At 41.7% G+C, this 113,806-nt stretch overlaps 2 protein-coding genes across 2 annotated transcripts; one reads left to right on the top strand and one right to left on the bottom strand.

Annotated features, from left to right (window-relative positions):
- The first annotated feature begins 48,194 nt into the window (after positions 1 to 48,194).
- On the top strand, positions 48,195 to 100,634 carry RP2 (RP2 activator of ARL3 GTPase). Its single transcript, XM_033201399.1, has 5 exons — positions 48,195 to 48,490; positions 65,363 to 66,028; positions 71,907 to 72,021; positions 96,146 to 96,249; positions 97,963 to 100,634. The coding sequence occupies exons 1-5, from the start codon at positions 48,389 to 48,391 to the stop codon at positions 98,044 to 98,046; spliced, it is 1,071 nt and encodes a 356-aa protein (XP_033057290.1). The 5' UTR covers positions 48,195 to 48,388; the 3' UTR covers positions 98,047 to 100,634.
- LOC117078520 (40S ribosomal protein S8-like) lies at positions 57,920 to 58,632 on the bottom strand. Its single transcript, XM_033202079.1, has one exon. The coding sequence runs from the start codon at positions 58,611 to 58,613 to the stop codon at positions 58,062 to 58,064; it is 552 nt and encodes a 183-aa protein (XP_033057970.1). The 5' UTR covers positions 58,614 to 58,632; the 3' UTR covers positions 57,920 to 58,061.
- Positions 100,635 to 113,806: the final 13,172 nt, after the last annotated feature.

Here is a 113,806-nt window from a genome sequence, read left to right on the forward strand (position 1 = left end):
TTGTATTTTTAGTAAGACGGGGTTTCGCCATGTTGAGCAGGCTAGTCTCGAACTCGTGACCTCAGGTGATCTGCCCACCTCAGCCTCCAAAGTGCTGGGATTACAGGCATAAGCCACCGTGCCCGCCTGCTAATTCTTTTTATATGCTTTAGATTGGTCACCATCTTTTGTTCTCTCTTCCATCTGAACCAAATTATTGACTTTTCCTCAATCGTATGGCTATGTGATTCCTAAAGTGTCTAAAACAGGCTGGGCACAGTGGTTCACGCCTATAATCTCAACACTTTGGGAGGCGAGGCGGTGGATCACTTGAGGTCAGGAATTTGAGACCAGCCTGGGCAACATTGTGAAACCCCATCTCTGCTAAAAATACAAAAAATTAACCGGGTGTGGTGGCGGGTGTGCCTATACTCCTGGCTACTCAAGTAGAAGTAGGTGAGGTAGAAGGATCACCTCAGCCAGGAGGTCAAGGCTGCAGTAGTCATGATCATGCCACTGCACTCCAGCCTGGGCGATGAGAGTAAGACCATGTCTCAAAAAAAAAAAAAAAAGTAAAAATAAGTAAAGTGTCTAAAACACTATGGCTATTTTTCTTGCTTGTCAACTTATCCTAACTACAGACCTGGTCTTCTATAAGTACTTAAGGTTGGTGAGCACTGTGTTCCAAACTGAGCACCCAAAGTGTATACCAAAGCCATATTATGGGTTAGATCAGACAGGACTCTAACCTCAATCCGTGAAATAAAAGCTGAATGGAGAGTAAAGCCATGTCAAACCTTAGGCTAGCACAGAGAGACAACCTGACTAGGCAGAAAATGTATGAGCGTTCAAGACGCTGGGCCCAGTCAAAGGCAAAGTTGATAGGAGATAACATGGAGGTCAAACTCAGGAGTCCAGATAATGTCGCACATTTGGTTCCCCCAAGAAGCAGACACTGAGATGAAGCTTAGTATGCAAGACATTTATTAAAGAGTGTCCTTACAGACAACACCTACAATGGAAAGGGAAGGATGAGAACAGGGCAGACAGAAATGTCAAGCTGCAAAATAGACCCAACAGTCTCAACTAGCCTCATGAGAAACAATGGGTAAAGTGACCCTTCAGAGTTGTCTAAGGCTGGGCCAAAACGTCCAGGCCTTGTATTTCCGCATCCATTAGTCACTGGATATGAGCCACCAGGAGGTATGTCATCACCTTGGACAGGGCGGCTCTGCAACTGAGGCAATCTCTGAAAAGGCCAAGAGCTGAAGGCTGCCTACCTACAGATGTCCTAGCAACTGGGACAACAAGTTTCTCCTTGATGGGAGACCTGAGAGGGGGGTGACAGTGTTAACCACAGATACGATTTGGAGACCTTATGTTCCTTTAAAACACTTAAGTTCCTGCTCCTGTAGGTTGCCTGAATCAATCTTTTTTTTTTTTTTTGAGCCAGAGTCTCGCTCTGTAACCCAGGCTGGAGTGCAGTGGTGTAATCTCGGCTCACTGCAGCCTCCGCCTCCTGGGTTCAAGTGATTCTCCTGCCTCAGCCTCCTGAGTAGCTGGGACTACAGGCACACACCACCACACCCGGCTAATTTTTTTGTGTTTTTAGTAGAGATGGGGTTTCACCGTGCTGCCCAGGCTGGTGTCAAACTCCTGAGCTCAGACAATCCACCTGCCTCAGCCTCCCAAAGTACTGGGATTACAGGTGTGAGCCACCGCGCCTGGCCCTCCTGAATCAATCTTAAACGCAGAGCCCCAGGCTCAGTCTCTGACAGCAATTCTTCAGTGTTCCTTTCAGTCACCTCTGAGATTGGAGTTCTTTTTTTTTTCCATCATTTTTGTCCAGTCTGATTTATATTTGGAAATCATGATATAAGTTTGCAGGTATAAACACACAGAGCTTAACATGTTGTGGCAATTTAAAAACATGTCCACAGGCCGGGTGCAGTGGCTCACGCCTGTAATCCCAGCACTTTGGGAGGCCCAGGCAGGCAGATCACTTGAGGCCAGGAGTTCGAGACCAGCCTGGCCAACATGGTGAAACCCCATCTCTACTTTTTAGTACAAAAATTAGCCGGGCATGGTGGCATGTGCCTGTAGTCCCAGCTACTTGGGAGGCTGAGGCAGGAGAATCACTTGAACCCGGGAGGCGGAGGTTGCAGTGAGCCAAGATCACACCATTGCACTCTAGCCTGGGCTACAGAGCAAGACTATCTCAAATAAATAAATAAATATCCAAAAATTCTTTGATTCTTTTTCCATTGAGAAGTGTGGCTTATGCACCTTTTCTTTGAACTGGGACAAGGTTGTGACTGGTTTGTAGCCGCTAGAAAGAGGCAGAAGTGATGCCACATGACTTCCAAAGCTAGGCCAGAAAAGGCAAGGCAGCTCCTGCCTTCTTCCCTGGGACTTTGACTTTTGAGTCCCTAATTCACTATGTAAAAAGTTGGATTGTCCTGAGGCCACCATGCTGTGCGACAGTCCAGGCCATATGGAAAGCTCACATAGAGGAGTTCTAGTCGACACCCTCAACTGAGGTCCCAGCCAACATCCAGACACGTAAATGGAGATACTTCCTTGTGGTTCCAGCCCCAGTCCCTGAGTCGCCCCAGTCATCAAGTCTTCCCAGCTGAGGCCCTAGACATCGTGGAGCAGAGACAATGGACTCCCACTGTGCTCTGTCTGAATTCCTGACCCACAAAATTAGTGGGCATAATAAGATGATTATTGTAAGCCTTGAACTTTTGGGGTAATTTATTACCAAGCAATTAAGTAGCCAGAGCACGTAGGATACAAAGCTTACTATGAGAAATGATAAATGCTCCGGACAGTCTGTGCACGCTTACAGAATATGCTCTGTGTATCTCTTGGCTCTGCAGGGACCTGGAAATGACTCAAAGAAATTCTTCCTTTTAAAAAATTAAAAAGTAGAATTTCTAGATTAAAAGTCTAGTTTTTGGGAGGCCTACCGTGTGCTTTGCTTTAAGAGGCAAGTTGTGACAAATGAAGCCCAGTCATTCTAAAAAATCGGAGCATGTAGATTCCTCAGAGGATGTAGGAAATTAATCATAACCACACAAGTTTAGTTCCTGATCCAAAATACTGTGTGCATGTTTTGCAATTTAATCTGGTTGGCACTAGACTCTTGTTTCATTTTGCATTGACTAAATATAAGATACAGGTTGGCCCAGTTGAGTTAGTCATAAAGTATATCAAGCCACCTTAGTTAAATAGCATTTAAAGCTAAGAATTTTCTCTCTGGATAAAATAATCTCATTGAGATAAAGTTTCCAGATACCTCCAAGTGAGCAGCGAATATCACTGTTTGAGGAATCCAAATGAAGGAAGCCCTTTTATTTTCATAGCAGCTAAGATAATTTATATCATTAACACACAGAAGAAGTGAGAAATTCCACTTTAGGTTTTAATTAGAATGTAAAATCTCATTAAATGGAAGGAACTGAAAACCACCATCTTCAACAGGTCATAATGTACCCAACGTAACAAGTAAAATGCCTCGGGAAATTGCAGAGAGAAATTTTCCTGGTGCTCAATATGGTTTAAATTCTAGGGGTTGGATTAAGGAAAATATCTACCTTATTACCCATAATGTCTCCCTAGTTGTTCTAATCAGATGCTTTAGAGAAATTGTTGGAGATCACTTGCCAGAAACACACCTCAAGGTTTCCATCTCACCTCTGAAAAGTGTTGTGGAGCACTCCACACTCCAGTCAAACCGTTTTCTTCTAAACCCTTGACATCAACAAGTTTTACTTAACATGAAACCTATATACTGCAAACAATTTCTCTTCCTACTTAATGATATTGGGGGATCTTCCCAAGAATACTATGGTAGGACAAGTTGAAAGAAGAAAAACCTCAAATAGGTATTCTCTGTCACTTCAGTTAGTGGGCAGCATTTGATCCTGAGGTTACAAGGCTGAGAAAATGGAACAGAGAAAATACGTATTGAAGGCTTAGAGGTGGCAGGAACTATTATCCTCACATAGAGAACTACGCCGAGAGATAGTAACCTGCCCAAAATCACGTAATCAGGAAGCAGCAGGGCCAAACTTTGAATACCGGCACCTTTGACTAGGAAGCAGTACTGCTTCTTGGAACAGAGTTTATGAAAAACGGGGACTAGAAACAGTAGGAAACATTTGAATACACAACAGTATGGTTACCACCTATCACATCCAAGGAAAAACAGAGGAATCAGGTAGATCACGAGCTGGTTGTTTTGCGTCTTTCTATTCCATTTCTTCTGTATCCACTCATCAATTCTAGCATTTGTCTCTCTATGCCTTGTTAGCCCACTCATCCTCCACTTTCCCAAACACCCTTCCTAGAGCCTATGCACTTACTTTGACACAACAGAGAGACCACCCCACACTCCATCCTAGCTGCTAAGAGAACTTAACAAGGTAAGGCTTTTCACAATAGAACTGTGTAAATTGTAAAGTGCCATTTAATGTGAGGTGGTATTATTATTTATACTAATTTGATGTTGCATCCTGTTCCACCACGTTGCCTGGAATAGAATCTAATTCTTCTTCTTTTTTCTTTGACACAGAGTCTCAATCTGTCACCCAGGCTGGAGTGCAGTGGTGCAATCTCGGCTCACTGCAGCCTCTGCCTCCCGGGTTCAAGTGATTCTCCTGCCTCAGCTTCCTGAGTAGCTGAGATTACAAGCACATGCCACCATGCCTGGCTAATTTTTGTATTTTTAGTAGAGATGGGGTTTTACCATGTTGGCCAGGCTGGGCTGGAGAATTTTTTTGTTTTGTTTTTGTTTTTTTGTGGTAAAACTCACTTAACATAAAATTTACTATTTTTTTTTTTTTTTGAGACAAGGTCTCACCCTGTCCCCCAGGTGCAGTAGTGCAGTGACACGATCATGACTCACAGTAGTCTTGGTCTCCTGGTCTCAAGGTATCCTCCTGCCTCAGCCTCCTGAGTAGCAGGGACCACAGGCCCACACTACCATGCCAGGCTAATTAAAAAATATTATTAATATTATCTTGATTTCAGACTGAGTCTTGCTCTGTCACCCAGGCTGGAGTGCAGTGGTGTAATCTCGGCTCACTAAAACCTCTGCCTCCCAGATTCAAGTGATTCTCTTACCTCAGCCTCCCGAGTAGCTGGGACTACAGGTGCCCACCACCACACCCGGATAATTTTTGTATTTTTAGTAGAAACGGGGTTTCACTATATTGGCCAGTCTGGTCTCAAACTCCTGACCTTGTGATCCACCTACCTCAGCCTCCCAAAGTGCTGCAATTACAGGTGTGAGCCATCTCACCCGGCATATATATATATATATATTTAGAGACAGGGTCTCACTATCTTGTCCAGGGTGGTCTTGACCTCCTGGACTCAAGTGACCCTTCTGCCTCGGCCTCCCAAAGTGTTGGAATTACAGGCCTGAGCCACCACACCTACCAACATGTACTATCTAATCATTTCTTTATAAGGATGTAGTTCAGTAGCTATAAATATATTCACATTGTTGTGCATCCAATCTCCAGAACATTTTCATCTGCAAAACGAAAACTGTAGGGCCAGGTGCGGTGGCTCATGCCTGTAATTCCAGCACTTTGGGAGGTGGCTGAGGCTGGTGGATTACTTGAGGTCAGGAGTTCAAGACCAGCCTGGCCAGAGTGGCAGAACCCAGTCTCTACTAAAAATACAAAAATTAGCCAGGCGTGGTGGCAGGCGCCTGCAATCCCAGCTACTCGGGAGGCTGAGACGGGAGAATCTCTTGAACCCAGGAGGTAGAGGTTGCAGTGAGCCGAGATCACGCCACTGCACTCCAGCCTGGGCAACAAGAGCAAGACTCCATCTCAAAACAAACAAACAAACAAAAACAACTAAAACTGTATATCCATTATCCATTAAACACCAACTCTCCATTTTCCCTTCCCCTCAGCTCTTGATAACCACCTTCTACTTTCTGTCTCTATGAATTTGACTACTCTAAGTACATCATATAAGTGGGATCATACAATATTTATCTTTTTTGTGACTGGCTTATTTCACTTATCACAATGACACATGTTGCAGCATGTGTCAAATTGCCTTCCTTTTTCTTTTCTTTCTTTCTTTCTTTCTTTCTTTCTTTTTTTTTTTTTGAGACAGAATTTTACTCTTGTCGCCCAGGCTGGAGTGTAATGGCGCAATCTTGGCTCACTGTAACCTCCACCTCCTGGGTTCAAGCGATTCTCCCACCTCAGTCTCCCTAGTAGTTGGGATTACAGGCGCCCGGCACCATGCCTGGCTAATTTTTGTATTTTTAGTAGAGACGGGGTTTTGCCGTGTTGGCCAAGCTGGTCTTGAACTCCTGACCTCAGGTGATCCGCCCACCTTGGCCTCCCAAAGTGCTGGGATTACAGGCATGAGCCACTGCACCTGGTCAGCCTTCCTTTTTAAGGCTGAATAGTATTCCATTCTATGTATATACCACATTTGCTTATCCATTTATTCATCCATGATAATTTCAGTTGCTTCCACTATCCTTTTTTTTTTTTTTTTTTTTTTTTTTGAGACAGAGTCTTGCTCTGTCACCCAGGCTGGAGTGCAGTGGCCGGATCTCAGCTCACTGCAAGCTCTGTCTCCCGGGTTTATGCCATTCTCCTGCTCAGCTCCCGAGAGTAGCTGGGACTACAGGCGCCCGCCACCTGCCTGGCTACTTTTGTACTTTTTAGTAGAGACGGGGTTTCACTGTGTTAGCCAGGATGGTCCTGATCTCCTGACCTCATGATCCGCCCATCTCGGCCTCCCAAAGTGCTGGGATTACAGGCTTGAGCCACCGCGCCCGGCCATCCTCAGATGCTTTTTAAAATTAGTGCCACTCCCAGTTCACACAAAAATAAATGATCTCCACCCTTTCTACCCTGCTTCCTACTCTGCACTGTCATTTGTATATCAGAGGCTGAACCTCCTCCCTTCTCTTTCTCCTATGCCTTCCTCCTTGCCTTGAGGATGGTTTCACTCCTATGCCACCCCTCCCTTCTTACTCTCGCATCCATCCCTGTTCCCTGCCAGCCAACCCTAACTCTGGGTATTTTATTTTATTATTTTATTTTATTTTATTTTATTTTTGAGACAGAGTCTTGCTCTGTCGCCCAGACTGGAGTGCAGTGATGTGATCTCAGCTCACTGCAATCTCTGCCTCCAGAGTTCAAGCGATTCTCCTGCCTCAGCCTCCCGAGTAGCTGGGATTACAGGAGCCCACCACCCCGCCCGGCTAATTTTTGTGTTTTTAGCAGAGACGAGGTTTCACCAGGTTGCTTAGGCTGGTCTTGAACTCCTGGGCTCAAGCCATCCACCTTCCTTGGCCTCCCAAAGTGCTGGGATACAAGCGTGAGCCACCGTGCCCAGCCTGGATCCTTCGTTTTAGACACCAGATTGTAATCCTGGGCTTCTGGAAGACCCTATCACTGTTTCTTTTCTGCTGGGAAACACATCATACCCTCTTCCAACCACTCACTGATGCTGTCTCCTAAGCCAAAGGCCCAGGCTGCAGTTTAGCTAGGTAGGGCCTTTCCAAGGTAGTAAATTCTTCTGGCACGGCCCCCTGCTGCCACCTACTGGCTGTATCCATCAACGCCTCTATGGGTATTGTTTCCTATTCAAGAGACCTGTGTAAAGGGAGTTAGTCTCTCAATCCCGTCATCCATCATGGGATAAGACTTTCATCTACCTAATTTTTTTTCTTTACAGTATTTTCACCCTGTTCTATTTTTAAAAGAAAAGTCCTTTAGCAAATCTATGTGCAAGCCACAGATGGTCTCACCATACTTACCCAAACCTAAAGAAACATCTCTGTATTTGGGCACTGCAATTTGCAAAAGGACAAAAGAGTCAAATGTATATCAGTTCTCATTAGCTCCCTGACAGCAATTATATTACAGTCAAATAAGTTGAATTGTGGATAATACATAAAATGCTAAATACCAAGTTTTCTTTGAAATTGGTAAAATATTTCGAAAATCTTTTGAAAACACTTCAAAACCAGACAAGATTTTTGTGTGTGTGAGAGACAGTCTCACTCTGTTGCCCAGGCTGGAATGCACTGGTGCGATCTCAGTTCACTGTAACCTCCACCTCCAGGGCTCAAGCGATTCTCGCACCTCAGCCTCCTGAGTAGCTGGGACTACAGGCGGCACCACCATGCTTGGCTAAGTTTTTGTATTTTTTGGTAGAGAGGGGGTTTCACCATGTTGGCTAGGCTGGTCTTGAACTCCTGACCTCAAGTGATCCACCTGCCTTGGCCTCCCAAAGTGTTGGGATTACAGGCGTGAGCCACTGTGCCTGGCCCCAGACAAGATTGTTCATTGTTGTTATTTTAACTTTAACACAGGCATAAAAACAAAATCTGTGGAAATACAACAAGAATTACTTTACAGACTGTTTGGCCCTTTAGAAATAAGGAGAGCTAAGAATGAAGAGTCAATTTGTGTTTATAGATGAAACTAATTTGTGAATGGGAAAAACTGAAAATGCATAAGAGTCCAAGCCTGGGCATTGGAGGGTAAGGATTAAGATTAGAATTCCTGACTACATCTCATTATTATGTTTCTTTCACCTTCCCCCCACCCAGGTTCCTGCTTTGTCTTCTCACTTCACATTGAACTTGTTTCTAGCACATGTACATACAGACATCCATCCTGTCATGACCTCTTGTTATAACAGGGGAGGTCAGTGGCACTGGAAATATATATTTTTTAATTTATTTATTTTTTAAAAATAATTTTGACCAAGCTCGGTAGCTCACACCTGTAATCCCAGCACTTTGGGTGGCTGAGGCGGGCAGATTCCTGAAGTAAGGAATTCAAGACCAGCCTGGTCAACATGGCAAAACCCTGTCTCTACTAAAAATACAAAAATTAGCCAGGTGTGGTGGTGCGCACCTGTAATCCCAGCTACTTGGGAGGCTGAGGCAAGAGAATCACTTGAACTCAGGAGGCAGAGGATGCAGCGAGCCAAGTTTGCACCACTGCACTCCAGCCTGGGTAAGAGAACAAGCCTCTGTGTCAAAAAAAAAAAAAATTGTAGAGATAGGGAGTCTTGCTTTGTTGCCCAGGTTGGTCTTGGACTCCTGGCCTCAAGAGATTCTCTTGCCTTGGCCTTCCAAAGTGCTGAGATTACAGGTGTGAGCCACCACATCTGGCCTGAAAATATTTTTTACAAAGTAGTGTATTATTATCATTATTATTATTATCATTATTTGAGAGGGAGTCTTGCTCTGTTGCCCAGGCTGGAGTGCAGTGGGGCGATCTCAGCTCACTGCAACCTCTGCCTCCGGGGTTCTAGTGATTATCCTGTCTCAGCCTCCTGAGTAGCTGGGACTACAGGCGCACGCTGCCACGCCTGGCTAATTTTTTTGTATCTTAGTAGAGATGGGGTTTCACCATGTTGCCCAGGCTGGTCTGGAACTCCTGAGCTCAGGCAATTCACCTGCCTCAGCCTCCCAAAGTGCTAGGATTACAGGTGTGGGCCACCACACTCGGCCATGGCAGTGTATTATTTTTAAGGGCAATGTAAGAGTTGGGAAAAGAGACTGGGTATGGTGGCCCATGCCTGTAATCCCAGCTCTTTGGGAGGCTGAGGAGGAAGGATCCCTTGAGGCCAAGAGTTTGAGACTAGTGTGGGCAACATAGCGAGACACCCATCTCTACCAAAAATAACAAAGTTAGCTGGGCGTGGTGGTGTGTGCCTGTAGTCCAAGCTCTTTGGGAGGCTGAGGTGGGAGGAGCCCCTGAGTCCAGGAGTTTGAGGCAGCAGTGATCTGTGTTCACGCCACTGCACTCCAGCCTGGGTGACAGAGTGAGACTCTGTCTCAAAAAAAGAAAGAAAGAAATTACATAAAACTTCTGTTGCCTGAAGTCTTAGAGCTTTGCAGACTCTGGGGTCACATCAAAATTATGAGCGAGGAGTCAACTTACAGACATTGCCCTGAAAGGTGGGAAAGGGAGAAGGTCTTTAATAAATGTTACCATGAAAATGTCATCATAAGCCAGCACGATGGCTCATGCCTGTAATCCCAACACTTTGGGTGGCCAAGGTGTGCAGATCACTTGAGGTCAGGAGTTCGAGACCAGCCTGGCCAACACGGTGAAACTCCATCTCTATTAAAAATACAACAACAAAAGAATTGGCTGGTGTGGTGGTGCACACCTGTAATCCCAGTTACTCAGGAGGCTGGGCCACGAGAATTGCTTGAAACTGGGAGGCAAAGGTTGCAGTGAGCTAAGATCGCCCACTGCACTCCATCGGGTGACAGAGTGAAACTCTGTCTCAAAAAAAAATAATAAGGCCGGGCACAGTGGCTCACGCCTGTAATCCCAGCAATTTGGGAGGCCAAGGCGGGTGGATCACCAGAGGTCGGGAGTTTGAGACCAGCCTGACCAACATGGAGAAACCCCATCTCTACTAAAAATAAAAAAAAATTAGCCGGGCGTGGTGGCACATGCCTGTAGTCCCAGCAACTCGGGAGGCTGAGGCAGGAGAATCACTTGAACTCTAGAGTTGGAGGTTGCGGTGAGCCAAGATCACGCCACTGCACTCCCTCCCGCTGGGCAACAAGAGCAAAACTCCATCTCAAAATAAAAAAAATAAAATAAAATAAAATAAATGCCATCATAGATTTGGTTCTTTCAGGTGGAGGGGCCAGGTAGATCAGCCCATGCTTCGTCAGGTGAACTTCTTGTTCTTGCCACAGGAATCTAGTGATGGGTATGTTAATGTTTGCATTAACACATGCCAATCCTGCCAGGGGGAAAACAGACGCTAATAGGCTGGGTGTAAAACATCTCAAGAAATTCTGTCAAATCCTAATAAAATAAGAGCAATTGTTAATTAAATTCAGTATTACAAAGCATTTCAATCCTTGGCCAATTATTTAATAGTGATTTTGAGCACTTACTAAGTACTCTGCTTTCACATACATTGTTTCTTTAAATCCTCACGACAATCCTATGAAAGCACCATACTATCATCAGCAGCACCATCCTTATTTATTTTACTTTTGAGACAGGGTCTCACTCTGTTGCCCAGGCTGGAGTGCAATCAGAGCTCACTGCAGCCTCGACTTCCTAGGCTCAAGTGATCCTCCCATTTCAGCCTCCCAAGTACCTGGGACCACAGGCACATGCCACCATGTCCAGCTAATTTTTAAATTTTTTGTAGCGATGGAGTCTGGCTATGTTGCCCAGACTGGTCTTGCACTCCTGGGCTCTGCCCCCCAAAGTGCCAGGCATGAGTCATCATGCCTGGCCTACATTATTTTAAATATTTAATAGCTCTTTGCATTTCCATGATTGGAAATTGCTTGTTCATGTCCTTTGCACTGCTCCCAGCCATTATCCCCATTTTACATAAGAGGAAAGTGAAGTTCAGGAATCTTAACTTGGCTGTGGTCACAAAGTTCCTGGGATTCAAGCCACTGTAATCTGACCTCACAGCTCATGCTCAAACACTGCACTGTTTTGCCTTCTGTGGCCCCCATGTTTACTTACAAAACTATAAAGGTACTTTAAAAGTTTACTATAATAAAATTTCTGGCTGGGTACGTTCGCCCATGCCTGTAATCCCAGCACTTTGGGAGGCCGAGACGGATGGATCACCTGAGGTCAGGAGCTCAAGACCAGCCTGACCAACATGGAGAAACCCCATCTCTACTAAAAATACAAAAATTAGCCAGGAGTGGTGGCAGACACCTGTAATCCCAGCTACTTGGGGGCTGAGGCAGAAGAATTGCTTGAACTCAGGAGGTGGAGGTTGCAGTGAGCTAAGATTGCACCACTGCACTCCAGCCTGGGCAACAAGAGAGAAAATCCATATAAATAAATAAATAAATAAATAAATAAAATTCCTACATGTGCACTTCACTTTGGAATAAGTGTATATGTGGTGACATTGTTGTTTGTTGCTTGTTGAAGAAACCCCAATTTTATTTAAGTATCTCTCCCTCCATTTGTTCAGCCTTTATAATACCAGCTCACCTTGAGGGGCAGGTCCTGAGAAGTCTAGGCCAGTCATGGTAATCCTACTGCCCTTACCTGAGATGCCAAATCCCAGGCTTACACCAATCAATCCAGCATTTCTCTCTGGGAACTGTTATGACTCCAGAGGTAATGACCAATGACCCAAACTGGCCTAAGAGGCGTCAAGTAGAGAACATTTATTCCTTGGTTTGATTGTAAATTTTCCCTCTTCTCTCTCCCCCTTTCCCTCCCTCACTCACTCCCTCACTTCCACTCTCTCTTTCTTGTCCCCCTTTCTTAACTCCTCACCTCTTTGTCTCTATGTCTATCTCTGTCTTTCTCACTCTTTGTCTCTCTCTCCTATACACACACACACACACAAACACACGCATGCACGTGCACACACACAGCTGTCAACCTGAGACTGCACCTACACCAACCATCCCAAGAAAGAGCTGAAAAACAAAGCCTATTCCACTCATTCTAACTGCAAGTTTTGCAATGGTTACAGATAAAGAAAACTGCATCTGGGACAAGACCAAAGTCATTTACTTCTCTCTTCTCCCTACTGATGACAACTCCAATTCTGCTTTGGCTCAGGAAGTTACCTACTTTTCAGGTGCTCCCTGATGCCCACTGGCTGTATAAAGCCTTTAATCTCTATTTGAATCATTTCATTTATTTCTTTGTTGCTATCCACTTGTCCCAACATACTGTATTAAATATCCCATTCAGTAGTCTTCCAAAGAAGGTGGGAGTAGGGGTAGGAGCAGTCCACTCAGCAACTGGAGTAGGAGGAGAATTTTATCATTGACATTCTTCAGAATCACTGATGCCTGATGATGATAAAAATAATGGCATGAACCCAGGAGGTGGAGCTTGCAGTGAGCCGAGATCGCGCCACTGCACTCCAGCCTGGGTGACAGAGCGAGACTCCGTCTCAAAAAAAAAAAAAAAGACTGATTATCTGTCCTTATTATTGTTTGTAAATTCTTCATAACAGTGAACCTCTATGTTGTCTATACTTAGGGTGAGCCATCCCTCTGTCCCTCTTCTAGCTTGGTACTCTATTGAGTCCATTATTTTTCTACTAATTCAATTATTATGTATCAATTTCCATTCCTGGGTTTCCTCTTCTATTCCCTTGGTCTATCTCTTTATATTCTAGTTCACTCTCTTTTTTTTTTTTATTTTTTTTTATTTTTTGAGACAAGGTTTCACTTTGTCTCCCAAGCTGGAGTGCAGTGGCACAATCATGGCTCACTTAATCCTCCAGTCTCAGTCTCCCAAAGTTCTGGGATTACAGGCATGAGTCACTGTGCCTGGCCCTAGTTGTACTCTTAGGGCTTTGTAATGTCTTAATATCTGATCTTTCTGGTTCCTCTATCATTGCTCTTCTGTTTTTTCAGATTTCTCTGGCTACCTTTTCCATATGAATTTCAAGATCAGTTTGTTTAGTTGTGGCTTCTGGTTTCAACTATAATTTTAATGAAATTTTAATTAGAATATTTGAAGTTTATAGTCCTTCACTTGACATTACATAATATATAAAGTCATCTACCAAGGTTAGGGAAATTTCTCATTCTATTTATTATGATTTAAATTTTTAAAATTTTAGTTGTTCTTTTGTTGTTGTTGTTTTGTTTTGTTTTTTGAGATGGATTCTTGCTCTGTCACCCAGGCTGGAGTGCAGTAGTTCGATCTCAGCTCACTGCAACCTCCCCCTCCTCGCTTCAAGCAATTCTCCTGCCTCAGCCTCCCGAGTAGGTGGGATTACAGGTGCCTGCCACCACAGCCAGCTAATTTTTTTGTATTTTTAATACAGACGGGGTTTCACCATGTTGGCCAGGCTGGTCTCTAACTCCTGACCTCATGATTCACCCACCTGGGTCTCCCAAAGTGCTGGGATTATAGGCGTGAGCCACCGTGCTCAACGTTTAGTTGTTCTTTTATTAGGTGATTGTTGTGATTTAAATGTTTGTGTCCCTTCCGAAACTCATGTTAAAACTTTATCCCCAATGCAATAGTGTTAAGAAGTGTGACCTTTGAAAGGTGATTGTGTCATGAGGGCTCCACCTTCATGAATGGGATCAGCACCCTTATAAAAGGGTCGAAGGGAGAGAGCTCTTCTTGCCCTTCCACCTTCCACCATGTGAGGGAACAGCAACAGGTGTTGTCTTGGAAGCAGAGAGCAGCCCTCACCAGATACCAATGCCAGAACCCTGATCTTGGACTTCCCAGCCTCCAGAACTATAAGAAATACATTTATGTTCTTTATAAATTACCTAGTCTTAAGTTATTTTGTTATAGCAGAACAAACAGCCTAAGACAGTCATAAACTCGTGTGGTGCAAAATTCAAAAGGAACAAAACATTTTATTTATTTATTTATTTATTTATTTATTGAGATAGTTTTGCTCTCGTTGCCCAGGCTGGAGTACAGTGGCATGATCTAAGCTCACTACAACCTCCACCTCCTAGGTTCAAGCGATTCTCATGCTTCAGCCTCCTGAGTAGCTGGGATTACAGGCGCCCACCACCACGCCCTGCTAATTTTTATATTTTTAGTAGAGACAGAGTTTCGCCATGTTGGCCAGGCTGGTCTTGAACTCCTGAGCTCAGGTGATCCGCCTGCCTTGGCCTCCCAAAGTGCTGGGGTTACAGGTGTGAACCACTGCACCCAGCCAGAACAAAACATTTTATAGTGAAAAGTCATTTCCCCGTCTCATCTCCCAGACACCCAGTTTTCTTCCCATGAGGCAACCTATGTTGCCAGCTTTTATCAGAGATGGTCTATTGTAGACAAGCAGATATATGGGTATATTTTTTTCCCTTTGTATATAAGTGGCGCCACACTTTACACACTGTTCTGTGCCATGCATTTTCGACTGAACAATATTGTTGGGAAATTATTTCAGGTTAATACATGAAAAGCTTCCCCTCCTCCAGCTGCATAATGCTTTATTGAACAGATGTACCACAAAGTGCCACGATTGCTATTCATTTAGATGAGGTTTAAAGATCTCTTGCTATTACGTACTGTATGATTCCATTTGCATAAAATTCTAAATATTGCAAGATTATCTATAGTGACAGAAAGCAGATCAGTGGTTGTTCTTGGGACTGGAGATGAGAATAAGGGGATGTGACATCTGTCAAAATTTACTGAATTGGGCCAGGTGTGGTGGCTCATGCCTGTAATCCCAGCACTTTGGTAGGCAAGGCCGGCGTGGGGTCGTGAATCACTTGAGGTCAGGAGTTCGAGACCAGCCTGTTCAACATGGTGAAACCTGATCTCTACCAAAAATATAAAAACTTAGCTGGGTGTGGTGGTGCACACCTGTAATCCCAGCTACTCAGGAGACTTAGGCAGGAGAATTGCTTGAACCCAGGAGGTGAAGGTTGCAGTGAGCAGAGATTGTGCCACTGCACTCCAGCCTGGGTGACAGAGTGAGACTCCATTTCGGAAAAAAAAAAAAAAATATTACTGAATTGTACACTTTAGGTGAGTGCAGTTTATTGTACCTAAATCACACTTCAATAAAACTACTTTTCACAAATCTAATGCCATTACCACAATGCTGTAATAAATAACCTTTACATGCGTGTCCATTTTTTTCATCTCCACCCATTTTCTCAAGTATTTGTTACGATTTTACAGTAACTAATTTTGTTTATTTTCAGAAAGGATAATCTTGATACAAAAACATATTCATTTGTTTACTTAGTTGTTCATTTTTTTTTATCTGTTTCCTCCACCTCACTCCCTGCCCCCAGGAGAAAACAGGAACCTTGTCTATATCATTCACCACTTTTTATTCCCAGAGCACAGAATAGTGCCTAGAACAGAGTAGGTGTCCAACAAATATCTGTTGAAAGAAAGAGCATTAAAAATGTATATTTTCAGGCTTCACTTCTAGGGGTTTAGATTCAGTAGGTCTGTGGTAGGGCCTGGGAATCTTTTTTTTTTTTTTTCTTTTGAGATGGAGCCTTGCTCTGTCGCCCAGGCTGGAGTGCAGCGGTGCAATCTCGGCTCACTGCAAGCTCCGCCTCCCGGGTTCACGCCATTCTCCTGCCTCAGCCTCCCGAGTAGCTGGAACTACAGGCGCCCACCACCACGTGGACCTGGCTAAATTTTTTTGTATTTTTAGTAGAGACAGGGTTTCACCATGTTAGCCAGGATGGTCTTGATCTCCTGACCTCGTGATCTAACCGCCTCGGCCTCCCAAAGTGCTGGGATTACAGACTTGAGCCACTGTGCCCGACCAGGAATCTGTATTTTTAATAAGCACCTCAGATAATTCTGGTTGTCAATCAGGTTTGGATTCAGGCCTACCCCCACTCCCTTGCTGCCCCAGGTAACTGCAGCACCCTTCTTACTCCTTCCTGCGTGCTGCACCCCTTCTTAAAACATTGTGATACAGTAGATGGCTTCCAAAGATTGCCACAACACTCCTTCCCATCCTGAATGCCTTTTTCACCATGACTTTGCCACTCCTACTATCAAGAGATGAGCCTCTTTCTTCCCCTTGAATCATGTCTGATCTTGTAGCCTGCTTTGACCAATGGAATGTGATGGAAATGGTGCTATGCCAGTTAAGTTCAAGGTCTAAGCCTTAAGAGACCTTGCAGCTTCCATTTCTGCTCTTTTAGAAGCTATGTGAAGGAGAAGCAAGGCACCCAGTCAAAGTCCTCCACCAAGGTCTTAGACGTGTGAATGAGGTCATCTAGGATCCTTCACTGCTTGTGGAGCCACCTCAGTTGACAACACATGGAGAGGGATCAAGCTGCCCCTACTAAGCCATCCTCAGATTCCCAACTGACAGAATTGTGAGCAATTAAATGGTACTTGTTTAAAGCCCCTAAATTTTGGAACTGATTGTTACCAGGTTATAACTAAAGCAAATGCTATTGCATTGCTTTCAGGATACATCCTTAGAGGGCTTGAAAGACCTGTGATGATGTGACCTCTGGTCACCTCTCTAAACTCACCTCCTGCTAAAGCTCCCCAGTCTAGGTAACCTTACCTGAGTCCCTAGGCTTCAGATGCTGTCATGGTTGTCCAAAATGTGTGGCCTTGATTAAGTTACCAAAACACTATTGGTTTTATTATTCTCATCTTTAACATAGGAATGATAATAGCCCTTTACTCATAAGGGTGTTGTGTGAATTCACTAAGATAATGCATGACAAACATTTAGGATAGCACCTAGCACATGGGCAGAACACAATAAAGGTCAGTAATAATAATAATTACTACATTATCTTGTAATTGTCTGTTTTTGTTTTGTTTGGTTTTCCCCTCTAGATTGCAAGCACTGTGTGGACAGCAGGGACCATACCTTGTCCATTTTTGTATTCTCAGGGTCTAGCATAGTAGGTGCACTCAATAAATAACTGTTAAATACATGAATGAATGAATGAATCAGCAAGAGACTAAACAAACAAACTTATTAGTGATGCGATATTGATGAACCTAACTGCTACACATTTGTATACTGGTATGATATCTTATTCTTTAAGAACAGAGCTTCAGGTATTCATTAGGTTCTCTCATTACAACAATGTGGTGAAGTTGTCTCAGGGTCCTGATTAGATAGGATCACAGGGCATGTTGAACCGGATTCTTTTTTATTCTATTTTATTTTATTTTATTTGAGATGGAGTCCCACTCTGTCTCCCAGGCTGCAGTGCAGTGGCACAATCTCAGCGCACTGCAACTTCCGCCTCCCAGGTTTAAGTGATTCTCCTGCCTCAACCTCCTGAGTAGCTGGGATTACAGGCACCCACTACCATGCCTGGCTAATTTTTGTATTTTTAGTAGAGACAGGGTTTCACCATGTTAGCCAGGCTGGTCTCGAATTCCTGACCTCAGGTAATCCACCCACCTCAGCCATTCAAAGTGCTGGGATTACAGGCATGAGCCACTGCGCCCAGTCTTTTTTAAATTTTTTAGTTTTTTTTTTTTTTTTTTTGAGACATAATCTCACTCTGTCACTCAGGCTGGAGTGCAGTGGTGTGATCTCAGCTCACTGCAATCTCCACCTCCCAGGTTCAAGCGATTCTCCTGCCTCAGCCTCCCAAGTAACTGGGACTACAGGCGTGTGCCACACCTGGCTAATTTTTGTATTTTTAGTAGAGACGGGTTTCCACAACAGTGGCCAGGCTGGTCTGAAACGCCTGACTTCAAGTGATCTGCCCGCCTCAGCCTCCCATAGTGCTGGGATTACAGATATGAGCCACCGCGCCTGGCCTCTGACTCTTTGATTATGTTTTTTCGGTCTTAACTTTTTTCTTCCAAAACAGATACTATAGTTGGAATCTCAGTTAAGTCTCCTTCTGAAAGTGCTACATAGATCTCTTAGTTTTGTCAAGCATAAGGCCTCGTCTTTAACTTATATTGTTTATCTGTTTATAACAAATTGTATTATTGGGATTACAGGAAAAGCATTTTGGTGGAGTTTTCTGTTTGCTTTGCAGAGAGAAAGCAGTTTTCTATTTACTATTTCTACTTTAAGCTTCTGCAAGACTTTTTGTTTTTGACAACAAGCATGAACTGCTGGTAGTCAAGGAGATAGGATCATTACTGCAGTCTGAGAGTTGAAAACAACCAGATGTGTCACATTATTAATTAATCTGCTGCATTATTTTTCCATCTTATCTTCAAACACTGTCTCTTGCTACCCTGGTTATTAACAAGTAGTATAATTTATCCCTCAGAGGCCCTCAGAGTGACATAATTGTATTTTTAAAAACAGATGTACAAAACAAGGCAGGAAAGTATCACATATTTTATAACACTAGAGCCTACTTACAAAGTTAAATAGTTTAATGGCGATTTACAGCTTAACATGTAACTTATGTAACATGAAAAAAAATCTGTGAGATAGGAATGAATGTGTTTTGTTGTTTTTTCAGGTTTTTTTTTTTTTTTTTTTTGAGACAGGGTCTCACTCTGTCACCCAGCTTGAGTGCAGTGGCGCAAACATGGCTCACTGTAGCCTTGATGTCCTTGGCTCAAGTGTGCCTCCCACCTCAGCCTCCCAAGTAGCTGAGACAACAACAGGCATGTGTCACCACACTTGGCTAATTTGTGTATTTTTTTTGGAAGAGATGGGCTTTGCCATAATGCCCAGGCTGGTCTCAAAGTCCTGATCTCAAAAGATCCTCATACCTCAGCCTCCTGAAGTTCTGGGACTACAGGCGTGAGCCACCGTGACTGGCCTTCTATTGGTTTTGAGGGTTTTTGTTTGTTTGTTTGTTTGTTTTGTGAGACAGAATCTTACTCTGTCACCCAGTCTGGAGTGCAGTGGCGTGATCTCGGCTCACTGCAACCTCCACCTCCTGGGTTCAAGTGATTCTCCTGTCTCAGCCTCCCTAGTAACTGGGATTACAGGCATGCACAACCATGCCTGGCTAATTTTTGTACTTTTAGTAGACACAAGTTTTCACCATGTTGGCCAGGCTGGTCTTGAACTCCTGACTTCAAGTGATCCACCTGCCTCGGCCTCCCAAAGTGCTGAGATTACAGACGTGAGCCACCACCTCCAGCCTGTTTTTTTGTTGTTGTTATTGTTTGGTTTTTTTTTTTTTTTTGTCAAAATGAACCTTAACTTTTCCACACTATATTCATTGTTCCCATTTCCTCTCCTTTCAGTCTCTCTTGAACACCCTCCAGTCAGGCTTTCATTCCTGTATCTCCACCAAAACTGCTCTTGTCCTAAGTCCCTAACAACCTCCATGTAACCAGATCCTGTGGTTATTTCCGTCTACATGAAAGACATTCTTCCTGTGGCCTCTGGACTCTTCTTCCACCTCATTGATTATTTCTTATTAGTTTTTATTTAACTTTTATTTTGGAATAATTTAAGACTCACAAGAAGTTGCAAAAATACTACAGAGACATCCCATATGCCCTTTCCCAGCTTTCCTGTAATGATAGCTTTTGACATAACCATAGTATATAATCAAAAGCAGTAAACTGACATTGTCACAATACTCTTAATGAAACTACAGAACTGGCTGGGTGCGGGTGGCTCACGCCTGCAACCCCAGCACTTTGGGAGGCCTAGGCAGGCAGATCACTTGCAGTCAGGAGTTCAAGACTAGCCTGGCCAACATGGTCAAACCCCATCTCTATTAAAAACACAAAAATTAGCCAGGCATGGTGGCAGGCACCTGTAATGCTAGCTACTCAGGAGGCTGAGGCAGAAGAATCCTTGAACCTGGGAGGTGGAGGTTGCAGTGAGCCGAGATCATGCCACTGCACTCCAGCCTGGGCTACAAGAGCGAAACTGTGAAGAAAGAGAAAGAAAGAAAGAAGGAAGGAAGAAAGGAAAGAAAGAAGGAAGGAAGGAAGGGAGGGAGGGAGGGAGGGAGGGAGGGAAGGAAGGAGGGAAGGAAGAGAGAAAGAACAGAAACTATGGAACTGAATGAACCTAATGAAACTACAGAACTATAGAACTGGTGGATTTCACCAGTTTTTATATATGTTTCCTTTGAGGGGAGAGTGTATAGTATATATTCATGTAACCACCACCACAATCAGGACACAGAACTAGTCCATTGCTGCAAAGAAACTTCCTTTTGCTACCTCTTTATAATTATAACCCTACCCCAGCCCCTGCCAACCATTAATCTGTTCTCATCACTAAAATTTTGTCATTTCAAGAGTGTCATATAAATTGAATATTTTAAGAAACAACACAGCAAATAGTCTTTTTTCACTCAGCATAATAACATGAGAAAACATGAGAAAAAACATAATTCCAGTTGTTACATATATCAACAATACATTCCTTATTCTGCCTGAGCAGTATCTACTGTATGGATGTACCAGTTTACCTATTTGCCCATTAAAGGGCATTTGGCTTGTTCAGAGTTTCTGACTATTACAAATAAAGCTACTATGAACATTGCTTATGGATAATGCATCGTTTTTCTCTGGCTGCTTTCAAGACTTTTTCCTTTGTCATTACTTTTCAAAAATTTGATTATGATGTGTCTGACTGCAGATTCCTTTAGGTCTAGCCTGTTAGGATTTGCTCAGCTTCTTGAATTTTTAGGTTTATGTCTTTTACTAAATTTTGTTATTGTCCCATAGGTCCCTGAGGCTCTGTTCATTATTTTCCAGTCTATTTTCTCTCTTATTCATATTGGGTAATTCCTATTGATCTATCTTTAAATTTACTGGTTCTTTCCTCTGTCATCTCCATTCTGTTATTGAGCTCATCAAGTGAGTTATTTCAGTTATTGTATAGCTCTACACTTCCCATTTGGTTCACTTTTATATCTTTTATTTCTTTGCGGAGGCTTTCTATTTTTTCATTAGTTTCAAGAATGTTCATGACTGCTTGTTGGAGCACTTTTATGATAGTTGCTTCGAAATTACTGTCAAATAATTCCAACACCTGTGGAATTACATCTCAATGTTGGCTAGTGTTGGTTTTCTTTTCTCATTCAAGCTGAGATTCTCATAATTCTTGATATGATGGGTCATTCTTATTATATCCTAGACAGTTTGAGTATTATTTTATGAGACTCTGGTTCTTATACAAATCTATTATAGCAGGCAGTTAACCTTAGGTTAAGAACACGTATCTTGGTCTATGTATTAGTCCATTTTCACACTGCTGATAAAGACATACCCAAGACTGGGTAATTTACAAAGAAAAGGAGGTTTAATGGACTCACAGTTCCACATGGCATGGGAGGCCTCATAATCACGGCAGAAGGCAAAAGGCACGTCTTACATGACAGTGAGCAAGAGAGAATGAGAGCCAAGCAAAAGGGGAAACTCCTTATAAAACCATCAGATCTTGTGAGACTTATTCACTACCACAAGAACAGTATGGGGGAAACTGCCCCCATGATTCAATTATCTCCCACCAGGCCCTTCCTACAACACATGGGAATTATGGTAGCTACAACTCAAGATGAGATTTGGGTGGGGACACAGCCAAAGCATATCAGCCTACTTTTGTGGGCTGTGGTCCAAATACACATTTAGTTTTCAAAGGCTTTGCAGTACTATTTTGGTCTGCTCATGTGTGTGCTACCCACAGGTCAATCTGAAACCTGAGTGATATTCCAGACCATTGTTCAGTCCTGAAGCTTTTTGTTGTGTTATTTCTAGTCAGTTTCACAGATGAGTTGTTCAGAGGTCTGCCCAGGATTTCATACACAGATTTTAAAGATCACTTTCTTTAGCTCCTTTTCTCAGTAATCCTCTTCCACTTTCTAGTGGGAGAGAGAGGAGTGCGGCTTTACTTGTGATGTTCACCTGGAATAAGGCAGGTATAATCAAAATGTTTCTGTCCTGCTGAGCCACCCTTTTCCTGATTTTTGGGGCTTTTCTTGGGGCATTTTTTTGGTCTGTGCTCACTGACATTTCTGGAATGTGGGCTTCTCCAGGGAGCAGGCTATTGTATATAGGAGACAAAACAAAACAAATAAACAGGAAAGTCACCACTGGATTGTTTCTTAATTCTCAAGGTTCCCAATGATTCCACTTATTTTCTTCACATTTCAGAGTCTTCTGATGTGTGCTTTATCAAATTTGTATAGGCTTTTTGTATGTTTGTTTTGTTTTCGTTTTTGTGTTTTGAGATAAGGTCTCACTCTGTCGCCCAGGCTGGAGTGCAGTGGCACGATCTTGGCTCACTGCAAACTCCACCTCCTGGGCTCAAGAGATTCTCCTACCTTAGCCTCCCGAGTAGCTGGGACTACAGGCATGTGCCATCACGCCTGGCTATTTTTTGTATTTTTTTGTAGAGGTGGGGTTTGCCATGTTGCCCAGGCTGGTCTCAAACTCCTGAGTTCAAGTGATCTGCCTGCCTCAGCCTCCCAAACAGCTGAGATTACAGATATGAGCCACTCCCATTTTTTAAATTGATGAGAGTGATAGGGTGGAACATTCTACCCTATCACTCCCATCAATTTGAAAAAAACCCAGACAGCCAGTCTAGGTTTTTGTTTTGTCCTTCTTCATATTCCCATGGCTCCCTCTTGAGAACTCTTATTTTTTCTGTAGCTGTGTTCATCTCTATCTAGTCTCATCAATGCTGTGACTTTAATTGCCATTATAAGTAGCTCTCAAATAAATATCTTCAACTACTATGACCATTCTCCTGAACCCCAGACTCACATATTCAACCACCTTAGTTGTCTAGTAGACACCTCAAACTAAACACTTACAGTACCAAATTCAACTTTTCTGTTCAAACTTGCTCCTTCTTCATTCTTACTCATCTCAGTAAATAGAAACCTTGTTCTGCTAGGTGCTTAGATTATCTTTCATTCCTCTCTTTTTCTCATACCCCAATGTAATCCATCAGAACTTCTTGTTGGTACTACCTTCAAAATAAAACCGAAATCCAACCACTTCTCATCATTTCCATGGCTACCTTCCTGGTTCAACCTAACATCAACTCTTACTTGAATTAGTGGAATAGCATGCTGACTGGTTGCCCTGCTTTCTTTCTTGCCTTCCATATATGCTGGTCTTCGCATCAAAGCAAGTCTTTTACGTGCAAATCAGATCATGTCACACCTCTGCTAAAAAATTCCTGAGTCAAACTCAGAGTCCTTATCATTCTCCTCCCTGATCTGGTGCTGCTACTCCTCTGCCTTGATCTCCTACCAGTTTACATTTTGCCCATGTGCTCTATCCACACTGGCTTTTGTGCTGTTCTTAGACTATGCCAAACATTTCCTGCCTTTCAACCTTAATATTTGCTGTCTCTTCTTCCTGGAATGCACTTGTTCCAGATAGCCAAATAGCCTGGTCACTCATTGCCCTTAGGTTTCTGCTCAAATGACTCCTTATCAGAGAGGCCATCCCTGATCATTCCCTCTAAAATAGTACCCTTACCTTTCTCTCTTTCGTTGCCCTCATTTATTTTTCTCCTTAGCGTTTGTCCCAGTGAGCTACTGTTGCCTAACAAGCCATCTCAAAACTTAGTGGTTTTAAACAACAACCATTTTACTCACAATTTTGTGGGACAGATGTTCAGGCATCTTGAGGCCAGGAGTGGTGGCTCACGCCTGTAATCCTAGCACTTTGGGAGGCTGAGGCAGCGGATCACCTGAGGTCAGGAGTTTGAGACCAGCCTGGCTAACATGACAAAACCCTGTCTCTACTAAAAATACAAAAATTAGCCAGGAGTGGTGGCGGGCACTTGTAATCCCAGCCACTAGGGAGGCTATGGCGAGAGAATCACTTGAACCAGGAGGTGGAGGTTGCAGTGAGCCAAGATCAGGCCACTGCACTCCAGCCTGGGCAACAGAGTAAGACTCTGTCTCAAAAAAAAAAAAAAAAAGTTCAGGCATCCTGGGCCTCGATTGGGATGGATTTAATGGCTGAGAGTGAGCCTCACATGCTTTGGGCCTCACTTTTGCTGTATCTAAGCACCTCATGTCTCCTCTATAATGGACTCTCCATGTAGCTAGCTTGGAATTCCTCATTCCTCACAGAGAGATGGTCTCAGAGTAGTTGGATATCTTACATGGTGGCTGGCTTCTCTCCTAGATGAAGTGGTAATTGCCAGCTTTTACAGAGTTGGGCCAGAACTGATATAGCAACACTTCTGCAACATGCTCTTGGTCAAGGAAAGAAACAAGGCCAGCCCATAGAAGAAGAGAGAAAATATATTCTACCACTTGGCAGAAGGAACAGCAGGCATGTGCAGGAAGGGAAAGAACTGATGATAGCCATGGCTATCTTTGGAGATTATTTATAATACCACAGAATTTACCACCTGACACTATTCATATTAGGTTGTTGTTGTTGTTGTTGTTGTTGAGATAGAGTCTCTCTCTGTTGCCCAGGCTGGAGTGCAATGGCAGGATCTCAGCTCACTGCAACTTCCGTCTCCCAGGCTCAAGTGATCCTCACACCTCAGCCTCCCGAGTAGCAGGGACTACAGGTGCATGCCACCATGCCTGGCTAATTTTTGTATTTTGTGTAGAGATGGGGTTTTGCTCTGCTGCCCAGCCTGGTCTCAAACTCCTGAACTCAAGTGATCTACCGGTCTTGGCCTCCCAAAGTGCTGGGATTGCAAGGGTGAGCCACTGCAATATGAGGGCTTGGCCTATTATACCCCCAGTGCCCAGAACAGTACTTGGCACATAGTAGGTGATCAATTATTTTGTTAATAAATTCAAGAAGTAAACTTTGATGATTCCTTACTAAACACACACACACACACCCCCCAAAAACAACAACTGAATTACTGTTCCTACAATTGTTAAGCTCTGCTGACATCTGGTCCAACATTTTATTATATATCTTTAATTACAATTTTATGGGTTGGGCATGATGGCTCACACCTGCAATTGCAGCACTTTGGGAGGCCAAGGCAGGGGGATTGCTTGAGCCCAGACCAGTATAGGCAACATAGGGAGATCCCATTTCTACAAAAATTGTTTTTTAAAAAATTAGCCAGGCATGATGGGCACATCTGTGGTCCCAGCTACTCAGGAGGCTGAGGTGGGAGGATTCCTTGAACCCAGGAACTAGAGGCTTCAGTGAGCCATGATCGTGCCACTGCACTCCAGCTTGGGTAACAGAGTGAGACTCTGCCTCAAATAATAATAATAATCATCATCATCATCATCATCATCTTACAAACAAAGAGAAGTTTACAGATTTTACTGTAAAGAGGTGAATAGAGGTGAATAGAGGTGAAGTCCTCAGGGTTTGTGGACCTGGAAAGAGGCACACTTCGTCTCTACCAAAGCTTAAGGATATTATGTGGTTATTACAAAGCCTCCTCTTCAGAAAAGTCATATCCAGAGTTAAAGGGAAATTTTCTTGTTGCCAGTCACAGTCCCTACTCATTCTTAACCTTTCAAGTGGCCCCCAAATTTCTGAGACACTTTATTGAAGGCAAGCAAAGAAGATATACGTATAACCAGCAACGAAATCAGTCAGTTAATTGAGTACAGGGAGGCAGAGGACTTTGTATCCACAAGTGAAGTGTACTGTAGGCCCCACCCACAGATCCTACTCAAGAGAGAGCCATTAGGCTTGTACCATTTCCCCAAGATGTCTTACTAGGCACACATGTCACTCTAAACTGAAGGTCTGGCCCAAAAGCAACAAATCCATAGACATGCGTGCAATCTATGATTTCACCTGCAAAGAAGAGATTAGCTGAGTCACAATCCATGCTCAGGAATTTCATTGGGAAATACCAAAATAATTGGATGATTAGTGTCTATGATGGGCCATGTGTAAGGAGAAATTATGAGAGAACAGAAAGTAGGAATAAAAGAAGCTATGAGGACGGGTGCAGTGGCTCATGCCTACAATCCCAGCACTTTGGGAGGCCAAGGCAGGCGGATCACCTGAGGTCAGGAGTTCGAGATCGGCCTGGTCAACATGGTAACACCTGGTCTTTACTAAAAATACAAAAAAAAAAAAAAATTAGCCAGGAGTGATGGTGGGTGCCTGTAATCCCAGCCACTCAGGAGGCTGAGGCAGGAGAATTGCTTGAATCTGGGAGGCGGAGGTTGCAGTGAACTGAGATTGCACCATTGCACTCCAGACTGGGCAACAAGAGTGAAACTCCATCTCAAAAAAAAAAAAAAAAAGCTATGAGGTACTGAAAAGATATAGAGTGAGAAGGTAAATGGTAGTCAGATAGAAACAAGCAGACATGTGGAGAGTAGCTTAAGCGTAATAACAGTGGAGCAGTAGGATGAAGAGCCACAAACACTTGCTGTGTCTCTGTCATCTTAGATTCCTCCCACCCTAACCCCCAATAGAAGCCCAAGGCAAATGCTTCAATAATGTATTTGGAAGGAGCTTTCCCTATGCTCATAAACAATGCATGAAGGGACTTTTTTGTTATTATGATTATAATATTTAATCCAATAACATTTTCTGCTTATTTTCTAACACTGATAAGAACCATAAAAGAAGAAAAAAAACTTATCCTCTTGGTAGAATTCCAGGGAATAGGAAATGAACGGTACTATTGTACTACACATTTAGAAGATGAGTCAAATTAGATCCCCTACACTTCAAATCAACAAAGAGAAATATGGGGTAAAAATTAAACTTAGATTATTTTGATTATAAACAATCATATTAAGTTTGCTCAATTCTTCTCTTTTTCTGACTCAAGTGACAATACACCAACAAAACTACAAAGGGAGAAAATATATTAAATACTTCTTTTCTAGATTATATAAAGGGGATTTTTCTGGTCACCAGGAAAGGAATCTGGCTACTATCATAACTGCAATGCCAACTGAATGGAAGCCAAATAGACACACTTTTGTATACAGAATATTGATTCACAGAAGAGCTGGCTCTAAACCGGGGTATGCTGATTTGGCTCCTTTTCCCTAAAATCTTCCTCCTTCTGCAGATACTTCAGAGAGGTTGGGACAGATTTGGCTATTAACAATCAATGACGGGCCGGGCATAGTAGCTCATGCCTGTAATCCCAGCACTCTGGGAGGCCGAGGTGGGCGGATTACTTGAGGTCAGGAGTTCAAGACCTGCCTGGCCAACATAGCAAAACCCCGTCTCTGTTAAAAATACAAAAGTTAGCCAGGCATGGTGCTGGGAGCCTATAATGTCAGCTACTTGGGAGACTGAGGCAGGAGAATCACTTGAACCGGGAGGTAGTGGCTGCAGTGAGCTGAGATCATGCCACTGCACTCCAGCCTGCTGGGAGACAGAGTGAGACTCCATCTCAAAAAAAAATAAAAATAAAAATAAGTAAACGATGAGTCCTGGGGCTAGTCCACCCAACACTTCTGGGTCTTGCCAGTCCAAATAACAACATATTCTGCCTTTTGTTGTTGTTCAAAATAAATCTACCAAGATTCAAAAGTTCAATAACATTTTTCAGACCTCAGTTTAGAAAACTGAGCAAGCCAAAAATCTCCATTTTACATCTACTAGCGAGTGCTTTAGTAAGATGAAACAGAAATAGCTAATTGACCAACATATAACAGAAGTTCAGGATTTTCTGAACTTGAAAAGGCAAAAGTGGAATAAGATAGTACTGTCAGTGAGTATAGACACACACACAAACCCCATCAATCCACCGTGAGAGAAAAGTATCTGGGCAGTTGGGGCAGTAATCACAGGCCTCCCATTGCCTCTTCCCCTTCTGAGACTGTGGGCAGGAAGGTAGGAAGGTGGGGAAAAGGAGGCTTCAGAGGCAACATAGGCATGGGCTGCTCCCCTCTCCCTACTTCTATATACACTGGCCGTCAGGAGTGCATGTCATTGGCTTGTACCTGTAGTATCATCATCTATTATTTTCCCTTGTTCATTAGTTTGCTAGGGCTGCCATAACAGAATACCATAGACTTGAGTGACTTAAACAACGGAAATTTATTTTCTTATGGTTCCAGGGGCTGGAAAGTCCAAGATCAAGGTGCCAGCAGGTTGGGTGCTTCTTAAGCCCTCTCTCCTTGGCTTGAAGATGGCCACCTTCTCACTGCGTCCTCATGGTCTTTCCTTTGTGTGTATGCATGTCTGTGTGTTACCTTCATCTTCTTATAAGGACACTGGTCAGACTGGATCGGGGCCCACCCATGTGACCTCATTTTACCTCATTTTAAATGCCCTATCTCCAAATAATAGTCATATTCCAAGGCAGTTGGAGTTAGGACTTTCAAATATGAATTGGGGGAAGCACAATTCAGCCTATATATACCAACTTGCAAGAGTGTTTATTTTATTTCTTTTACTTCATTGTAATTATTTTTTAGAGACAGGATTGTACTTTGTCACCCAGTTTGGAGTGCAGTAGCATCATCACAGCTCACTGCCACCTCAAATTCCTGGGCTCAAGCAATCCTCCTACCTCAGTCTCCCAAGTAGCTGGGTCTACAGGCATGTGCTACCATGCCCAGCTAATTTTTCAATTTTAGTAGAGACAAGGTCTTGCTATGTTGCCCAGGCTGGTCTCAAAATCCTGGGCTTAAGTGATTCCCCACCTCAGCCTCCCAAAGTGCTGTAACTACAAGCATGAGCCACTGCACCCAGCCAGTGTGTTGATTTTATGCAAGAGGATGTCAGAAGCTTCCTGTCACGCCTTCTTAACTTCATACCAGTAGCCGCCCAACATTGTGGCAATGTTAGGAAAGTCATAACAGCTTTCCATTATTCTGAGGCAAGGATGTAAGCTTTTTGTGGCTTGTCAAAGTTAGAACTCTCTTAATACTCCTTGGTGTGCAGCTCCCTGAGATGGATGGTTAGAGAATCTTGTCACTCTGGATCTGGGTGGCTCCAATTAAGATTTGCTGGAAGGAAAGGATGTCAATGATCCCAAAAGGAACTTACTGGGAGGAAAGGAGAAATTGGGATGGGAAACCCCAGCCCAGCAGTAGGGGGTAAGGGTTGATAAGGCTGACACTAGAGGCCTCCCAAGACAAAGCCATCCTGGCGTGGTGTGCCGGTAGAGGGGAGTTGCTCAGCATGCGAATGTGAACCACAGAGCCATAACCTTTGAGGCCATGGGAGTGACATCATCTAGGCCTGTAGGGGGACCCATCTGAACATGAGCATCCTTGCTGAGAGGACAAATGTCCATATGACTGGCCAGGACCAGGCTTCAAACGCCGCTCTGAGGACTGTTGGAAACAAGAGCAGTAGGGACTTTACTCCACTTTCTAGTTCTTGCTGGAGGCAGCCTGTGTAGTGGTTTAGAACAAGCTCAGAGCCATCTGCCAGGGATCAGAGCCCAGCTTACCCACTTACTATGTAACCTTAGGCAAGTTATTCTCTGGGTTTCAATTTCTTCATCTGCAAAACTGGGATAATAAGAGTCCCTCCTCATTGAGCATTTAGGAGAACTAAATGATTTGATAACTTGGAATTGTGTTTGCCACATCAAGAGGTCAATAAATAGTAGTTTTTTCTTATTATTCTTGTGCTTGGTTTCAAAATTGTTATTAGGGAGAGGGACAGAGTAAGATTGCAGAACAGATGGCTCCACCAATTGTCTCCCCCTCCTCCTGCCACAAGGAAACTAATTTAACAACTATGAACACACAGAAAAAGCACGTTCATAAAAAACAAAAATCAGGTGAGCACTCACATACTTGGTATTAACTTCATATCATTGAAAGAGGCACTGAAGAAGGTAGGAGACAGTTTTGCACTGCCAATGCCACCCCTTCCCCATCCCCTGGCAGTGGCCATGCAGCATAAAGAGAGAATCTGTGTGCTTGGGAGAGAGAGACCACAGCAATAGCGAGACATTGCATTGAACTCAGTGGTACCCTGTCACAGCAGAAAGCCAAAACAGGCTGAAATCAGCTGATGCCCACTAACAGAAAGAATATTTAAACCAGCTCTAGCCAGAGGGGAAATGCCCATCTCAGCAGTTGGAACTTGAATTCTTTCAAGCCTCACCACTGTGGGCTAGAGTACTCTGGGGCCCTAAATAAACTGGAAAGGCAGTCAAGGCCACAAGAACTGCAACTCCTAAGCAAGTCCTAGTGCTGAACTGGGCTCAGAGCCGGGGAGGGGCGAGGCCCACAACCTACTGAGACAATAGCCAGGGTGGCCAAGGGAGTGCTTGTGCCACCCCCACTCCTACCCCAGGCTGCACAGCTCACAGCTCCAAAAGAGACCCCTTCCATCTGCTTGAGGAGAGGAGAGAGAAAAGAGGACCTTGTACTTTGTCTTGCATCTTGGATACCAGTTTAGCCACAGTAGGATAGGGCACTGGTCAGGGTCACAAGGACCCCTTTCCAGGTCCTACCTCCCAGACAACATTTCTAGACACATCTTGGGCCAGAGGGGAACCTGCTGCCTTGAAGGAAGGACCCAGTCCTGGCAAGACCTGTCACCTGCTGACTAAAGAGCCCCTGGGCCCTGAATAATAAGCAGCAATGCCCAGGTTGTACACCATGAGCCTTGGGTGAGACTCTGAGACTTGCTGGTTTTAGGTGAGACTCAGTACATTCCCAGCTATGGTAGCTACAGGGAGAGACTCCTACTTGAGAAAAGTGGAGGGAAAAGGAAAGAGGACTTTTTCTTGCACCTTATGTACCATCTTGTCTACAGGGGTAGAACACAAAGTGGGCTCTTACGGTCCCCAATTTCAGGCCTTGGCTCTTAGATGGCATTTCTGGACATGGCCTGGGCCAGAGGGGAGCCCACTACCCTGAAGGGTGAGTCCCAGTCCAGACAGCATTCACCAAGAGTTGGCTGAAGAGCCCTTGGGCCTTAAGGAAGCATCAGCGTAGCTTGGCAGTACGCCCTGTGGGCCTGTGGTGATGGTGGCCATGAGGTGAGCCTCCTCTGCCTGTGGAAACGGGAGAGAAGAGTGGGAAGGACTTCGTCTTGCAGTTTGAGTGCCAGCTCAGCCACAGTACACTAAAACACCAGGTAGATTTCTAAGGTTTTTGACTCCAGTCCCTGGCTCCCAGATAACACCTATGGACCTACCCAGGGCCTGGGGGAACTTACTGTCCAGAAGGAAAGGACACACGCCTGGCTGGCTTTGCCACCTGCTGACTGTAGAGCCTCAGGGCCTTGAGTGAACATAGATGGTAACCAGGTGGTGGTTACAGAGGGCCTTGGGCAAGACCCAGTGTTGTGCCAGCTTCAGGTCTGACCCAGAACAATTCCAGTGATGGTGGCCACAGGGGCGCTTGTGTCACCCCACCCCCAGCTCGAAGCAGCTCAGAACAGAGAGGGAGAGAGATAAATCTTCCAGATCTTATCTAAGAACATCAAGGGAGTACCTCTATGAGTCTGCAAGAACCACAGCATTTTTGGGCTAGGGGCATATCTCCTAATGCAGACACGGCTTAGATCACAACACCCAAGTCCTTTCAAATACCTGGACAGCCTTCCAAGAAGGACACGTAGAAACAAGCCCAGACTGCAAAGACTGTAATAAACACCTAATGCTTCAATGCCCAGACACAGACAAACATCCACAAACATCAGGACCATCCAGGAAAACATGACCTCACCAAATGAATGAAATAAAATATACACCATGGAATACTATGCAGCCATAAAAAAGGATGAGTTTGCGTCCTTTGTAGGGACATGGATGCAGCTGGAAACCATCATTCTTAGCAAACTATCACAAGAAGAGAAAACCAAACACCGCATGTTCTCACTCATAGGTGGGAACTGAACAATGAGATCACTTGGACTCGGGAAGGGGAACATCACACACTGGGGCCTATCATGGGGAGGGGGGAGGAGGGAGGGATTGCATTGGGGAGTTATACATGATATAAATGATGAATTGATGGGTGCTGACAAGTTGATGGGTGCAGCACACCAACATGGCATAAGTATACATATGTAACAAACCTGCACGTTATGCACATGTACCCTAGAACTTAAAGTATAATTAAAAAAAAAAAAAAAAAAAGGAACCAGGGACCAATTCTAAGGAAACTCAGAGAATCAAGATAACACAGAGTAGGAATTCAGAATTCTACCAGATAAGTTTAACAAAGATATTGAAATAATTAAAAGAATCAAGTAGAAATTCTGGAGCTGAAAAATGCAATTGGCATATTGAAGAATGCATCAGAGTCTTTTATAGCAGAATTGATCAAGCAGAAGAAAGAATTAGTGAACTTGAAGACAGGCTGTATGAAAATACACAGTCAGAGGAGACAAAAGAAAAAAGAATGAAAAACAAAGATTCACACCTACAAGATCTAGAAAATAGCCTCAAAAGGGCAAATTTAAGAGCTACTGGCCTTAAAGAGGAGGTAGAGAAGAGATAGGGATAGAGAATTTACCCAAAGGGATAATAACAGATAACATCCCAAACCTAGAGAAAGATATCAATATCCAAGTACAAGAAGGTTATAGAACACCAAGCAGATTTAACCCAAAGAAGACTACACCAAGGCATTTAATAGTCAGACTCCCAAGGTCAAGGATAAAGGACCATAAAGGCAACAGGAAAAAAGAAACAACATAAATGGAGCTCCAATCCATCTGGAAGCAGACTTTTCAGTGGAAACCTTACAGGCCAGGAGAGAGTGACATGATATATTTAAAGTGCTGAGGGAAAAAAAACTTTTACCCTAGAATAGTATATCTGGTGAAAATATTCTTCAAACATGAAGGAGAAATAAAAACTTTCCCAGACAAACAAGAGCTGAGGGATTTTTATCAATGCCAGACCTGTCCTACAAGAAAAGCTAAAGGGAGTGTTTTGATCAAGAACAAAAGGATATTAGTGAGCAATAAGAGATCATCTTAAGGTAAAAATCACTGGTAATATTTAATAGTAAGTACACAGAAAAATACTATAACACTATAACTGTGGTATGTAAACTACTCTTATCCTAAGTAGAAAGACTAAATGATGAACCAATCAAAAATAATAACTACAATAACTTTTCAAGACATAGACAGTATAATAAGATATAAATAGAAACAACAAAAAGTTAAAAAATGAGGGGATGAAGTTGAACTGTAGAGTTTTTGTTAGTTTTCTTTTTGCTTGTTTGTTTATGCAAACAGTGTTGTTGTTATCAGGTTAAAATCATGGGTTATAAGATAGTATTTACAACCCTCATTGTAACCTCAAATCAAAAACCATGCAATGAATACATAAAAAATAAAAAGCAGAAAACTGAATCATACCACCAAAGAAACTCACTTTCACTAAAAAGAAGGAAGGAAGGAAGGAAGGAAAGAGAAGGACCCAAAACAGCTAGAAAACAAATAACAAAATAGCAGGAGTAAATCCTTACTTATCAATAATAACATCGAATGTAAAGGACAAAACTATCCAATCAAAGGACATAGAGTGGCTGAATGGATTAAAAAACAAGACTCAATGATCTGTTGCCTACAAGAAACATGCTTCACCTATAAAGACACACATAGACTAAAAATAAAGGGATGGGAAAATATACTCCTTGCCAATGGAAACAAAAAAGAGCAGGAGTTGCTGCACTTCTATCAGACAGAATACATATCAAGACAAATCTTATAAGAAGAGAAAAAGAACACTATATAATGATAAAGGGGTCAATTCAGCAAGAGGATATAACAATTTTAAATATATATGCATCCAACAAAAAATCATTAGAATAAGACCTAGCATTTGCTAGCACAACAGGGTGACTATAGTAAAAAATCATTTTTTTGTTTTTTGAGATGGAGTCACTCTTGTTGCTCAGGCTGGAGTGCAATGGCGTGATCTCAGCTCACTGCAACCTCCACCTCCCAGGTTCAAGTGATTCTCCTGCATCAGCTTCCCAAGTAGCTGGGATTACAGGCACACACCACCACGCCTGGCTAACTTTTGTATTTTTAGTAGAGACAGGGTTTCACCATATTGGTCAGGCTGGTCTCGAGCTCCTGACTTCAGGTGATCCACCTGCCTCAGCCTCCCAAAGTGCTGGGATTACAGGCATGAGCCACTGCGCCCAGCCGGGAATAAACATCTTTAAAGCTCTTTCTACATATTGCCAATTTGCTTTCCTGAAAGGTGGTACCTACTTGCTCCCTGACTCTTGCCAACACTTTGTTAATTTTAGTCTTCACATTTTCATTACTAGTGCGATTACATATATTAAATATTTTAAGTATTTAATAGTTCTTTGCATTTCCATGATTGTCAATTGCTTGTTCATGTCATTTGCCTATTTATTTGCTGCTCTTTTTAATCAAATCCCACCAATATAAAAACATTAAAGGACTGTGAGTGGAGGTAGGTTTGGGGGAAGAAAATAAGGGTGCTCTGGTTCTGAAAATTGGAGGACACACTCTGATTTGCCCCAGGAAAACTTTTCCACACTCTCTCTTCCCACAAGTTCTTGGCCTTTCTACCCACCTGGAGAGCAGGGGAAATGTATGTCAAGCACAAGGCAAGTCTAGGCCTGACAGACTCTACCAGCAAAGAAACAACAAGCACTTTTTAGTTTCAGACAGTTTATTACTTACAATGACAGTGAAAGGAAGGGTAGCCAAGGGTGTCAGCTCCCCATGGCCTTGGAGCAGGGCAACACTAAAACAAAGGGCCAAATGACTACAACACAAATGATATGACACCCTGTCACTGAGGGGCCCATTCCAGACTGCAGCGAAGTGATTTTATGACCTGCAGCTGTGCCCTAAGCGGGTGAGGCAGAAAGCTTCTTCATCAAAATCCAGAAGGCTGTAAGAAACTATGTTGGTCAGGCACAGTGGCTCATGCCTGTAATCACAGCACTTTGGGAGGCCAAGGCAGGTGGATCACTTGAGGCCAGGAGTTCAAGACCAGCCTGGCCAACATGGCAAAACCCTGTCTCTAGTAAAAATAAGAAAATTTGCCGGGCGTAGTGGCGGGTGCCTGTGATCCCAGCTACTCAGGAGACTGAGGCACGAGAATCACTTGAACCCAGGAGGCAGAGGCTGCAGTGAGCCAAGATCTCACCACTGCGCTCCAGCCTGGGCAACAGAGTGAGACTCTGTCTCAAAAAACAACAACAAAAAAAAAAAAAAAGAAAAAAACTCAAACAAAAAAAGAAACTACCTGATGACAGCCTTCCAGGCTGATATCTTCCAGGGAAGATAGGGAGGTAAGTGGGAAACGGCTTTGTTGTAGCTCCTCACAAGCCTCCCATCCCCTAGTGTTCCAGAAAGATCACAAGGTGATCTGCCAAGAATTTGATTCAGCTGTGTCCTACGTGGATCCATGCAAGATTATCAGAACACCGTGGTGGAGCCACTGCTGCATACGATGCAGGTAAAGAGTCTGGGAATTCTGTTATTTTATTTTGAGACAAGGTATCACTCTGTCACCCAGGCTGGAGTGCAGTGATGTGATCACTGCTCACTGTAGCCTCGACCTCCTGTGCTCAAGCAATCCTCCCACCTCAGCTTCCTGTGTAGCTGGGACCACGGGTGCATGCCACCATGCCTGGCTAATTCATTTTTTTATTATTTGTAGAGACAGGGACTCCCTATGTTGCCCAGACTGATCTTAAACTCCTGGGTTCAGGTGATCCTTTGGCCTCAGCCTCCCAAAGTGCTGGGATTACAGGCGTGAACCACTGTGCCCAGCCTGGAATTCTGTTTGGACCTTTTTTCAATTTAGGGAGTTTTGAGAAAACTTCATTTCTTTCTTTCATTTTTTCTTTTTTTCTTTTTCTTGAGACAAGGTCTCTCTCTGTTGCCCAGGCTGGAGTGCAGTGGCACGATCTTGGCTCACTGCAGTCTCTGCCTCCTGGGTTCAAGCCATTCTTCTGCCTCAGCCTCCAGAATAGCTGGGATTACAGGTGTACATCACCACACCAGGCTAATCTCTGTTTTGTTTGTTTGTTAGTTTTGAGATGGAGTTTCGCTCTGTCACCCAGGCTGGAGTGCAATGGCTCTATCTTGGCTCACTGCAACCTCTGCCTCCCAGGCTCAAGCAATTCTCCCACCTCAGCCTCCTGAGTAGCTGGGATTACAGGCACCCACCACCACGCCCAGCTAATGTTATTATTTTTAGTAGACACGGGTTTTCACCATGTTGGCCAGCCAGATTTTGAACTCCTGACCTCAAGTGATGCACCCGCCTCGGCCTCCCAAAGTGCTAGGATTACAGGTGTGAGCTACCATGCCTGGCCTGTACTTTATTTTTTATTAGAGATGGGGTTTCACCATGTTGGCCAGGCTGATCTCAAAATCCTGAGCTCAAGTGATCTGCCTGCCTCAGCCTCCCAAAGTGCTGGAATTACAGGCGTGAATCCCCGTGCCCAGCCTGATTTTTTTTAATATGGTGAGAGATAAGGGTCTAGTTTCATTCTTCTGCATATGTATATCCAATTTTCCCAGCACCATTTATTGAAGAGGCTGTCCTTTCCCCAATGTATGTTTTTTTGACACCTTTGTCAAAGATGACTTGGCTGTAAATGCATAGATTTATCTCTGGGTTCTCTATTCTGTTCTATTGGTCTATGTGTCTGTTTTTATGCCAGTGCCATACTGTTTTGATTTCTATAGCTTTGTGGGAAATTTGGATGTCAGGTAGTGTGATATCTCCAGCTTTGTTCTTTTTGCTTAATGTCACTTTGGTTATTTGGATCTTTTGTGGCTTCATATGAATTTGGGGATTTTTTTCCTATTTTTGTGAAAAATGTCATTGGTATTTTCATAGGGATTGCACTGAATCTGTAGATTGTTTTGGGTAGTACAATCATTTCACAATATTAATTCTTTCAATCCATGAATATGGGATGTTTTTCCATGTTTTGGTGTCCTCTTCAATTTCTTTCATCAGTGTTTTGTAGTTTTCATTGTATAGATCTTTCTCTGCTTTGGTTAAATTTATTCCTATTTTTTTGTAGCTATGGTAGAGACTGCTTTCTTAGCTCTTTTTCAAAAAGTTCATTATTGGTATATAAAAATGCTACTGATTTTTGTATGTTGATTTCATATCCTGCAACCTTACTGAATTTGCTCCCTTTTTTTTTTGAGACAGGGTCTCGCTCTGTCACCCAGGCTGGAATGCAATGGTGCCATCTTCTCGGCTCACTGCAACCTCTGCATCCTGGGCTCAAATGATCCTCCTTCCTTAGCCTCCCAAGTAGCTGGGACTACAGGCATGTGCCACCATGTCTGGCTAATTTTTGCAATTTTTTGTAGAGACATGGTTTTGCCATGTTGCCCAGGCTGGTCTTGAACTCCTGGACTCAAGTGATCCAGGCGTCTCAGCCTCCCAAAGTGCTGGGATTACAAGCATCAGCCACTGCACCTGACCTTGAATTTGTTCTAAGAATCAGTTCCAAGCTTTTTTTTGGTGGAGTCTTTAGGTTTTTCTGTATATAAGATCATGTCGTCTGCAAAGAGGGACAATCTGACTTTCCTTTTTCCAATTTGAATTCCCTTTATTTCTTTCTCTTGCCAAACTTTTTAAGAGTTTGACCAAATTTGTGCCTCTGGTCATCTGAATACCTGATTGTGTAGTTGTCTCTGCTTATTACTAACAAGTCAGTACAGGTTACATTAGGAATTATGTTTTATGTACATCTGGCCCCATTAGCTAATTTTTTTTATGCTGCTCCTTGTGGAGCAGGGCTACCCCATAGGCAGTGTGCCCAGAGTAGTATTAATAGCTAATTTTTTATTGGCTTTCATGAGCTTGCACCTGTTGGTTTCTCTGTTCCCATTGAGGTTTTTAATAAGTTGTGGCAGATTGGCAGCACTGCTAGGAGAATATGGTCTTCTTAGTCCTTTGTCTGTATAATGTGCTGTCATGTAGACATTTGAAGTCAATCGGTATATGAAAAACAGGTAGCCTTTGTGAATGTAGATCCTGACTCTTCAAGAGATAATATTCTGTATACCTCTGGACAGGTAATTTTATAACATAGCTTTTGAAATGTAAACTTGAGAGCCCTTTGCTTGTATGGGTCCTGTACACACCTCAGGAAAGGCCCTGGAAATTTTACATTAGTAATCAGTGTTATTTTTCTTCAGAGGACCCAATCCACATTGTACAGACTTTAGAGCCTACAAATCCTGAAATTCTCCCTGGCTTAGAGTGAATTATTATTTATTAGGTACCGTTCTGAGCATTGTGATAATTAGGGAATGTATGAAAGAAGTGATAAAAGCTGGGCACGGTGGCTCATGCCTGTAATCCAAGCACTTTTGGAGGCCGAGGCGGGTGGATCACCTGAGGTCAGGAGTTCGAGACCAGCCTGACCAACATGGAGAAACCCCATCTCTACTAAAAATACAAAATTAGCCAGGCGTGGTGGCACATGCCTGTAACCTAGCTACTCGGGAGGCTGAGGCAGGAGAATCGCTTGAACCTGGGAGGCGGAGTTTGCAGTGAGCTGAGATCAAGCCATTGTGCTCCAGCCTGGGCAACAAGAGTGGAACTCAGTCTAAAAAGAAAAAAAAAAGAAAGAAAAAAAGAAAGAAGAAGAAAGAAAAAAAGAAAGAAGAAAGAAAGAAAGAAGAAAGAAGGAAAGAAAAGAAAGAAAGAAAGAAAGAAAGAAAGAAAGAAAGAAAGAAAGAAAGAAAGAGATGTCTTCCTTCCTAATTCACTTTCTTATCCTGAATGTAAGAAATCTAAGAACATACTGTGCAGCTGGGTGTATGTGGTGGGGGAGGTGAGGAAGTGGGAATTAGACCAAGCCTAGCAGAGCATCTCTGAAGGAAGATTTTATCTAGAATTACCCCTAACTTTTCTTCACTTTGTTCAAAACCAGGGGAGAGGAAGAGTGAAAAGTAGGAAAGAGATCCTACTCTTATAAATCCAGGGACTGTTGGGACTGCTTAGGTATTGGCCATCTATATGATATTAACCATTTTATTCTGTAAGATTTAGGAAATGTTATTCTTTTACTGACACTTTTTTCTTGTGGCATCAGTTATCTTGCCAAATCTTTTTTCACTATTTTGAAATTATTTTTAAAATATATAAATGTTGATGAGTAGCAATTATGTGAGTTGGGATCTTCTAAATGTCAGACTGACAGTCTGGCAAACATAAGAAGAGGAAACTAGGCTGGGCGTGGTGGCTCACGCCTGTAATCCCAGCACTTTGGGAGGCCGAGGCGGATTGATCACCTGAGGTCAGAAGTTCGAGACTAGCCTGGCCAACATGGCAAAACCCCATCTCTACTAAAAAGACAAAAAATTAGCCAGGCATGGTGGTGGGCACCCACAATTCCAGCTACTCAGGAGGCTGAGGCAGGAGAATGTCTTGAACTCGGGAAGCGGAGGTTGTAGTGAGCTGAGATCACAGCACTGTACTCCAGTCGGGGTGACAGAGCCAGACTCTGTTAAAAAAGGAGGAGGAGGAGGAGGAGGAGGAGGAGGAGGAGGAGGAGGAAACTAGCACTAGTGCTATATCTCTTATTTAGCTTGGATGAAATGGGAAGTAGTTCTAATAAAATCCCAAGGATGAAAACAGATTTTCTAACATACTCTAATTAACTCTGTAGTTTTAATTTGCTCAGAGTTTGTCCCTTTCCTGAAAAGTATTAAAAGGAATGCTTAGAACATGGGAAAACTGGGCTGAGCACAGTGGCTCACACCTGTAATCCCAGCACTTTGGAAGGCCAAGGCAGGCGGATCACTTGAGATCAGGAGTTCAAGACCAGCCTGGCCAACAAGGTGAAACTCTGTCTCTACTAAAAATACAAAAGAAAATTAGCCAGGCGTCATGGTGGGAGCCTGTAATCCTAGATATTCGGGAGGCTGAGGAGGGAGAATCGCTTGAACCCAGGAGGTGGAGGTTGCAGTGAGCTGAGATTGCACCACTGTATTCCAGCCTAGGCAAAAGAGTGAGACCCTATCTCAGAAAAAAAAAGAAAGAAAGAGAGAGGGAGGGAGGGAGGGAGGAAGGAAGGAAAAGAGAGAGAGAGAGAGAGAAGGAGGAAAGAAAGGAAGGAGAGAAAGAAAGAAAGAAGGAAAGAAAGAAGGGAAGAAAGAAAGAAAGAAAATGGGAATTCTGCTAGGACAAGAAAAAAAGATATCTGTAAGTCCAGAAGCTATCTTTTTTTTTTTTTTTTCTGAGATGGAGCCTCGTTCTGTCATCCAGTCGGGAGTGCTGTGATGCGATCTCAGTCCACTGTAACCTCCGCCTCCGGGTTCAAGTGATTCTCCTGCCTCAGCCTCCCGAGTAGCTGGAACTACAGGCACGTGTCACCATGCCCAGCTAATTTTTGTATTTTTAGTAGAGAAGAGGTTTCACCATATTGGCCAGGATGATGTCGATCTCCTGACCTCGTGAACTGCCTGCCTCGGCCTGCCAAAGTGCTGGGATTGCAGGTGTAAGCCACCATATCCGGCTGAAACTATCTTTTAAAAATAGTCTCCATTGGGTAGGCCAGATGCGGTGGCTCATGCCTGTTATCCCAGCACTTTGGGAGGCCGAGGCAGGTGGATCTTGCTTAAGCTCAGGAGTTCGAGAGCAACCTGGGCAACACGGTGAAAAACTGTCTCTACTAAAAATAAAAAATTAGCCGGGCGTGGTGACGCACGCCTGTAATGCCACCTACTTGGGAGACTGAGGCACAAGAATTGCTTGAACCCAGGAATCAGAGGCTGCAGTGAACTGAGATCATTCCACTGCACTCCAGCCTGAGTGGGACTCTGTCTTAAAAAAAAAAAAAAAGCCAGGTGCAGTGGCTCACGTCTGTAATTCCAGCATTTTGGGACGCCGAAGTAGGCGGATCACGAGGTCAAGAGATCAAGACCATCCTGGCCAACATGGTGAAACCCCGTCTCTACTAAAAATACAGAAATTAGCTGGGCGTGATGGCGGGTGCCTGTAGTCTCAGCTACCAGGGAGGCTGAGACAGGAGAATCACTTGAACCCGGGAGACAGAGATTGCAGTGAGGCGAGATGGTGCCACTGTACTCCAGCCTAGTGACAGAGCGAGACTCTGTCTCAACAACAACAACAAAAAAGTCTCCATTGGAACTGCTTTGATGTAAAAAGTTACTAGAATTTATAATTTTCTGCTGCTAAGACCATTTACTTCTGAGAAGCCTTTCTTGACTCTTCTATCCTCCCCACCCCTGTTTGAGTTAGAAGTCTGTTTCCCCTGTTTTTCCTCTTTTGTACTAACTACCAACTCTCTGTTATATCTTTACTATAAAATTGTACTGTGATCATTTACTTTCTGGACTATATTTTCCACTAAACTGACAGTTTGATGCTTTTTCATTTCATTACCTAGCACAGTGCCTAACACACTGGGATATTCATGAACTTTTTAAATAAGAATGAATGATAGTGCTGTCAGACAGCCCATTATGATATCACAGTTTATGAGTTGACATGTACACGGGAGGGTAGAGTCACTGATTAGTAATAGAAAGAAGGAAAAAACACACAGAATTCAATAAATGTTACAGTCACGTACTCAGAAAGCTGACTGGGAAGTCAGATCATTGACGGACAATTTTTTTACCTTGCCTAAATTAAGACTTTTACCAACAACAGTGAATAAGATACCTCATGGTAAGAAAAAAATATATAGTCTTTATAAACTGATTATACACAATTTTCAATGCTTTTAAAAATAATTGGAACTGGTCAATAAGATAGTGAAAGAAAATTGATAAGAATTATTTAAAAGTTAAGTGTGAGAGGATCACTTGAGACCAGGAGTTTGAGACCAACCTGGGCAACACAGCAAGACCCTGTCTCTAGAAAAAAATAAAAATAAAAATAATTAGCCCCTGTTTCTAAAAAATTTAACGAATAATTAGCTGGGCATAGTGTTGCACACATGTAGTTTCAGTTACTTGGGAGGTTGAGTTGGGAAGATCGCTTGAGTCCAGGAATTAAGAAAGTGCAGTGATCTCAAGATCCCATCTCCAAAAAAACACAAACAAACAAACAAACAAAAAGTAAAGAAAAAAAATAAAGCGGGAGAAGAAATGTTGACTCAAAAACTTAAGAAAAGGGGGCCAGGTGTGGTGAGTCATGCCTGTAATCCCAGCACTTTGGGAGGCTGAGACAGGATTGCTGAGCCCAGGAGTTTGAGACCACCCTGGGCAACATAGTGTGCCCCCTGTCTCCACAAAAAATTTGAAAAATTAGCCAGGTGTGGCTAGGCACTGTGGCTCATGCTGTAATCCCAGCACTTTGGGAGCCCAAGGTGGGTGGATTGCTTGAGTCCAGGAGTTCGAGACCAGCCTGGGCAATATGGCAAAACCCCATCTCTACAAAAAGTACAAAAATTAGTCTGGCATAGTGGCACGTGCCTGTAGTCCCAGCTACTTGGGAGGCTGAGGTTGGAGGATCATTTGAGTCCAGGAGACAGAGGTTGCAGTGAGCCAAGATTGTGCCACTGCACTCCAGCCTGGGCAACAAAGTGAGACCCTGTCTCAAAAAAGAAAAAAAAAATAGCCAGGTGGGGTGGCAGGCACCTATGGTTTTAGCTACTCATGAGGCTGAGATGGGAGGATGGCTTAAGCCCAGGAGGTCGAGGCTGCAGTAAGCCATGATTGCACCACTGCACTTTAGCCTGGGTGACAGAGTGAGACCCTGTTTAAAAAAAATAAAAATAAAAAATAAAAAACTTATGAAAAGGGGGAAAAAGTGATCTGCCTATATGTATTTTTAAACCTTCCAATCTTCTTCATCAGTATATGAATTGAACAGATTTGACTCTTGCCATGGAGACTAGCCACAGAGATGACACCTCAAAGATCTGCACCTTCCAGTATCCATGTCCCTTGTTTTGTCTCCTACGTTAGTGAGTCAGGGCCAGGCCTGTGTGACCAATGGAATCCAGCGAAGTGATGTTGCATGGCTTCTGAGGCTACACCATAAGAAGCCTTACAGCTTCCATGTTGGTCTCATGGAACACTCACTCTTGGAGCCCTGAGCACAATATATAGAGTTCAACTACCCTAAAGCCACCTTGCAGGAGAGACTGGGTGGAGAGCCTCTGAGATTTCGTGTAGAATGATTCTTGACCAGCACCCCAGCCATTTGAGTCATCCCAGCTGAGGCTCCAGATGTACTATGGAACAGAACTGAGTTGTCCCCACCAAGCCCTGCCTAAAATGCAGGTTCACGAGTAAAAGAAACATTAATTGTTGCTTTAAGCGTTCACGTTTCAGGTGGTTTGTTATGCAGCAATAGACGACTGAAACAGTCCTCCTTCACTTGATGTGAAGTATTTCCTTAGGTGAGTGCAGAGTGAGCAAGGGTATGTCAGGTCAACTCAAACATAGGGAATTTTCCAGCCATCATTGCTGGGGTAATTGACTTTATTCATGCTGTAGAGATACACTGCTTCAGGACTGTCTTTTTGTTGTTGTTGTCGTTTTTCAGATGGGGTCTCACTCTGTTGCCCAGGCTGGAGTGCAGTGGTGCGATCTCGGCTCATTACAGCCTCTGCCTCCCGGTTCAAGCAATTCTCCCACCTCAGCCTCCCGAGTAGCTGGGATCACAGGGGTGTGCCACCACGCCTGGCTAATTTTTGTAGTTTTAGTAGAGATGGGGTTTCACCATGTTGGCCAGGCTGGTCTCGAACTCCTGACCTCAGGTGATCCACCTGCCTTGGCCTCCCAAGGTGCTGGGATTACAGGCGTGAGCCACCACGCCCGGCTGGGACTGTCTTCTGAGAAGTAACTGTATTACTTCTGTGGTCAAGACTCAGGGGACCCAGAGCCATCTCTGGAGCTTGTGGCCAGGTGTAAACCCACAACTCAACATTTTAATATAGATGAATATATATACATTAAGCTGAACATGAAGGGCAGCCTTCTATAGAAAAGAAATCACAAGAATATAAATAGCAGGAGAAGTACCAGCAGAAGAAGCAACCAACTTCTGCCTGAACTCTGCAGAGTTAGCGTTCCCTTTTCAGGACCTGCTTCCCACCCATATTTGTAACACCCATGTTTGGAATTCATCCCTGCAGCTGCAGCAATGGGACCAGGGGTGCACACCAACCTAGTGTCAATCTGTTATTGACTGGCCAGCGATGTATATGATTATCTCCCTTGAGAGTCTGAAACTGTAGAATGCCTTGTACAGAAAGGCCATGAGAATCAGGGTGGGATAGCTGTTGTCAGCCATGTAAATGCTGATGAGTAAGTAGAGAGCTGGTTTGCAAAAATAAGTAGTGATGAGAATTCATGGGGGCCGTGAAAAGAGAGGGGACAGAAAAGAAAGAAAGAATAAGAGACAGAAAAAAAGGATGAGATAGCACTAGTACTAGCTCTATTCATTAGCTTTCTAGTCCCCAGTTCTTAATATTTAATTTAATTTTCTTTTTGTAATTTTGTTTTTGGTCAAGAGTGATGGTAGGATGGGAATGAACAGAAAAGGGACTTAATCTTCACTTTTAAGGGTCCCTGAAAAGATCACTGTTGGATATAGGTTTTATTGTAGGTTTGAGTTTTTCTCTTTAATGAATACTTCAAAACAGTGAGAGTTTCAGAGGTTGTTTCTCTAAAGTTAGTTTTGTTATATTGTTTGTTCATTAAGAGGAATAGCATCACTGTGAGACAGAGCTCCCATAGGCCTCAGAAGGCCAAGGCAGATACTTCTTTATTTCAGATGAATAGAGAGGAACAAACTTAAGGCAGGAGGAGGCACTGGGAAACACAGGCTCTGGGTTTTTCCAGTCCCTGCTCAGCCACTCTCATCGTGACCACAGATTCATCCCTTCACCTCTCTGGATCTCTGCTTCCTCTGCTACACTACGTAGTGGTCATAGTTATATATTTATATCCGGTCACAGATATTTTATAATCATAGACCTTAGATTATAAATACAATCATAGATTATAAAATATCGAATGAGGGTCTTATCCAAAAACATCTTCACATAAAACTTTCATCTCACCCTGACGGAGAAAAAGTGTGCACTGGGTAAAGACTCTATTGCCTAAGATCTGAAACTTAAAATTGCAATAATTTCTAATACTTAATCACATGTACTTTTCTTCCCGATTGTGCAGTAAAGGACGGGAAGTAAAAAGGGGAACATTCTTTATGTTTAAATTAAGTCGGCCGGGCACAGTGGCTTACGCCTGTAATCCCAACACTTTGGGAGGCTGAGGTGGGTGGATCACCTGAGGTCAGGAGATTGAGACCAGCCTGAGCAACAGAGTGAAACCCAGTCTCTACTAAAAATACAAAAATTAGCCGGGTGTGGTTGCGTGTGCCTGTAGCCCCAGCTACTCGGGAGGCTGAGGCAGGAGACTTGCTTGCATCTGGGTGGTGGAGGTTGCAGTGAGCGGAGATCACGCCATTGCACTCCAACCTGGGTGACAGAGCCAGACTCCATTTCAAAAAAAAAAAAGTCAAAGGCTCATTTAGGATACAAACTAGACGTGAATAAGTATGGAAATTTAAATGATAACCAAATTTGAACCTGAAGTGATAAGCATTTGATGTCCTACTGAGATGTCAAAATACTGTTTCTCAGAGAAACTGACTTACCTTTCTTTTCTATTACATAGGCAATGCATGTGTATTGCAGTAAAATTTGATCCAAGTATAGCAAATGTTAATATTTAGCGTATATATTTTTAAATATATTCTGACAAACCCTATGCTATTTGCTTAGAACAGATCTGATTGTTCATATGCAATGCTTATGTCCTCAATGAGGCTATAAACTCCATGGGGAGAACCCCTTTACCATAAATCCACATGCCTCCCCCCCCACAGTTCGGTCACTTTCTTTGGGAAGGGATGGGGGAAAGTTTATAAATGCTTCCTTCAGTAACACCCATGCATGCATTCATTCATTCATTTGACAAACTTTGTATTGAGCACCTAGTATGGACTTGGGCCAGGTGCAGGGGATTCAAAGGTACATCCCTCCCCCCAGTTTTCCTCACCCCTGGTTTTTTTTGTTTGTTTGTTTTGTTTTGTTTTCTTTGAGACGGAGTCTCGCTCTGTAGCCCAGGCTGGAGTGCAGTGGCACGATCTCGGCTCCCTGCAACTTCCGCCTCCTGGGTTCAAGCTATTCTCCTGCCTCAGCCTTCCGAGTAGATGGGACCACAGGCGCCCGCCACCACGCCTGGCTAATTTTTGTATTTTTAGTAGAGACGGGGTTTCACCATATTGGCCAGGCTGGTCTCGAACACTTGTCCTTGTGATCCGCCCGCCTCGGCCTCCCAAAGTGCTGGGATTACAGGCCTGAGCCACCGTGCCAGGACCCTAACCTGATTTTTTTTTTTTTTTTTTTTTGAGACAGAGTCTCCGTCTGTCGCCCAGGCTGGAGTGCAGCGGCGCCATTTTGATTCACTGCAACCTCCACCTCCTGGGTTCAAGCGATTCTCCTGCCTCAGTCTCCCGGAGTAGCTGGGACTACAGGCGCGCGCCACCATGCCGGCTAATTTTTGTATTTTTGGTAGTGGCGAGGTTTCACCAGATGGGGTTTCACCATGTTGGGCAGGATGGTCTGGGTCTCCTGACCTCGTGATCCTACCGCCTTGGCCTCCCAAAGTACTGGGATTACAGCCGTGAGCCACCGCGCCCGGCCCTACATCCCCTTTATGACATACCTTTTAGGCCAGGTGCGGTGGCTCATGCCTGTAACCCCAGCACTTTGGGAAGCCGAGGCTGGCGGATCACCTGAGATCAGAAGTTCAAGACCACCCTGGACAACATGGTGAAACCCCGTCTCTACTAAAAATATAAAAATTAGCCAGGCGTGGTGGCGGGCGCCTGTAGTCCCATCTACTCGGAAGGCTGAGGCAGGAGAATCACTTGAACCAGGGAAGCAGAGGTTGCAGTGAGCCGAGATGGCGCCGCTACACTCCAGCCTGGGCGACAAGAGCAAAAACTCCGTAAAAAAAAAAAAAAAAAGACATACCTTTTTGATCTCAGGAAAGTCACAATTCCAATAGGGAAACAATACACAATTAACTATTTCACTATGTACTTGTGCAATTTTAGAGTCATATGTGAAAGCCTTAAGAAAACACAGAAGCAGCCTGGGTGCGGTGGCTCCTGCCTGTAATCCCAGCACTTTGAGAGGCTGAGGCAGGATGATCGCTTGGGCCCAGGAGTTCAAGACCAGCCTGGGCGACATAGCAAGACCCCACTGCTACAAAAGTTAAAAAAAAAAAAAATAGATGGGCATGGTGGTGCTTGCTTACAGTTCCAGCTACTCAGAAGGGAGGCTGAGGCAGGAGGATCGCTTGAGCCCAGGAAGACAAGGTTGCAAGGTTGCAGTGAGTTATGATTGTGTCATCGCAGCCTGAGTGACATAATGAGACCCTGTGAAAGAAAGAAAGAAAGAAAGAAAGAAAGAAAGAGCAAGAAAGCAAGCAAGCAAGCACAGAAGAGGACTGGGAGGTTATGGGGTACAATTCTTGAGGGGGTGACCCTGGCCAGGCGATGAGAGGGCGGTAGGAAGGGTGATGAGGGGAGAAGAGGATTTAGTAATACAATTTCAGGGTCTTCTTGTGTCAGCGGGAGTTTCTGTTCCCTCACAACGTTCCTCATACGATAAATCTAATGTTCAATTGGAGACCTCTCCCGCGCCTCGAATTTGCAAATTTATGAATCAGAGGCAAAAAAAAACCCGAATGCCGAGCCTGGCCTCCCACCAGCCAGAGAGCCCACCAAGTCCCAGGAGGGGCGGGGCCGAGGGCGGGCCGGGTCAGGCTGTGGGCGGGGTTGCCCGTGCTTGCGCCATAGCCGGCCCGCCCCGCCCCTAGGGGCTGTCGCAGGAGCCAGGCGTGGATTGGTGTGTGAGTACGTAGGCCTCTCTTCATAGGCCGCGCAGGATTGCTCGAGAGGCTTTGATTGGCTCAACAGGCGTTTAGTGTTCATTGGTTGCGCTGGGTCGTCAGGGCGACGAAAAAGGGGCAGGGGTGCTGGGCCTGGCGGGCAAACTAAGGCTGCGGACTCTTGGGCGGTTCCACGGGGCGTAGTCCGGAGAGCTGCGGGGCCGGGGTGCCCAGGGTTCACGCCACACTCTAGGAGGTACCTGAGCGAGTGAGCTGGCCAGCGAACTCCGCGGGCTGGGACCATGGGCTGCTTCTTCTCCAAGAGACGGAAGGCTGACAAGGAGTCGCGGCCCGAGAACGAGGAGGAGCGGCCAAAGCAGTACAGCTGGGATCAGCGCGAGAAGGTAATGAAAGTCGTGTAGCCGCTGTCTCAGCCTCCCTGAGCCGCTCCGCCGGGGTCCCTTACGGCCCGGGACCGCTGAGTGGGCCGACCCAACAGCTGCCGCACTCTCTTGAACGCGAATAGCTGAAGTCGGGGTGCACGACTCTTTTGGGGAGCGGGGGCGTAAAGTACAGCGCTAGAGAGGGCGCCCAGAGGGCTGTGGAGCTCCGGAAGGAGACTTAGGAGTTTGTTGTCCTGGTAGACAGACTCCCCCGGGAGCTTTCTCTGGCTCCGAACCCTGCCTTGCTCTGACTTCCTGTCGGAGATGATCGATTCGAGAGAGGGAAAGAACCGAGAACGCCCTGAATCTCAAATCACCTCGTTTCACCCACCGGCAGCGTCAAGCGGGGTTTTGTCCAGTCGTCGAGTTACGTATATGGGACTGATTCTCGTCTCTTCCGGGGCTTAATGTTCTGTGGCTGTTTTCTCTTTTGTCTGCCCTCCCCGGCATATCTCTTTGGTGCCTCATGATATATTTCACTGCTGAATTTTCTCAATTACCAAGTGGACTGTTTAATGTACAGCGTTACTGTTCCTCCTCTTCCAGTTATCCGGAAGAAATAATGAATATCGCATCAGTCTTGGAATGTGTATTAAGACTGTAAGGTGAAAATAAGCGGCATAAACCGGGCAGTATTTTACTGCTGGTTTAAATGAATGAAAACTCCCTTATTTTTATTTTTGTATATAGCCAGAAACCAAAAAACTTCGAAAACCTCCATTAGTCTTACACAAAACACACTCGGTCATACATTTCATAATAGTCCTCTTTCTACATAGTTCTCCATTTGTGCTTACTGAACTACTTTGATGGACTTATCAATTATTTCTCCCAAACAAAATGAGAGATTTTTCAAATGGGTATTATAAACAGTTAACTCCTTGCTTACGGCAACATGTCTTTACCCAAGAATACTTTATAATAAGTGTATTAACGTTTTGGAATCACAGACCTTTCTGCGTGATTTCCAAACCCAGCAGAACGTATTCAGGTAAGCGCTGGTCTCTAAGAGTCAGAGTTAAGAAATTGAAAGCTTTTTGCAGCTTTTCTCAGCCCTATCTTTCTGCCCCTACTTCTCATACACACCCTTCTTGGGTCACATGGTACATTTATTCTCTCTTAGTCATACTCGATAGTAGCATTTTATAATGTAGGAGAAGAATGTACTATGCTTTCTATTTCACAAGAAGATTGCACCTGCCATTTAAAGTTATTTGATGGGCGATTTTAAAAGATAACATTTTCCTCAGCCTTTGGATTTCTAACAATGTTCTCTTAGCTTGAACTGTCTGCCATAGAGAAAGTTGTGTATTTCATTTTTATTTTAGTTTTTTCTTTTGAACTCAGGCTAAATCTAAACTAAATAAAATGCCTTTATGTTTTATTTATAGTAGTCTTGGCTGCCTATGACTCATTGTTTCACAATAAATTGTTTTACAGTTAGCGTTTATTAACATTCAGGTTAGTCGGGATTTCTCATGTTAATCCTTCTTTTAAATAAGTGTGTGTGTCTTGTGGTTTTTTTTCTTCTTTTGCCCATTGGCTAAGTAAATGCATTGAGAAATACAATATTGGACACCAACGTCTAAGCTTTTTCCCCACAAATGAGTGTGTAGTAAACTTTCAATTATAGAAACTGTTTTGAGCTTACAGAGAACATTTTTTTTTGAGAACACTACTAAGTTCTGTAGTTGCAGAGATGTAAGAGATGTTATTCGATATATAAAATAAGCTCATGCTTCTGAGTGTATAATAAAAGTTAAAATCTTGATCAACTCAGCCAATCAAAATGAGAATTTCTAACCAAATGAGCATTATATTCTGAAAAAAAAAAACAACAACCCGGTTTTAAAATCTTTTGGACTGTTAAAGAGAATTACCAGCTTACATTTTGAGACAATGCAGATACCACATTTCCCAACATAGCTTTATCTTTTTGGATTTTTTTTTTCTTTTGGAATTACTAGAATTCTTTCTAAGGTGCCTCATTTATGATAGCTTGTTAAATTTTATACAATTTAAATATTTTTTTCTAGGGCCAGGCATGGTGACTCATGCCTGTAATCCCAGGACTTTGGGAGGCCGAGGCTGGTGGCTCTCTTGAGCCCAGGAGTTCCAGACCAGCCTGGGCAATATGGCGAAACCTCATTCCTACTAAAAGTACAAAAATTAGTAGGGCATAGTGGCACACACCCGTAGTCCCAGCTACTCAGGAGACTGAGGTGGGAGGATCACCTGAGCCCGAGACTTAGGGGCTGCAGTGAGCCATGATCAGGCCACTGCCCTCCAGCCTGGGCAACAGAGTGAGACCCTGTTTCCAAAAATAAATAAATAAATAAATAAAATATTTTTTCCTAGTTCCTTGCCTCCCATGAGGTTAATTTGGGCTAGTATGCAAATGTTCTGTATTAGTCCAATGATACATTTACTGAGCATGGCCTTGCTTGCTCCTAGAAGATTTCAGTTGTACCTTAAAAGGAACAGAATGCAAATACAGCCCAGAGAACATAAATGAGATATGATGCATGCATATTAATAGAAATGGTTTATATTAAAAGTTAAGGCTTCTGGAATGTGGTTATGGATTATAGCATATATAGTTTTAAAGTTATATCAGACAATTACCATTCAACTTGTAAGACTTTTACATGTAAAAACAAAATGGGTTGCCTGAAAATTTTCCTTGCAATTTGGAAAAGGGTATTTACATTTTTCCTTAAGTTGTGTAATCATAGTATCTTTTTTAATTTTTCTTTTTGAGACAGAGTCTGGCTCTGTCATCAACCGGGCTGGAATGCAGTGGCATGATCTCAGCTCACTGCAACCTCCGCCTCCTGGGTTCAAGCGATTCTCCAGCCTCAGCCTCCCGAGTAGCTGGAATTACGGGTGCGCACCACCACACCTGGCTAATTTTTGTATATTTTTAGTAGAGACAGAGTTTCACCACGTTGGCCAGGCTAGTCTTGAACTCCTGATCTCAGGTGATCCGCCTGCCTCAGCCTCCCAAAGTACTGGGATTATAGGTGTGAGCCACCACTCCCAGCCCAGAGTATCTTTATTGAAGGGCACCCCTTGGGTTTTGGGGTTTGAGTTGTGTAATTGGGTCAGTCTTAGGGGACTGAAGCTGGGAGAAATTGTCTCAATTAGAAGGAATGTCTGGGGACTAAGCATTGTCATAGCAACTGACATACTGTAGTCAACAGTGTAAGAAGCTCATTTTCTATTGCTGCTGACTTTGAAAAAGAAAAAAGTTTACAATTCTTACACTGATGTGATGAGAAATATTTTTGGATTGTAAGACTTGTGTTTAAATTATTTCAGAAGAAATGTTTTTATCCTTATCTGTATGCTGCCACCCATAGGTAGGCAAATTATTCAGTTTATATGTACTCAAACACCACGTAAGACTCAAAATTATAAGATTTATCCCTGCCCTGCAAGAGTTTACTGGCTTTCTGGAGTTAAAACAGGAAACATTTAAGTACACATGAGGTGAGGAAGAGTGATACGGAAAAGTAGTTTTCATCTTCCAGTTATTCATGCCTATACTCTTCCTCCTAGATAATAGAAATGAGGATTAACTCTCTAAACAATTATGGCTTTAAGTATGAAAATTGCGATTTGAGTAAGGACAACACATGTTGTATCTGTTATATTTGTCTCATATTCAATAGAAATAATACTAAACAAAAATCTTATATCAGAAATTCAAATATCTATTGTGTAACTTTGGGTAAAGCAGCCAACTTGTGCACTTCAGGTTCCTCAGCTATATAGTAGGACAATGCTAAAGATTTCTCTACTGTTTAGTAAGGTAAAGGCCTGTCCTGAAGAAGAGGTTTAGAGAGTAATGGTCACCTCTGAGGAAGAACTTAAACCAGAGGTTGGGCATGACAGAATTGGTTTTAACATAAGGCAGATCATAATTCCCAGAGTTGGTCATCAGTGGAAGGGGTGGCTTTGTTGAGGACCTGATCTCCATGTTAGTCAAAACTGTTGGACAGTTAGGGTGGTAATCTGCTAGAAAGAAGTGTCTGCACTAAGTAGGAGGAGGCTAGATACTGTTTTTAGCCTTCTTTTAAGTATGAAAAGTATTCTAGTTACCCATTGCTGTGTACCAAACCACCCTGAAACTTAATGGTTTAAAATAATGGCAGATATTTTGTTCACAGCTCTCTAATTTGCGTAAGGTTAAGCAGGGTTGACTCTGCTCAATGTGGCATCAACCGTGACAGCTTTCAAGATGGCTTGACCACATAGCTGGCTGGCAAGTTGATGCTGGCTTTGGGCTGGGAGCTCAGCTGGGGGCTCTCCACGTATCCCTGGCTTCCTCACAGCGTGATGGCAGGGTTCCAAGGGCAAGCATCCTAAGAGAGACTGGCAGAAGCTGCATGGTTTTTTCTAACTAGCTTCTTAAATGAATTCTTAAGTCACTTAATTTGACTTAATTTGGATGTGGCAGAAGTAATGCTGAGGCAGTCACAAATGCCCACCCAGTTCCAACAGGAGGTGACCTCTTAATGGGAGGAGTGTCAGAGAATTTGCCAGTAGGTTTTAAATCCTCTACATAAAGTTGTTTAAAGGATATAACTAGTTCTTTATTAATTTAAAAATAGCTTTTTAGAGATATAATTCATATGCCATACACTTCACCCATTTAAAGTATATAATTCATTCTATCTAACTGTATATATATTGAGATGGAGTCTCGCTCTGTTGCCCAGGCTGGAATGCAGTGGTATGATCTCTGCTCACTGCAACCTCCGCCTCCTGGGTGCAAGTGATTCTCCTGCCTCAGCCTCCTAAGTAGCTGGGATTACAGGCGCCCGCTACCACATGCAGCTAGTTTTTGTATTTTTTAGTAGAGATGGGCTTTCACCATGTTGGCCAGGCTGGTCTCGAACTCCTGGCTGCAGGCAATCTGCCCGCCTCGACCTCCCAAAGTGCTGGGATTACAGGCATGAGCCACCGTGCCTGACTGTGTTTTTGTACTCATTAACCCACCACTCTTCATCCTCTCCTCCCCACTACCCACCACAGCCAACTATTGTTGATAATAATTTATTGTATATTTCAAAATAGAAGAGAAAATGTGGAATGTTCCCAACACAAAGACATGATAACTGTTTGAGGTAATGGATATCCCAGTTACCCATATTTGATCATTACATTGTTGTATGCTTGTATGAAAATATCATATGTACCCCATAAATGCATACTACTATTATTATATATCCATAAAAATTTAAAATAAATTTAGTTTAAAAATAGAGTATATAATTCAGTATTTTTAGTAAGTTCACAGGCTTATCACCATGGTCTAATTTTAGAACATTTTCATCCCTGGAAAAAGAAACCCTGTACCCATTAGTAGTCGTTGCCCATTCTCGTCTCCCCCAGGCCCTGGAAACCACAAACTTATTTTCTGTCTCTATAGGTGTTCCTATTTTGGACATTTCACTTCAGTGGAGCCACAATATTTAGCCTTTTGTGACTGGCATCTTTCACTTAGCATGTTTTGAAGTTTGTCCATATTGTAACATGTATCAAGACTTTATTCTATTGTATGGATACCACATTTATCTGTTCATCAGCTGATGGACATTTGGGTTGTTTCTAATTTTTGTCTATTATGGATAATGGTGTTATGAACATTTGTATACAAGTTTTTGTCTGGACATGTTTTCATTTCTCTTGTGTACACATCTAGGTTTGGAATTGCTGGGTCATATGGTGACTCTATGTTTAACTTGTCTTTTTTTTTTTTTTTTGAGGTGGAGTCTCTCTTTGTTGCCCAGGCTAGAGTGCAGTGGCATGATCTCGGCGCACTGTAAGCTCCGCCTTACGGTTCACACCATTCTCCTGCCTCAGCCTCCCCAGCACCTGGGACTACAGGCGCACGCCGCCACGCCCGGCTAATTTTTTGTATTTTTAGTAGAGATGGGGTTTCACCATGTTAGCCAGGATGGTCTCGATCTCCTGACCTCATGATCTGCCTGCCTCGGCCTCCCAAAGTGTTGGGATTACAGGTGTGAGCCACTGCGCCCGGCCTATGTTTAACTTTTTGAGGAACTGCTAAACTGTTTTTTAGAGTGCCTGCACCATTTATATTTCCACCAGCAATGTGTGAGTGTTCAGCTTTTTCACCCATATAAAATTTTGATAAAGGTAAAAAGCATAGAGAGTGAAAAGTATATGGGGCTGGAATTTTAATTTGTATTCTGAACCTAACTACACCTCACTGGTAAAGTAATTTAGCTTTTAGCCCTCAGTTTCCTAAGATCCCTTCCAGTTCTCAAATTCTTTGAGCAGGTCATGAGGGGAAGTAAGCATTGCTAGAAACATCCAGGCAAATCTGGATGAACAAAGGGAATGTGGTAGGATGTAAAAATAGATTCAGATTAGATTAGATGATATGGGGAATCTTTTCAATCCTAAAATTTCATAATTCTATTTTGTTGTTATATATTTCACAACATGGTAAGCTAATATAAATGTAGTACTTCAGTTTCTCGAATCATCAATAGTATATAAGCTCAAGATACTGGGTAGTTTTTGTATTTTTAATAGAGACGGGGTTTCGCCATGTTGGCCAGGCTGGTCTCGAACTCCTGGTCTCATCTGATCCTCCCACCTCCGCCTCCCAAAGTGCTGGGATTAAAAGCAAGAGCCACTGCACCCAGCCTCAGAATTTTTTAGATAAATAGAAGTTTTAAAAATGAAGCATCAAAAAGGAAAAGGTATCAGAAAGCTGAAATAGCAAGGTTGTGGTTAAGATCATTAGATACATAGGATATGAGTTGAATTTTTCATAGTCCCTTTTATTAAAACAATCATTTAAAAATATATTTTTGACCCTGGTACTCTACAAAGCTTAGTACATTTTTCACTTATATAAATTCCAAATAGGCTAAAAGCCTACTGACAATATTGACAGTAGCAATGATGATGTAGGTGTCACTTGGGTTAAGTCATGGGAAAACTCAAACCATAGCGTCACAGAGGCTACCCTTTAGCTTTCATGCCCAGAAGACAATTTAATAGCAAAGAGAATGGATCTGTCTTCTGGGAGGTGTGTATATTGACTAAGATCATAAGTTTTATATTATTATTGAGAGAAACAATGTGTCCTGTTCATTTTCTTATTGTGTTTCAAAGTCATTGAGATTAAGAATTCATATTTCAGCACTATTAGTTCTATAATTATGTGGCACTAATGTTTTCATATGTGAAATAACCTCTCAGCTACATAGCTATCTAGCCCTGAAGCTGACTTAACAATGTTTAAATTTTAAGTATTTGTTTTAATTGAAGTGTAACTTATATACAGTGAAATTTACCCTTGTTAAGTGTACAGTTCTATGAGTTTTGACAATTAATACAGTTGTGGAGCTATCGCCAATCAAGATATAAAATGGTTCCATTGCCCCCAAAAGTTCTTCCTTTGTATAGTCAGTTTGCTCCTTTGTAGTCAGCCCCACTCCCAGCTCCTGATAAGTTTCTATCCCTGTAGTTTTGTCTTTTTGAAAATGTCATGGCCGGGCGCGGTGGCTCAAGCCTGTAATCCCAGCACTTTGGGTGGCCGAGACGGGCGGATCACAAGGTCAGGAGATCGAGACCACCCTGGCTAATACGGTGAAACCCCGTCTCTACTAAAGAATACAAAAAACTAGCCGGGCGACCAGGCGGGCGCCTGTAGTCCCAGCTGCTTGGGAGGCGGAGGCAGGAGAATGGCGAGTGAACCTGGGAGGCGGAGCTTGCAGTGAGCTGAGATCCGGCCACCGCACTCCAGCCTGGGCGACAGAGCCAGACTCCGTCTCAAAAAAAAAAAAAAGAAAAAAAGAAAATGTCATATACATGGAATCATATAATACATAATCTTTTGAGTTGGGCTTCTTTCACTTAGCAGAATGCATTTTGAGATTTATCCATGTTGTTGCATGTATCAGGAGTTCCTTTTTTTTTTTTTTTGAGATGGGGTCTCACTGTGTCACCCAGACTGGAATGCAGTGGCACAATCTCGGCTCACTGCAACCTCAGCCTCTGGGGCTCAAGTGATCCCCCATCTCAGCCTCCCAAGTAGTGGAGACAACAGGCGAGTGCCACCGTACTCAGCTAATTTTTTGTATCTTTTTGGTAGAGATGGAGTTTCAGCATGTTGCCCAGGCTGGTCTTGAACTCCTGAGCTCAGGTGATCCACCTGCCTTGGCCTCCCAATGTGCTGGAATTACAGGCATGAGCCACCATGCCCAGCCAGGGGTTCCTTTTTAATTGCTGAGTAGTATTCCATTGTATGGATATATCACAGTTTGTTTATCCATTCATCAGTTAAAGGACATTTGGGTTGTTTCCAATTTTGGTAATTATGAATAAAGCTACCATAAATATTTGTGTACTGGTTTTTGAGTGAACATAAGTTTTCATTTCACTTGGGTAAATACCCATGAGTGGGATTGCTGATCATATGGAAATTGTTTATTAAACTTTACAAAAAACTGCCAGGTCAGTGGTTCACACCTGTAATCGCAGCACTTTGGGAGGTAAAGGCAGGAGGATCGCTTGAGGCCAGGAGTTCAAGACCAGCCTGGGCAACATAGTGAGACCCCATCTCTGCAAAATGGATAAACATAGCCAGGCATAGTGGCATATGCCCGTAGTCCCAGCTACTTGGGAGGCTGAGACAGGAGGATTGCTTGAGCCCAGGAGTTTGAAGCTGCAGTGAGCTCAGATTGCACCACTGCACTCCAGTGTGGGCAACAGAGCAAGATCCTCTCTCTATTAAAAAAAAATTAATTAAAAATTTAAAAAATAAACTGTCAAACTATTTTTCAAAGTAGCTATGCCATTTTGCCTACCAGCAGTATATGAGAGATACAGTTGCTCCACATCCTCACATCACTTGCTTGGTATTGTCAGGTTAATTTGTTTTTAAGAGACAGGGTCTGCTCAGTCTCCCAGGTTGGAGTACAGTGGCATGATCATGGCTCATTGCAGCCTGGACCTCCTGGGCTCCAGCAATCTTCCCACTTCAGCCTACCAAGTAGCTCGGACTACACTACATGTGTCTGCCACCACACTCAGCTAATATTTTTATTTTTTGTAGAGACAAGGTCTTGCTATGTTGCTCAGGGTGGTCTGAAACTCCTGGCTTCAAGCGATCTTCCCACCTTGGCCTCCCAAAGTGCTAGCATTATAGCTGTGAGCTACTGCACCTTTCCTAGCTTTTAAAAACAATGTTTAGCCATTCTAATATGTGTGTAGTGATGTTTCATTGTAGTTTAACTTGCATTTCCCTAACGACTTGTGTTTCCCTAAATGTTGAGCATTTTTCATGTACTTATTTGCCATCCATATATCTCTGGTAAAGTGTTTATTCAAATCATTTGCCCATTTTTTTTTTTTTTTTTTAACAGAACAATAAACACCTTTATTACACGGGTGAAGACAAAACAAGGATTTATTTGCCTTTCCGGGCCTTGATTTTCCTAAGATAGAACTCCAACTCTTTGCCCTCTAGCACATAGCCATCTGCTCAGCCACACTGTCCCGGCCTGGAAGCAATGCATGCAAGAAGCTTGCCCTGCTGGAACTGCTCCTCCAGGAGACTGCTGATTTTGGCATTCTTTTTCCTTTCATCATATTTCTTCTGAATTTTTTTAGATCGTTTTTTGTTTAAAATCTCTTCTTCCTCAGGAGTCAGCTTGGCTCCCTTCTTGCGGCCCAGGGGCAGCGCGTAGTGGGACTCGTACCACTGTCGGTACGGTGTGCTGTCGATGAGCACGATGCAATTCTTCACCAGAGTCTTGGTATGGACCAGCTCATTATTAGATGCGTTGTAGACAACATCGATGATCCTTGTTTTACGAGTACAACACTCTGAGCCCCAGGAGAAATTCCCTACGTCCAGCCTCAGGGCACGGTATTTCTTGTTACCTCCCCGCACACGGACTGTGTGGATGCGGCGGGGGCCAATCTTGGTGTTGGCAGCCGGGCGCCCCAACTCATACTTCCGCTTCTTGTGGTAGGGCTTTCTCTTGCCCCCGGTTTTGCGGCGCTTGTACCAGTTGTCCCGAGAAATGCCCATCGCTCGGCGCTGGCTGGAAAGAGCCATTTGCCCATTTTTTTAATTGGGTTATTTGTTTTCTTATTATTGAGTTTTTCAGAGCTCTTTATATATCCTGGATACAAGTCCCATGTATGTTTTGCAAATACTTTTTTCCCAGTTAATAACTTGTCTTCTCTTAAGAGTGTCTTTTGAAGAGCAAACATTTTCAATTTGGGCAAAAGTTCAATTTCCACTCACTTTTTCTTTTGTGGATTGTGTTTTTGTTTTCACATCTAGGAATTTTTTTTCTTTTTCTGAGACAGTTTTGCTTCGTCGCCAGGCTGGAGTACAGTGGCGTGATCTCGGCTCACTGCACTATATATATATACACACACATATATGTATGTATATACACACACACATACATATATGTATGTATATACACGCATACATATATGTATATACATATATACATATATGTGTGTGTATGTATATACACATATATACACATGTATATACATATATATGTGTATATATACACACACATACATAGTGTGATCTATATAGAGATATATATGTAAAGAGAGATATGCCTGTTTATGAACTCTCTATTCCATTGATTTGTGCATCTAGTAAGCAATTGTTTTTGTCTGAATATGGTTGAATATGAAGAAGCCGCCAAGAGAATGTATTTAGGAGCCAGAACGTCTATGCCTGAGACTAAGATCAAGCACTGACTCACAGTGTTTCCTTGGACAAGTTATGTAGTCTCCATGTGCCTCAGTTTTTTCAAGTATAAAACAGAGATAATTATAATACACAAGCCTTATAGGGGTTTTTATGGATTGAGTGAATGATTATAGAGTACTCAGTATGGTGCCTGGTACATTATAGTGCTTCTTATACTCCTGAATCTTTTTACTTCTATTGGGACTGGATTTTCATTGGAATTAACAAATCCCATTATTTTATCTCACATTATCATTATGGGAATTTAACTGTGGAAATGAATTTTAATGAAAAATTTGTATTGCTTCTTAGATAATAAGATGTTCATTTTTGTTTTCTGTTGGGAAAATAATGCTTAACTTGGTTTAATAGATGTAGGACATTAAATTGATATCAGATGAATTACAACTCTTGAAATTTTTCTTTGATTTTTTTTTTTTTTTTTTTTTTGAGACAGAATTTGGCTCTTGTCTTCCAGGCTGGAGTGCAGTGGTGCGATCTCAGCCCACTGCAACCTCCACCTCCTGGGTTCAAGTGATTCTCCTGCCTCAGCCTCCCAAGTAGCTGGGATTACAGGCGCCCACCACCACGCCCAGCTAATTTTTGTATTTTTAGTAGAGACGGGGTTTCACCATGTTGGCCAGGCTGGTCTCGAACTCCTGACCTCAGGCGATCCACCCACCTCGGCCTCCCAAGTGCTGGGATTACAGGCGTGAGCCACCATGCCCAACCACTTTCCTTGATTTTTAAAAGCATATTCATAACCTTTTAAGGATTGTAGTAAGAAATACAGTCTAGGCCACGCATAGTGGCGCACGCCTGTAATTCCAGCACTTTGGGAGGCTGAGGTAGGCGGATCGCTTGAGTCCAGGAGTTCGAGACCAGCCTGGACAACATGGCAAAACCCCATCTCTACAGAAAATACAAAAATAAGTTGTGCGTGGTGGTGTGCGTTTGTAGTCCCCACTACTCAGGAGACTGAGGCAGGGAGAATTGCTTGAACGGTGGAGGCCGAGGCTGCAGTGAGCTGTGAGTGGGCCACTGCACTCCAACCTGGGTGACAGAGTGAGACCCTATGTCAGAAAAAAAATACAGTCTAAACTAAACTCACTTCATAAATGGCTCTTAGGAAAAAATAATTTAAAACATGACCTTTCCGTGTTTGTGATTGTAGACACTTTATTTCAGAACTAGTAACCTGCAAAATTACGATGGATTTCAGTTTCAGTTGTTTATTATTACTTTTTTTTTTTAAGGGTCAGGGTCTTGCTTTGTCACCCAGGCTGGAGTGCAGTGGCATGACCATGGCTCACTGCAGCCTTGAACTCCTGGGCACAAGCAGTCCTCCTGCCTCAACCTTCTGAGTAGCTAGGACTACAGGTGCACACCACCATGCCCAGCTAAGGTTTTTTTTTTTTTTCCTCTTCCACCAACTCACTTCAAATAATCTGCTAAGTTTTAAAAAACTTTTTTAGAGCTGGGGGTTGTCACTGTGTTGCCCAGGCCAGTCTCAAACTCCTAGCCTCACTAGGCCACTGGCCCACTCTCAAGTAGCTGGGATTACAGATGTGAGCCACTGTGTCTAGCTCCTGTTACTTTTTGTTTTGAAAACTTTCAGGAATTGTTGAGAAAGTACAGCAACATAAATCTTAAATTTCTCCTTGGAAGGCTGTGCTGACAGTCCAAATAATTTTATACTGCGGAACTATTTAGCTATAAAATCTTTAGCTATCAGGTTAATTTCTCCCTATGAGCTAAGAAAACTGGAGTGTCCAGAGAAAATACTTAGGATAGTAAATTACATTTAACTCCTCAGCATTGGCAGCTGTTATGGACTGAATGTTTGTCAAATTCATATCTTGAAGCCCTGCCCCCCTACACATGGCTGTATTTGGAGATGGGACCTCTAAGGAAGTAATTAAGGTTAAGTGAGGTCATAAAGGTAGAGTGCTGATCTGATAGGATTAGTGTCCTTATAAGAAGATTCAGTTAGCTTGCACTTACTCCCTCCCTCTCCTTCACACAGAGGACAGGTCTGGTGATGACATAGCAAGAGGATGGCTTTTGCAGTCTGAGCAGACTAAAACAGGATGCCATAACAAAATACCACAGACTGGTGGCTTAAATAACAGAAGTTTATTTCTCACAGCTCTGGAGCCTGGAAAGTCCAAGATCAAGGTGCCAGCAGATTGTCTGGTAAGGGCTCTCTTCCTGGCTTACAGACAGCTGCCTTCTTGCTGTGTCCTCACATGGCCTTTCCTCTGTGATTCATCCTTCTGCCTTACCTCCTACAGCCATTGAATTATCAGTCTGCTGATTCTCTTTCCTCAGTATTTCTCAAATTCATCCCATCATCTTCTTCCCTACTAACTACAGCTCTGGTTCCAGCCCTTTCTGTACGACTACAATAATCTCTCAGATCAATCCATGTTCCACATGTCCTTATCTCATCAGAGTAATTATTCTGACATGTAAATTTTGCTTATTTAAATCTTTCTCTGGTTCCCTCTTGTCTGTGGATAACTTCTAAGCTTTATAATCCGGTTTCTGCCTACCTCTGTAGCTTCATCTACTAGCATTCTGATAGCATGTGTAACACCAAACTACTTTCTTTTTTTTTTTTTTTTGAGGCGGAGTCTCGCTCTGTCGCCCGGACTGGAGTGCAGTGGCCAGATCTCAGCTCACTGCAAGCTCCGCCTCCCGGGTTTATGCCATTCTCCTGCCTCAGCCTCCCGAGTAGCTGGGACTACAGGCACCCGCCACCTCGCCCGGCTAGTTTTTGTATACCAAACTACTTTCAGTTTTCCTCCCACTCCCTGAAGAATTTTACTTTGTTCCTTCTGTTACTTTTACCTGGCATGGGAAGGGAGGGTCCTTTATTCCTACCCCTTTTACCTAACGAGCTCTAGCTTATCCATTCTCACGTTTTGCAGAACTTCTACCCCACTTCTCTTCCCCGCCCCAGAGGTCCCTTCTCTGTCCCCTCCAGAATATTCTCAGCATCTCTCATTACATGGTCAAGTTGTTTTTAGTTTAGTTTAGGTGAATGTTTACTTCTTTTATGGAAAGAGCTGGTCATATTCATTTTAGTGCCTAAAACAATGTCTGGCTAATACTGGGTATTCAAATATTTGTAGAGTGACTGAACATCCAGAAAGTTAAGGTAACATTTTCAAGATCAGGTTGATTATAGGGGACAAAATTGGGACTGGAAAATGAGTACCTCTTTTATTGCCTCATACTGCAGACCAGTACTCCTCCTAGTACAGCATGTAAAACTGGCTAAGTACAATACCTATTGTGTAATTACTAAGTCAATTTAAGCTCATTTGCTAATTATTAAGATGATTAAATTTTGCTTTGTAAATCAAATTTTTACATATTGTATATATGGGAGCCTATGGTGCATGAATAGTTTTGCATGAAATTTATATAGTCACAAACAGTTATAACAGTTGAAGTAGATAAGAAAGTCACATGGAATAAACAAAAATAGGCTTTTAGTGACCATATTTTGATAGGTCAGTTAAAATAAAAAAATTAATGTGACATTTTCCAGGCATACTGTTTAAAAGATTATGTGGGCTGGGCTCGGTGGCTCACGCCTGTAATCCCAGCACTTTGGGAGGCTGAGGCGGGCAGATCACCCAAAGTCAGGAGTTTAAGACCAGATCAGCTAACATGGTGAAACCCCATCTCTACTAAAAATACAAAATTAGCTGGGCATGGTCGCACATGCCTGTAATCCCAGCTACTCGGGAGGCTGAGGCAGGAGAATCGCTTGAATCCAGGAGGTGGAGGTTGCAGTGAGCCAAGATCGCGCCATTGCACTCCAGCCTGGGTGACAAGAGTAAAACTCCATCTCAAAAAAAAAAGAAAAAAGAAAAATGCCGGGCATGGTGGCTCATGCCTGTAATCCCAGCACTTTGGGAGGCCGCGGCAGGTGGCTCACAAGGTCAGGAGATCGAGACCATCCTGGCTAACATGGTGAAACCCAATCCCTACTAAAAACACAAAAACAGGGGCCGGGCGCGGTGGCTCACGCCTGTAATCCTAGCACTTTGGGAGGCTGAGGCGGGCAGATCTCGAGGTCAGGAGATTGAGAGCATCCTGGCTAACATGGTAAAACCCCGTCTCTACTAAAAATACAAAAAATGAGCGGGCGTGGTGGCGGGTGCCTGTAGTCCCAGCTACTTGGGAGACTGAGACAGGAGAGAGCCGAGTTCGCGCCACTGTACTCCAGCCTGGGCAACAGGGCGAGACTCTGTCTCAGACAAAAAAAAAAAAAATATATATATATATATATAAACAAAATTAGCCAGGCATGGTGGCAGGCGCCTGTGGTCCCAGCTACTCAGGAGGCTGAGGCTGGAGAATGGCGTGAACCCGGGAGGTGGAGCTTGCGGTGAGCCAAGGTTGCGCCATTGCATTCCAGCCTGGGCGACAGAGCGAGACTCCGTTTCAAAAAAATAAAATAAATAAATAAAACTAAAAAATAAAGGAAGGAAGGAAAGAAAGAAAAGATTGAGCTATAGTTTGGAAGATCTAAGGATAGAAATGGCCAAGAAAGAAAGAAAGAAAAGATTGAGCTACAGTTTGGAAGATCTAAGGATAGAAATGGCCAAATTTGAAAAATTGCATTGTAGCTTAATAAATGCTTGAATCGAATTTGCTTGCATTTACATATTGTGATTCTTGTGCCTTCAGGTTCTTCTGTTTTCTATAGCATATTGCAGAAATCAGTTGGGGTTTAGAAACTGAGACCCATACATTGATTTGAAAAAGGATAGAGGCCGGGCGCGGTGGCTCAAGCCTGTAATCCCAGCACTTTGGGAGGCCGAGACGGGCGGATCACGAGGTCAGGAGATCGAGACCATCCTGGCTAACACGGTGAAACCCCGTCTCTACTAAAAATACAAAAACTAGCCGGGCGAGGTGGCGGGCGCCTGTAGTCCCAGCTACTCAGGAGGCTGAGGCAGGAGAATGGCGTAAACCTGGGAGACGGAGCTTGCAGTGAGCTGAGATCCGGCCACTGCACTCCAGTCCGGGCGACAGAGCCAGACTCTGCCTCAAAAAAAAAAAAAAAAAAAAAGAAAAAGGATAGAGAAATATATTTCAGTCTGGGTACATTCCCATTTTCAGAATTTTATTTTATTATTATTATTATTTTTTTTTTTTGAGAGAGAGAAAGTCTCACTCTGTCCCCCAGGCTGGAGTGCAGTGGTGCGATCTCGGCTCACTGCAGTCTCCGCCTCCAAGGCTCAAGCTATTCTTGTGCCTCAGCCTCCCAAGTAGCTGGGATTACAGACGTGTGCCACCACGCCTGGGTAATTTTTGTATTTTTAATAGAGACAGGGTTTCGCCATGTTGGCCAGGCTGGTCTCGAACTCCTGGTCTCATCTGATCCTCCCACCTCCGCCTCCCAAAGTGCTGGGATTAAAAGCAAGAGCCACTGTACCCAGCCTCAGAATTTTTCAGAGAAGTAGAAGTTTTAAAAATGAAGCATCAAAAAAGAAAAAGTATCAGAAAGCTGAAATAGCAAGGTCGTGGTTAAGATCATTAGATACATAGGATATGAATTGAATTTTTCATAGTCCCTTTTATTAAAACAATCATTTAAAAATATTTTTTTGACCGTGGTACTCTACAAAGCTTAGTACATTTTTCACTTATATAAATTCCAAATAGGCTAAAAGCCTACTGACAATATTGACAGTAGCAATGATGATGTAGGTGTCACTTGGGTTAAGTCATGGGGAAACTCAAACCATAGTGTCACAGAGGCTACCCTTTAGCTTTCATGCGCAGAGCACAATTTAATAGCAAAGAGAATGGATCTGTCTTCTGGGAGGTGTGTATATTGACTAAGATCATAAGTTTTATATTATTATTCAGAGAAACAATTTGTCCTGTTCATTTTCTTATTGTGTTTCAAAGTCCTTGAGATTTAAGAATTTCTATTTCAGCACTAAGAACTGTGCCTGGCAGCCAATAGGCATTTAGCTGATATTTGTTGAATAATGTTAATAATACTCAAGGTCTGTGTTTTGTTCCTGCAGGTTGATCCAAAAGACTACATGTTCAGTGGACTGAAGGATGAAACAGTAGGTCGCTTACCTGGGACAGTAGCAGGTCAACAGTTTCTCATTCAAGACTGTGAGAACTGTAACATCTATATTTTTGATCACTCTGCTACAATTACCATTGATGACTGTACTAACTGCATAATTTTTCTGGGACCCGTGAAAGGCAGCGTGTTTTTCCGGAATTGCAGAGATTGCAAGTGCACATTAGCCTGCCAACAATTTCGTGTGCGAGATTGTAGAAAGCTGGAAGTCTTTTTGTGTTGTGCCACTCAACCCATCATTGAGTCTTCCTCAAATATCAAATTTGGCTGTTTTCAATGGTACTATCCTGAATTAGCTTTCCAGTTCAAAGATGCAGGGCTAAGTATCTTCAACAATACATGGAGTAACATTCATGACTTTACACCTGTGTCAGGAGAACTCAACTGGAGCCTTCTTCCAGAAGAAGCTGTGGTTCAGGACTATGTTCCTATACCTACTACTGAAGAGCTCAAAGCTGTTCGTGTTTCCACAGAAGCCAATAGAAGCATTGTTCCAGTATCCCGGGGTCAGAGACAGAAGAGCAGCGATGAATCATGCTTAGTGGTTTTATTTGCTGGTGATTATACTATTGCAAATGCCAGGAAGCTAATTGATGAGGTAAGGACAAAGAGAAGAGAAATAGTCATACACCTAGATTTAAAAATGGACCACTATGGAGTACTTCCATTCTTTTCAAATTGGCTATTGGAAATACAGGCAACCCTCAAGTTATAATCCTTTGCCACCACCCCCTCCCCCAATAGATTTGTCTGTAAGTAGATTGCTGGGGCCTCAAAATACTTTCTCAAAGAAACTTTAAAAATATATATAATTCAATTCAGTAAGCATTAAGCATTTGTTTGTAAGTAGATTGCATGGGCTTCAAAATACTTTCCCAAAGAAACTTAAAAAAAAAATAATTCAATTCAGTAAGCATTAAGCACCTATTATGTGCTAGTTACTGTTATATTTCACTGATGATAGGATGTCTATTTGTTTTCCATGGTTTTGCTTATCTGGAATGCATCTTATAATTGATAGCAACTCAGAAATGATGAACTACAGTATATGCTGGAGATGAAGATACATAGACAAAATTCTCTGCCCTTAGAGTTTTCATTATACTAGATGATTTCCAGAGAAGCTCACAAAAGTAGTACTGCTTAGTAAAGCATGACATTTTATAATTATTTAGTGGGGAAATTTCTTTGGAGTTCTAATTGGTTAGGGGGTAAGAAAATGCAATGTGTGTGTGTGTGTGTGTGTGAGAGACGGGGTCTCGCTCTGTCACCAGGCTGGAGTGCAGTAGTGCGATCTCGGCTCACTGCAACCTCTGCCTCCTGAGTTCAAGCAGTTCTCCTGCCTCAGCCTCCCAAGTAGCTGGGACTACAGGTGTGCGCCACCACGCCCAGCTAATTTTTTTTGTATTGTTAGTAGAGACAGGGTTTCACCATGTTGGCCAGGATGATCTCGATTTCTTGACCTCGTGATCTGCCTGCCTCAGCCTCCCAAAGTGCTGGGATTACAGGCATGAGCCACCATGCTCAGCCAAAAATACATTTAGGAATACAACTTTTGGACCCTGTTGTGACTGTGACAGCAACCTCCACATTATGTTCCTTATTTTCCTTTATTGCCATAGAAGGGAGCTTGATGCAGAAGAGTGAGATGGAAGCTAGGTTGGCAAAACTCATAGGCTTATGAACAGTGGGTCTTGGTGAGCTCATGAGTAGAGAAGGGTTTTTGGGGTTGCAGCTTCTGCTTGAAAAATAATTGGAGATACAGAGGTTAGGGGCTCCAGAAGCAGCAGTTCCTTAGTTGGTGGGTGCTCCAGTGGGAAGACAGCAGTAGGATGTACTGATTATGCATTAATCAGGTACCTTCAGGAGGAATCTGTTTGAATTTAAAAACCAAACTTACAGAAATGGAGAAGTGAATGGAAAACTCATCAAGTCTTTTTTTTTTTAAGACGGAGTCTCACTTTGTCTCCCAGACTGGAGTATAGTGGCGCCATCTCAGCTCACTGCAACCTCTGCCTCCTGGGTTTAAGCGATTCTCCTGCCTCAGCCTCCCAAGTAGCTGGGATTACAGATGCCCGCCACCATGCCTGCTAATTTTTGTATTTTTAGTAGAGACAGGGTTTTGCCATGTTGGTTAGGCTGGTCTCTAATTCCTGACCTCAAGCAATCTACTCACCTCGGCCTCCCAAAGTGCTGGGATTATAGGCAAGAGCCACCATGCTCGGCTGGAAAACTCATCAAGTCTCTTTTTGAATGGATTTTTTTTTAAAGTTGGAACATATCAAAAGGAATGATTTTAGGAAAATATTAAAAATGAATACCTTTCAATAGCTATACATTCCACAATGTAGAAAACCCATGTAGAAATGTCTGAAATCTACAAAGTATATCTGAGGTATAGTTTTTAAACCAACAGAAGTCAAAGTATAATTTTAAGACTTTTAGATTTTCTTTTTTACTTATGCCTATGTGATAAAAACATTCTATGAATCTGGTAAGATATAGAAAAATGTGCTTCTGGCTTTTGAGCTATCTGATCACATGTTAATCGAACATCTGAGGTAAATGCTTTCATTATGCTGTATGGTGATTTAAAAAAAAAAAAACTACATACAATTTTCAAAATATGTAATTATTTAGGTTAAACTCCTTTTTTGTAGGTAATGAGGAGTGGACATAAAGAATATTTAGCATGTTTAAAGAGAAAAGCCATCAAAACAGTGTTTCTTCATGAGTCATCAAATGTTCTTAACCTTTTAACCTTTGGTATCTGGTATGTGAAATGGCAGTGTTGTGTGCCTTTGAAAAGAATATGACCAGGAAGAATGATGTTCTTTAGATATCCCCTGGAATACAACATAAACAATAATCCCACAGCGACAATAATAACTAACACTTACATAGTGTTTACTATATGCCAGGCACTATGGAAAGGAATTTAAATGAATTAACTCAATACTCAAAACAACTCTATGAAATAAGTGCTATTATTCCCCATTTTACAGATATGAAAAATAGACCAAAAGAGGGTAAGTACCTTGCAAAAGGCCATTCAGCTAGTAAACAGCAGAGCCATGATTCCAGTCCAGGCAGTCTAGCTGTGTAGGCCACACCTTAACCCTTAAACATGATGCTGTTATGCTGCCTCAGTGGTAAAGGCAAGTTGCTGAATGCCTGGTGGAGCAGGAATGTGACTGAAAGCATGTGGACTCTAGGGCCTTCCAGTCTAGGGACTATTTGGCTATAGTTATCCTATCTTATTCTGAAAGTACAGAATTAAGGAATGAAGAGAACAAACAAAAATAAAAAATAAAATACCAAGTACATGTGAAGAGGGTATCAAAACATGCCGAAAGACAAAAGACTTACATATTATATTGAGAGATTACATTTTTAAAAAATGAAATGAGTTCACAGGGAAATATGTATAGAAGCTAGTGAATCTTGAGATGAAAAAAATAAAACTTGAGTCTTTCTCATGTCATAACACAAGTATCTTAGGACAGCTTAGACTGAAACTATGATTGCTAACTCTATATTTGTTAAACCCCAGGAGGATCACAGAATTTTGTTTCACATTGTTTTAATGCATTAAATACTTTTTTTTTTTTTTTTTTGCAATAGGAAGTATACAATTTGAGAGAGGGTAGGAAGTCTAAAAAGGCGGGGTAAAGCAGAAAGTACACTCCATAGGAAGCCAAGAGAAGTTACTAGACTTTGGTTTTCTCACGTAAAAATCAGATTCCGGCCAGGCGTGGTGGCTCACACCTGTAATCCCAGCACTTTGGGAGGCCGAGGCGGGTGGATCATGAGGTCAGGAGTTCAAGACCAGCCTGGCCAAGATGGCGAAACCCCATCTCTACTAAAAATACAAAAATTATCCAGGCGTGGTGGTGGGTGCTTGTAATCCCAGCTACTCGGGAGGCTGTGGCAGGGAATTGCTTGAACCCACGAGGCAGAGGTTGCAGTGAGCTGAGATCACACCACTGCACTCCAGCCTGGGCGAGAGAGCAAGACTCCGGCTCAAAAGCAAACAAACAATAAAAATCACATTCCTCGACTTCTCTTACCTACATCACAGATATGTACAGGATAAAGTAGAATAAAATAGTTTGAATTGTTTGAGAGTATTTCATCATCTGAAATTGAAGTTGGGTAGTTACCACTGTTTTCAAGTCTTTAAAAGTAGAAGAATTTTCATGAAAAGGAGTCTCTCCAAATATCTGTGGGGAAATATTAAAATATAGTTTATTATTTAGGTAACATTATTTTGAAGTAATCATCATAATCATATCAGTTTGTGTTTATAAATGAGAGATGATAAGCACTCTAGAAAATAAGAGAGGTAGAATTGTTTCTGATATTTTTATTTTACAGTCATCTGGCAGTGATGTCCATGTAATTCTCTACAATTTTTAAATGTATGTTTCTTTTTTGGAGGCAGCATTGAATGAGGGTATTTCAAGATTCTGAAATAGGATTTGAGTTTGATAAAATTTGATGGAATGGTATGGAATAATGTAGCCATAGGATGAAATTCTATCAGCCATTAAAACTGATTTTATGTAGAAAATGTCACAAGCAAGTAAGTGAAAATCTGTAGAATATTATGTAAGTAACTGATTTTTTTAAGTGGGTAAGTCTGGAAAGTTATAGATACTTAAATGTTAACAGTTGTTTTATTTTATTAAGAGTTTTTTTTTTTTTTTTTGTAGTTCTGTGGATTTAACAATGAGCATATATTATTTCTGTAATGGGAGAAAAAGAAAACTGGGAGGGTATGCCTGTATGGCAGTAGTATCTTTTAGTTGTAGCACCCTGGTTGATATTTCTTCATTTCTATTTTTTATTTTTCAGATGTTCTGTGTTGAAAATATATGTTACTTTTAATTATTAAAAACCTAACAAGCTTTGCTAAAAATTAAGTGGTTGGAATGACTACTTTTTTTTTAGAGACAAGGTTTTGCTCTGTTGTCCAGGCTGGAGTGCAGTGGTGAGATCATAGCTCAGTGTAGCCTCTAACTCCTGGGCTTAAGGGATCCTCCCACCTCAGCCTCCTGAGTAGCTAGGGCTACAGGCACACACCACCACATATGGCTAATTTAAAAAAAATTTTTATAAAGATGGGGTCTTGCTGTGTTGCCCAGGCTGGTCTCAAACTCCTAGTCTCAAGCAATCCTCCCAACTTGGCCTCTCAGAGTGCTCGGAATGCAGGTGTGAGCCATGATGCTGGGCTGACTTTGCATTTTTAAAAACTACTTTCATAATTACTTTAAAAATTAATATGTCCTCATTGTGGAGAATTATAGAAATAAGAAAGAGTAAAATAAGTTTAAAAGCAATACATAATTGTGCCATACCTTGAATAATCTTTTTAGGAATAATTTTTAAATTTATTTAGTCTGTAATCGGATTAACTAGGTTTGAATCACAGCTCTGTCACTTAATTGTTAAATGTCCTTGGGCAAGTTCCTTAATCACTGTGCGCCTTAGTTTTCACATCTGTACAATGAGGGTAATGATACCTACTTCATGAGAGGGTTAAATATATAATATGTAAAGTACATAAAACTGCCTGCCACATAGTAAGTGCTCCATAAGTGTGATCTACCATTATTTTGCTATACTATATAAATTTGTATCATGCCTTTTAAAATTAACATTATTGGCCAGGTACAGTGGCTCATGCTTATAATTCCAGCATCTTGGGTGGCTGAGGCAGGAGGATGGCTTGAGCCCAGGAGTTCAGGATCAGCCTGGCAACATGGCGAGAACCTGTCTCTACAAAAAAATTTAAAAAATTAGCCAGGCATGGTGGCACAGGCCTGTAGTCCTAGCTGCTTGGGAGGCCGAGGTGGGAGAATCGTTTGAGCCCAGGAGTTTGAGGCTGCAGTGAGCTATGATTGCACCACTACATTCCAGCCTGGGCAACAGAGTGACACCCTGTCTCAAAAAAAAAAAGAAAAGAAAAGAAAAATAAATAAATAATAAATAAATAAATAAAAGTAAAATTAACATTATTACATAAGCTTTTCCTCATTTTATTATAACATCTTTGTTGTATGAATAATGAACTATGATAAATGTAATGAACTATGGCATTTCATCATGTGACTGTACCATAATTTACTTAACCATTCTCTTCTTATTGGACATTTGCAGTATCACCAAACTAAAACTTCCATCTGGTCGTAGAAAAATTTTAATCATGTTTTAAACTTGAGAGATAATTCACATTTATTTGACCCTTACTCTTAACTGCAGTACTAAACCAGAACCACCCATCTGTAAGAAAGAATCTTATATATATATATAGTGAGAACTTATTATAGCAAACACCCTGAATTAGACTTATAATTAAAACAAAAATCAGTGTGCTGTTGTTGCATTTTATACAGAGAAATACTAGAATAGGAAATCATTGTTTTAGTCTCAGAAGTTCATTTTAAAATCTCAATGAAATTTTATTTTCACAGATGGTTGGTAAAGGCTTTTTCCTAGTTCAGACAAAGGAAGTGTCCATGAAAGCCGAGGATGCTCAAAGGGTTTTTCGGGAAAAAGCACCTGACTTCCTTCCTCTTCTGAACAAAGGTACCTTCTGGATGATTGGTATACTTTTGTGGATATTTTCTTTACATACCAATTTGATTTACTTTTGCCTTTAACATTTCTTTTACATTGCCTTCTCTTTCTCATTTGTTCTTTTTTTCTGTTATTGTTCAGAGATGTCAAAATTTCACATCACTCAAGGAGCCCTAGATAACTAACTAGAAATTAGGCATTCTTTTTTTCCCCTATCCTCTGTTCTTAGTACTGAAAGTCACATTTTATTATGTATCTTATTATTTTAATTATTGTATTATCGTTGTACCTTTATAGTGTGAGTAAATATTTCATACTCCCTGCTCAGAGTTGCAAAGCACTTGATAAAGATTCTTTCTATCTTCAGTGTGCTTTAATCATACCGGAAAAGAAATAAGAAATATAAAGTGGTATACTATTTTATGTATTTAATATGATGGATTAACTTCCCGTGTATAATTAGAATTGTTTTCCCTAATGGGTAAATGCCACCAATAAATTTCAGATACTGGATATAGGTCTTCAAAGAGAGGAACTTGAGTATGTGTGCCCACCTGAAGGGTTACTGTTTGCCTACCTGTATTTGAAGGTGTATTGATTCTAGAGGACAGAGTACTCTACCTGTTCAGAGTGGGTACATTGTTTGCTCAAGGCTCATCAGGCTTTCCTTGACTGGCCTGAGCAAATATGTATAGTAATATGCAGTGTTGATTGGGTATACCCTAGAGAGAGGGCACATCTGCATTTTATGTGCTCTTTATGTATAAAAACATTATAATAAACTGCAAAAATCTGTATGCAAATGTTAGAGGATTGTTAGGATAATAAGTAATGCTGGGTGTAACTCAGCTGGTAAGTATTAATGCAGTATTTGATAATACTTTTGTGGTTACTGTAGTGGTAGCAAGGACTTGCTGTGACCCACTGCATGACTCTACCCCAGAATGTATGTAGGAAATTCTGACCTGGCCCCTTTAATGCAACCATTTTGATGTGGGAACAAAGTCTTAAAAACCAGAGATGCCTATAGGAGGTATTCAAAGACTGATGAGTTCATATCAAAAGATCTTAGGAGCCAGCTTGAAGGAGTTTCCATGGGCCAAATTCGGGACAATTTAACAATTAAAAAGAATACTAGGACTGGATGTAGTGCTTAACCCCTGTAATCCCAGCATTTTGGGAGGGTGAGGTGGAAGGATTGCTTAAGGCCAGGAGTTTGAAACCCAACTGGGCAACGTAGCAAGACCCTGTCTCTACAAAAAAATACAAAAATTAGCTAGGGATGATGCACACCTGTAGTCCCAGCTACTCAGGAGCTGAGGTGGGAGGTCACTGGAGCCCAGGAGCTTGAGGCTGCATGAGTTATGCTCACGCCACTGCACTGCAGCCTGGGCAACAGAGCAAGACCTTGTCCCAGAAAAAGAGAAGAAGAATGAAGGTAATGATTTAGCAACAGAAATCTATGCATCCATATTGTTAAACAAAAAGGGGAGGGAAGAAAAGAATGTTCATCTGCTGTTTACAGAATATTGTGAGCTAAAAAATGCAGAAGGAATGATGGACTTTGGAAATCACCATTTCCAACCCCAGTGTAATAATTATTTCAGACAAAGATTATCAGTGGGTGCTAAAACTATTGGGGTAAAAGTTGCTAAGTAGGATATTTGGCTGGGCATGGTGGCTTATGCCTGTAATCCCAACACTTTGGGAGGCCGAGGTGGGTGGATCACGAGGTCAGGAGTTTGAGACCAGCCTGGCCAACGTGGTGAAACCCCGTCTCTACTAAAAATATGAAAATTAGCCTGGTGTGATGGCAGGCGCCTGTAATCCCAGCTACTTGGGAGGCTGAGGCAGATAATTGCTTGAACCTGGGAGGCAGAGGTTGCAGTGAGCCAAGATCGCGCCACTGCACTCCAGCCTGTGTGAAAGAGCAAGACTCTGTCTCAAAAAAAAAAAAAAAAAAAAAGGATATTTATACATCCTAATTCAAAGGGGGAAGTGTACCTTTACAGCAGAAATTTGGTGATCACCATGTTAACCCAGTGATCAAACAGCATCATTGATGGACAGCCTGACGTGTGTTATTTGTGATGTGATGCAGTGAAAACGATACACAACATCACATGTAGAGTGTTCTTGCCAAAGTAACCTGAATCTAATTGAGCCAAGACTTCTAGTTTGTAGGAAGAAAATAAATATGTTAAATGACACCATAAGGAAATAAGACAAATCCAAAATAGAAGACCTTCTACAAGACAACTGGCTAGGTCTCTTCAGACAGTATAATGGAAAACAAAAAAGATGGGGGAATTATTCTGGATTAAGAAACTAAAGAGACATAACTAAATGCAATGAGTGAACCTTGATTGGATCTTAGATTGGGTTGGAGTGAGTTGTAAAAGGCATATTTGGGACAAGTGGGGAAGTTTGAAGATGAGATAGAATTATCGTTAATATCCTTTGGTATGATAATGGTGGTGTGGTTATGCAGGAGATACATGTTGAAGCGTTCTTATGTCTGCTACTTTCAAATGACTCAGCAAAACAAAGCATATATGTGCAGATAGATGGTGTTTATTCTGTAATAAAGCAAATGGGGGCAAATGTTAACTTTTGGTGGGTGTAAGTGAAGGACAAATGCATATTTATGCTATTCTTTCAACTCTTCTATAATGTATAGAAATTTTCAAAATAAAAAGTTGGGGAAAACTTTTAAGCTGCTCAGCAGTGCATTGATTCCTGTGGAATAGTGAGTAGGCTGGCAGTGGTGATATTCTAGCAGGAGTTGGATGGACTGGGCCCTTATCTGAAAGCGGCCATCAGTCATCCTAAGGCAGGGTTTCTCAACTGTGGCAGTACAGACATTTTAGGCCAGGTAATTCTTTGTTATGAGAGGCTGTCCTATACCTTACAAGATGTTTTGCACCATCTCTGGCCTGTACCCATTAGATGCCAATAAAACACCACCCCAGTTGTGGTAACCAAAAATGTTTCCAGATGTTGCCAGATGTCCCCAGGGGTGTGGGAAGGAGGCAAAATTGCTCCCAGTTGAGAACCACTGTACTGAACTAAGGGTCGTCTTATTTATTATATATTTTTTGAGAATTCCCATGTATCTTAAATAATTTGCATCTCAGTCTCTCAATTTTCCTCTTTAGTTGCAATAGTCACATTTATTTTTAATATTTAATAAAGCTATTTGACTGCTTAATAAGAGAATTCATTGTTTTCCATCATGAGGATCTCCAAATCTGAATAATTCTCAGAATCATCCAGGGTGCTTTTAAAAATGTACATTTTCAGCCAGGCATGGTGGCTCACACCTGTAATTCCAGCACTTTGGGAGGCTGAGGCAGGTGGATCGCTTGAGCCTAGGAGTTCAAGACCAGCCTGGGCAACATGGCAAAACCCTGTCTCTACAAAAATTAGCTGTGTATGATGGTGTGCACCTATAGTCCTAGCTACTTGGAGGCTGAGGTGGGAGGATCACCTGAGCCCAGGGAGGTTAAGGCTGCAGTGACCCATGATCGCTCCACTGCACTCCAGCTTGGGCAGCAGAGTGAGACCTTGTCTCAAATACATAAATACATAAACAATTTCCCCTCCTCTCCCCTCCCCTCTCCTCTCTTCTCTTTTTTTTGACAGAGTCTCACTCTGTTGCCCAGGCTAGAGTGTAGTGATGCAATCTTGGCTCACTGCAACCTCTGTCTCTGGGGCTCAAACAATCCTCCTGCGTCCGACTCCTGGGCTCAAGCAATCCATTCACCTCAGCCTCCCAGGTAGCTGGAACTACAGTCGTGCGCCACCATACCCAGTTAATTTTTGCATTTTTTGTAGAGACGGCATTTTGCCATGTTGCCCAGGCTAGTCTCAAACTCCTGGGCTCATGCAATTCATCCATCTCAGCCTCCCAAAGTGCTGAGATTACAGGCATAAGCCACCGAGACCAGCCAATAAACATTTTTCTACTCCCACCCCAGAAAGCCTGATTCAGAAATCTTTGAGATGTACCCTTGGAATATTCCTTTTTTGATAGTTCTCCAGATTAGTCAGACTTGGGTTCTTTTGTTTTAGGGAATAATTCATTCAGTTATTCAACAAACATAGTAGATGAGGTCCGAGAAGTAGTAGAGAGAGAGTCAGATAATGTAGGGCCTTGTAGGCCACTGTAGAGACTTTGGCTTCTATAGTAGTCTGAGTGAGATGAGATGCTACTGGACATTTGTGGGCTTTTTTAAAATAAACTTTTTATATTGGAATGATTTTAGGTTTACAGAAAAATTGCAAAGATAGTACAGAAAGTTTCTGTATATCCCTTACCCAGCTTCCCTAAATGTTAACATAACCATAGTACATTTGTCAAAGCTAAGAAATTTACATTGGTAAAATGCTAACTTAAACTACAGACTTTATTCAAATTTTACCAGTTTTTCAACTTATGTCCTTTTTCAGTTCCAGAATTCAGTCCAAGATCCCACATTGCTTTTTGTTGCCATGTCTCCTTAATTTCCTGTGACAGATGTGACATTTCTTCAGTTTTTCCTTGTTTCTCATAATCTTGAAACTTTTGAATAGTAGTGGTCAATTATTTTGTAGAATGTTCCTCAATATGTTTATCTGACGTTTTCCTCTGGTTAGACTAGGGTTATGGGTTTTTAGGAAGAGGAAGTGCCCTTCTCATCACATGACATCACAGGGCACATGATGTCAATATGAGGTGGTATCTGCCAGATTTCTCTGCTGTAAAGTTTCCATGTTTCCCTTTCCACTTGAAAATGAGTCACTAAGATCAACACACAATCAAGGAGAGGAGAATTAAGCTCTACCATCGGAAGACAGGAATATCCACATACATTATTTGGAATTCTGTAAGAAAGATTTGTCCTGAGTGGGCGTGGTGGCTCACGCCTATAATCCCAGCACTTTGGGAGGCTGAGGCAGGAGGATCACGAGGTCAAGAGATCAAGACCATCCTGGCCAACATGGTGAAATCCCATCTCTACTAAAAATAGATAAATTAGCTGGATGTGGTGGCACACACCCATAGTCCCAGCTACTCGGGAGGCTGAGGCAGGAGAATCGTTTGAACCTGGGAAGTGGAGGTTGCAGTGAGCTGAGATCGTGCCACTGCACTCCAGCCTGGGTGAGAGTGAGACTCTGTCTCAAAAAAAAAAAAAAGAAAAAGAAAAAAAAATTTGCCCCTTCCCATTTATTCAGTCATTTATTTCTCATGGGTGTGTATTTTATTCTTTAAGTTATAATCCAATACTATCAAATTGTTCTGGTTTTAACCATCTGGAGCTCTTTTAGGTTGGCTTTTTTGTCCCTTTGACATGCCTCATCCTTTTGAATTTTGAACACTTCCTTACTTTCTGGCCCTACAAGATGCTCCAGGCTCATCCTGTATTTTTCCTTGCTCCAGAACTAGTATCAACCATTTCTCTAAGGAACCCTGGTTTCTTTTATTCTAGAATGATAGTTAGAAGCCAAGATCTGGGTGCTAGGTGTGTCCTTTGCTAATGGAGTACCACTGGTTCTAGGCCCTTTCAACAGACAAATGTAAAAAATACATGTATGACTATTAACCTGTATATATACACACGTCTATAATCCTGTATCTAGCTATTAAAATACCTCTGACCCTAATCCGGCACCACAGGGTTCATTCTAGCATCCCTTCCCTTGCTTTTTTGTGACTTCTTACTCTGAAAGTGAGAAACCTGGCTTTCATTATGTACATTTTATTCACTTATTTGTTTAACCCTAGTATAAATATAATATAGTTTTAGAATTACTAACCGATACCCCTGTGAGAAACTTATTTACCAACTAGAGTGCAGTTGGTATTGTATAGTCTTGTCTTTAGCCTTACAGTAGCCACTCAAAACAGTTTTCCAAAGTCCTGAGGTCAGTTCCTTTTTCCCTTATCCCCTTCATTGAAGTATTGGCACACATTTATAATACTGTTAGATTCATTTGTCACAAGCTGCATTCCATCCTTGGATACCGTGATATCTTGGTTAATTTTTTAAAATTTGCATACGTAACATTCATTTGGCATGAGTTTTGATGAGTGCATTAAGTCCACCACCCCATTTATCACCCCAGTACCATAGAAAACAGTTCTCCCTAAAAATTTCCCTTGTGTGGCCCCTTTAGTCAGTCAACCACAACTCCTGGTAACTGATTTGTCTCCTGTCCTTATGATTTTGTCTTTTCCAGAGTGTCCCATAAATGGAATCATACAATATGTAGCCTTTTGAGTCTGGCTTCATTTATTAAAATGCATTTGTGATTCAGCCTTCTTGCTAGGTGACTCGATAACTTGTTCCTTTTTTTTTTCTTTTTTCTTTTTTCTTTTTTTTTTGACTAAGCGTCTCACTCTGTTGCCCAGGCTGGAGTGCAATGGTGCAATCTTGGCTCACTGCAACCTCTGCCTCCTGGGTTCAAGCGAGTCTCCTGCCTCAGCTTCCCGAGTAGCTGGGATTACAGGTGCCAGCCACCACACCCAACTAATTTTTGTATTTTTAGTAGAGATGGGGTTTCACCATGCTGGCCAGACTGGTCTCGAAGTCCTGACCTCAGGCGATCCACCCACCTCGGCCTCCAAAGTGTTGGGATTACGGGCATGAGCCACCGCTCCCAGCTAACTTGTTCCTTTTTATTGCTGAATAGTATTCCTTGTATTGATGTACCAGTTTGTTTTTTCCATTCAATTATTGGACATCCTGCTTGTTTCCAGTTTTTGCCAATTATGGATAAAGCCACTATAAACATTTGTGTGTAAGTTTTTTTATTGAGGTAAAATATACATACATAATTTACCATATTTGCCATTTATAAGTATATAGTTCAGTAGTAATAATACATTTACATTCTCTTTTTTTCTCCACATTCCCTCCCCCCACCGTCCCCTTTTCCAGCCTCTGATAACCACCAATCTACTCTCTATCTTCATGTGATCCACTTTTTTAGCCCCCACATATGAGTGAGAGCATGTGATATTTGTCTTTCTGTGCTTGGCTTATTTCACTTAACCTAATGGTCCCTAGTTCCACCCATGTTGTTGCAAATGGCAGGATTTCATTCTTTTTATGACTTAATAATATTCCATTGTATAAATGTAACACATTTTCTTTATCTATTTATCTGTTGATGGGCTGGTTTCATATTTTGACAGCTGTGAATAGTGCTGCAGTGATCATGAGTGCAAATATTTCTTTGACATATTAATTTCCTTTCTTTTGGATCTGTACCCAGTTGTGGAATTGCTGGATCGTGCTGTAGTTCTATTTTTAGTTTTTTGAGGAACCTGCATTGTGTATAGGTTTTTGAGTGTACATAACTTTTAAAATCACTTGGGTAATGTGCTAGCATTTAGTATTGTCAGTTTTCTAATAGGTGTGTCATGGTATCTCATTGTGTTTTTTAAATCAACTTTTAATTTTGGAATAATTTTAGATTCACAGGAAAGTTGTCAAGATAGGCCAGGTGTGGTGGCTCATGCCTGTAATCCCAACACTTTGGGAGGCCGAGGCAGGAGGATTGCTTGAGCCCAGGAGTTCAAAACCAGCCTAGGCAACATAATGAGACTTTGTCTCTACAAAAAGGAAAAAAAAAAAAATGAGCCGAGCATGGTGTCACGTGCGTGTTGCCCCAGCTACTCTGGAGGCTGATCTCAGGAGCGAGGCAAAGATGCCCTCCATCACTATTCTGTAAGTGTTCAGTCTCACCATTAGGAATGGTGTAAGGAGGCCGGGCGCGGTGGCTCATGCATGTAATCCCAGCACTTTGGGAGGCCGAGGTGGGTGGATCACTTGAGGCCAGGAGTTCCAGACCAGCCTGGCCAACATGGTGAAACCCCATCTCTACTAAAAATACAAAAAATTAGCTGGGCGTGGTGGCATTTGCCTGTAATCCCAGCTACTCGGGAGGCTGAGGCAGGAGAATCACTTGAGCCCAGGAGGTGGAGGTTGCAGTGAGCCAAGATCATGCCACTGCACTCCAGCCTAGGAGACAGGGCAATACTCCATCTCAAAAAAAAAAAAAAAGAATGATGTCAGTGGCTGGGTGCAGTGGCTCATGCCTGTAGTCCCAGCACTTTGGGAGGCCGAGGCAGGTAGATCACTTGAGCCCAGGAATTCGAGACCAGCGTGGGCAACAAGGCAAAGCCTCATCTCTACAAAAAAATACAAAAATTAGCTGGGTGTATGATGGTGTGTGCCTGTAGTTCCAGCTACTTGGGAGACTGAGGTGGGAGGATCACTTGAGCAGAGGTTGCAGTTAGCTGAGATCACACCACTGTACTCCAGCCTGGTGGGGAGTGGTGACCCAAGGAGATCCTGTCTCAAAACAACAACAACAACAAAATGATTGCAGGTCTAGGCACAGTTGCTCATGCCTGTAATCCCAGCAATTTGGGAGGCCAAGGCAGGAAGATTGCTTGAAGCCAAGAGTTCAAGTCCAGCCTGAACAAAGTGAGACCCCCATCTCTTTAAATAAATTAAATTAAATTAAAATTTTAAAAGGACTTATGTCAGTTGTAGGTTCTCTCTCTCTCTCTCTCTCTCTCTCTCTCTCTCCTCTCTCTCTCTCTCTCTCTTTTTCTCTTTCTTTTTAGATGGAGTTTCGCTCTTTGTTGCCCAGTCTGGAGTGCAATGGTGCAATATTGGCTCACCGCAACCTCCACCTCCTGGGTTCAAGTGATTCTCCTGCCTCAGCCTCCCGAGTAACTGGGATTACAGGCATGCACCACCATGCCCAGATAATTTTGTATTTTTAGTGGAGACAGGGTTTCCTCATGTTGGTCAGGCTGTTCTCAAACTCTGACCTCAGGTGATCTGCCCGCCTCAGCCTCCCAAAGTGCTGGGATTACAGGCATGAGCCACCACGCCCAGCCTTCAGTTGTAGGTTTTCATACATACTTTTTTTTTTTTTTTTTTAAGGCAGAGTTTTGCTCTTATGGCCCAGGCTGGAGTGCAATGGCATGATCTCGGCTCACCGCAACCCCCGCCTCCTGGGTTCAGGTGATTCTCCTGCCTCAGCCTCCCGAGTAGCTGAGATTACAGGCATGCACCACCATGCCCGGCTAATTTTGTATTTTTAGTAGAGACGGGGTTTCTCCACGTTGGTCAGGCTGGTCTCGAACTCCTGACCTCAGGTGATCCACCCGCCTCGGCCTCCCAAAGTGCTGGGATTATAGGCGTGAGACACCGCGTCTGGCCCAGGACATAACTTTGTTTAATGTGTGTTTCTGTTTAAAGATACATTATTTAGTATATACTGTTGATTCATTAACACTGAACTCACAGCCAACAGCACTAGAACTCATGCTGGAGAAAAGCTTATCTAACACATTGTCTCCTGAGGCACAGCACAGCCTTCCTCAGTTTAGGAGCCATTAGATAGCACTTCAGCACTGCGTTGGGGGCTATTTTATTTTTTTGGAGACAGGATCTTGCTCTGTCACCCAGGCTAGAGTGCAGTGGTGTGACCATAGCTCGCTGTAACCTCAAACTCATGGGCTCAGGTGATCCTCCCACCTCAGACTCCCAAGGAGCTAGGACTACAGGTGCACTCTACCATGCCCAGCTTTTTTTTTTTTTTTTTTTTTTTTTTTTTTAACATAAAAGAGACAGGGTCTTGCTTTGTTGCCCAGGCTGGTCTTGAACTCCTGGGCTCTGGTGATCCACCCAACTCAGACTCCCAAACTGCTGGGATTATAGGCATGTGCCACCACACCCAGCCCCAGCTATTTTTCTTTAAACAATGTTGTAGAGTTGGGGTCTTGCCATGTTACCCAGGCTGATCTCGAACTCCTGGCCTCAAGCAATCCTCCCTCCTCAACCTCCCAAAGTGCTGGGATTACAGGCATGAGCCACTGTGCCTGACCTAGGGGATATTTTAAACAGGCAAAATCACCAAGAAAAAGCACAAAAATGTGAAAAATATGGCACTACCTAGACTTCACAAAGGACATTTTCTTATAGTACAATAGCTGAAACAAAAAGGCAGAGTGTCACCTTGTTCAACCTCAACTGGGAGCATGCACGTCAGGCAATGCAAATTTTTTGCCACTGTGCATGTCCACAAATAACCATGAAAGCACTGCAAGCATTGATTTGGGGAGTTACAAATGAATTTTAGCAAGTAGGTAAATTTGAAATGAAGGGATCTGCATATAATGAGGATTGACTATATTTGTTATTCAATGTTACAATTTTTCCTTTAAGCACTGCTTTAGCTGCATCTCACAAATTTTGATATGTGTATTTTCATTTTTATTTATTCAGAGTTTGGCAAATATGGCCCACTGCGCGCTTTAATAAATGAAGTCTTATTGGAGCACAGCCACGCTCATTCTTTTTTTGAGATGGAGTTTTGCTCTCGCCACCCAGGCTGGAGTGCAGTGGCATACTGCAACCCCCGCCTCCCAGGTTCAAGCGATTCTCCTGCCTCAGCCTCCCGAGTAGCTGGGATTACAGGTGCCTGCCACCACGCCCGGCTAATTTTTGTATTTTCAGTAAAGATGGGGTTTCACCATGTTGGCCAGGCTAGTCTCAAACTCCTGACATCAGGTGATCTGCCCGCTCAGCCTCCCGAAGTGCTGGGATTACAGGCCTAAGCCACTGCACCTGGCCACTCAACCTTTTATCTATTATGTTATGATACACAAAGCCTGAAATATTTCCTGTCTGGCCCCTTACAGAAAAAGTATGTTGACCCCTGATTTAGTTAAAAATATTTTTTAGTGATCCACAGATTATTTAGAAGTATAATTGTTTAATTTTCAAACATTTGGGGATTGTCCAGGTATATTTCTATTATTGATTTCTAAATCCTGTTATGGTCCAAGAATGCACATTTGTATGATTTCTGTTTTCTTTATTAAAATGTGTTTTATGCATAGGAACAGCTCCAGTCTCCAACTCCCAGCGCGAGCGACACAGAAGACCGGTGATTTCTGCATTTTCAACTGAGGTACTGGGGTCATCTCTCTAGGGAGTGCCGGACAATCGGTGCTGGTCAGCTGCTGCAGCCTGACCAGCGTGAGCTGAAGCAGGGCGAGGCATCGCCTCACCTGGAAGCGCAAGGGGAAGGAAATCCGTTTTCCTAGCCAGGGGAACTGAGACACACAACACCTGGAAAATCGGGTAACTCCCACCCCAATACTGCGCTTTAAGGAAACAGGCACACCAGGAGAATATATCCCACACCTGGCCGGGAGGGTCCCACGCCCACGGAGCCTCCCTCACTGCTAACACAGCAGTCTGCGGCGATCTATCCGCAAGGCAGCAGCGAGGCTGGGGGAGGGGCGCCCGCCATTGCTGAGGCTTAAGTAGGTAAACAAAGCCGCTGGGAAGCTCGAACTGGGTGGAGCTCACAGCAGCTCAAGGAAGCCTGCCTGTCTCTGTAGACTCTACCTCTGCGGACAGCGCACAGCTGCAGTCCAATAGGGGAAAGAGGGGGCCGCTGCAGACCCGAACGACTCTGTCTGACAGCTTTGGGGAGAGCGTGGATCTCCTAACGCGGAGGTTGAGATCTGAGAACGGACAGACTGCCTGCTCAGGTGGGTCCCTGACCCCTGAGTAGCCTAGCTGGGAGACATCCCCCACTAGGGGCAGTCTGATACCCCACACCTCACAGGGTGGGTCACCCCTGAGAGGAAACTTCCAAAGAAAGAATCAGACAGGTACACTCGCTGTTCAGCAATATTCTATCTTCGGCAACCTCTGCTGCTGATACCCAGGCAAACAGGGTCTGGAGTGGACCTCAAGCAATCTCCAACAGCAACAGACAGTCCTTCTGACTGTCAGACGGAAAACTATCAAACAGGAAGGACACCTATACCAAAACCCCATCAGTACGTCACCATCATCAAGACCAGAGACAGATAAAACCACAAAGATGGGGAAGAAGCAGGGCAGAAAAGCTGGAAATTCAAAAAATAAGAGCGCATCTCCCCTGCAAAGGAGCGCAGCCCATCGCCAGCAACGGATCAAAGCTGGTCAGAGAATGACTTTGACGAGATGAGAGAAGAAGGCTTCAGTCCATCAAACCTCTCAGAGCTAAAGGAGATTACGTACCCAGCGCAAAGAAACTAAAAATCTTGAAAAAAAAGTGGAAGAATTGACAGCTAGACTAATTAATGCAGAGAAGATCATAAACGAAATGACAGAGATGAAAACCATGACACGAGAAATACGTGACAAATGCACAAGCTTCAGTAACCGACTCGATCAACTGGAAGAAAGAGTATCAGCGATTGAGGATCAAATGAATGAAATGAAGCGAGAAGAGAACCAAAAGAAAAAGAAGAAAAAGAAATGAACAAAGCCTGCAAGAAGTATGGGATTATGTAAAAAGACCAAATCTACGTCTGATTGGGGTGCCTGAAAGTGAGGGGGAAAATGGAACCAAGTTGGAAAACACTCTTCAGGATATCATCCAGGAGAACTTCCCCAACCTAGTAGGGCAGGCCAACATTCAAATTCAGGAAATACAGAGAACGCCACAAAGATACTCCTCCAGAAGAGCAACTCCAAGACACATAATTGCCAGATTCACCAAAGTTGAAATGAAGGAAAAAATCTTAAGGGCAGCCAGAGAGAAAGGTCGGGTTACCCACAAAGGGAAGCCCATCAGACTAACAGCAGACCTCTCGGCAGAAACTCTACAAGCCAGAAGAGAGTGGGGGCCAATATTCAACGTTCTTAAAGAAAAGAATTTTCAACCCAGAATTTCATATCCAGCCAAACTAAGCTTCATCAGTGAAGGAGAAATAAAATCCTTTACAGATAAGCAAATGCTTAGAGATTTTGTCACCACCAGGCCTGCCTTACAAGAGACCCTGAAGGAAGCCCTAAACATGGAAAGGAACAACGGTACCAGCCATTGCAAAAACATGCCAAAATGTAAAGACCATCGAGGCTAGGAAGAAACTGCATCAACTAACGAGCAAAATAACCAGTTAATATCATAATGACAGGATCAAGTTCACACATATTAACCTTAAATGTCAATGGACTAAATGCTCCAATTAAAAGACACAGACTGGCAAACTGGATAAAGAGTCAAGACCCATCAGTCTGCTGTATTCAGGAGACCCATCTCACATGCAGAGACATACATAGGCTCAAAATAAAGGGATGGAGGAAGATCTACCAAGCAAATGGAGAACAAAAAAAAGCAGGGGTTGCAATCCTAGTCTCTGATAAAACAGACTTTAAACCATCAAAGATCAAAAGAGACAAAGAAGGCCATTACATAATGGTAAAGGGATCAATTCAACAGGAAGAGCTAACTCTCCTAAATATATATGCACCCAATACAGGAGCACCCAGATTCATAAAGCAAGTCCTTAGAGACCTACAAAGAGACTTAGACTCCCATACAATAATAATGGGAGACTTCAACACTCCACTGTCAACATTAGACAGATCAACGAGACAGAAAGTTAACAAGGATATCCAGGAATTGAACTCATCTCCACCAAGCGGACCTAATAGACATCTATAGAACTCTCCACCCCAAATCAACAGAATATACATTCTTCTCAGCACCACATCGCACTTATTCCAAAATTGACCACATAATGGAAGTAAAGCACTCCTCAGCAAATGTACAAGAACAGAAATTATAACAAACTGTCTCTCAGACCACAGTGCAATCAAACTAGAACTCAGGACTAAGAAACTCAATCAAAACCGCTCAACTACATGGAAACTGAACAACCTGCTCCTGAATGACTACTGGGTACATAACGAAATGAAAGCAGAAATAAAGATGTTCTTTGAAACCAATGAGAACAAAGATACAACATACCAGAATCTCTGGGACACATTTAAAGCAGTGTGTAGAGGGAAATTTATAGCACTAAATGCCCACAAGAGAAAGCAGGAGAGATCTAAAATTGACACTCTAACATCACATTAAAAGAACTAGAGAGGCAAGAGCAAACACATTCAAAAGCTAGCAGAAGGCAAGAAAAACTAAGATCAGAGCAGAACTGAAGGAGATAGAGACACAAAAACCCTCCAAAAAATCAATGAATCCAGGAGTTGGTTTTTTGAAAAGATCAACAAAATTGACAGACCGCTAGCAAGACTAATAAAGAAAAGAGAGAAGAATCAAATAGACGCAATAAAAAATGATAAAGGGGATATCACCACCGACCCCACAGAAATACAAACAACCATCAGAGAATACTATAATGCCTCTACGCAAATCAACTAGAAAATCTAGAAGAAATGGATAATTTCCTGGACACTTACACTCTCCCAAACTAAACCAGGAAGAAGTTGAATCCCTGAATAGACCAATAGCAGGCTCTGAAATTGAGGCAACAATTAATAGCCTACCCCAAAAAAAGTCCAGGACCAGATGGATTCACAGCTGAATTCTACCAGAGGTACAAGGAGAGCTGGTACCATTCCTTCTGAAACTATTCCAATCAATAGAAAAAGAGGGAATCCTCCCTAACTCATTTTATGAGGCCAACATCATCCTGATACCAAAGCCTGGCAGAGACACAACAAAAAAGAGAATTTTAGACCAATATCCCTGATGAACATCGATGCAAAATCCTCAATAAAATACTGGCAAACCGGATTCAGCAGCACATCAAAAAGCTTATCCACCATGATCAAGTGGGCTTCATCCCTGGGATGCAAGGCTGGTTCAACATTCGCAAATCAATAAACGTAATCCAGCATATAAACAGAACCAAAGACAAGAACCACATGATTATCTCAATAGATGCAGAAAAGGCTTTTGACAAAATTCAACAGCCCTTTATGCTAAAAACGCTCAATAAATTTGGTATTGATGGAACGTACCTCAAAATAATAAGAGCTATTTATGACAAACCCACAGCTAATATCATACTGAATGGGCAAAAACTGGAAAAATTCCCTTTGAAAACTGGCACAAGACAGGGATGCCCTCTCTCACCACTCCTATTCAACATAGTGTTGGAAGTTCTGGCTAGGGCAATCAGGCAGAGAAAGAAATCAAGGGTATCCAGTTAGGAAAAGAAGAAGTCAAATTGTCCCTGTTTGCAGATGACATGATTGTATATTTAGAAAACCCCATCGTCTCAGCCCAAAATCTCCTTAAGCTGATAAGCAACTTCAGCAAAGTCTCAGGATACAAAATTAATGTGCAAAAATCACAAGCATTCTTATACACCAGTAACAGACAAGCAGAGAGCCAAATCAGGAATGAACTTCCATTCACAATTGCTTCAAAGAGAATAAAATACCTAGGAATCCAGCTTACAAGGGATGTAAAGGACCTCTTCAAGGAGAACTACAAACCACTGCTCAGTGAAATCAAAGAGGACACAAACAAATGGAAGAACATACCATGCTCATGGATAGGAAGAATCAATATCGTGAAAATGGCCATACTGCCCAAGGTTATTTATAGATTCAATGCCATCCCCATCAAGCTACCAATGACTTTCTTCACAGAATTGGAAAAACAAAAACTGCTTTAAAGTTCATATGGAACCAAAAAAGAGCCCGCATTGCCAAGACAATCCTAAGTCAAAAGGACAAAGCTGGAGGCGTCACGCTACCTGACTTCAAACTATACTACAAGGCTACAGTAACCAAAACAGCATGGTACTGGTACCACAACAGAGATATAGACCAATGGAACAGAACAGAGTCCTCAGAAATAATACCACACATCTACAGCCATCTGATCTTTGACAAACCTGAGAGAAACAGAAATGGGGAAAGGATTCCCTATTTAATAAATGGTGCTGGGAAAATTGGCTAGCCATAAGTAGAAAGCTGAAACTGGATCCTTTCCTTACCCCTTATACGAAAATAATTCAAGATGGATTAGAGACTTAAATGTTAGACCTAATACCATAAAAACCCTAGAAGAAAATCTAGGTAGTACCATTCAGGACATAGGCATGGGCAAGGACTTCATGTCTAAAACACCAAAAGCAACGCAGCAAAAGCCAAAATTGACAATGGGATCTAATTAAACTAAAGAGCTTTTGCACAGCTAAAGAAACTACCATCAGAGTGAACAGGCAACCTACAGAATGGAGAAAATTTTTGCAACCTACTCATCTGACAAAGGGCTAATATCCAGAATCTACAAAGAACTCAACAAATATACAAGAAAAAAACAAACAACCCCATCAAAAAGTGGGGCAAAGGATATGAACAGACATTTCTCAAAAGAAGACATCCATACAGCCAACAGAACATGAAAAAATGCTCATCATCACTCGCCATCAGAGAAATGCAAATCAAAACCACAATGAGATACCATCTCACACCAGTTAGAATGGCAATCATTAAGAAGTCAGGAAACAACAGGTGTTGGAGAGGATGTGGAGAAATAGGAACACTTTTACACTGTTGGTGGGATTGTAAACTAGTTCAACCATTATGGAAAACAGTATGGCGATTCCTCAAGGATCTAGAACTAGATGTACCATATGACCCAGCCATCCCACTACTGGGTATATACCCAAAGGATTATAATACTCTACTACAAAGACACATGCACACGTATGTTTATTGCGGCACTATTCACAATAGCAAAGACTTGGAATCAACCCAAATGTCCATCTGTGACAGACTGGATTAAGAAAATGTGGCACATACACCATGGAATACTATGCAGCCATAAAAAAGATGAGTTTGCGTCCTTTGTAGGGACATGGATGCAGCTGGAAACCATCATTCTTAGCAAACTATCACAAGAAGAGAAAACCAAACACCGCATGTTCTCACTCATAGGTGGGAACTGAACAATGAGATCACTTGGACTCGGGAAGGGGAACATCACACACTGGGGCCTATCATGGGAGGGGGGAGGAGGGAGGGATTGCATGGGGAGTATACTGATATAAACGTCATGCACATGTACCCTAGAACTTAAAGTATATAAAAAAAAAAAAAAAAATTAATGTTACATGTATGAACTGTGGATTTCATATACACAAAATGGTATCAAATGCAGAAATAAAAGTTTCAGAAATACAACAGAAAATGGATAGAAAATTCTATTATACAACAATTGTAACAAACTTTTGGGTTCAAATAGAGACAAAGAAAGCAAGAAGCAAGTAATAATAATAGTTTAGTAGTATGAAGTAGCCTACGTAAGACAAAGTTAACATTTCTCAGCTTTATAATGACCATTCTCTTTTCTACATCTAAAAAAAAAACTTAAAATTCTGTCAAAAACCTGAAAATGCTGATAATATTAATTTAAACACAATGCAATGAATCTAGAAACAAGTTTTTGAAGTTTAACAACCAAAAGTCTAAAAAAACTCATTTAAAAAAAAAAAACTCTTTAGAACTATGTAACTATTCACTTAGAGTAAAATTTAATTTAATTTCAAATATTTTACTGTATATATCAGCAGACAAAATACTGCAAATATGACTAACATCATATTATGCAACATATTAATCATTCCAAATTAATATCCTCAAATTAATTAATAGGAGCTGAAAAAGGCATTAAAATAATGATTCAGTACTGCTTTCAGGATTTAATAGTGGGGATGGAAAGGTGATTATCTAAAACAACAGCCAGAATTCACTAATGATGGATCTTTATTATTTGTATACTATTGAAAATGCTCCCTCTCATCTTTATTATTTAGCATTAGGTTTAGAGGATCTAGTTTAAGCATTATGGCAATATAAAAAACGAGGTGAGAAAACTAACGTAATTGTTTTGATGAACAGTGATGACTACCAGTTCCTAAATACTGGATATGGAACTAAAGCAAGGACTACGGGACAGAAGTCATTGATGCTATAAACATTATTTCCATGCTTCGGGTCTTTTTTTTTTTTAATAAAAATACCAGAAGTCATCATTATTACTTAACATCATTCTGAAAGTTCTGGACAATGTAATCTTTAAAATAGAAATAATGGAGGAGAATAATAATATCACTGTTGGCAAATTATATAATTATATACTTAGAAATCCGGCCGGCGTGGGTCCTCTGTAAGCTGAGCGCGGTCCCCTGGGCCCGCTTTTCTTTCTTAAAAAAAAAAAAAAAAAAAAAAGAAAAGAAATCCTTGGAAAAATCAGATTTATTAAGAGTTAAGCAAAACTGCTGTTTTTAAAAATACAAAAAAGATTTTCTTTATACCAGTTATTAATTCTTGATAAGTAAAATAATCATTTCAAAAAGAAAATAAATCGAAGTAATAAACAAAGCATTAGAAATAAAAAAAAATAAAATAAAATGTGTTTTATGGCACAATATGGCTTATCTTGGTGAATATTCTATGTGCATCTGAGAAGAATGTGTAATCTGCTGTTGCTTGGTTGAATTTTCTATAAATGTCCACTAGGTCAAGTTGGTTGATAGTGCTATTCAGGTTATTTGTATCCTTGCTGATTTTCTGCCTACTTGTTCCATAAATCAATGAGAGAGGAGTGTTGAAGTCTCCAACTGTAATTGTGGATTTGTCTGTTCTCTTTTCAGATCCTGTCAGGTTTTGTCTCATGTATTTTGAAGCTCTGTTATTACATGCATACACATTAGGATTGTTATATCTTCTTGGAGAATCCTTCATTATTATGTGATCCTCCCTCATTTTTTTTAAGGGGGGGTTCTTGCTCTGTCACCAGTCTGGGGTACAGTGGTGCAGTCATAACTCACTGCAGCCTCAAACTCCTAGGGCCCAAGTAATCCTCCCACCTAGGCCTCCTGAGTAGCTGGGATTACAGACACAAGTCACCATGTCCGACTCTGATGTCTTCCTTTATCTCTGATAGTTTTCCTTGTTCTGAAGTCTACTTCATCTCAAATTAATATAGCTAACCCTAGCTTTCATTGGTTAGTGTTTTATTGTAAAGATTTATCTCTTTTCTTTTAGCTTATCAAGGCTGTATATTTAAAATGAGTTTTTGTAGACAGCATGTAGTTGGTTTTTGCTTTTTAATCCAGTCTGTCAGTCTCTTTTAAGTGCCATATTTAGACCATTCACATTGAAAGGGATTATTGATACAGTTGGATCAAAATCTCTCATCTTGCTAGCTGATTTCTACTCCATTTGTTCTTTTTTTCTTATTACCTCTTTTTCTTTTTAGCAATTTTATAATTCCACTTAATTTCCTTTATTGACTTATATTTATACCTCTTCTTCAAAAACTTATTTAATGGTTATGTTGGATTTTACAGCAAATATTTTTAAATAATTTGAGTCTACCTTCTAATATTACACAACTTCACCTGTCATCTAAGGACCTGATAACATTATATTCTTATTCTTCTTTCTCATCCCTGTGTCATTATTGTAATATATACTGTTGTATATGCTATAAACACGTAATACATTGTTAATGTTATTGCTTTGAACTGTTTTTTTGTTTGTTTGTTTGTTTGTTTTTGAGACAGGATCTCACTTTGATGCCCAGGCTGGAGTGCAGTGGCTTGATCTCGGCTCACTGCAGCCTCAACCCCCAGAGCTCACATGATTCTCCTACCTCAGTCTCCCGAGTAGCTGGACTACAGACATGCGCTACGACGCCCGGCTAATTTGTATTTTTTTGTAGAGATGGGGCTTTGCCATGTTGCCTAGGCTGGTCTTGAACTCCTGGGCTAAAGCGATCTGCCTGCCTCAGCTTCTCAAGTGCTAGGAATACAGGGGTGAGCCACTGTGCCTGGCCTGAACTGTCACTTATTTTTAGAGCAATTAAAATAAAAATATAGATCATACTTTACAGGCAGTTTTAGAGCAGAGGAATGTCATGGTCCTTTTAAAATGTAAATCCTGTCACTGGTTGCTTTAATGGGGAAGCAAAGAGACCAGCTAGGAGGCTGTTGCAGTAATCTAATTGAGACATAGTGGCTTGTTCCAAGGTCATGTTAGATAACTCAGAAGGGTTCACTAGATAGACATCCAGAAATCCTTTTTGTCTGCTTCAGAGTCTCACAATTTTTCATGACAGCTGAAATTTTAAATCTAAAGCTACCATGGACTATCTGAATAAGATGTTCATATTAAAACACTTAAAACATGACCAGTAATCCTTGTTGACCTCATAGTTCAGTTAGAAATAATCACAGTAATTGGCATCATCATTAGATAGAGGGACAAATAGTAGTGTTTAACAAGTGCATTGTCAACATTGTAATTTTTAAAAAATTTAGTAGTGCTTAGTAAGTGCATTGTCAACATTGGAGTTTTTAAGGGTTTTTGTTTGTTTAATACATATGAAAAGAATGCATAAACAAAGAATTGAGACATGAGAAAGCATTGGTTCAACACTAATGAAGCTACAATAATTAGGATTTGGAAAGGTGGAAAAGATTGCCTAAACATTTTTAAAAATTGGAAACTGCAACCAAAATAAGCTGATAAAAATCCCTATTAACACTTATGAATAGTCTTCAGACTCTTCCCATGATTTTTATTTAACTAGAGAGCCTCACCTGGCTGCTCTAGGATTCTTCATATGCAAAACAGAAATAAGGGGATTCCCCTGACGGTTCCCATGTTATTGTTTTCCCCACCCCCACCCGACCCTGAGCTTCTTAATGAAGCAGGCCTCCATCCTCCTAACTGAGAAGATGTGAATCATTCCACAGATGTCTGTCTTCTAGCACCACCCCTCATATTTCCTCTACATACCAGGTCTTCAGTTGTGTTCCAGGAACACCATATACTACTGAGTTGCAAATCTATGTCAAGCATATAAGACAAATATTTAGTCTTTTTAAATTTAAGATTATCCACACGTTAATCAAAACGAATGCATTTGTCCACTTTTTTGTTGGAAAATCATTAGGTCATTTATTGGAAGTTTATCATATTCTAGTCAAAGAATATCAGTCAAGTTATATACCTGAGTAATTCTACCAAGATTTTATTTCTAAATTCTAGATTACATGTTCTTTATAGAAAGACTAACTTTTAATAATAAATGTCTAACTTAAATACACACACACACAGTATTTCCTTGTAGTGATGAAACCATATTCTACCTTAATTCAAACTTTCTACCTTGCAAAACTGGAAACCCTACATTTATTATCAACTTTTTTTTTTTAGTTCAATATTTATTAGGTTAAAGTACTTTTTAACTTTTTGTAAATTTTCAAATGTACTGAAAGTAGAGAGTACAGTGACCCCCATGTGTTCCCGTCACCCAGTTTCATCAACTTCTTGCCATACTTAAAAAAAAATCTCATTGTTTGCTAAAACATTTTAATCAAATTGATTCATCCTGTTATTTCATCCCTAAATATTTCATTATCTTAAAATTAAAAATGTTTTCTTAACTACAGTGCATATCACATCTAACAGAATTAACAATAATTCCTTAATATCCTCTAATACTCAGTCCATATGCAAATTTACCTACTTACTAAAATAATTCTTTGTATTTTTACAGTTGTGATCCAGATCTAAAATAGATCCACTTACTGTATTTGGTTTTTTTTTTTTAATCGTATATCACTCAATCAAAAACAGGTGTTCCCTCTCTACTTATTTCTTGCCTTTGTCTTGGGAAAGAAGCTTAGTCAATTATCTTATAGTATTCATGAGGTTGTTTAATTCGTTCCTCCATATTTCTTGTAGACTAGACGTTAGATCAAAGCCTTGTTTACATTCAGGTTTAGTTATTTTTTAATTTTAATTTTTTTTTTTTTTTTTTTTTTGCCAGGAACACATAGATGGTACTGTTTCCTATTGCATTAATTGAGAAGGCACATAATGTTTGATTGTTGTACTTTAGGGATACTAAGATTTAATGGTTGGGTTTACAGGGTGACGATGTTATCTTTTTATTGTAGAGTTTCCTGCAGTCTTCTCTGTGGGACGCTAAAACCATTGATGATTGTTGCCTGAACCAATTATTTTAATAGGCGTTGCAAAATGACTGTTTTCTGTATTTTCTTTTCTTTTCTTTTTTTTTTGGCAAACTTACTTTCTAATCTTGTCACTACCTCTGCATTTATTAACAGATGTTAACAGAACTCCTTGTATATCAGAGCTGTTTGGTTAACTTGAAATATGCTTTATGTCAGAAAAGCAGAATAAAGAGAAAAATAAGCATCAATTTTCAGAGTAGTGAATTGGTGCCCTAGCAACCTCCATTGGTTTACAGTGAATTTTGTTTCTTCTTTTTTTATTTCCTTAAAAACATCTGGTAGTAAGGAGGATCTCTCTAAGTATCATTATGAACTCATGACTTTTTATATATTAATACATTTTAATAAATTAGAGTCATTATTCCTTCTGTCTCACTATGTCTCATCTTTGGCCATTGGGAGCTCCTTCAGGCTGGCTTCTGTCTCCTTTTGATATAACCCCACTGGCCTTTGATAGCTTCATTACTTTTTGGCTGAAGAAAATATTCCACATTGATCTTAATCCATTTCTTGCCCCAGACATGGACTCATCTATTTTTCTAAGATTACTTAGTTATTTTTAGGGGAATGATATTTAGAAATACATATTAGGTGCTGTGTATTACTGGGTTGTCATTTCTTTTAAGCTTTTTCAGTGGACATAGCTAGAAACCATGTATTTTTAAAAGGAAAAGATCATGAGTTTACATTGATATTTCTAAATAAAAAATTAAGATTTTAAGCTTTTCTTTTGCAAGGTTAGATGTTTTATTACAATATGTTCTTGAACTCCTGGCCAGGGGTGAAGGCAAGAGGATTGCTTGAGGCCAGGAGTTTGAGACCAGACTGAGCAACATAGTGAGACCCCATATCTTTTTTTTTTTTTTTTTTTTTTTTGGAGACATGGTCTCACTCTGTTGTCCAGGCTGGAGTGCAGTGGCGTGATCATGGCTTGCTGTAACCTCAAACTCCTGGGCTCAAGTGATCTTTCCATCTCAGTCTCTCGAGTAGCTGGGACTACAGGCCTGCAACCCTGCACCCAGCTAATGTTTTAATTTTTGTAGAGATGAGGTCTTGCTTTGTTGCCTAGGCTGGTCTTGAACTCCAGGGCTTGTGATCCTCCTGCCTCGGCTTCCCAAAATGTTAGGATTACAGGCATGAACCACTGTGCCCAGCCGTGAGACTCTATCTCTAAAAAAATTTTTTATAAATGTGTAATGAAGTATACAGGAGGATGTGCATAAATTATATGCAAATACTATACCATTTTATTAATATATGAGGGATTTGAGCAACCAATGGAACCAATCCTATGCAGATACCTAGGGACCACTATATCCTGCCTTATGTGTATTTGTTGCCTGTATTATATCACAAGCCTTCAAGGAAAAAAAAACACATTACAAGCCTTCAGTTATCTTGATGCCCAATGTAGTGTAATCTTTTCTTTCTCATTCTTGTACCTTGTACTGCAGCACGCAGTTACATTCAATTTAATGTTTCATATTCATTCACTCTAGTATTTCATTACTTAGTACTTCATTGTTATATGTTGGTTTGTATTTGCTTAATGGGTTTATGTCTTCTTTCAATACATTTGTAATTTCCTGGAGATCAAGACTTTTCCATCACTGTAGGAGGTTTTTAATGTTTTCAAATTAATGTATGAGAAAGGAGGCACAATATTATATTAAAAGGATTAAAAAATAAAAACTTTGTCTATGTTTCTAGAATGTAGCTTTGAAGACACACACTCGAGGAAAATACTTTCAGATAGTCATTACTTTTTGGTGCCTGACCTCAATTCTCATTTGGTTTAGCTTCATTATTGGTGGCCTAGAACTTGGCTGGTAAGTAGGAGAGTTGGAAGCAAGGCTGGCTGCCTGGCAAAACCTACTTATGTTGACTTGGATTGCTTTTGATCTTATTTGCTATTTTATCAACTATTTTTATATTCCTAAATGAGTAGAATTTCTGTGGTTTTTATAGAAGAATGAGAACCAGAAAAGCCAGACTATTTACAACACTTTAAAAATGTGACACTAGTCCTATAATAGTACTGAAGCTACTTGTTATGAGACTGTGTTAATTTGTTTTATGATTAGCGTAGGAAGAAGCAGCTGAGGTGATATGTCCCATCTGTCTGCTTTCATCTTCCTTCTCTTTCACCCTCAAAGAAGATGCTGGAGATTCTTCAGGAAGGATAAAAAGATGAAATTTAGAATATATTTGTATTTGTGTTAAGAAAATGTTTCTTGGGTTTGCTTATAGGTCCTGTTATTGCCTTGGAGTTTAATGGAGATGGTGCTGTAGAAGGATGTCAACTTATTGTAAACGAGATATTCATGGGACCAAGGTACAAGATTTTATTGACTGTATTTCAATCTAACCTTTCATTTCATCTCCTGTTCCTTACAGTCAAATAATACTTTAATACTTTTGTCCCTAATGTTGCTTGGAATTTTTGTGTGTGTGTGTGTTTTTTAAAAACAGATCATGATTTTTAGAACCTTTCATAAATAATTGGGAACTAAGCTGTGATTTTTTTTCTTGCCAAACTAAAACTTTAATTGTTTAAAATAATTTAAAAATAAGAATCTATTTATTAAAAACCTTCTATAGTATATACGTTTCTAAAGTAAAAAGTCTCATCAAATGTCTTTTCAAGTCTTTGCATTTTTAAAAATACTGATTCGTTGAAATATTTTATTTCTAAGATTATAGTCTTTAGATGGATGATCCTGTTGCCCAGGGTTCATTTTTACTTGCTTCAGTAATGCTTCACCAAAAATTGAACTTCAGGTGTATATAGAAATCATCACATGTAGGCATTTTCTAAATATATTGATGAAGTTGCTATATCTAAGAATTTCAGACATAAATAAATTTAAAACCAAACATAGATTACATTAGCAAATCCATAATTGACTACGTTTTGATAAATACCTTGGAGGACATTTTGGTTTTGTCATCTGATTTGGCTTATGATTCCTTGCATTTACAAAAATTAAAGTACTTTGTCTTTGATCTCATTTTATCATCACAGTAGTACTAAGGGAGAGGGAAAATACCAGATTGAATAGAAAAGGAAACTGAGAGATAAAATGGTTATAATTTGGACTTTTAGAGCTGAATGATTTAGAGATTATCTAATCCAGCTTTCTCATTTTACAGGTGTAGTTACTGAGCCCACAGAGTAAGTTTATTAAATTGTCAGCATCATATGCTAGTTTATGATAAAGCTAGAATAGAACCCCCATCTGCTCTAATTCCTTGCTGACATTTGTAAAAGCTACTTTAGAAGGGTTTTATTGAATATTGCTTCATTGATGTTTAGCAAATAGCTTATTTAAAAATAGTAGGCTGGGTGTGGTGGCTCACACCTATAATCCCAGCACTTTGGGAGGCTGAAGCAGGAAGACTGCTTGAGCCCAGGAGTTCAAGACCAGTCTGGCAACATAGCGAGACTCTACAAAAAGTAAAAAAAAAAAAAAAAAAAAACGTGTGGTGGTGCACACCTGTAGTCCCAGTTACTTGGGAGGCTGAGGCAGGAGAATCACTTGAGTCTGGAAGTCTAGCTGCAGTGAGCCCTGCACTCCAGCTTGGGCAACAGAGCAAAACTCTGTCTCAAAAATAAAATTAAAATAAAATAAAATAAAATAAAAAAGAGTAATATATCTTTAGCAGCTTTGAAAGGGATAATCTCAAGTTTTGCTGCTCAGACTACTGAGATTATTATTAGAAAACAGAAGAAACAAAGAGTTTTTTAAGTGACTCTTATTCAGTAGCTTTCATAATATTGAGTGTTGTAAAAGTCCAGATGTAATAAAATACAACTCAAGTATTATGAAAGCAGAGACCTTAATTATATAGGTGCTTCCAAAAGAGCTTAATTTACATTATAGCTATTCAAACTGTATTACATGAATTCTAAAGAAAATCTACAGATTAAATATTGTCATTATAAATGATGTACTTGAACTTCTTTTGAATAATTAGCTTGGGACTTTGTTCTGTGGAGAACATGGGCTTTGGCATTCTGAAGTACTTGGTACTTATTTTTTTTTTTAATTTTCTATTTAAAATAGATGTTTGTATCAGAAAGCAAGGAGACGGCATCTGGAGATGTAGACAGCTTCTACAACTTTGCTGATATACAGATGGGAATATGAAGTGCAATGTGGAACCAGGACTTGGTATTAAGCCTTTCCCAACTTGTGAATATAGAATTTGATAATATACTTTTGTGTATTAGCAATGGTTTTTTCTAATGCTAAAACTGTTAAAGTTTATTTTTTAATAAATTGTTGACTATTACATCATTTACTTGAGGTTCAAAAATAATTCATTTTAAATTAAGTAGTTTTAATCAGCTTAAAAGCTATTTAACCCACTTTAATAAGCTTGCAGTTTTGTTTCTCCACATATGATATTCTTATTAGAAAATAGAAGTAGCTAACAGTTTATTATTTTAATCCTATTTAAATGTTCTTTCAAATCTCTAATAATGTAAACTTTCCTCAGTGCTCCATGATACTTTTTTTAAGACTGTATTTCATTGCTTATTTTACCTTTTTCAATTTAGAGGGATTTGTTACTAGTTGATGAATTAGAATGAACCTATGCACATTTTTATGTACACATATCCAGTTATATAATTGCTTCCTAGTTGCATTATATGGCAAATTAGATTTTGTACATGGAGTTGACATGAGACTTTGTAAATTGAATTTTTTAAAGAAATAGGCATTTGATAACCAGCTTGGCGAGTAACTCTACTAACAGATGTTGGTATAGCTATTTAAAGACTACTTCGTAAGTAGTATGATTATTTGAATAAATTCCACATTGTTTAGTTTTTTAACGCAACTGCTATATGACTCTTCTGCTTCCTGGTGAGAAAAGGTATATGCAATACTAAAACTATAGAAGCCAAATCACCAGCAGTTTTTAAAAAGGTGATAACTTGTATTAGCTCTTGCAGGCTATCAAGAGAATTAGAACAAAACCTTGTGACTTTTAGGTAAGAAATAGGCATGATGATAAGCTATGCAGATTATTAAAAAGCTTGATACTTTAGTTTTTCATTAGATATGCCATTCATATCAAGTATGTTCAAGTATGATAAAATTATTTTGGTTGCTTTAAAGCACTGTTTCCCAAATCTACCTGATCATAATAATTTACCAGGAAGCAGAGGAGAGCTACTTGTTTAAAAATCCACATTCTTGGACCCAGTCCTCAGATGCACAGATTCAGTCTTCAGGGGAAACTCTGTTTTAAGGGGTATGTTGTAATCTAAAGTAATTGGTTCAGGAGGTGTCAATAGGTTGAACTTGTGAGAAGGCACTGAATCTGCCATCCACATCACATATAGCAGCTATTATGAAATCAGCTTTCATAGGCCTATTTTTAAAAGGAATCTGAAATTTAATTCTATTTTGATAAAACTAAGACTGAAAATAACCACTTATAAACATTCCTATGATTGTTACTAAAATGTATTTTCATGTTTAAAATGTTTTTGGATATTTTTGGGTTAATAACTACTACATTGAATTGCATGTTAAGGTGCAAAAATAATACATTAAAAGATTTTCACTTTAAATTAATTAGTAATATTGAGCACTCACCCTGTGCGTGGCCTTGTGCTAACCATTAGCACTGCATCATTTCAATTCTTTTATAAGGGCATTCAATACTACAAAATCAATATGATTTCATAAGGTGCAAATAAAAGTTGGTGACATTTAATATAATTCTGATCACAATTTACAAATGATCTTTGCAAATAGTGGTCAGAGGGCATTAGTTTTTCCCTTAGTTAAGCTAAATTAAAGGGACTCCCTCCTGTTATGATTATATTATTATTATTATTATTATTATTATTATTATTGTTTTGAGATGGAGTTTCACTCTTGTTGCCCAGGCTGGAGTGCAATGGTGTGATCTCGGTTCACCACAACATCCGCCTCCTGGGTTCAAGCTATTCTCCTGCCTCAGCCTCCTGAGTAGCTGGGAATACAGGCATGTGCCACTACGCCTGGCTAATTTTTGTATTTTTAGTTGAGATGGGGTTTCTCCATGTTGGTCAGGCTGGTCTCGAACTCCTGACCTCAGGTGATCCGCCCACCTCAGCCTCCCAAAGTGCTGGGATTACAGGTGTGAGCTGCTGCGCCTGGCCATGATGATATTATTAAACACTATTATTCACATTTAAAATAATAACAATACTTTTTGTTTTTCAAAAATAAAATGCAATGTTATATAAAGCTATAAACTGAGTTCTTTATGATATTTGAGCAACAACAACTCAGGAATATAACATATAAGGAGATGTTAATTTAAAATTTTCCACTAAACTTACTATCTATTAACCAAAGCTTAAAATTTTGTATTCTTCAGTTAGATAAGACCTTTTACCCATTTAATTTGTCTTCAAGGACAGTCATTTGGCTTCTGAATGTTTGAAACGATTTTAAAAAATAAGTAGTGCTATGGTGGTTATTTCTATAATTCTAACCTTCGATAGTAATCAGAATGTATTACATTTCATTTCTGAATAGCTTTTGAACTTATGAAAAATTAACAATGAAAAACTGGGAATTAAGTTATGTGTTTAAATATTATATTAGCTTATTTCTCTTGCATTAATAGTACTGCTGTTTTTGTTTTGCTTCTTTATATTTATGTCTAGCTTTTATATGTAATTTATCTAGTGTTTATAAAATGTGATTTGTAATAAATGTTAAAATGAAAATGACTGCAATGGTTTGGATATGGTCTGTTTGTCCCCACCAAAGCTCATGTTGAAATTTGATCCCCAGTGTGGCAGTGTTGGGAGATGGGGCCTAGTGGGAGGTGTTTGAATTATGCAGCCCAATCCCTCCTGAATGGCTTGGTCCTGTCTCTAGAGAGACTGGATTAGCTCCCATGAGAGTGAGTTGTTATAAAGCCCTCAGGGTTTCCTTCTGTTTGCTAATGTCCACTTCCCCATTAACCTTCTCCACAATGTTGTGATGTAGCACAAAAGCCTTCACCAGAAGCCAGAGCCATGCCCTTGAACCTCTCAGCCTACAGAACCCCTTTTCTTTATAAAGAACCTCTTTTCTTTAAGAGAGCCTACAGCCGGGCGCGGTGGCTCAAGCCTGTAATCCCAGCACTTTGGGAGGCCGAGACGGGCGGATCACGAGGTCAGGAGATCGAGACCATCCTGGCTAACACAGTGAAACCCCGTCTCTACTAAAAATACAAAAAACTAGCCGGGCGAGATGGCGGGCGCCTGTAGTCCCAGCTACTTGGGAGGCTGAGGCAGGAGAATGGCGTGAACCCGGAGGCGGAGCTTGCAGTGAGCTGAGATCCGGTCACTGCACTCCAGCCCGGGCGACAGAGCGAGACTCCGCCTCAAAAAAAAAAAAAAAAAAAGAGAGCCTACAGAACCTCTTTTTTTCTTTTATTTATTTTTTTGAGACCGAGTCTCCCTCTGTCACCCAGGCTGGAGTGCAGTGGTGTGATCTCGGCTCACTGCAACCTCCGCCTCCCAGGTTCAAACGATTCTTCTTCCTCAGCCTCCACAGGCACATGCCTCCACAGACACATGCCTCCACAGGCACATGCCACCACGCCCGACTAATTTTTGAATTTTTAGTAGAGACGGGGTTTCGCCATGTTGGCCAGGCTGGTCTCGAACTCCTGACCTCCAGTGATCCACCCGCCTTGGCCTCCCAAAGTGCTGGGATTACAAGCATGAGCCACCTTGTCCGGCCCAGAACCTCTTTTCTTTATAAATTACCCAGTCTCAGACATTCTTTTTTAGCAACCTGAAATGGACTGATAAAATGACTTACCACTAAGAACACTCTATAACATGCATTTACTCATACATGTGCCAAAACTTGACGTAATTTTTTAAATATTAAATGTAAAATGCTCTAATCTACATTTTATGTTAATGAGATATGAGCTGTGAGCTGTGTGTGTGTGTGTGTGTGTGTGTGTTGGTTTGTGTGTAAGACGCTGGAGCAATGTGAAGGAAGTAGAAAACCTATTTTAATCTGAGGAATTTCCAATATAATGCTTCCTTTGCTTAAAGGAATTTTATTTTGAATTTTATATGAATGGATAGTAAGATTAGGTATCTTTCTCTTCCATATTTAACAAAAATAGGGATACACTTTCAGGTTTATACAAATGGACCTTATTTTAAAATTACAAATTGTTCAGTCTTTTGTACCCAACTTCTCTCTCTCCTAGCCCATAAATCAGAGGACTGAGACAACTGCAGATTGATTAGTTTTTAAAATAACATTTATCATTTTTATAAGGTTCTGCATGTACACTTGCAGCATTTGGAGCACTAAGAAAAAACATGCATAAGACAATAACAAAAAATTTTTTTTATTGGATAACTTTTTAAGTAGTGACAGCCAGGATTATTGGATAATTTTTTTTTTTTTAGATGGAGTTTCACTCTTGTTGCCCACGCTGGAGTGCAATGGCATGATCTTGGCTCACTGCAACCTCCGCCTCTTGGGTTCAACTGATTCTCCTGCCTCAGCCTCCTGAGTAGCTGGGATTATAGGCGTGTGCCACCATGCCCAGCTAATTTTTGTGTTTTTAGTAGAGACAGGGTTTCACCATGTTGGCCAGGCTGGTCTCAAACTCCTGACCTGAGGTGATCTGCTCAACTCGGCCTCCCAAAGTGCTGGGATTACAGGCGTGAGCCACTGCCCCCAGCAAGATTATTGGATAATTCTTGATGTTTAAAATTTGTTTTTCTCATTTAAAGGACATACTTAGCTGTTTGTTGTTGTTGCTGTTGTTTTGGAGATGGAGTTTCACTAGAGTGCAGTGATTCAGTCTCGGCTCACTGCAACCTCTGCCTCCTCAGTTCAAGCGATTGTCCTGGCTCAGCCTCCCGAGTAGCCGGGATTACAGGTGCCCACCACCATGCCTGGCTAATCCAGCTATATTTTGTATTTTTAGTAGAGATGGGGTTTTACCATATTGGCCAGGCTGGTCTCAAACTCGTCACCTCAAGTGATCTGCCTGCCTTGGCCTCCCAAAGTGCTGGGATTACAGGAGTGAGCCACCACACCTAGCCATACTTAACCATTCTCTATAGGAAGAGAAAGTATTATAATTAGGGTATGATCACTCCTTCAAAACTCATTCTAGAAAATATTTTATCCTTTAAAACTACAACACAAGAAAGCTAAACTTCATTTGAATTTTCATAATAGAAATCTTTTTTGTGAAAATGGAGTCACTGTTGACTTCTTTTTTGGTAGATGGGGTAGGGTAATAAGCATTTAAAATACTTCACTACTTTCCTTATATATTTTGGTTCTTAGTGGCAAGCTCCAGCAAGATGTTCAGAAATGGCAATTTCTTCCTTTTCTAGTGTTTTAGTGCTTTCCTGGTGAGGGCTGTTTCTTTTCTATAAAAACTGTGAGCATAAGTCATACACAGCCCCACCATTCTCACCTTGGCTTGAATCCCCCCTCTGGGGCCTGCCTTTACTCTTTCAGTTTTATCTGGTCCACTCCTAATTGGACTAATGAAAATTAAATTGCAAATTGTGTGACAAGTAATTAACTGATGTTTGTCAAGTGCCTTGAAAATGAAAGGTACTTTATAAATATTAAGCATTATTGTGCTGAGCAAAATGAGTACAGTAGGACTCCCCGCTTATCTGCAGTTTCACTTTCTGTGGTTTCAGTTACCTGTGGTCAACCAACAGTCCCAAAATACTGTGAGTACAGTATAATAAGATATTTTAAAAGATACCACCTTCACATAACATTTATTACAGTATATTGTTATAATTGTTCTGTTTATAAGCTCTTACTGTGCTTAGTTTATAAATGTTATATGTATTTATGTATGTATATAAGGAAAAATCATAGTTTATATAGGGTCTGGTACTATCCATGGTTTCCGGCATCCACTAGGGGTCTTGGAATGTATCGCTGCAAATAAAGAGAGACTTCTATATGGTATTCTTTTAAAGTAGTTCAGCTGTGAAGCCATACACCCGGCCACAAATAGGCAACTGAATAGGAAAAAACAAGTGCAAGATGCTGCTAAGACTTCCTGCGGTTTGGGCCAGGCACAGAGGCTCACACCTGTAATCCCAGCACTTTCGGAGGCCGACGTTGGAGGATCACTTGAGGTCAGGAGTTCAAGACCAGCCTGGACAACAAGGTGAAACCTCGTCTCTACTAAAAATGCAAGACTTACTGTGGTTTTCCTATTGATTGATGTACTTTCATTTGTCAAATGTATGTTGGTTTGTTAGGTGAACTGATAGGACCTTTTATACTTTTTATTTATTTTTTGAGATGGAGTTTTTGCTCGTTGCCCAGGCTGGAGTACAATGGTGCGATCTTGGCTCACTACAACCTCCGCCTCAGTTCAAGCAATTCTCCTGCTTCAGCCTCCCAAGTAGCTGGGATTACAGGCACTGAACACCAAACCCAGCTAATTTTTGTGCTTTTAGTAGAGATGAGGTTTCACCATGTTGGCCAGCCTGGCCTCGAACTCTTGACCTCAGGTGATCCACCCGCATTGGCCTCCCAAAGTGCTAGGATTACAGGCATGAGCCACCGCACCCGGCTTAGAACCTTTTATACTATTTCACCGTAACTTCTAAACAGATCTTATATTAAATATTTTAAAATTTGTCTCACAGTAATCTGGTTTTAGGATCATGTACGGTTTGGACATTTTTCATCCTTCATTTTACTGATGAGGAAGAAAATTGAGGCTGGGCACAGTGGCTCACGCCTGTAATCCCAACATTTTGGGAGGCCAAGGCAGGTAGATCACCTGAGGTGAGGAGTTCAAGACCAGCCTGGCCAACGTGGTAAAACCCCGTTTCTACTAAAAATACAAAAATTAGCTGGGTGTGGTCACACGCCCCTCTAATCCCAGCTACTTGGGAGGCTGAGCTAGAAGAATGGCTTGACGGGAGGTGGAGGTTGCACTGAGCTGAGATTGCGCCACTGCACTCCAGCCTGGGTGATAGAGTGAGACTCCATTTCAAAAAAAAAGAAGAAAATTGAGGGCCAGAAAGTTTAGACGGCCTGTCCAACTCACACCATAGTCACTGAACTTTAATGTTGACCTCTGACTTTCTCCCTGTGATTACCAGGAGAAGACTCAGCCCATCCATCCCCTCCTGTATGAAGCCTTTTCTAATACTCTGCGGTAGAAAGGCCCTCCATGGTGCTCACATAGTACTCTGTATAGATTTCCAAGTACCTGCAACACTTCACTCTATTTCTTTATCCATGCATTTCTTGCTACTCAAAGAGTAGTCCGTGGCCAGCGGCATCAGTATCACCTAGGAATTTGTTAGAATTTAAGACTCCACTCCAGATCTCTTGAATAAGCCTCGACGTTTTTTTTTTTTTTTTTTTTTTTTTTTTTTTTTGAGATGCTCTGTTACCCAGGCTGGAGTGCAGTGGTACAATCTCAGCTCACTGCAACCTCCACCTCCTGGGTTCAAGCAATTCTTGTGCCTCAGCCTCCAGAGTAGCTGGGATTACAGGTGTGTGCCACCACACCCAGCTTATTTTTTTTTTTTTTTTTTTTTTTTGTATTTTCAGTAGAGAGGGGTTTTGCTATGTTGGCCAGGCTGGTCTCAAACTCTTGCCCTCCAGTGATCTGCCCACCTCAGCCTCCCACAGTTCTGGGATCACGGGCGTGAGCTACCACGACCAGCCAAGCCTCTACTTTTTAACAAGATTTTCAGGGGATTCATATGCACATTAAAGTTTAAGAAGCCTTGGCCTAGTCTATTGGCTCTAGAATCAAGGCTTAGAAATCGTTCTATTCCTAGAGAGTAGCTTAGAGTCCAGTAATGTGATCTATGTTTAATATTTTTTAATTAAATATTCACAATCCAGTATTTCATTCTACTCTATCAGACGTTAGTCTCTTCTGTAATTCCTCCTTCCAGGTACTCTCCTTGATTGACTTTGGAGTAACAATCCTTCTACAATATCTATTTTTTCTGTTTTGTACTGAAATAGTAACTGTGGTTTCTGCCCATTGAGGCTCCTAGGAAGCTTTAAGAACATCAGTGGTATTCACTGGAAACAGGTAAGAGCACAGCAGTTTCTGACTTAAATTTTCTTCTGATATGTTTTCATATTCAGGCTTATTTTATTCAATTAGGAAACAAGTTGCATAAACCCAGAGTGGTGATTTGTTGATGCTGGGGCAGAGTTAAAATGAAAAAGCAGTCAACTTCTTGCTTTGAGCTTGCAGAGGTAAATTAAATCACTCAATCCCTCTCAGATCTGTCATCCTCTGTCTAGCTCTTGACGTCTTCCCACTTTTTCTAGTGTTCAGGGATAAGCCTGGGCATCATCAATAAAACATGTACAGGACTGTCCAGGAAAGTGTTCAGTGTTGCTGTAACTTTTTGGGGAGAATATGGTAGTTAACAGTGGCTTTTCTTTCTTTCCTGGAATAAAGGCTTAGTTGTGGCCGGGCGCGGTGGCTCAAGCCTGTAATCCCAGCACTTTGGGAGGCCAAGACGGGCAGATCCCGAGGTCAGGAGATCGAGACCATCCTGGCTAACACGGTGAAACCCGTCTCTACTAAAAAATACAAAAAACTAGCCGGGCGAGGTGGCGGGCACCTGTAGTCCCAGCTACTCGGGAGGCTGAGGCAGAAGAATGGCGTAAACCTGGGAGGCAGAGCTTGTAGTGAGCTGAGATCTGGCCACTGCACTCCAGCCTGGGCCACAGAGCAAGACTCCATCTCAAAAAAAAAAAAAAAAAAAGGCTTAGTTGTAAATCTAAAATTTGGAAGAAAAGTAAAATTCTAAATGCACACTCTACCTTTATTTACTTTGAATTTTTTTTTCTGTTTCTTTAGCATAAATACATTGATACCTTCATATGAGTCTTAATTGTAATTTCTTATTTAGAAAGTTTTTATTTTTTTTTTTTGTGGCCAGGCATGGGGCTCATGCCTATAATCCCAGCACTTTGGGAGGCCAAGGCGGCAAGATAGCTTGAGGCCAGGAATTTGAGACCAGCCTGGGCGACATAGCGAGATACCATCTCTACCACATGTTTTTGAAAAGAAAGGTTTTGGGTTGTTTTTGCATTTATTCAATGGTAGCAGTAGACCAGGATTCAGGTGGCAGATGATTATCCCCTTCTAATTACTGTTTTAAAGGTAGCATAACACACAAAAAACGGAAAACAAGTGCATAAGTGTGGTGCTTAGATTTGAAGAGTCAGACGTTTCTGACTTGAGCCAGGGCTCAGCGGCTTGAAATAAAAACAAATGCAGACGTTCTTTACACAACTTTGATCAGGTGTGTAATATTACAAATCCTTTTGTGTTAGTATTTGTCAAGGAAATAATCAAAGGTTAGAGCAATACATAGGGCAGCATTTGAGACCTTTATGGTGCTGTTCATACTCAATCTAACAGCACTACAAAATAACACTCCAAAAATAATGTTCCAATTATTTTATATTTTATGTTATATATATTATCTATATTTTATATTTTTATATTAGCACAAGTATAAGGAAAGGCGTAAACCATAGGACACACAGTAAATGCTCAGAATCTCACAGTGTCCTCCCTTTACCCTTATAAAACTTGCTTAATTTTTTTTCTTTGTTTTTTAGAAACAGGATCTTGCTCTGTCACCCAGGCTGGAGTGCAATGGTATGATCACAGCTCACTGCAACCTCGAACTCCTGGGCTCAAGTGAGCCTCCTACCTGAGTCCCCCAAGTAGCTAGGACTACAGGCACATGTCACAATACCCAACTAATTTTTAAATTGTTCATAGAGACCCATCTCTTGCTATGTTGCCCAGGCTGTTCTTGAACTCCTAGGCTCAAGTAATCCTCCTGCCTCAGCCTCCCAAAGTGCTGGGATTATAGGTGTGAGCCACTATGCCTGGTCTTAAAACTTGTTTGTATGAGTGCTTTAAAAAAAAAAATTTTTTTGAATAAAAGGTAACACAAGATCTACTCCCTTAACAAACAAAAAAAATTTTTGAGGCAGGGTCTTGCTCTGTCACCCAGTCTGGAGTGCAGTGGTGCAATCATGGCTCACTGCAGCTGTGACCTCCCGGGCTCAAGGGATCCTCCCACCTCAGCCCCTTAAGTAGCTGGGACTATAGGTGCATGCCACCATGCCTTGCTAATTTATTAAATTTTTTTGTAGAGATGAAGTCTATGTCATAACAAAAATTTAAGTATCCAAATATAGACTATGAGTGCATTTATATGGATAAATGATACTTTCTTCCCCAGCTCAAGTATATGTAAAGAGGTTCCTCTCACTATATCTGAAGGGACATAAATCATTTAAGTATAGTTGGGTTTGAGTTTTTAAATGCTATTAAGATATAGCAGCTACTTATATATCAGGCTCTGTGTTTCTGTATTAAGTACTTCACATATAGAATCTCATTTAATCTTCTCAGCAACCCTAAGAGAGGTACTATTACTATTCCTTTACTATTATTATTATTGAGGAAATTGAAGCTTAGAGAGCTAATTTCCCTTGGTCAAACAGGTGCTAAGCTCAGAGTCTGGATCCAAGGCCAGAGAGATCAGTTTAACTCTGAAAGCCATGCTCTTAACCACTACACTATACTGCTTAGCAATAAAAATAATAGCAAACATTTACTGGGCACCTGCTTTAATAGCCAGGCACTGTGCTCACTATTTTGCATATATTAAGTCATTTAACCTTCACATCAAGTGTATGAAGACTGCATTACTGGTCCCATTTTGCCAGATGAAGAAATTGACACTTACGTCAAGTACCTCATTTGTTCAGGGTCACATGTTTGAAAATTGGGAAGAGGGGACCTATTAAAGGATGAGATCAATATGGTTAAGGATGTATTTGGCCAAAATAGAGTAGAACCCGAATAGAACCTGAATCTTGCCCCAAGTACCTGTTTCCAGGCAATCTCAGGGAAATCTATGTCCAGAGTAGAAAACAAAGCAAAGATTATTTATTATTAGCTGGGGCTTTGGCCCTAACCGCCAGTGTAGAACAGAAAGGACTCACGCTGGCCCATAATAGTTTTCCTATGCTAGATTGGCCTGCAGCCTGCAAAGCACACATTCTAGGCTCTGCTCTTCCTCCACTGATGGGACAAGTCCCTGCCTATGAGTGCTAGAAGAGGAGAAAATTCAAAGAAAGATGGTTGTATTGATGCTTGGGAGCCTCTACCTCTAGGCCTGGCTGCTGCAAAGGGAGAGAAAGGGAAAATGAGCAACAGGGCACTTCCAGGCAGAAGATGGAGACAACCACTTACCTCTTTAGTCTTCTGAAAGTTCCTCTTTCTGTGACTGTGGTACAGCCTAGTGCCATGGAATCCAATCCAGACTAACATTCCTTCTGGGTGGGCGGGTTGGGGGAGAAAAAGAGAAGAGAAAATCTCAGCCTCCTTTACCCTAAAGACCAGCATTACCACAGCAAGTAAGTGTCTGAACTGGGATCTAAACCAGTATCTGTGCTCTTAACCATTATACCACGGGGAGGGGCGTATCAAAATTACATATAACCCTCCAGGCAGTTATAAAGCCTAAACATGGTATTGTGCAAAGCATTAAAGGTGGGAGAAAAGATTGAAGATGGGCAAAGAAACAACATTCAAATAAACATGAAGTCAAAAACAAAAACAGGCTGGGCACAGTGGCTCACGCCTGTAATCCCAGCACTTTGGGAGGCTGAGGCAGACGGATCACTTGAGGCCAGGAGTTCGAGACTTGGCTAACATGGTGAAACCCCATCTCTACTAAAAATAGAAAAATTAGCCAAGCATGGTAGCGCACACCTGTAATCCCAGCTCCTTGGGAGGCTAAGGCAGGAGAATCACTTGAACCTGGGAGGTGGAGGTTGCAGTGAACTGAGATTGTGCCACTGCCCTCCAGCCTGGGTGGCAGAGCAAGACTCTGTCTCAAAAACAAAAACAAAACAAAAACCCAAAGATCTATCTCTCTAAGTACTGATAAGGAGAAATCTTACTGTTAGATGACAAAACCAAGATCTGGAACAGTGTACTCACTATGCTACCTTTTGTGTAAGAAAGGGGAGATAATAAATGTGTGTGTGTGTGTGTTGTGTGTATGCTTAATTTTACATCAAGAACCACTGAAAGGCTGGGATTCATGCCTGTAATCCCAGCACTTTCGGAGGCCGAGGCAAACTCCTGAGGTGAGGAGTTCGAGACCAGCCTGGGCAACATGGTGAAACCCCCGTCTCTACTAAAAATACAAAAATTAGCCAGGTGTGGTGGCAGGTACCTGTAATCCCAGCTACTCAAGAAGCTGAGGCAGGAGAATCGCTTGAACCCAGGAGGCGGGGGTTGCAGTGAGCTGAGATCATGCCACTGCACTCCAGCCTGGGTGACAGAGTGAGGCTGTCTCAAAAAAAAAAAAAAAACCAAACAAACAAACCCAAAAAAGAACCACTGAAAGGACAAATAAGAAACTAATACAGAGGGGGCGGAGCAAGATGGCCGAATAGGAACAGCTCCAGTCTCCAACTCCCAGCGCGAGCGACACAGAAGACCGGTGATTTCTGCATTTTCAACTGAGGTACTGGGGTCATCTCTCTAGGGAGTGCGGACAATCGGTGCGGGTCAGCTGCTGCAGCCTGACCAGCGTGAGCTGAAGCAGGGCGAGGCATCGCCTCACCTGGAAGCGCAAGGGGAAGGAAATCCCTTTTCCTAGCCAGGGGAACTGAGACACACAACACCTGGAAAATCGGGTAACTCCCACCCCAGTACTGCGCTTTAAGGAAACAGGCACACCAGGAGAATATATCCCACACCTGGCCGGGAGGGTCCCACGCCCACGGAGCCTCCCTCACTGCTAACACAGCAGTCTGCGGCGATCTATCCGCAAGGCAGCAGCGAGGCTGGGGGAGGGGCGCCCGCCATTGCTGAGGCTTAAGTAGGTAAACAAAGCCGCTGGGAAGCTCGAACTGGGTGGAGCTCACAGCAGCTCAAGGAAGCCTGCCTGTCTCTGTAGACTCTACCTCGGACAGCGCACAGCTGCAGTCCATTAGGGGAAAGAGCAGGGCCGCCGCAGACCGAACGACTCTATCTGACAGCTTTGGGGAGAGCCGTGGATCTCCTAACGCGGAGGTTGAGATCTGAGAACGGACAGACTGCCTGCTCAGGTGGGTCCCTGACCCCTGAGTAGCCTAGCTGGGAGACATCCCCCACTAGGGGCAGTCTGATACCCCACACCTCACAGGGTGGCGTCACCCCTGAGAGGAAACTTCCAAAGAAAGAATCAGACAGGTACACTTGCTGTTCAGCAATATGCTATCTTCGGCAACCTCTGCTGCTGATACCCAGGCAAACAGGTCTGGAGTGGACCTCAAGCAATCTCTAACAGACCAACAGACAGTCTTCTGACTGTCAGACGGAAAACTATCAAACAGGAAGACACCTATACCAAAACCCATCAGTACGTCACCATCATCAAAGTCCAGAGACAGATAAAAACCAAAAGATGGGGAAGAAGCAGGGCAGAAAAGCTGGAAATTCAAAAAATAAGAGCGCATCTCCCCCTGCAAAGGAGCGCAGCCCATCGCCAGCAACGGATCAAAGCTGGTCAGAGAATGACTTTGACGAGATGAGAGAAGAAGGCTTCAGTCCATCAAACCTCTCAGAGCTAAAGGAGGAATTACGTACCCAGCGCAAAGAAACTAAAAATCTTGAAAAAAAAGTGGAAGAATTGACAGCTAGACTAATTAATGCAGAGAAGATCATAAACGAAATGACAGAGATGAAAACCATGACACGAGAAATACGTGACAAATGCACAAGCTTCGGTAACCGACTCGATCAACTGGAAGAAAGAGTATCAGCGATTGAGGATCAAATGAATGAAATGAAGCGAGAAGAGAAACCAAAAGAAAAAAGAAGAAAAAGAAATGAACAAAGCCTGCAAGAAGTATGGGATTATGTAAAAAGACCAAATCTACGTCTGATTGGGGTCCCTGAAAGTGAGGGGGAAAATGGAACCAAGTTGGAAAACACTCTTCAGGATATCATCCAGGAGAACTTCCCCAACCTAGTAGGGCAGGCCAACATTCAAATTCAGGAAATACAGAGAACGCCACAAAGATACTCCTCCAGAAGAGCAACTCCAAGACACATAATTGCCAGATTCACCAAAGTTGAAATGAAGGAAAAAATCTTAAGGGCAGCCAGAGAGAAAGGTCGGGTTACCCACAAAGGGAGCCCATCAGAATAACAGCAGACCTCTCGGCAGAAACTCTACAAGCCAGAAGAGAGTGGGGGCCAATATTCAACGTTCTTAAAGAAAAGAATTTTCAACCCAGAATTTCATATCCAGCCAAACTAAGCTTCATCAGTGAAGGAGAAATAAAATCCTTTACAGATAAGCAAATGCTTAGAGATTTTGTCACCACCAGGCCTGCCTTACAAGAGACCCTGAAGGAAGCCCTAAACATGGAAAGGAACAACCGGTACCAGCCATTGCAAAAAACATGCCAAAATGTAAAGACCATCGAGGCTAGGAAGAAACTGCATCAACTAACGAGCAAAATAACCAGTTAATATCATAATGACAGGATCAAGTTCACACATAACAATATTAACCTTAAATGTCAATGGACTAAATGCTCCAATTAAAAGACACAGACTGGCAAACTGGATAAAGAGTCAAGACCCATCAGTCTGCTGTATTCAGGAGACCCATCTCACATGCAGAGACATACATAGGCTCAAAATAAAGGGATGGAGGAAGATCTACCAAGCAAATGGAGAACAAAAAAAAGCAGGGGTTGCAATCCTAGTCTCTGATAAAACAGACTTTAAACCATCAAAGATCAAAAGAGACAAAGAAGGCCATTACATAATGGTAAAGGGATCAATTCAACAGGAAGAGCTAACTCTCCTAAATATATATGCACCCAATACAGGAGCACCCAGATTCATAAAGCAAGTCCTTAGAGACCTACAAAGAGACTTAGACTCCCATACAATAATAATGGGAGACTTCAACACTCCACTGTCAACATTAGACAGATCAACCAGACAGAAAGTTAACAAGGATATCCAGGAATTGAACTCATCTCTGCACCAAGCGGACCTAATAGACATCTATAGAACCTCTCCACCCCAAATCAACAGAATATACATTCTTCTCAGCACCACATCGCACTTATTCCAAAATTGACCACATAATTGGAAGTAAAGCACTCCTCAGCAAATGTACAAGAACTGAAATTATACAAACTGTCTCTCAGACCACAGTGCAATCAAACTAGAACTCAGGACTAAGAAACTCAATCAAAACTGCTCAACTACATGGAAACTGAACAACCTGCTCCTGAATGACTACTGGGTACATAACGAAATGAAAGCAGAAATAAAGATGTCTTCGAAACCAATGAGAACAAAGATACAACATACCAGAATCTCTGGGACACATTTAAAGCAGTGTGTAGAGGGAAATTTATAGCACTAAATGCCCACAAGAGAAAGCAGGAGAGATCTAAAATTGACACTCTAACATCACAATTAAAAGAACTAGAGAGGCAAGAGCAAACACATTCAAAAGCTAGCAGAAGGCAAGAAATAACTAAGATCAGAGCAGAACTGAAGGAGATAGAGACACAAAAAACCCTCCAAAAATCAATGAATCCAGGAGTTGGTTTTTTGAAAAGATAAACAAAATTGACAGACCGCTAGCAAGACTAAAAAAGAAGAAAAGAGAGAAGAATCAAATAGACGCAATAAAAATGATAAAGGGGATATCACCACCGACCCCACAGAAATACAAACAACCATCAGAGAATACTATAAATGCCTCTATGCAAATCAACTAGAAAATCTAGAAGAAATGGATAATTTCCTGGACACTTACACTCTCCCAAGACTAAACCAGGA

Source organism: Trachypithecus francoisi, unplaced genomic scaffold (genome assembly GCF_009764315.1).
Source record: "Trachypithecus francoisi isolate TF-2019V2 unplaced genomic scaffold, Tfra_2.0 Lachesis_group6, whole genome shotgun sequence".
NCBI lineage: Eukaryota > Metazoa > Chordata > Mammalia > Primates > Cercopithecidae > Trachypithecus > Trachypithecus francoisi.

Bases quoted from the DNA above. Each gene is read 5' to 3' on its own strand.
- LOC117078520 (XM_033202079.1), bottom strand. From the start codon at position 58,613: ATGGGCATTTCTCGGGACAACTGGTACAAGCGCCGCAAAACCGGGGGC.
- RP2 (XM_033201399.1), top strand. From the start codon at position 48,389: ATGGGCTGCTTCTTCTCCAAGAGACGGAAGGCTGACAAGGAGTCGCGG. The intron at 72,022-96,145 runs GTACCTTCTGGA...GTTTGCTTATAG, and splicing joins CCTTCCTCTTCTGAACAAAG to GTCCTGTTATTGCCTTGGAG. The intron at 96,250-97,962 runs GTATTTCAATCT...TATTTAAAATAG, and splicing joins GGTACAAGATTTTATTGACT to ATGTTTGTATCAGAAAGCAA.